The sequence below is a fragment of the Mytilus galloprovincialis genome, chromosome 12 (assembly GCF_965363235.1).
Source record: "Mytilus galloprovincialis chromosome 12, xbMytGall1.hap1.1, whole genome shotgun sequence".
NCBI lineage: Eukaryota > Metazoa > Mollusca > Bivalvia > Mytilida > Mytilidae > Mytilus > Mytilus galloprovincialis.
The window spans coordinates 34,419,275-34,557,905 of NC_134849.1; the positions used below are offsets into that span (position 1 = coordinate 34,419,275).

Below are 138,631 nucleotides of genomic sequence, written 5' to 3' on the forward strand. Positions count from 1 at the left end.
TCTTTGGATTCTGAACATGATTATTTCCATTTATTAATGCCAAAACTGCACAACACCAGGTGTCGCAATAATTAAAGCTTTCATTCATATTTTCAGTAGTGATTTTATCTTTATTGCAATCAACATATTTAAATACTGTTAACATAATACATTTAATAATAAATGAAGAAATTTATGGCAAGTTTTTATTCAATATACCCAACTATATCAGTCCTATTCAGGACCGATAACTCTGTCGATAGATATTATCGGGTATACAATATTGTTGAAACCAGATCAATACGTCTCTGAAAGTGTTGGAATGTATACAATAACTCTTTTTTTTTTTTTTACACAAGTTAAACTTTATATCGATTCATTGAATGCCTGGATTTAGCTTTAAATATTGAATTTAAAAAAAATAACAATAAAATCATATGCAATGAAATTCATTTAAATTAAGGTTCATGTGGACCCTATGGCTAAAATGGCCGTATTTTCACCTCAAAATTTACTCTGAGTACAGACAAACATGCGCATCTGTAAAAAATTTCAGGCATAGCATGCCCTAGATAAATAAATTTCAAATATGTTTTATGTTTCAGAAAAATAAAAACTTACCAGGATTTTGCCGTGCACTTTTTTTCATTCCTCCAGAAGGTGCCAAAATAAACTAAGTTGGGAAACAGGTTTGAGAACTTCCCCACAGGTAATAATTGAAGTGAGCTGTATTGCTTGACATGGACATGAGATGGACAATAGATACCTGACAATAATTGGTTATTTAAACTGTGTACATGAGTGGACCATATCAAGGTAAACTCAACTGTTTGTTGATTTTATCATCTTTTGCAGGGACGAAAAAAAGTGTACGGCAAAATCCAGTTAAGTTATGAATTTTCTAAATCATACAATGCATTTGAATTGTATTTATCTAGGGCATGGTATGCCTTAAAACTTTTCAAGATGCACAGGTTTGCCTGTACTCAGAGTAAATTTTGAGGTGAAAATACGGCCATTTTAGCCATAGGGTCCACATGAACCTTAAAATTTGAATCCGAATATTTCTTTGAAATAATTGAAACATGTTTAATATAGAAACATATAAATATTTGAATGTCTTTTAAGCAAAAAATATTTTTTAAAGAAATTTTCATAATATTCATATTTTCTTAAAGTTTATAATGAAACATACTTCTTCTGACTTGACACGGGAAAGAGAAGATATTTATTTGTACATTTATGAAAACTTTTGTATATCACAAAATTTAAACTCTGGTAATACATGTATACAGTAACACAGGATGTTTAATGTCACCTGGTTGCTTTTGGTTTGCTCGTATACCTGACAATATATTGTGATGTAACATTATAAGAGGGTGGTAAAAGGTTATTTTCGTGCAACGTTTTCGGCCTTTTTATTTCACGTGTTTTCGTGTTTTGGTGTTTTATTTCTCGTTTTCTCGTGTTTGGTTCGATGTGCGTGCTTCGTATTTCCCCTTATTTATTTTCTATGTTTCGTGTCGGTGCTCCTAATTTCTCGTTCTTGCCTATTCCCGCATTTGATTAAAAAGTAAATTGGAACTAACTCAAAGTCAGTAAGTTATAGTACCTTTTGAAACTTGTGTAATATAATAGTCTAAAAATTGATGTATATTGTTACCATTCTACTTTCTATTGTATTCGTACATTTATGCTATACATGTAATAAAGTACATCATAATAATATGATTTCAAATCAGATGCAAGTAGCAGACGCTTAAAGGTGACCACAAGGTCTGCATGTCCATTTTAAAACAATGTCTATATATATACATACATGATCTCCAAGCTGATCCAAGCTGGTACTTTTTTTCTTTATTTACAATTTTATTTCTCGTGCTTCGTTTTTCCCGATTTTTATTTTTCGTGCTACGTTTTTTCTTTTTTTGTTTCACGTGTTTCCGTGTTCAGTACCCCCCTTTACCACCCTCTTATAACCCAAGTCAGATTTCACCTGTTCGGTCAAGGGTAAAGGTATAGAATATTTATCTATTATAATTGGGCATTGGTTTTTTTCTTTTCTCTTGGGATGAAAACATTTTGTTTTTGTTTTTAAAGGAATGTATAAATATATTTCTAAAGAAAGATAAAATATGCAGAAAACAGGAAAAACACCTTTAAAAAAAGAAGAGAAAATTTTCATTATAAATATTGTAAACTATTTTCCGGTAACAGTATATCCTGGATGAATATCTGTCAAAATAAATGTTCCCGTGTCACACTTAAATAATATTTTTTTTTATTAAGAAATTTTGAAATCAATGATATCGAAATATCACTAAAGGAAAATAACAGAAACATCAAACATTCTACATGAAAAATTAAATATAATCTAGAAAAGTCTTACCAAGGATTTGTATAGTTTATTATCGGTATCGGATTCGACCCGGAACTTGTTAATTATTGGCAATATTAATTATGTTGAAAACAAAAGGGTCTGGAGTGGTGTAATTTTTAATCTACACCATTGTCCTATATTAGTTATATATAGAGTTGAATTCTTTGATTTGCCGTTTTTACCCGATGACGGCTGACAAATTGGACCTCGTAATTTTAGTATTATAGACTAGAACACACCCGTGATATCGCGGGTCTGTGACTTAATTAAGTATATAACCTTATTTTAGTATTAGTATTGTCATCTGATAAAGTCATGCCGATTATAAGATACACAGTTTTCTCTGATTTCAAATCTTTGTGTTTGAACCCGTCGAACTGGAACTTATCAATTATTGGTAAAATTAATTATTTGGAAAACAAAAAGGTCATGGAATGGAGTATTTTTTAATCAACAGCATTGTCCTATATTAGTTATAAATAAAGTTGAATTCTTTGATTCCCTGTTTTACGTCATGCCCGCTAACAAATTGAAAACTGTACCTATACGCCTTATTTTTAGTCCAGATTTTTAGTATTTGTATTGTTATCTTAGAAAGTCTTACTGATTAAAATACTACAATAGGTAACAATTTGACAATTTAGTAGTGTCAACCCTGTGATTATGACCCGTGCATATAGCATATTAATCCTGAATACACCGTTTGTTGGTGCGCCTGTCAGATGCGGAACGTACAGATAAGGTAATAGGTAACAGGTGAATATACTATTGGTATCGGTATCGGACTCGACTCGGAACTTCTCAATTATTGGCAATATTAATTACGTGGAAAACAAAAGGGCCTGGAGTGTTGTAATTTTTAATCTACACCTTTGTACTATATTAGTTATATATAAAGTTGAATTCTTTGATTCGTCGTTTTTACGTGATGACAGCTGACAAATTGGACCTCGCAATTTTAGTATTATAGATAAGTACATGGGTCACTATCAAAAAAACATGCAAAACCATGTCATTAGGTATGTTTAAGTCAAAAGACATGAAAATATATATAAAAAAAAAACACTTGCATATGTTAGATATGAATGTTTTGTGATACACTATATACAGTTTACAGTATGAAATGTTAATGTTTTCTTAAACCCTGAAATAGGACTATTATTCATATCATTTGTTTTTAGGATTTATCATTTTTATTGCATTTTGATACATACAAACATTCTTTAATGATTTGGGAGGTGCATGTTGGTTTTATAATTAAAAAATTTCACCAAAAGGAAAAGTCTCATTTTTAAAATCAATGGTGTAACCAAAGACAAATTTGTAGGGTAAGAGTTATCTTTCTCAAGATTTCAGCATTTGCAATAGTTTCTCCCTTAGCAATTATACCTGGTAGCATGTTATGCAAAAGAAAACAAACATTTATGTTGAAAAGTAAGTAAAAGCTATATCATAAATGAAAATAGTGTCACGCATGATTAGGACAGCCAACTTATTTACGACAATGTATTCTGAAATTTATGTTTGAATAGAATGAACAGCTATACGATTAATGTCAATAAGTCGTAATTTCAACCTAAACAACAAATTGAAACAGTTGTTTGATGTTAAACAATAATATTTAGTACCTAAATGTATGTTTCAATTGGTAACACCATTGACACGATTCTATCAAAGGATGACCTAAAATTGTTAGAATTGAAGGAACTCTTCATTTTTCCCATTGCATATTTCTGAATATCGATGGTACCATACTATAGAATAGAGGGAGACCATTAAATGTTTTAAACATTTAAACAATGACATCATTTTCAAAATATTACCTTGTCGAAATTTGCACTTTTTTTTATAATGACCCACATACGTCACATAGTCATGCAAAGGTAAGAAAAGTTGATAGTAAATTTACTCAGGTATAGTACATTATACATTATACGGCATGTGTTAAAACAGTTGTTGGCCAATCAAATCGGTATATTAGATTTAATATGCACGCTCGTGTGACCCTTTAACCCGAACTCCTACGTCGTTCGGGTTAAGGGACGTAGGAGTTCGGGTTAATTAATCAGGGTCACCCAAGCTGTGCAGATTAAATCCAATATACCGACTCGCTTTGTCAATAACTATAACATATTTTTCAACTATTTTGTTCTCTACGAAATCACAATATTTCTATCGTCACCGATTGTGAAAAATATATATATTTGATAGTAAACAACCCTATTCTGTCTCTGAATGTAAAAAGTGATATAAAGACCATTATTCGGACGTAAGAGAATGTCATGCTTCAAGTGAGACGTGAATTTTAAAGACAAAAAAAAAAACCACGAACATGTGGTAATTAATGAACGTGATTTGGGGTATTGAATTTCATAGCTATATAATGGAAATCGTATTTATTGAATGAAGGTATGATATTTGATAATCATTTATATACATTGTATATATATTCGTCTTACTTTGTAGTAGATAACATTTTTGAATGGTTGTTAATAAAACATCGCTAAATCTGTCTTAAAATATGAATAGAACTAAAAGGATATGGGGTATCCATCTATGACACGCACAGCGGAAACAAACGAAGAGAAATGGAACAGCGCTTTTTTGCTGTTCTTCATCTCAAAGTCACAATGAGGCTTTCAACATAGAGCAATGATGTAGTGCATACTTTGATAAAAACTATCGGAGTATTTTTTTACTAAAGAAAAAGGGTACCCGATTTAAAGGTAACCGCGAAACTTTTGTCAGTGTACGGAGAAACGTAATGGTATTATTTTGCTCTTGATAGATGAGGGTCTGGATAGGGTTAACAGAACAGTGAAGAATTGGCTAATAGTGCAGAATAAGGGGAAACATATCAAAATAGATTAAAAAAGGGGTGCTTAGATATATAATGAGTATAAAAACATGGGCTAAATATATATATATAAAGAAGAGAAAACAATGGGCCAAAAAAAAAGAATATAGAGATATAAAGGACCCCCATCAGCACCCTTATATATGAATACTGGTACCACAACAGGGAGAGACTGTTCAGCGAGTGAGATTGTATTCCTGTATTTTTTTCTTCATGCGACCGATACATGCAGGAATTGAAACCTCTGAATCAACTTTTAAGCCCAATATACTGCTTTGACGTCTGATCGGCTTTTCTGCGACTACATGAGCCAAACTCCCCATTTGCTCCCCTCCCCAATCTCCAGTCCTCAATAGAGGCTATCAGATGTCAGGACAATCTATGACAATTAAGATGTATCTGTTTGTGTAAACTGATTAATTGTATCTCAAGTCTATTTTAGTCGATATAATTTCTCATTTAAGCATTTTCTATCTTTGATTTTTTTTTATTTTACACTGTTGTGTATGTAACTTAAGATACACTTTACACAGATCTCCTTGAATCTTCTTTGTATTCATTCAGACAAAAATATTTAAGGTACAATATCAGAAATTTATCGTTTGTGCAACACTCCTCAGTCCCCGTCCTTCCTTTCAGAAATTTTGGCCATGTATTTAATTTTAAAGAAAAACCGTAAACAGAGGTATACACGACGTGACATTTTTTCTTAAAATAGAATGTTCTTTAAGTTCCTTCAATATTATTCAATATGAACCTTCTCAATCAATGGACTGATAACATTTATACAAAACAATACATATTAAGGAAATTGACTGAAGTGGATTTCCTATCTTCACAAATACAATATATGACTTTTGCGTTGATTTAACAATAAATCATAAGTAATTGTAATCAATTCACAAATATCATAGGGACTTCTACGAAAAAATACTTCAAATCGACAAGCCAGATGTAATACTAGTACTAGTAGTAAAATACTCTTGTTTGATTTTCAATTCTTAATGTCTGTTTTCCTGAGAAATTTGATAAAAGATAGATGTCAAATGAATAACACCATATAGGTAAGAAAGTTAAGAATTTTTCACAAGAGCATGTCACATATAACTTTTCATTAAAGTCTGTGGATCGAACGAACCTATAAGGGGGTAACCCGAATAATTCAGTCGTTATATTCCGCCGATCCACGAAGGCTACATTAACTCGTGTGGGAGAAAATCGGACACGGAAAGGGCTTGAATTATTCGAGTTAATAAGGGGGCCGATTAAAGTTGCTATCGGCCGTATTTATAGACTGAAATCTGTATAGGAATCTCTGGTATTTCTAAACCGAAAGCCATTTAAGTATTTACAACTACAGTGTATAGTAAAGACTCTGTTCTAAATATCAATAAAACATCGGGCCACATATACTTATATATTGGACGAGTTTTTAGTTCTTTTCGAAAGCAGTGGGGATTCGCTGTAGGTTAGAAGCAATTCTTTACTTGTAATGGTTATGGGATAAATGATTTACACTAATGACAGAGGTAGTTATTAAACCGTCATTATAATTTGTTATTTCGTATGGCAATATTTCATAGTAGACTATAACATGAAACTTCTTTCGAGGAAAAAATAAAGAAAAATGCAATATAAGATAGAAACTGTCAGAAGCAAAAAAAAATATGAAATAAACTTATCAAAGATACTAGTCTAGCCTCATTCTGTACACCAGACGCGCTTTTCGACTATAAAAAACACTAATCAATGACGCTTTACTTAAAAGCTAAAAAGGCCAAATAAAGTCAGAAGTTGAAAATTTCGAAAGGTTTTGCCATATAAATTTAAGATGATCTATTCCTGAGTAGAAAATACTTCATGGCAACGCTGAAGTGTTGACAACTAGGTGGTGATAACCTTGGAGATAAACTTCAACGATCGACCCAGTAATTGTAAATAAACTCATCTAGGTATCAGGATTGAAATTTTGTACGCGTAACGTATGAAAGCCCAATAGCGCATTTTAGCATTTCTCATTTCTAATTTGACATTTCTCAGGCTTTTTGCTTTGACGCTATAAAACATTTCAACTTTCTGCAGCCCTTTTCACAAAAAATCTTAAGTGTAAAATAAATCTTACGATAAAAATATTTAGTTGAATTGTTAAGGAATATTTTAGACTTACGATAAATTTTACCCTCGAAAGCACTGAAATGTGACAAGCAGGTGTGATAGATTGTTTATTAAAAAAAATGAAATTACATAGCCTTCATAAATAATAAATTTTATTGCATAGCAATATAATATTTCCCACAGAAAGTAACCAAAAGTTAGCGTGGAATAAATAGAGAATACCAGAGAATATCATATGGCTTTTTCAATATCGCATCCGTATCAACCCGAGACACCAATATAATCCCAAGAGCTCGTGCAATATAAAATTCTACTCGGGACAATATTCCCCAATATTCATGCAATATAAACCCTATATTATAGTGAAAACCGTTCATTCAAACAATGCAACAGGAAAGGGAAGGACGAACTTAGTATACAACGGAAAAAATAATAACAAATCTCACCTCTTTCATGTAAATAAATATAATTGACTTATTTATCAACAATTATTGTCTAATTGCGCATTATTTACTATGATTATATGTAATTGTAATTAAAAATGCACGGGAAAGAATAAATGTCATAGTATTTAAGGAATGACTGTAATATTTTTTCTGTCTATGAAGAAATAACATAAAAAATTTGGTGCACACTGAATAACGCGCGTAGCGAGTTATTTAGCAGTGTGCACCACATTTTTTATGTTATTTCGAATAGACAGAAAAAATATTACAGTCATTTCTTATAATTTTATTCTAAATTTCATTTTAAACCGTAGAAAACCCTGAAAAAACGTTGATGACGTCACAGTCACATGACTAAATTATGTCTATGGGCTCATAACAAAATAACGTCAGCCAATCAGAAGACGCGTTACATCCAAAATTAAATTATATTGTGGTATTACAAAATATGTTGATAATTACAAAAATGTTAAAAATATTAAGCCTTACGATTTGAAATGATAAGAAAATTTCTACATAGAGTAAGAGCATTTTCACTCGCCTCGTTGATCTCGTGGAAACATGTTTCTTGGTTTCGATCCCCTACTTGGTAAAAAGGAAAGAATTTATAAACTTAATACTTGCTGCTTATCCCAGATAACGAAGGAATAAAGAATAACTTGAAAAGTAAAAGAAATAGATAATACAATACTGATTACATGTAGAAATGCATGACATACATCAGTGGCGGATCCAGGAATTTTTAAAAAAGTGTGGGGGGGGGGGGGGGGGGGGGGGGTTCCAACTATATGCTCCCAGTCAAATGCATTGATCGGTCAAAAAAACGGGGCGGTTCCAACCCCCGGAACCCCCCGCCCCTGGATCCGCCACTGTACATCTACTAAACAGTGACTGCTTAATACGGGGCCCACTCCAGGCATGCTTCAGTGATTCCCTATAAGCAAACAATTTTTCACTCATTAAGGGGGCGGGCCCAAAGGGACCACTGGATCCGCCTATGAGCTAAATGGATATATCTTTAAATTAGCAAAAATACAAAGAATGGAGAATAATAGGATTCAAAGGCATAAAGAATAACTTAAAAAGTAGAAGAATTAAATAAAGAAATACTGATTTCACGTAGAAAATGATTTTCATGAGAATTTTAAGAATAATCGTTTTAAAACTCGGACTTCTTTTAAACTGAGGTTTACTCTGCGTTTTATTGTGTGTTTGTTTTTTCTGCATTGTCTTGATGTCTAAGGTGGGATTATGATATCACTAAACATGTTCAACTTGGGCCACGCCTGAATTTTGCGCCTGTCACAAGTCAAAAGCATATGTCCTTTGAGAGTCTTGTATGATTTTTAATTTTAGTTCATATATCTATTTGAAATTTTGGAGTGTAGTTCATTATTACTGAACTAGTACACATTTTTGTTTAGGGACCAAGTGAAGCATGCCTACAGATGCCAGGCCCGTAGCCAGGATTTTCCAAAGGGGGGTTCGTTTGACTCACAAACTCGACTTTAACAGTCACAATTCGAACAGAACATCGACTTTAACAGTGCTTATTAGTTTTCAAGGGGGGGTTCGTCCGAACCCCTCGAACCCCCCCTGGCTACGGGTATGGATGCGGGATATTTTTGCTGTGTTGAAGACCTGTTGCATGGTGCATGGCCTTTGGCTGTTTTCTGTCTTTAATCGGGTTGTTGTCTCTTTGACACATTCCCCGTTTTCATTCTCAATTTTATGTTAACTTATATTATACATGTTATAAGCATGAAGAAAAATACCCTTGAAAATTAAATGCAAACAAAAGGTAGGGACCCTCAATCCAGACCCTCATATATCTACGATGTTTATTTCCTATATAAGTATAAACATCGATGTGATCTAATGTACGCGAATTTCTATTGATTGTTCAATGGTTGTACGTATAAATAGGTGTAACATATTGCGACATCATTTAAATTTAAGTACTTTATAATGAAAATAACATCATTATGAAATACATTAGCATACGCAATATATAAATCATTCACATCAAGAAAATGTTCCTGGTTTAAAAAGAGGTATGTATTTAAAAGTGTAATAGTAATATACGCAATATTATGATTATTTTATTGATTGAGTGCTGTTTGCGTTACGTTCAGCGGCCTATATATTTCATCCATATTCAGAACGAGAAGGAAATATATGGTGAAATTGAATCTTGAAAGTTTAGGTTCTTCAAGATGGGATGACCTTCAGGGACGACGAGGGTGAAGGCCGGAAACTTTGGACTTGGAAAATTAGGGTTATATGGGATGGGTATGAAATTGCAACAGTCCACGTACGGACCCGTCATATATTTGTTGCAGGGATTCTTAATAGTTTGTCTTTATGCTTTAAATGATTTTTTTGTATGTATCAATTACGCTGTTTTTCTCATTTGAATTATTTTACATTAGTCATTTCAGGGTCTTTTATAGCTGCCTGTGCGATATTGGCTTTGGAACCTCCTATTTATTTTGACGATCAATGCATTTGAATGTAGACACATAATCGTACACCCCCTTTTTCCTGGATTATAGGAACACCCCTTATATAAATGGCTAGATCCGCACCTTGGTTTGACATTTTGGAAAACATGTTGATTGGATGGAGAGTTGTTTCATTGGCACTCACACCATATCTTCCTATATCTGATTATACTTGATATTGTTTTGCTAAATTTCAATTTTATTCGGTGATCTTCAAATAAGGACTAGCCCAATTGTCGAAGGTCCGTGATTCTTTCCAGGTACGCCAGATTCCTCGTCATATTAAACTGAGCAATTGAACAAAGTCAATAAATTTATAAATTATCACCCGTGTATTTCATAATTTGTATCTCTTTAATCCGTTTTTCTCCATTCTAAGTCTTTTTTCCATTTCTCTCTATTCTGTAAATCCAATTTATACCCTCATACATGTAAATTATATAAGTTTTATTATAGTTCATATAGAAGCGGCAACATTATAATTCTGACTTGACTATTTCGCCTTGTCCATATGAAAATAAGAAGTTGTGGTATAGTTGCAAAATGTGATAACTCTTAACCTGAGACCAAATGATATACATGTAGATGATAAAACTGACTTATTCTCTCTGTATGGCCTTTAACAATGAACAAAACATATGTCTTAAAAATATACCAACAAATAACATTTTGATAAAATATCGTGTTGGTTAAAAAAAAACTATAAAAAAAAACATAAAATAAACTAATAATGGCACATGATATACTACGATTACACTCCATCTTACCTACAACAAAAATCTGATAAAAATCGTATTGGTAAAGAAAATACATTAGCGGCGCAACAACACAAAAGACATCTAGAAGTCAATAATAAAAAAAAACTTACAATGAGTAAACACATTAGCGGCGCAACAACACAAAAAGACATCCAGAAGTCAATATAAAAAACTTATAATGACACATCACATTACTAGGATTACACCCCTTATTACCTGTACACAATAAAACATAACAACTTACTTACATCTATATTTATTTACGTTCTAAGGAGATAGGAAATAACTATTTAACCCTACAAGTTATAGTTATCTTTTAGGAAATGCATCAAACATTTCAAACGAGGAAAAAAACGTATCAGATTTTCTACAGCTAAGTTACAGTCGGATTTATTCCATTGGGCACGCACGCAGAAGGTATGTTATTCTAAAAAAAAATCAGCATTTGCGATAACACATGTATACATGCTATTTGTTTCCTTATGTCTCCGAAAATCTGCTACTGTTCACTATGCAGTGAAAAGAGGATTTGATTTTTCAATCTTGTGCAACGAATATTTGTTCCAACTATCAGAAGTTCCCAGTGGCGGATCCAGTAATTTTCATCAGAGGGGATCCACTGACTGCCTAAGAGGGGCCTGCTCCAGTCATACGTCAGTGATTCCCAATATAAACAACCAAATTTTTCCCACAAAAAGGGGAAAGGGGGGGGGGGGGAGGGGCTGAAAAAACCTCTAAATTTCGGCTCTGGTTTCCATGAAAATTTTGACATAGCAAATGCCACAATATCTGTACCCTTTGAAACAAATACCATGTACCCTTTATGTCGTTTGGAAACAATTACTGTAATATTTGTTTTGAACAGTGATATTATGATCGAACTTCTTCTTCATGACGCATTTCTTTAATATCTATATTTCCTATTTATTAATGGGAATTGTCTTTCTCACCCTTTTCAACATTTTGGCATACTATTCATTTTTTGTTTTTCAATGCAACACTTTGAAATGAATCTTTTCTTTATAAAACTGATAAATTGTTGGATAACAAGACTAACTTTTTATAAGGGACATTGACGGCATATTAGGTAGCCGCTTCATGTATCATCGCTCGTGATGATATATAATCAACCAAATTTTCCCACAAAAAGGGGAGCCCAGACATCCAGGGGCCAACTGAATCGACTATCGAAGGCGTTACTTAGACATACATCGCCAAGCCATGGTGGCAACACAAAACCAGTACCAAATTGTGATAAATGAAAACAGATAAGGACAACGGACGAAAACAGTTGATGAAGTACAAACACGAACTAATGTTTTGAATGATTTGATTACGGTAATAAAAAAAATACAAGACTTGTTGAAAACTAAACGAGCCCCGGTTGATCTATTTTACAAATAAGTCATCGAATTTTATTTTTCATAATTATGCAAAATACTTTAAACCATTCAATGGAACCCATTTTTGTAACACAATAACATAAACAACTTAGAAAGTATATTATAGTCACGAATGCATAACAAATCAATAAATATACGTATAAACTGGTTCTTCTTATATACCATAACGCTTTAGGTAATGTTTAATGGTCTGTGTAATGACCAAAAATCACTTCTGAAGTATAACCCGCCTTACCTTTTAGCCATGTACATAATGTTTGTAAATAAACTTCAGTCTTGCGAGTTAAATTGATATCTGTAAGTGTATATAAGTACATGTAAGCATATTAGGGTCTGAATTAATTTATGACGTTTTCTGGTGTTTTTTTTTTAATTAATTTATTTGTCTGTATTGTTTATTTCGTTGCCCATTATTTCCTTCTTTTTTTTTTCTTCATATTTTTGCATTCTAATTATTTCTCTTTTTTTTGGCCTTTTTTTCAGCCCATTATTATCTTTATATATATATATATATATATATATATATATATATATATATATATATATATTCGCATCCTAATTATTTCTCTTTTTTTGCCTTTTTTAATTGTTCTTTTTATGTTTGGTCAAATTTTCTCTACTCTTGGTCCATTATTCTCTATTTTATAAACCCCATTTAATCAAGTTATGATATAATAGTAATAAAACACTATTTAACTATCACACGTCACCAATTGGACAACTGTCCATCCAATTTCATTATATATCATATATTGATATATATAAAACGCATTACCGTGACTCGTTTGTTTAGTTGATGTATAGTACATAAAGTACATGTACAGTGAAACCTGATTAAACCGAACCATGAATAAACCGGAAACCTGTCTAATCCAAACTTGTTCTTAAGACCAATCATATCACTTTTCATGCATCGTGAACCTGATGAAACCGAATACCTGCCAAAACCGAACAAAATCTCAAGTCTCGAAAGGGTTCGGTTTGGTCTGGTTTTACTGTATTATATCTTGTCAATACATCTTTATTTCCTGTATAAACTGACTAAGTATAATACGTTGTTATATCATTGATAAAATTGTTAACATCTTTATTGTTAAACATTTATAACAGGGCATTTGAACGAACCTGCCATAACAAATGCTGTTGGAAAAGGTAACAGTCAGTAAAAAAAAATATGAGAATTCCTGTGATCATTTAAGTTTAAGTCCAAATACATCAGCATTTTATTTAACTACAACATTATCAATCATACATTGAAATATAAGGTAAATAGATATAAGAAGATGTGGTATATTTGCCAGTGAGACAACTCTCCACAAGAGACCAAACTGATGCCGCAATTGACAACTATAGGTCACCGTACGGGATTCAACATGGAGCAAAGTCCATACCGCATAGTCAGCTATAAAAGAATGACAAATGTAAAACAATTCAAACAAGAAAACTAAAAAAGTCCACTTTTGTTTTTTTCACTACAAGTTTCCGTTAACGTAAATTCTTAGCTTGTCGGATTCTTAATAAACCTAAATTTGTATCTTATTTGAATTGCCTAACACGTGTTCTTTTTATCAGGATTAACAAGAAAAGGACAGTCGATTTCACAAAAATACTTGCGACTAAGGCAGCAACCATTTGATTTTCTGGGGGGGCTATGGTTTTTTTTCCTGTGCAAACTTTTTTTTTCGCCTGCGGCGAAAAACAATCTATTTTTTTCGCGACAAGTCGAAAACAATTTTTTTCTTTCAATTTTAGCATTACATATAGTGGCAGCTGAGGGTGAAACAAACAATTTTTTTTCTCAGAATCAAAAACAAATTATTTTTTTCTCCAAAAACTGGAAACAAACTTTTTTTTCCAAAAAAAACCATAGCCCCCCCCCAGAAAATCAAATGGTTGCTGCCTAAGATTGATCGTAAGTATACTGAATTGTTCATAACTTGCGAACAATTTTAATCGTAAAAGTTTTTTTTTGTGAAACCGACTCAAGAACTTGACATCATAGATATAGATTCAAGACAATACATGTTTTACTTTTACAAATAATGACTTGGAAGGAGCGTTGTCTCATTGGCACTTATACCACATCTTCTTATATCTAACGACGTAAGATGTTTGTCTTTTGTTCGTTTTTCGTTTTTACATTGGCGTTGTCAATTTTTTTCAACTTGTGAGTGACAGCTCACGTTACCCTGTTAGTCATATAACGTTTGTAAATGTACTTGAATTGAAGCCAATATTTCATTTTGCATGTTATTATAACTTTTAAAGTGCATTATTTTATTGGACCAAAGTGTGTCACTACTAGTTGTACGTTTTCATTAAAAAAAACCTCTTTTTGACTTTTCTGATAACCGTGAAAATGATCTGAAAGTAGTTGAAACCCACCAAACTCATATTTTGCGACTATACATTTTTACGATTTATAAAGCTAAAAAAATTTAAAACCCACTTTAAGTCTTCTTTTTTTTTTTTTTTTTTTTTTTTAAACTAAATACACAATAATCTTCTTTTAATTAAGTGTTTATAAGTGAATAAGATAAATTTTGTTAAATATCATAATTTCAGTGGGACAAGTAACTTACATCTAGACGGTTGTACCGAGTAACAGACGAACTTGGCTTTAGCAAGTAGCTGACAAACTTGACAGAAGCGAGAAGCTGACAAACTCGACAGAAGCTAGTAGGTGACAAACTTGAAAGAAGCGAGAAGCTGACAAACTCGACAGAAGCTAGTAGCTGACAAACTCGATATAAGCGAGTTACTGACAAACTCGACAGAAGTTAGTAGCTGACAAACTCGACAGAAGCGAGTTGCTGACAAACTCGACAGAAGCTATAGCAGCTGTAAAACTCGACTGTAGCCAACAGCTGGAGACTCAACATCAGAGTTCCATATAAAACAGCTGTGGCGTTCCATACAAATGAACAACTGCAACTGATTCTAAGTGATATGCCTTTCATTATTGAAAGAAGCTTCACTCTAACATTTATCAGAACTACCCGAATCACTGTTACATTTTTTGAAACTATCCGAGTCACTCTTACATTTATTGGAACTACCCTAGTCTTTCTAACATTTATTGAAACTACCCGAATCACTCTTACATTTATTAAAACTACCCGCTACCCGAGTCACTCTTACATTTATTGAAACTACCCGAGTTACTCTAACATTTATGAAACTACCTAAGTTACTCTTACATTTATTAAAACTACCCGAGTTACTCTAACATTTATGAAACTACCTGAGTTACTCTAACATTTATTAAAACTACCCGAGTCACTCTAACATTTATTAAAATACCCGAGTCACTCTAACATTTATTGAAACTACCCCATTCACGAAACTACCCGAATCACTCTAACATTTATTGAAACTACCCCAGTCACAAAACTACGCGATTCACTCTTACATTTATTGAAACTACCCAGGTCACGAAACTACCCGAATCACTCTAACATTTAATAAAACTACCCGAGTCACTCTAACATTATTATAACTACCCGAGTCACTTTAACATTTATTGAAACTACCCGAGATTTAATTGATATTAACTTTATATGCTTCATTATTAGTCAGAGAAGCAGCAAATCAAAGTTTACAATCTGGTTTGACGTGGTCGAGATGTGACTTAAAAATCTTCTATCACATATTGAAGCTTGATGAAACTTTTTTCCTAAAATAAATTATTGTGTAGCAACCATATAAACGATTACAATATGGCCTACTTTAAATTCTCTAATGTTTAATAAGTTATATAAAAAATAACGAAATGAATCAGTTTTAATCCGTTAATTGTATAATTTTAATACCTTTTTGACATAACATTTTAAGGATCGCCATCATCATGTGACATTACTTTTTTTTTATTATAAAACAAACGATACTGGAGAAAACTTTTTTAAATATCCTGTTTCTTGTAAAATGTAAGTAGTGAAAATATACGACGTGTTGGTCAGTTCTTCCGATTATTTTATTACGGAACTTTTGATTAAACGAAATGAATAAATAAAAACGTAAATGGATGAAAGTTTATATAAAACAAGAACTATCTTTAAAAACGATACCCGACGCATTTAAATTTGAGTATATGTTTAAAACTATCATTTCGATAACCTTCAGAAGCACAAAGATACCATTTAAATAACGTTTTCTCTGTTTGTGTTCAGTATTCTCATACCTCGTATCTTTCTGTTTACATTCACCAAAACTCAGCAGAAATCTCACATGCGTAGGTGCGTTCTAAAAGTCATGTACGTTCGTACAACAAAGTTTACATTAAAAATTATATAATTGTCCCGAATAAACAGCTGTCACGGATGCAAAGAGCTATTGGAGAAACAACTATTTTAATAAAGATATAAATCTTTGTAAGATATAGTTCAAATATTTATAGTTTTTCACTTGCTTTCCATCACGATATAATTAACGAGACGTTTTTCCAAACACAACCAAATCACCCACCATGATAGCATTTTGTCCAATCACAGAAAGGGTTTTCGAGCATGCGTATTCTGTTGCCATAGTTTTTAAGCGTCCTTAAGTTCAAAGGGCACAAACCGAAACTATTCCGACTACGTCGGAAAAATATAAGCAAACAGGATTTGTTTTGCAACAGTTTAATTTTTGAAACAAAATGGGTTTGGTGATATCTTTAAAGCAATTTGCTAGATTTTCGTTTTAACTTAAAAACGTTAAAACAAACCCAAAAGTATGCTACCGATTTCTCTTCGCATGACGGAGTTTATAGAATAAATTCATCGGATATTCTCGAGACATGACGTTTTCAATTAAGAAACCATGCAACATAAATGGTCATAAAAAACAGCAAAACTCGATATAAAGTCAACTTTTAAATTACCTAAGACAGTTACAACCTGTGTTAAAACAAATATTTATTAGTTCGTAAACTAGAAATATTGAAACAGAATGTAACATTTGAAAAAGACCTGTTCGGAGAATCTGACTTCTTGGTACCAGCTAGGTATCCTTGGTGACCGATAAACCCTTAGGAGCGGTGTCGACACGTAAATTAAAAAAATGATAATGATATCCATTGTACTAGAATGGAATAATGGCACTGTAAATAATGATCACAGTCGATTTAGATTAACCAAGATTCGAATTCACGCCAATGATATAAAACTTCTGAAAGCATAAGAGGAAAGGGTCAACACATTTCCGGTCATTTTTTCCTGCTAAATTTCAGTGGAAACCGAGCGAAGCATAAGAAAGCAACACCCATTTTTCTGGTCATTGGCTATATTTAATGTGAAGACTTTTTAATTTTTTTTTCGAATTGATTATAAATAGATTTATAATAAAACGAATGAGAATACGAATACGAAAGTTTTATTTTAATTCGGTTCACATATATAACGATAAAATCATATATATAAGCTCTTGAGAACTGATGCATAGATACAGCTCATGCATATTGAAATACACGCAAAGCACTACTAAACTACATATCTAAACATGCCAAAACTGATGCCTTTTTTTAAAAAGAGGGTTACTCATTAACATTTACTAATCTACATTGAGGCTCTCACAAAAGAACCCCGAACGTAACTAGTATATTACAGATAAAGAGATACATACATTAAAAGAAATACTTCATAAAGACCAACTTAGCCTCGAAACCATCTTCGCTATAGCTAAGGGTTACGATCTAGTAACATCATCTCTTATGACTGGATCGTAACTCTTGGCTAGCGAAGATGCCTTGAAACCATTTGAAGCTTTAAGTTCGAGAAGGTTCACGTAAAGATCTTTTGAAAATCAGAAAAATATTTAATTGAAATTGTGTTCACATACAATTTTCATATCTATGGAAATACTTATCTCACAAACATTAACAAAGTAAGAACGGTATGATTGTGATGTGTATCGTGACAAAAATATCGAAGTGTAAACAACGAAAATAAATTAAAGTCTAAACGGAGTTAAATTTCATTTATTTTAAATTGTTGTAATAATATTTTTTATTTGTAATTTTCAGCATGGAATCAAACTCAACGAACGATACTCAAATCACTTTGGATGATATAGATTATGAGCAATTTCTGAAGAAAGATATCCCTGCCACTGTCTTTCTTATTATTCTCTCAATCATTGGAAGTGTAGGCAATATCCATACGATCTTAGTTTATCTCTTTTCGCCAATAATGGCGAAATTGGCGGTTCGATTTTTCATCCTATGGCTCGCCTCTATTGATCTTACAGCATGTTTGTTTTGTATGCCTTTTGAGATTTTTGACATCCGGTACAGCTATACCTTTTCGTCAGTCGGTGCTTGTAAATTCTTCCGATTCCTGAATCATGTCGTCACTTTGGCTTCCGGTGGACTTCTAACCGCCATTGCCATTGAAAGATTCAGAATTAACACTAAACAGTTGCATCGGAACACGAGGAAACCCGAGACTTGGATAAATATTATATCAGGTATAATAATTGGGGTTGCTGTTGTATTATCAATTCCAGCGTTTGTATTTTATGGTTTGAATGAAAAGGAAACGGACATTCTTGGTTTGACGGGAAGAGACTGCACTATTTTATCGGAGTATCAAAATTTACGCACTGCTGTTTCATACTCCGGCGTCGTGATTCTTCTGAGTACTATTTGTGTCATTATATGTGTGGTTATATATGGAAAAATATTGTACGTAATATGTACTCAAATGAAGAAAGAGAAAAAACGAAAAGACAAACGAAATCACTACCACATAAATGAGTCCACGTCCGACGTTAAATCATTTAATACGCAAGCGATCTCAACAATTAATAATAGTGAGGTGGAACTTAGAAATGTACAAACAGAGGTGACTGGAAAGTCGAAAGATAAGTCTTCAAAAACAGCCAGCAAATACGAGAAAGGGAGACGACTTACTATAAGCCTTATAGTGGCAACTGCAGTTTCGTACGCAGGTTATTTAATATATGTGTTCACAATTTTGGTAAAAATTACGAATCCTAGATTGTACGAAAACAGTATTCGACCAGCAACTGCGATCCTTCTACGTGCGTATTTCATCAACAATGCATCTAATCCTATTGTCTTTTGTCTCATTGACAAGACTTTCCGAAAGGAATGCTTGAAATTGTACAAGAAAACAATATGTGCTAAGAAATTGTTCCAAATGTATTAATGATACATGTAACAATATGAGCAACAACATAATGTATACAATATTTTGACCGTTTATAATAGCCATGCCGCATTGTAGGTTAATGCTTGGATAAAAATGAAAACTGCGGCCATATTTCGCCTATTTTTCCATGATTCTTAAATCTTGGAAAGGCCAGTGCTTACCACTCAGATTCGACTTTGTACCACAAACTACAAAATGAATAGCATATATATGAGTCATGTTAGATGATATTCGTATTAAAAATCACACTAAAAAAATATCTAAGTGAAGCAATGTATAGTCTGTACAATTGTCTTCTAATGTTAACTATGCCAAACAAAAAATGTGTTTCACTTCTCCAAATACGATACTAAATTGATCAGTATGAATTATATCCTGATGTAGTTTGTCATGGTCATGTTTAATTGTTATGTTTGGAATATCTGAGAAATTGTTTTGGAGAGAAAAAGATTCATAATATCCTTCCCGTCATCTGATTCGGATTTATGTCAATACTTTTATAAACGCTCACCAGCAAACTTTGGGTGCCTCCGCTTCTCTCTATATTTGTAAATATAACGAAATTTGATAAAACTGTCGTACAAGTGAAAGGTTTAGCGCTATAAAACAAGGTTCAATCCAACATTTTCTATATTAGAAAATGCCTGTACCAAGTCAGGAATATGACAGTTGTTGTCTATTCGTTTGATGAGTTTTGTCATTTGATTATGTCATGTGATTAGGGACTTTCTGATTGAATTTTCCTCGGAGTAGTATTTTTGTGATTTCTCTCTTTTCTGGGCTTGAAATGGTTTAATCTACCGTTTCCGTTCTTCAACATTAGGTTGCCTCAACCAAATGTAATAAAACTTACAAAATACATAATGCACAAAACGATCTTTACTTCTTGAATGCTGCATCTGTATGTTGTAGTATACTTATTTACAAGTGGGTGTATCTGTGGCCTATGGTGGAATGGTAGAAAGTATATGGTGCTATTGTGTATGGTGTAATGGTTTAATAATTATAGTTTAACATGTATGACAGCAGCATCTTCATAACATCGCTGCGTGCTTGAAATTGTACAAGAAAACGATATGTGCTAAGAAATTGTCCCAAAATGTATTAATGGTACATGTAACAATATGAACAACAACATAATGTATACAACATTTTGACAGTTTATAATAGCCATGCCTCAATGAAGTTTAATGCTTAGATGAAAAGGAAAACTGCACGCCATATTTCGCCTATTTTTATATGATTTTTCAATCTTTGAAAGGCGAGTGCTTATCACTCAAATTCGATTTTGTACCATAAACTACATAATAAATAGCGCATGAGTCATGTTAGATGATATGCGTATTAAAAACCAAATATTAAAAAAATATCCTAGTGAAGCAATGTATATATAGTATGTACAGTTGTCTTCTAATGGTAACTATGCCAAACAAAAAATGTGTTTCGCTTCTCCAAATACGATACTAAATTGATCAGCATGAATTATATCCTGAAGCTACCATACACGATGTAGTTTGTCATGGTCATGTTTAATTGTTATGTTTGGAATATCTGGGAAATCGTTTTGAAAAGAAAAAGATTCATAATATCCTTCCCGTCATCTGACTAGGATTTATGTCGATACTTCCGTTTCTCGTTCTATAACGGCGACAATACTAACATTTTCTAAATTTACCACTTTTTTTATTATAAAGACCTGGATAAAACAGTTATGTGTGGGGATAGTACTTTATTATTCTGTTATAAAAAATTGACACCCAATAGTATCATGACCAAATTCCAACGGAGCTTGTTTATTTTATCCATGCCCACCGTCATTTTACACCAAATTTATGAAATTTTGGAAGTTTTATCGAATAATTCTTTAGAAAAAATTCCAATAGGTTTCAAAATTTATATTGTGAATATACACACTGCAGTTATTCAAAGATAGTAAAAAATACAGTATACCCTTACATACAATCACAGCGCTCCTAATGTGAGTACCTCTACCAACCTAAAGCTGGGAAAATGTAAAGTAGTACCGTTTTCCCATAACGCCAATAGGAAAACTTTGGATGACTCCGATCTCTCCTTGTATACGGAATTGGCTGAAATGTGACGAATGCCGATAACTAACGCAATTGATTTGAAGTCAAGTACATTTCTTTAGAACACTGCGAATAAAAGAAAAATACTTTTACAGTTTAGTGTACTACGTTGAGGACAAATTATATCAAAATTATACAAAACTTCCTGAGCTAACTCTAAATATTGTTACAAATATATGATGCGGAGGACTTTAATTCAATGTAACAGCTTCTGATGTTCTCATTTTTACATTTTCTAACATGACCAAGTTACTGTTTTTCCTTTAAATTCAAGCCACAATTTTTCCAATGTGATTGCACTCCTATTTGCTATTTTATGCATTTTAAATGCAGAAATAAATTAGGAAGGTGTATGTACAAAATGATTTGTAAATAATACACTGTCCATACAAGGGACTTTATTAGTCACTCAGCAACACAAATCTAAGGGCAAACATTGTTGTTATCAAGGCAATCGTTTATTGGACGATAGATATCACTTAAAGCCGACACATTATCAAAACAACGCACCAAAACGTATCTAAATTAAACAAAAATAGATGAAAAAAAAACCAACTTGTGAGAACATGGTCACTGAACAAAAGTTATGACCAAAAAAACACACACACAAAAACCCCAACCAAACAACGATGTAACATAAATAATTCCTTTGACAAACAGAACAGAGTCAATAATTTAACGTGAAAAAAAAAACAGTGTAAATTTAGAAAAATAAACAATATTTCCCAATTTACTTGTCCTCGATTTTTCTTGTTATAATCTTCGTATTCTTTCAACCGAAAGGATAGCTTACAATAGTCAACGAGAAATGTATGAGGGTCTGGATTGGGTTTACAGAATAGAGAATAATGTACAAAAAGGACCGAAAAAGGTACACACAAAATTTATTAAAGAATAGCTAAAAGTATGCACTCAAAAAAGATGAGGGAATAATAGGGTGCTAAAATACAAAATGAATAATAATGAGCCATAAAGAAAAAAGAAAAAAGAAAATATGTAAAATTATCGAAGAATGAAAAATTAATCGACCCCATCCAGACCTTTTAGCTTATTGATTTGCGAAGAAAAACATTATATCATAACTCGTTTTGTTATATCTCAACCCCGCCCCCTACACCTCTAGCAAAAGAAGAACAAGCACACGCACAGCAATACGCACAATTAAACTCCGTTCAAAGAAGTCCGATTCCGATGAAATAGTAACAAAAAAAATAAATAAGCAAAATAACAATGATACATTTATTAAATGACTACTAGCAGTTACTGCCATGCCAGCTCCAGACCTCAATTAAACTGGATGGAAGCTTATGTCTTTATCATATGAAATCAAGCACAATCGCTCCCGTTAGTATTACAATTATAATATTACTTACAAAATACGAAAATACCCAGATGCAGACAGAAAATATGATAAATGCATGCATGCCAATAAATTCTGATAGGACAAAAGAATTTGGTCCCAGTGATACTTCTGCTTATCAATCTACATTGAAAAATGCCTGTACCAAGTCAGGAATATGACAGTTGTTATCCATTCGTTTGATGTGTTTGAGATTTTGATTTTGGCATTTGATATATCATTGTGTGTCTTTCTATATTGTGATGTTACACTATTGTTTCAATTAAGGGTGAAGGCTTGGTATCATTAAAACGTTTCAACCCGTTGCACTTGGTTGTACCTGTACTAATAGTTATCAAGGTACCAGGATTATAATTTAAGTCAGGAATCTGATGTTCAGTATATATCGTTTGTTGATGTGGTTCATTAGGGTTTTTCGAATTTGTATATAGATTAGACCGTTAGGTTTCCAGTTTGATTGGTTTTACACAAGTACTTTTTTGGCGCTCTTTATAGCTTACTGTTCGGTGTGAGCCAGAGCTCCGTGTTAAAGAATGTACCTTGACCTATAATGGTTTACTTTTATAAATTGTGACTTTGGATGGAGAGCTGTCCTCATTAGCACTCATACCACATCTTCCTATATCTACTTAGGGGTAATTATTGAATCTGAAGAATTTGGGTATCGCATTTGAACCGCGAGTGTAGAAATTCAACTGGATATTTGTCGAGAAATCAAATTGAAGCTATTAAAGACACATCTATATTCGCAGCAACAGTGCCTGAGCTTGAAATTGTCAAATCTGCTGTTTCCGTTCTTTAACTTTAGGTTGCCACCAACCAAATGTAATAAAACTCATAAACAATGCATAAAACGATCTTAACTTCTTGAAGGCTGCAGCTGTTTATGGAAGTTGACTTATTTACAATTTGGTACATCTGTGGCCTATGGTGCAATGATAGAAAGTGTATGGTGCTATGGTGTATGATGTAATGTGTATGGCAGCAGCATTTTTTTTACTCATTTCATATACATGTACATATATAATTGTGCCCTTTTTTCAGAATTTAAAAAATAACATGTTAAAAAAAGCCTGTACCATGTTAGGAATACGATAGTTGTTATGCATTTGCTTGATGTGTTTGAGCTTTTTATTTTGGCATTTGATAAGGGTATTTCCGTTTTGAATTTTCCTCTGAGGTCGGTATTTTTGTTATTTTACTTTTCTCTCCAACTTATGTTCTTCTATTTCTTCATTACAATATGTTTTGATATTAATTAGAAAGGTGTGATATGGTTTCAATAAGAAAACTTTATACCAGAGTCGAATAAGGTCACCATACAACCTACGCTATCAAAAGGCCATAAGGGCAAAGCGAAATGTAAACCAATTTACATCTGAAAATCAATGGCCTGAATTGTATATACAAATGTAAAAAAAAACACACTATCACTGAATTGCGACTACTGACTTCGAACATGAACTTACCGAACGTGGGGACTACAACATGAGTTCAAGCGCTCTGCCTTTTTAATAACATGCAACATTGGTGTAACAACACAACCAAGAACCCCGTTAATACCAGTGATAATTGATCATCAAACTCTTGATTGACCACATCGACACAGAAAACACAAACTAAAATAAGGGACAAAGTATTGATGTAAGGGTGGACCAGTTACTGAACACCAAAGAAAGAATATAAAGACTAACACAGATATCAAATATCTCAGATAAGAATATCAATCAGTACAAACTTATTGGTTAAATTCATTGTATTGTCCATTGTTTGATAACCTTTATATGTAACACGGTCGTTTATGTCTTTGACAAATTAACTTAATATAGTTGTAAAGTGTGTAAGGTTTTGTTTATAAAAGTGAAGTTTTTGTTTATAAAATGACCTGAGTGTAACATAACTATGTCCCTGCTAGATGAGATAAAACTATTTGTACACCATCACTTGACAACATGAATTGAAATAAGCAAAATAATATCAAAATCTTCCAATCCGCTAATAAATCTGACACGATTTCATATTTATAGTCACATTCTGTTGCATTTTAAAATTTACCCTTTTTCAGAGATCCTGGCTGAACTTGAGTAAAAGTAATGGTTAATTTATCTACGGTATTTGAAAAATAAAACGTGAAATAAAAAAAAAGAATCAAATCGGAGAGTCACGTATCAAATGATACAACCAAGAGCCAAAACACATCAAACGAATGGAAACTAACTGTTTTCTTGTTAGTAATAAAATATATAAAAATTCAATCATTTGTTTCGAAATCCCCTCCTTTGTGATTTAAACTAACATATCATGAAACGCTTGCATCGCAAAATCTATATCTGTCTTAAGATAATAACATGGCGAAATAATTCATACAAGGAATATATATTTTTTATTATATCTAGACCTTTCGTATCATCATGACCGACGTCTTCACGTAATACCCACTTATATGATGCCATTTCCAATAATTTCTAGATGGGCTGTTTAGAGCACTGTGAGAACAGTTATTAAACCACCATGGTCCTTCTTTTTTGGCGCAGCTGGAACTGTGTAAATCATTATCCCTGTCAACAGTAGAGAATTTCATTCCGTTGTGGTAGCTCAACGAATCTCCTTAAATTGAAATATATATTGCGTCGTTTATATTCCAATAATTTAATTTTGGATGTAACGCGTCTTCTGATTGACTGACGTTATTTTGTTATGAGCCCATAGACATAATTTAGTCATGTGACCGTGACGTCATCAACGTTTTTCATGGATTTATACGGTTTAAAATGGAATTTAGAATTAAATTATAAATGACTGCTACGCGCGTTATTCAGTGTGCACCAAATTTTTTATGTTATTTCTTCATAGACAGAAAAAATATTACAGTCATTCCTTAAAGAATAAAACATAAAAAAATTACTTGAACGTTGACGATATCATTTGCATACTAAATACGTGCACATTTTTTCGTATGTAATATATGTTACCGTAAGTGTAATTGTATCTTCAAGTTCATCGGAGTATGTGTTGTTTTTTCACTTATTCAAGAAACTGCTTTTGTTGAGTCAGTCAGAAATCACAATTCATTTTATTGCAATGTTGCTTTACATAGTTTGTATGCTTAGGATTGAATTTCACTGACTATCGTGCATGTTGACAATATAAGTCTCTGTCATAATGCACGAGGACAGAACATTTAAAAATCCCAAACACAATACAAGTGATGAAGAAATGATAATATAAAAAAAAACTGAAATTAAAGCGAAACTCGACAAGAAATTATAAATATATATGATCATAATAATTCCATTATAAGAAACATATTTATCAAATAACAATATTGTAAGGAGATAATTATTATATTCTGTTTATATTCAACTTGAGTTATAATGCTGCATTGTTAACAACAACTGTCTTACCTGCATCGCCGCTATAACCACCAATCGACAGCTTGTACTGAGATGTTGCATCTCCAACAACAAATGTCTTATATTTAGCATACTTCGTTTTGTTGTTCTTATCAGTGAGATCTATTCTTAGCTCGTATGTACCACTGGACGTCAAACGATGAATATGCCTGTTGCCTAAATAAAGACGTATAACTTATATGCAATGTGTTTTCATATTACGATTAAAACATAGTTTTGAGTAAATGACAAGCGCTAATGTTAGATTGATTGATGAACTTTATAGATAGTTTATAATAATTTGATAATGATAGTCTTAATGGCAACATTTCAAATAAAAATTGAATCAGAACATGTCACCTGTTTGGGGTTACAAGATTGCTACATGAATGCATATTTATTTTTCACACTAATGAAAGTTAGGGAAGATCATTTGCTATTTTAAAAAAAAACATTTTTATACCAGAAATATATCCAATTATTTAAATCGCTTATTATAAATTAAAAAAGTTGGTCGGGAGAATTGACTTAGCAGACGCTGTAATCATATAAATAAAGGCAACAGTTTTATACCGTTGTTCGAAATTCATAAATCGATTGAGAAAAAAAAAACAAACAAATCCGGGTTACAAATTAAAACTGAGGGAAATGCATCAAATATAAGAAGAGAACTACTATCATATGTTATAATACTTATTTGTTATATGTTTTAAGTATACATACCAAGCCAATATTCTCCATTGACGTTACCGAACCCGTTTTCGCATTCTGTCCAAGTTCTCTGGAAGTTAACAGAATCGTAATACCTTTTCTGGATAATCTTCAATGAATTAATAAGATAATGACATTGAAACTAGAATATCAAGCAAAAGCAATATATCCAACCATGTGATGAAACTCATTCCTATCGATATTTTGCCAACAACTGCAATTTACAAAATATCACAGATCGGAAAATCAGATTTAAAAAAAATCTGTATGTCGTTTAGAATATCTTATTGTATGCTGTCTTTTTAAAGTTTTGATACTAGTATACACCTCATCAGTAAACTGAGAGCTATTATGTATTGGCCACTAACATGACTAATGATAATAACTTTATAGCTTTTTATAGCTGACTATGCGGTATGGGGTTTGCTCATGATTGAAGGCCGTATGGCTACTTATAGTTGTTAATTTCTGTGTCATTTTGATCTGTTGTGGAGAGTTGTCTCATTGGCAATCATACCACATCTTCTTTTTTATATATATATATATATATATATATATATATCATTACAATAAATGAGTGTCGCATTCGAAAGATCTTGTTGAGTTATCTTTTTGAAGGATTTAATACTTGTATAAATTTTTTTCAGTAAACTGAGACGAGTGCTAACGCGCCTAATGTGTGTCTTATATAGCAGTATAAAGACGTAACCATACGCATCAAAGTTTTATGTATGTAGATAAGAGTTTTTCATATTCTTAATGGGATTTGTTACATATAGATATAATTTGCAACCGTTAATGAAACTTTGACATATTTGGTATGTTAAGAGAACACTTTGTCAATTTTTGTTTTGAACTTGTCTGTTATCAATATTCTCAATAAAACAATTATTAAAGTTAATTTATGTTTTCAGATTTACTTTGTATATGTTACAGTGAATTTGTATAATCAGGGATTATGTAGAATCACTGATTTTTCAGGGAATATGTAGAATCACTAATATCATTAGTGATTATATATAATCCCTTAAAATGAACAGTGATTTTACATAATCACTGAACATTGTAATAATTATTCTACAAATTCCCTAATATGATTTCAGGGATTATCAATAATTTAAGGATCCTTTGTTTGATAATTGTTTTTATTATAGACAAGTTATAATTTTTTTCTTTCATATTCCTTGCCAGATGAAATAAGTTTGCTTTTAAACACAGAGGATGATTTAAAAGAAATAACCAACACAGGGTTTCGAGATACAGTTGAAGACTTCAAAATTAATGATATTAACATTCCCTTTATAGGGATAACGTTACATGTATTTTTTCTTTCTTAAAAGCCAGCATCATATGGATATTCATGTTATATTTGTAAATCTACAGAGCATGTTATTTGTGGTACGTGTAAAACAAATGTTGAAGAAGATTATGAGAAGATTATGGAACATCTGTTTTGTAGGTTTTTGTTGGTTTTTGTTCAAATGAACATGAACTTCAAACTGACAAATAAAACAAAATTTTAGAGGAAGCTGACATTTGGTGTAATATTCTTATAGCAATTCCATGGAGTAAAATAAAGAAAGGGAAACCCAAAAAACTTAATTGCAATTGTTCTGTGCCTTGCCACAAAACATGGTAACTTGCTGAAACCAGTTGGGGGTTTGCTAATTCCTTTTTTTTGGAATACCCTTCAGATGTTTTTACTGAACACTTTATTTCTCTTAGGCATGTCGTAAAATCTGATTCGATATGTGAAGGAAAAGGTTTTTTCAAAATGTGGATATTGTTGTAAAAACAGATGTGAAGCATATTATTTTAATATATTGTGATTAACATTTTAAGATATTGTGCTTAAAATTAAAAAAAATTGGGGTTATCATTTTGATATATTGTGCTTAACATTTTACAAATAATGTTTATAATGATGTTTTGTTATGATTTTATAGAAACAATTATTTGACTTTTATTCATTTTCTTTATAAATAAAACTATTTCTTCATTTCAGTTATTAGGTTAATCACTGACGTTTTTTTCTAGTGATTATACATAATCCCTGAAAATTTTAGTGATTATATAGAATCCATAAACTAGCCAGTGATTCTACATAATCCCTGAAAATTTCAGGGATTCTACATAATCACTAATTATACAAATTCACTGTAACATATACATATATATAAATTATTATACACAGTTATTCAATGTTTACTAGTATACTGAATCTTCACTGTAAAACAATGTATATTTCTACTCTTTATGTAGTCTTTTAAAAACGTACAATATCGAAAGACAGTAGCAGGTTATTTTCCTTTGCATTACGCACGGTCAACGCTTTTACAACCCTGTGAAATTACTTAATGAAGCATTCAATACTTATAATTACATTTTTTTCGCTATGATCATGAAAACACGATTCCTATCCTGTTTTCCTTGTATTTGAATATGCACTTTATTGTGGAAACGTGCGTCATCATATATGTTTCAATTCATGCAATTCATTTTAAAATGAAAAATGACGCGAGATTACTGCTAGCCAATCAAAATAACGTATACCTATGAAACATACATCTAATGTAATTATATTATATTTGAAAAAAGAACGTACTGTCCATCCCCCGCCGTCTGTATCCATGTCACAATAAGCCTTTACTCCTTCTGTTTTCTTAGGAAATATTTGGTAGACACCAGAGGTTGCTTTATATTTCTTAATCTCAGCGCAGTCCCTTGCAGACCCTATACATATCCCTGCAATTTATATTCACGACAGTTTTATATATTTGATAGACACAAACATCTCTATTGAACGTAACAATATTTATTTTCATATTTAAATAGTTATCAAAGGTACCAGAATAAGCAATTGAATAATCTAAATTTTCCTTTTCTGTGTTCTCCTACCTTTTTTTTTAACATGCACTGTAATAAAAAATACATATTGACACAATACATATCAATGTGTTTTATTTACCTTTGACTTCACGTTTTAACAGCCTGACTATCCTTGAAATTTCCTTTTCGCCACGAGACTCTATAAAATTAATATGCAAAATGTTAGCAAAATCTGTTGATTCATTATTACTCAATTTAAGCATGCTTGTGTATGCCTTTTGTTGAGAAGTAAATTTACATAAACACATTGCATTGCCTTTTTTTTTTTAACAAATTCCTGATGTAAAGCCTCTACATCAACGAATTGAGTATATCCAGTCCTGTCTACTGAAATGTTTTTTTTTAATATTGTTCCCATTCTTGTTACCACAATTCCGTCCTCTTTTCACAACGACGGGAGACACATTTGGAGTTGAATGCTGTGTTGTTAGTCTTATATTTTCTTACTGTGATATTTCCAGTTTGTTTTATCTCTGAACTTAAATAGCCTTTTGTGTCATTCGAACCTTCGGGAAAGTTGTTTCATTGGCAATGATACCACATCGTCTTCTTTTTATAATTTGGTATCTTTCCCCTCTGTTTTAAACCGTCAACATTTTCTCTAACTTACATTCGCAACTAAATATTAATATGGTGTCTGATGAATAACACTAACACTACCGATTGTTTACACCTGATGCTAGCATATACTTTCATAAGATATGAGCTTGAAATTATATGAACACGTCAAAGAGCTGATAAAGCAAATAGGAGAAAACATAATAAGGGATGGAGTTGGGATAAAGAAGGCAACATTAGTATACCACTGTTTAATAGTCATCATTTTATTAAGCAAAAACCAGAAAAATGAAAGAAATCATGGCTGTAGGATGGAGCTAATCCCAAACTGTTTTTAATAATAAAAATATTTTTGTGAAAGTATCGAATGATTTGCTACAAGACTGCTGATACATTTCGGGTTATGATAAAAATTGTTACTATTTCAGTTAATGGGTAGTCAGTAGTGTTAGTTATAACATTTTTTTTTCATTAGCCACAGCCTAACACTGTTTCTATTTCTAGTGCAAGAGACTTCCTTACGTTTGCTCTGATGTACTATTTCAATTTGTTGATTTACTTTTCCTATGTATAAACTTCTAAGGAAAATATATTTACTTTTCTACCTCTGATCAAGTTTTTATTCCACATTGGCTAGAAGTATAGGGGAAGGGTTGAGATCTCATAAACATGTTTAACCCCGCCGCATTTTTGCGCCTGTCCCAAGTCAGGAGCCTCTGGTCTTTGTTAGTCTTGTATTATTTTAATTTTAGTTTCTTGTGTATAATTTGGAAATTAGTTTTGCGTTCATTATCACTGAACTAGTATATATTTGTGTAGGGGCCAGCTGAAGGACGCCTCCGGGTGCGGGAATTTCTTGTTACATTGAAGACCTGTTGGTGACCTTCTACTGTTGTTTCCTCTATGGTCGGGTTGTTGTCTCTTTGATACATTCCCCATTTCCATTCTCAATTTTATATGTATGTGTAACGCTTACACAATTATACTGACCTTCTAAGATCCATGTTATATCATTTTTCAACTGCTTGTTCATCTTTACTACATCTTTATACACAGCCATATCTGTTAAAAAGACAGTATTCAAATATAACACAAATACAGTAATCCCTTTCAATCTGATACAATTTGTTTTACATACGTGATTTTTAATCTAGGCATTTCCCTACTTGTTATTTATCACGAAAATGGTGAGAATGAGTGATTTTGGTATTTCATAGTTTTTGTATGGTTGTATGTCAAAAAGCAACAATGCAACCATGGCAAAGGGATCAATTGAAAATCAGGAAGCATCAGACAAACAACTATAATGTATGACAGTGCTTGTTATAGTTAATTTGTAACGTAAGCGCACGTCTTGTGAATACAGTTTTAACTCTGGTATGTTTCATGAGTTCGGTATTAACGACTGATTAACACAAAACTGACCACAAATCGGGCCAAACTCATGTGCTCCAGGGGGTCATCAGTACCTAGTCCAATAATTGTTGTGCTGCTCTGGTTTTATTTTTTTTCATTAGCGGTAAACAGTTTTAGCCTGCGATTATGGTGCTACCATCGCTGTCTTTTTTCGGTTGATTTAATGTACATTTGTTTGTCGGTGCCAGTCTATTCAGAAAGACTGCATGTTTTCCTTTAAATGCCATGTGTTAATTTTTGTCATTATTTTGCCTATATTTTGATGGTAGCTCAAATTTTATTTTATTGATCCTTTCTCATTTTCAAAATCTTGGCGTTTTTGACAAGATATTTTAAAAGTAAAAAAAAATAAAATCATATACACATGTAAAATTATCATATACTTACTTTTGAGTATAGATTGTGTATCTTTCTTCAGTTGTGCAACGTCTCTGTCTTTTTCATGCAAACATATTCCTATAAATAAAAGTAGTTATAATGTTTCTGTAAGAAATCAAATTATAGCGTTTATTTTGTTTTAATTAAAATGTTGGAAACTTAATTTAAATATTTTGAATGTTTTTTTATTTAATGCTTTGTATTTGAGTTTAAACAACCTCCGTTAATGGAATGATATTTGTGACAAATTTGTTTAAAGAATAGCTTTTTTATCATATGACACACTTGGTGTAATATATTAATGAAGCAACCTTGAACGCAAGCCTCGGATATCAGATGGAAAAATTTAAAGCTTAAACACATCATACGAATTGAAAACAACTGTCATACTTCCGACTTGGAACTCAAAATTGAAGAAATAGACCCCCACATCTGAACTTATTACATGCATGTCAGGATGGATAAATTAAGCGAAAATAATAACATAAAATAATAAAAAAAACTTCTGTTACGCGTTTTAAGATAGAAGATAAAACATCCGTATAAATGTTCAAAAATAAAGATTAATTTTTAAAAAGAATATTGTTATATTTGTATAGCAAAGGATTTTTTGCATGTGTTATGTTGAAATATTGTTGAAAAGTGATATTCATCTTGAAATATCTCTTTAGTAGCTTCCTCCTCTCTGATAAGCAGTGGATCATTTAAGAAAAAAAAAATCTAAAGCAATTTTGTTCAGCCTTCGATAAAATCCGTGATGCAAAAGTTGTACAATAGTTTCACATTTGAACTAGCATTAGAGGATTTCTTGAAAGATGTACAACTAGCTATGAATATACAAAAGGAACCGAAAACGGTAATTTTACCTTGTAATTCGTGTAAAATGTCACCAACTCTATTCTTCTCTTCTGATTCTCGATATGTTCTCAAACCTGAAATTACAATATTTGATAATGTGTTTTAAATTAGGTTATTTTTGCGTGCCATCCATATGCCGTGTCGGAACATTCTTAATCAATCCAAATCAGATTCGTATTATCAATGTAACTGTTCAATTTAAATTGTTGTCAATATTTATTTTCCTTCATATTTATACCTATTATTGGCCTGTTGCACCTATAAGATATTTTTAATCATTTTAGTTAACTTTTTTAAGCCCTATCTACAAAAGTTAATATCACGTTATTTCAATTACTCATCCAAATGCAAATAAGTATAATGAAGAAAGGGATTATCATTCTCTTACAAACTTAGACTATAGTAAAGTGCTCAAGGATAAAATGATCTCTTGATTGGTTCCATTTAAAAATCAGTTCCAATGTCAGTGCAATGTTTGCAATTAATGCATGACTTTCTTTATTAGCTATTTCATTTATGGATAAGTTTTAGTGATGTAAGGACTTTCTTTTAATTTTGGAAAATATTAAAGATTGTGATTTAGACATTAGATGACACAACAGTACAATGAACTTGCAAGAAAAGTTTCTTGATTGTAAGAATGAAAAACAGGCTATTATTTGAACTTGGAATTATTTTTAATTATGGAATTTGCATTGTTCTTGAAATTTTTAATAAATTCCATGTTTATTCTGTGCTTTAATGTTTTTTGCTGCGCACAGCAATTTCTATTACAAATAAGATAGAACATTTTCAATAGAATGTACTGTGCCGCGCACAACACTATCTATACGAAATACATTTTATAGAAAGTGTTATGAACCACTCAAAACATTTAAATACCAAATAAACATGGAATTCATTAAAAATTTCAAGTTCAAGAAATTATGCAAATTCCATAATTAAAAATAATTCCAAGTTCCAATAATAGCCTGTTGAATGTAAATCATATACATTTTTTAGAGAGGAGTTATTTTTTTGGTTTATGTACAGTTTTAATTAATAAATTCAAAATTTGAATTACAACTAAATTTTATTTTAAAGTCTTTGTTAGAACAATCCTTTGCATAAGATTTAAGGAAACAAGACACCGCCCCTCTTTTATTGGAAACTTTTGGTTGATAATTTAGGGATTCCATGAAGCATAAATGGAGCGGGCCACCCTTATTTTGTAGTCAGCGCATCTCCCCCTTTTATAAAAAATATTGGATCCGCTACTGCAGTTATTACTTTTTTTGTCAGGAAACTATTAGAATCAAATGCTTTTGAACTATATTCAAAGTTTAGCTAATTTCCTTTTTCAAATAATCTGAGATTTTAAAATAGTATATTTAGCTAAAAAGATTAATATATTTTTTTGTCTTGTATTGTTTAAAAAAAAATGTTTTGTATAAGTATTAATTTGAAGTTTTTTTTTAATATTCTCAAATAACGTTAAAACTTCATATTGATTTAATTTAATTGTTTAATTCTTTCAAAATTTAACTTTTAGTCAGAATTCATCACAAATTCTTTAAAGCTGATAAATGTGCTTTGGGGCATTTGTAAATCATTCATATAAACTATACAATTTCAAAAACAATTAACTTTCGATGCCTATGAATAGAAAGATTTCATCACTTCTTTCCAAAAGCCAAATTGGTCATGCTTTTATTTCCTTAAGACAAATATTGAAATAAGCAAATGTCAAAAATACAAGTCTTCGAACTTATGTAGTAAAAGCAGTTACACCAGCTAGATTTTAACATGAAGGAATAGAACAGACAGTTTTAAAAGACTGCAGTTAATTGATGTTGCCTGTTCAAGATAAATCGATACTCATTACTAAAAATGGCGAAACCAAAGTATTTTAAAATGTTATTTGATATCATATTGTTAACTTTTGTTTCATTTAATTTCTCCAATTCGTATTTTTATTCATCGTCTTGTAACCTTCAATGATAACAACTGTAATTATTAAAACACATTTGTGAAATGTAAACTAATGATATAATGACCCAGTGACATTTCTCATATTATATACTTTCTTATCGTATGATAAAAAAATTGAATGATCTTACCTTTTCCGTCTTTTGATTCCAAGGAAAAAATTAAGACGAACAAAAGTGACAACACGATAAAACTCTGTAACATATTGAGACAATGATGTTCCTCAACAAACGAGACTGTGAAATTGTTGTATGGAAATACAGAAAAATATCATTTGATATAAAACGATTTTGTTGCATGTAAACTTTTAAAAAAAACCATATTAACTTTCACTGGTATCCAGATGGTGCACATCTTTTTTCGTTAACTAAACAGAAAAAAAATCGATTATTTGAAAGTTTTGGTTGCAGAAATATTGCATTATAAATAATTTTTCATGATTTTTATAATATCAAAATTAAGGAATAAAAGTACAAATTGTCGGAAGCATTACAGTTTCATTCATAATTTTTGCACAATTGACTTCGTTCATATCTTTTAAGCATATTAGTCAGCACTTCTGTGTTTTCATGAAGTATCGTTATTATAGTTAACTGTTTATAAAAATTCCAAAAAATCAGAAATAGAAAGCTGTTTTGATAAGTAAATACTCATTATTGTTGATTTCGGTTGCTCTGCTTTAAAATTACATTGGAGTTGCATTTGTATCGTTGACAAACATCTGAATACCATATAATGATAAGGGACGACATAAAAAAATCAATGAAGGATAAAAAACTTTATTCAAATTGTTTGGGGGTGGGTGGGGGGGGGGGGGGGGGGTTCAAATTCCTGCAAGTTTTGTATAAATTGACATCGATTTTACATATATCCTTATTGGTCAATCAATTGTTCCCTAATTAAGTTAAGATGGGGGTAGGGGGGTCAGTAAAAAAACTATATAAATTAAGATTTTTTTATCCTTCATTGAACTTTTGATGTCGTCCCTAACAAGGACGAGTTGTACGCATTGCTTGATATATGTAAACGCCATACGATTTGGGTAAAGGGTATAGTGCTGATTTACTGGTTTATAAGTTAAAATCACCACGTTCGTCATTTAGTCTAATTTGAAGTTGTCTATTCATGTCAACATTGGAAAACATATTAAGATATCAATCGGATCTTCTTGGTTTAATAGTTCCCTTTATTTTAAGTTCACTGAAATATTTTGTGTCCAAACATAAAATGTAATGTAAGTTATTTGAGTGACTTTGCATCATCAATATATCTTAAAATAAAATTAAAGAACCTTGAACAAGTCTTTTTTTCTTAAAACTTTTAGAAGGTTTCCTATGAGTATACAAACAAATCATCCAATAACAAGAATGTGTCCCAAGTACACGGATGCCCCACTCGCACTATCATTTTCTTTGTTCAGTGGACCGTGAAATTGGGGTCAAAACTTTAATTTGGAATTAAAATTAGAAAGATCATATCATAGGGAACATGTGTACTAAGTTTCAAGTTGATTAGACTTCAACTCCTTCAAAAATTACCTTGACCAAAAACTTTAACCCGAACTTCGCACTATCATTTTCTTTGTTCAGTGGACCATGAAATTGGGGTCAAAACTATATTTTGGCATTAAAATTAGAAAGATCATATCATGGGAAACATGTGTACTAAGTTTCAAATTGATTGAACTTCAACTTCTTCAAAAACTACCTTGACCAAAAACTTTAACCTGAAGCGAACGGACGCACAGACGGGCGAACGGACTCACAGACGGACAAACGGACGCGCAGATGGACAAACGGACGCACGGACGAACGGAGGCACAGACCAGAAAACATAATGCCCCTCTACTATCGTAGGTGGGGCATAAAAACAAGTTATGTTGATCAAGAGAAGAATATAGGATTTTAATAAAGTCATAATTGGTGTATTTGATATAAGAATAAGCGTCTTTTTCACAAACTCTGATTTTTTTAAAACCTATAACAAGATTTGTATCTTCAATTCCCAGTATTATTCAAAACGTTCTGTTTAATGAGTCGATGTAGTCAATTTGTTAATTGATTATGCGTAATATTAGAATAAAAACTTACCAAAAAGACTAAAAAAAAAATTTGGTAAGCTTGCCGCTGGTTTTTATCTGCATCTAACCCATAATCAAAACAATTTACATGATTAAGTAAAATTTAAATTTAAAACCTTTTAACTAGTAGTCATTAAGCGTCGAAAAGTCTAGAGTTTTGATATTACTACGAACAAAAAGGATTGTGATTGAAGTTTTTGGCGTACATATTTAGAAATTTTTAAGAATCCACATTTGCATGACATCATTGCTTGAATATACCTCATCATTAAATAAGTTTTTTTGTGAAGTTTAGGCATCCAGTATTTAGAAGGAAGATCTTTATTGTTCCTTTTTAATGTTATTAGCAAAATAGAGAAGTACAGATTTTTCCAAAATCTCCACTTTTCGAGAACGATAAAGGGTCAATATGCACTCTTACATACACACATAATACATTTGTAATGTTATCAATTCATATTTAAAAAAAAACCAAACACGTACAAATGTTATGTTAGTAAAAATTCTGGAGAGAATCATTCCCGCCAATTTTTCAATGGTTTCTATCTTTCGTATGATCGTGATCGTCTATCAATAATAATATTTGAAATACGTAATATCTAGGAAATAAACGATTAAGTAATATATGAATCAAATATAATTATATCGGACGTTCATTCGTTCCCAATATTCCAATAGTTTTCCTTTCCGTATAAAAAACCTTACAAATCATGAGCTGGTTAGGAAAGGTATGTTAGGGATTTAGCACTACGAAAGTAATAGATGACAGTGGCGAACTTTTCCTAAGGGGGGGGGGAGCTGACCTAAAAGGGGGGGGGGGGGCTCCAGTTATGTTTCAATGATTCCCTATATAATCAACCAAATTTTTCTCACGAAAGAGGGGGCCCGGGCCCCCAAGGCCCCCCTCCCCTAGATGCGCCTCTGGAAGAAACTTTTTAAAATCTGCTTTTGGCATTTAGCACAACACAACTAATGAATCAACTTTTTTAAACCTGAAATATTCATTTTTTGCAGCCTGAAACACCAAATGACCAACGCGACCCATATTTAATTGATAAATTTAAATGAAAATCATGACATAAACTGCATTTGTATGTATTAACAAGGAATAAATAAATTTGGTGTATTTACTGTCTTCTGATTGGTTAAAATTATTAGTTTTATTTTCAATGTTGTCAATTTTTATGGCGACACGCCCACTCCGCTGACGTTGTGTATTCATACGCCAACATGTGTGTACGTTGTAATTGTTAATATAAATAATATAAAAAGTTCTTTGAGCTTTATTTTTGATAGAAATTTATTTATAATGAATGGCAATAATTTATTTTGAATTTATTGAACCATAAAATTAATTTTTGACTCTTCACATTTTACATAATCCGCTTCTTGGATTGTTCAATGTGAAGAGTCAAAAAATTATTTTATGGTTCAATAAATTAAAAATAAATAATAGCCATTCATTAAATACTTATCGATTTTAATTAAAGTCCAAATGACTTTAAAAAATGTTAATTTAATATTTCAACTCTGTTTTATCAACATTCGTAAGAAAATAAGACTACTTTAGATTTCATGTGTTGACACTGTTTGACAATACCGCCGAATGATGCGAATATACGTATACATTATTTAGGAATTGTAACGATATCTGAATAATTTCAAAACAAAAACAATCGGGATGATCTTTGGTTCTCAGGAAGGGTACAGAGATCATGGGCCACATATTTACGACCGTCCTTTTGCTTCTGAAAATCGATAAGTCATATGACGTAATCAACATTCAGCAATATATGATTGATTTTTGGCTCTCATCTAACGACAGGCATTTAAATGTAGAACCAACAAAAGTTCAAATAGGATTTTCTCAAACAAAATGCATGAAGTATTCAATGTGATGGCTTCATCAATTCAAAATGAAAGCCTTTTGAAAATAGCATCCAGCCTTATGTGTCTCGTGACATAGATGATTGCATGATACAGACGCTTAACTCACGTATTGGTTGATGTGTAATTAAGAACGATACAAACCGTGCGAATAAACTCTTTCCAGTTAATGGTAAGGAATCTACGGAGAAATGACGACAGAAGTTTGTGCTTAAAGTTTTGTTCCCTGTGGTATGTAATTGTAGATGTCAATTATCTGGGGTAAAGAACACAATAACAATCAAAACCAAGGAGTAAACAAAGACTCACAAAACCAAAGGACATTTACATCAACAGTCATGAATAATAAATAAGAAACAACACGAACTCCACTAAAAATCGGGAGTGAAATCAGGTGCTCCGGAAGGGTAAGCATTTCCTGCACCGTATACGGAACCCGTCGTGTTAGTTCTTTGTTAAATACTAGAGAGATGTAAAACAATCCTTGACAAGACCAAAATAAAAGAACAATAGGCTTCATCAGCACATGCAAAAGATATGACCAAGAGGTTAGATATGGCAAGCTGCAAGGCTTTAAATTTAGAAACAAGTTTAAGATTTGATTTTTTTTATTGAAAATTATTTCTAGAGACTTTAGGGGAATTCACTTTGGTATCTATCGACTCCCTTCTACTTTTCATATCGTTTGTAATGGTCAAATACAGTTCACAATAAAAATTTTATGAAATGTTTGCTATATAGAAAAAGGCATAGCATATTGGTGCAGGAAAAGTTACATTATGAAAAAGAAATAAAACTGTTTTCTTCGGCCAAATTTTACTGGAAAATAAAATAAACGTACCTGACAGTAATTCTCACGTTGTATTAATGTCAATCGTTTTCAACAGTGTTCGAACAATGGGATAGTATATACTGAAATAAGATTTTGACTCGCGTCTGGCATGCGAAATTATTATCATCGCGTTCCTTGTGATTAATACATCTTCAACACCGAAACTTTTGAATTGTAGTACTAGTATACAGTCCACAACCACCTTTAAATAATCTACTTAGGGAACGTCTGCGATAGTAGTTCTGTTTGCTTCCTCTAATAGTATGATATTATGACTCAAGGTTTGTTGTTCATCTGTTTGTCTGTTAATATATCCGTCTGTTCATTCGTCCGTCTGTCCATCCAATGTCAGTTTGAATTTTTGAGTAGTGTAATAGAACGTTGTTTTCATAGAAACTTGATACCTATTACATATGTTTGTTATGACGTGAATGTTGTAAATAGTGCTGATAGTTATCAACCCTATTTAATGATTCACTAATATGTGAACTTCGTAAAACACATGTTTCGTGAAAAGAATGAACTATGACGTTGAAGTGACATCATTTTGGAATTTTCTACATATGAGTAAGATTTGATCTACTCCATATACATGCAAAATTTAGAGCTTCCCCACATCTTTACATTTTACTGACGAAAGAAATATAGTGCAAGTCGAAAAGTCGACATATGGAAACACATGCTTAACTACTTAGTAATGTCCCTTAAAAATATTGAGATTTCATTTTTACTGTGTAGGAAAATTTCAAGTCGTTTTTAAAATTCTGCTCTATAGAAACCAAGTTCATTTTTATACTTACTTTATAACAATATACATGTATAAAAGAGTGAAATCCCCAAAATACTAAACTCTGACGGAAAATTCAAACAGGAAAGTTACTAATCAAATGGCAAAATCTAAAACTGAAACACATCAAACAAATGTCATATTCTTGACTTGGTACAATAATGTTCTCATGAAAACTGTGGATTAAATTTGGTTTTATAGCTAGCTCAACTTCTCAACAGTCGCATACAATTCCATAATATTGACAATGATATGTGAACAAAACAACAGATAAAAATAATAATGTTGTTTTTACAGAAAAAAAAGATTGTGCCCCAAAAATATGTTATTTAACAAACGAAATATAATAGAGTCCTTTGTACCCGAAATGCATAAAACGAAATTACCCTTTTAGCTACTGTTACCAAAATGAATTATTTGGAAAAAAAATGTTCTAATAAAAATAGGATGAACGAAAATAAATACCTAACATTTTGCAGAACACAAAGGGTGGGTTATGGTTTTCCTAAAAAAATATTGTGATCCCGAATTTGATGAAAACATGTTTTGTTCAACCCCAGATGACCATAAAAAAATGAATCTATATTTTCCCTATAACTAAAAGTGTTAAATTTCAAAAAATTCTGACTCAGATAAATACCCATTTGCTCTCAAACTACAAGTTGACTGGTTACTCTCAAATACTATATTGTAATGGATGCACGATCTGTAGGGCGTGACGTAATATGAACAATCTTATTGCTTATTGTTGTAAATGTATATAAGAACTTTCTACTGTAACAATATATCAAATAGGGATACACTATGTATCATCTGTAGACGTACATGTACATAGACAACAAAGAATATTCAGGTTTGTGTTTAATGTCAAATATGATTTGAACTGGTATATCATTTAAATTTATAAGGTATAAGGACAATGGTTGAAATTTCTTAATCTTACTGAAATAAGCATAATTTAGTTTATTTTGTAGAAAATTTGTTTTAAAAAAGTAATTCAGTCTAAGACAAACAAGAAAGAATATAGCATGCTCGATCCCTTCAATACTATATTCCAGCGATTATTCGAAAAATAATTAAACATTACATTGTTGATATCGAATCACTTTAAACAATACCGATTACTTATGCGTGAGGATGGTTGATTTACTATTCACCTTGCATCAATAAAAAGCGTGTGTAAGATATGGATACGAAAGGTCAACAATGATCACATTTATGTCACAAATTGTCAACAAAAGTTACCCCAAGATACCTTTGGTTGTTCATTTTTAACCTAAAATACATATTTAAACGCACCCTAAATATGCCAATGAGACAAATTGAACACATGTGAATGTGTAACTCAATAATCAGTAAATATTCCGTTCGAGTATTCATCATTTGGCTTGCCTCTATCGATTTAACAGCATGTTTGTTTTGTATGCCTTTTGAGATTTTTGTTATAAGATACAACTACACATTTTCATCTGTCGTTGCTTGCAAAGTCTTTAGATTTCTAAGTCACATGGTTACAGTGGCCTCCGGCTGTTTATTGACTTCTATTGCTATTGAAAGATATAAGATAATTGTAAAAAACTTCGCGTCCTTTTTGATAATTCCCAAAGGTCGAATGTCATATCTGCCAGTCTGGTAAAATTATCCACGATATTGTCAATTTTGGCAGTTATATTTTATGGTCTGAACGTAAAAGAAACAGATACTCTTGACCTTATCGGCAAATTGTATAATTTTATCAGAGTATCAGATTATACTTTATGTAGGAGTTAAATACAGTATAATTGTAATGATAGATTCAGCTGGTGTTGTCATATGTATCTTTTCCCGTGGAAAATACTTTGTAAAATTTGTACCCAGAAAGATTGGAGCCAATCATTAGGAAAGAATCCAGATTCGTTTTCCAATTTACATTCGGAGACACGGGTAATATATACTATTTAAAATGGGGATAACAAAATCTATAAAGTGCACATTAAACTTTCTAACAGTGAAAAGAAAAAGGGTACTCGTTCATCACACAATCTTTGAAATGCTATTCGACTAACAATAAGCCTTATGATAGCAACCGCTATTTCCTATATAGGGTATATGTAGTATATTTTCGCATTCATGGTAATTATGCTCAATCCTAAGATGTATCAAAATATTGTCCGACCAGTATCCAACATTCTAGTGCGGTATATTTTGTCAACAATGCAGCCAATCCTATCGTATTTTGTCTTTTGGATAGGACTTTTCGACAGGAATAAAATTGAGAATGGAAATGCTTGAAATTATATGGAAACACATTTTGTAGAAAATATATCGCCAGTGTCAACTTTCCTTCAAACACATTTTAAGAAAACATGTTTATAAACATTTGCTATGAGAGAATTAAGAAAAAGGTATGCTTTTGGCAGCATGACGTATGTGCGACTCTCATTGATTGGACTGTTATGTATGTCCATTTATATGAGTTTGTACTTATGAGTTTGAATGTTCCTCCGATATCTTTCGCCTATCTTGTAATTAAGGTCTTTCCTTTTACTAAAGGGAAAGACCTTACTGTATTTCTTCTGATTATTATTATTATTATTATTATTCTTCTTGTTCCGCCAAACTTTGACAAAATTTCCCTCCGTAACCGTAAGACGTGTCGCTTTCATGTTCACACTTTGTATCGGTGTCATGAATACCTATCCGGAACTCACCCTGTGAGTCGAAATATTTTGTCGGTTCGGAGTAATCCCTCCGAAACCCAAAACCTTGTTATCGTTCCAACACCGTAACAGTAATAGGTAGAAAAAAAATGAAGGGTGAAATTTGTTCAGGACCAGACCCCGGTTCTTCGTTACATTTGGATCGAAAAGATTCAACGACTCATTGGTAGGGTTATGCCCCTATGAAAATTAACCGGTGTCGGTTGGCCACCAAAACTCAGAAACCGTAAGTGGTAGACACATAGGATCTTCACCAATCATCATCATTTCATGTATCTTTAAAAAATACCTCAAGGTCAAATTTGTATGTTGACCTTGACCTTTGACCTAACACCTTGTTATGGGATAATCTCAGAAACCATTATACTTACAGAAGTTTTAAATGGTGGAAAATGTTTGGGTCATTATGGCGCAACTTTGTTACATTTTGACCAAAGAGATTTGACCTTTCTATAAGGGGCATAACCCCTGTTTTAGGTTTTTGAAAAGACAAAATCAGCTTTTACTATATAACCAAAGGTCCTAGACCCTTGGGGTCTTCAGAAATGGCATTGGGGACCAATGACCTTGACAAAGGTCAAAAGGTCAAAGGTCAAGGTCATGTCCCAGATAGCGAATTTAGTGTTTTTAACCTTATTTAAAGGATTTTTAGTGTGTTTTCGAGCTTTTTAAGGTTGACCTTGACCTTTTCAATACATTCTACGGCTGTTGGAACATGTATTTTATATTAAAAAAGGAAAGACCTCTCAATTGTTCAAGAACAATTGACAGTTTAATTGTATCTATGCTTTGCAGATTATACCTTAGATCGTTGACAAATTCTTTTTTTTTAAATAGTCAAGGCCAAGTAGACGTTGATTTACTCAGGTCTTTTTAGTCCTTCATCGATAATAAGATTACAAAATATCTAGACAATTAATTCGCTTTCTGTCAGATCTGTTTTCATTAACTATTTAATAATAAATTGGAACGTTGGTTTTCTCTTTTGAATTGTGTAACATTTTGTCATGTCGTTACCTTTTCTAGCTTGCTATACCTTATGGGTTTTACTCATTATTGAAGTCCGTACCAAGGTTGCTTACATCTAAGTCATAATAAATCTATGAACACAAAATATTTCTTAAATGTATATTAAAAACGACAAAGTAGCGAACCATCAATCATTTTCTTATGAGTAACCAACTGTTTGGTATTGCATGGTATTAACATTTAAAGTACACACGCTATAGAAACGGTTTGTTATATTATTAACTGCTGCAAATTGTGTGTTAATGTACTGCGTTAATAGCAAGAAATTAACTACTCGTTCACTTTGATTGCCGACTGTAAGTTTGTGTATTTAACATCGAGAAAGAAACAATTGCCATAATTTTACTGGTGGAAGATATTTGTTAAATGCTGACAATATGTGTTTGTTGGAATGGTAAAGTGATCAATAATTTTTAAAAGGCTAGCCTTTGATTATGTTCTAACTTATCTTGTCAGCGAATGGCATGATCCAAGTCAAGTAGCCATAATTGTGTTTCGCCTGTTCAGCGAAAACATTTAAAAGACAACAAAACGATTACAGAAACAAGAAAAGCACAAAATGTATGATTCTGGAGAATAGAAAACAATGTTACGTAATTGACCAAATGATAAGGCGTATTTGCCTAGTATATCATGTATATTGTCCCTTCCTAGCTATCGTGCAACGAGTTAACACTACACGTACACTTTTCATTTTGATATTTTGCATTTTGTTTTGTCTTCGTACGTTTTTAAGATGTAGATCTGAGCATCTGACACTGAGATTTTGAAATCAATATTTATAGCTAGTTGTTACGGTTCTATCTTTGATCCGATGAAGAGCTCCCTTTTTTTAGCTGTCGTGCCTTTGTTTTGCTTGTAATGTTTTCCATTCGATTTTCAGATGTATCGTAACTCGCTCAAGCAAGTTATAAGAATAACTTGCAAATCCATATTTGAATTAAATTGATTTATTTTTACAAATTTTTAAGGGTTTGATAATTCAATCTAACAAAAATAGTTGCCTTATGTCTTTATGTTTAACAATAACGAATTTTTAAATATTGTAATCCGGCGGTCAGCGATCAGTGTGTTTGTAATCAATGCTACATAGTTTTAATTGTTATTAACATGAAGTACAGAAAAATTGTATTTAAATCTCTTAAATCCTTAATTTTTAAAACTATTTCGGCCACATTTGTGGTAATGACAATATTTCACAATTCACTGATTTATTTCAACTGAACCTTATCATTACTGTGTAATCTGCTTAGAAAGAGCAGTTCTCATATACAATGCATGTTATTTTGTACGCCAAACACGCATTTCGTCTACATAAGACTCAACAGTGACGCTCGAATCAAAACAGTTAAATGCAAAATAATTAGAAAATCACTAACAACTTTTGATTCCAAGAATATGTTGGCACTTAGTACACCAGGGAGGTTAGAGGAATTAAAGATAATTTGATTTATTTTCTTAAATAATTGTACCTCACCTATGTTAACAAGTAACACTCACATTTTCCAAAACCAATAATTATTTTAAGGAAGAACTACCTATGCAGGAAATTGAGACGGCCTTCATATAACCTACCTCCTGATAAACCGCTCTATTAATGAAAATTACTTTTTTTTAAATGCCCTATGCAGAGAATAGAAAAAAAATCAAATTAAAATGTTGTTTTTTTCGTAACTTTCCTGTTTTGTTAGAAAAAAAAAGAGAGTATATTTTTGTATTTCGTTTTTCTTTTTAAGAGTTAAGGGGAAAAAAAACAAAAAACACTCCTATCTCCTTTTATTTGTATGTACATTTGTATTCAAGGAAAAAGAACCGGAAAAAAACATCAAATAAAAACAAATATACACTGACTTTGGACTGACATTTATTAACTCAATTTGTAGATATGTAGATTGTTACCATTTAAGGTTGATTTCTCATTACATGGATATAAATTGAAAAAAAAATCCAATTTGCTATAAATAATAAAACAACACCGATATTTTAACATGAATAATGAACTCTATAACGAGCAATTTTCCTGCAGATAACGCCTATATTTCGAATTGTGGTTTTCAGATTTTTGAGCCCTGTACTTCAAATACATTTAAATTATGAAAAAATGATATCTTTAAAATCACCGGACATAAATAGATCATAACACTATTGAAACGAAGCACAGAAACAAGGAAAATATTTTTAATAATACGTTTAGCTAATGATGCAAAAGAAATTAGAAGAAAATAACCAATTGGATTAAAAAATCTTTTAACCGCACGATAAAATTAAACAATTGTACAAATGATACTTAAGACAAACTTGGATTCAAAAAGTTAAAAAAAAAATACACCTTTCAAAATTAAAAGTATAATGCAAATATAAAAAAAAACAAAAACAAAAAGTGAGAATAACAAAATGTACACCGATATTTTGCACATATATATCATCACCCTACTTATTTTGCATATGAATATGTATTTGAACTAGGAAAAGCTTAAGGTTCTTTACGGTACCTATTGTAGAACATTGTGAGACAAAATTATTATGGTTAACATTTCAATCAGTATGCATATAAAATTTGTAAAGATGTCATTATGGGTCAAGGGGTGGGAAAATATAACCCATTGAAATCTTCGAAACACAACACAATAGTTGAATCGAATAAAACATATTATTAAAAATATTTTCCTTGTTTCTGTGCTTCGTTTCAATTGTGTTATGACCTATTTATGTCCGGTGATTTTAAAGATACCATTTTTTTCATAATTCAAATGTATTTGAAGTACAGGGCTTAAAAATCGGAAACGACATTTCGATATATCTGAGGGAAAATGCCGGCACATATTTGCTAGAGAGTTCATTATTAAAATATCGGCTTTGTTTTATTATTTAGATCAAATTGTTTTTTTTTTCAATTTAGATCCATGTAATGAGAATGGTAACAATCTACATATCTACAAATTGAGTTAATAAATGTCAGTCCAAAGTCAGTGTATATTTGTTTTCATTTGATGTTTTTCCGGTTCTTTTTGCTTGAACACATACAAATAAAGGACATAGGAGTTTTTTTTCTTAACTCTTCAAAAGAAAAACGAAATACGAAAAATATTCTCTTATTTTAAACAAAACAGGAAATTTACAAAAAACAACATTTTAATTTGATTTGTTCGATTCTCTGCATAGGGCATTTAAAACAAAAATTTTTCATTACTAACAGGGTTTATCAGGAGGTAAGGTTATATGAAGGCCGTCTATATTTCATGCATAGGTAATTCTTCCTAAAATAATTAATGGTTTTTGTAAATGTGAGTGTTACTTGTTAACATAGGTGAGGTACAATTATTTTAAGAAAATAAATCAAATTATCTTTAATTCCTCTAACTTCCCCTGGTGTACTAAGTGCCAACATATTCTTGGTATCAAAAGTAGTTAATGCTTTTCTAATTATTTTGCATTTAACTGTTTTGATTCGAGCGTCACTGTTGAGTAAAGGTAGACGAAATGCGTGTTTGGCGTACAAAATAAAATGCATTGTATTTGAGAATTGCCTTTTCTAAGCAGATTACATAGTAATGATAAGGTTCAGTTGACATAAATCAGTGAATTGGGAAATATTGTCATTTCCACAAATGTGGCCGAAATAGTTTAAGAAATTAATGATTTAAGAGATTTAAATACAATGTTTCTGTACTTCATGTTAACAACAATTAAAACTATGTAGTATTGATTACAAACACACTGCTCGGTGACCGCCGGATTACAATATTTAAAAATTCGTTATTGTTAAACATAAAGACATAAGGCAACTATTTTTGTTAGATTGAATTATTAAACCCTTCAAAATTTGTAAAAATAAATCAATTTAATTCAAATATGGATTTGCAAGTTTGCTACACTTATAACTTACTTGAGAGAGTTATGATACATCTGGAAATCGAATGAAAAACATTACAAGCAAAACAAAGGCACGGCAACTAAAAAAGAAAACTCTTCATCGGATTAAGGATAGAACAGTAACAAGAAAGTTGTGATAGAGGACGTACAAGAACGTCAACTGATTCACTTATTACATTGTATATAATGATTTAATTTTAATTTTCAGATATAAATCATGTCAAATTACTATAGTTCCACTTATTAATTGGCAAAAACTGAAAACAAATGGACGGAAATATATAGAGATTTCAGATGGATATTTTGTGCATAATTTTGATTGATACCATTTTAAGTTGAGGTACCATTACATGGGTTAAAATCATAAAATAAAATTCTGTCAGATATAATTCGGATAAAAAAAAAAATTCAACAAGGAAGTTATTATTTTTTTTTACACATCTTTGATTGAAGTTTACTTCTAGGCTCTAGCAAATGTTGAGTTAGATCTGTTCTATTCCGATTTGATTATCTAGCCTTAAAATACATTTGAAAATAGGGTAACAATGTGTTGACAACGCCTTCAATCAGCGGATATTTATTGGTCAAAACAATTTTGTAACAAAGTACAGGAACAAGGAAACCAGTTAAACACTAACAAATTGAAGTATTTTGGGTGGTTTTTTAAAAAGAGGTGAAGGATACCAAAAAAAGTAAAATCACATATTTACCGAACTCCGAGGAAATTTCTAAACGGAAAGTCCCTAATCAAATGTCAAAATCAAAAGCTGAAACACATCATACAAATGGATAAAAACTGTCATATTCCTGACCTGGTTCAGGCATTTTCTTATGCAGAAAGGAACATTCAAACTCATAAGTCGAAGGTAAACTGTCAACGCCATGGCTAAAAAAAAAAGACAAACAGACAAACATTAGTCCACAAAACACAACATTGAAACCAAATAATGAGCTACACAAAACCCACCAAAAATTGGGGTGATTTCAGGTGCTCCGGAATGGTGATCAGAACCGGCTCCACATATGACACCTGTCGTGTTACTCATGTTAGTTCAAATTCAATGAAAAGGGGACGGGATTATAGTTTCGGCAATTAGAACATATCCGTCTTTTTCTGTCAAACGGTCCCCGAGGGTATCACCAGCCCAGTAGTCAGCACTTCGGTGTTAACATGAATATCAGTTATATGGTTATTTTATAAATATACCAATTGCAAAAGTATGATTTTTCGAAATACTCAGGATTTTCTTATCTAAGGCGTAGATTACCTTAGCCGTATTTGGCACTACTTTTTGGAATTTTGGGTCCTCAATGCTCTTCAACTTTGTACTTGTGTGATTTTTTACATTTTGATCTGAGCGTCACTGATGAGTCTTATGTAGACGAAACGCGCAGATATGCCAATGTGTATTACCATTCAAGACATATGGTTAAGAATAACACAAAATTTAAGATTGACTATTAAACAACACAGTCTCGCATCTCGGATAGTACCAGTCATAGACTTTTAAAATCAATTTGCATTGTAAAATTGATCTTTTCTTAAAATTTCCTATGTCAAAAAAGTTCTCGATGCCATCAACTTGGGCATTATCCTTCATAAAATATCAGTTCAATTTTAAAACTGATTTTTCTAAATATAAGACAAAGTATACCAATTATGTTTTATACCTAAACCAAACCTGATATTGATATATTATGGACTGAAAGAAAATGAAAACAACCATTTGGTCTAATCGGCAAAAAATTCAGACTTTTTCAGAGTATCAAAACATGCGTCATATAGGAGTTTAATACAGTAATACAAGTTTTTTTTTCGTTGTCGTGTGTGCATAGTGTTATATGGTAGAATACTACGTGCAATTTGTAGTCGAAAAGAATGGAGAAAATCAATATGAAAGAAACTAGTTTCGTCTATTAATTCAACTTTGGATATATAATCATCGGGGACCACTCAAATAACATCAACAATTCAAAATGAAGCGGTAAAATTAAATAAACTACACACTGGAACCTGTGACTGGGCAAACAAAAAGTGTACGCGTTCTTTGCATAATCTTAGAAATGCGATTCGACTAACCACAAGTCTTATGATGGCAACCGCTGTCTCAAACATAGGAATTATTGTGTATGTTTTCACAAAAATGGTCCAAATGTTGAATCCTACGATGTATCAATGTCATTTTTTTGAAAGACGTTTCATGAAGACGTTACAATAAATCGTTTAGATGTGTACTGACTGATATTCGTCTGGAAAACATGATATATTTATAAGTTGTAATTACTTTTAACTTGCTTTTAGTAACTACGAATACTCTTCGAATGGTACTTTGTGTCGTCTGTCTTCTTGATATATGTGTTTGTATGTACGTATCGATCGGAATAGTCAAAGTGTCTTCATACGTCGTGTATATATATTTATAAGTTGTAATTACTTTTAACTTGCTTTTAGTAACTACAAATACTCTTCGAATGGTACTTTGTGTCTTCTGTCTTCTTGATAGATGTGTTTTTATGTACGTATCGATCGGAATATTCAAAGTTTCTTCATACGTCGTGTATATATATTTATAAGTTGTAATTACTTTTAACTTGCTTTTAGTTACTACAAATACTCTTCGAATGGTACTTTGTGTCTTCTGTCCTTTGATAGATGTGTTTGTATGTACGTATCGATCGGAATAGTCAAAGTTTCTTCTTTCATCGGAATAGTCAAAGTTTCTTCTTTCATCGGAATAGTCAAAGTTTCTTCTTTCATCGGAATAGTCAAAGTTTTTTCTTTCATCGGAATAGTCAAAGTTTCTTCTTTCATCGGAATAGTCAAAGTTTTTTCTTTCATCGGAATAGTCAAAGTTTCTTCTTTCATCGGAATAGTCAAAGTTTCTTCTTTCATCAGTCATTAGTTGTTGTCTGTCAGATCGGTTTTCGTTAACTATTTAATCCTGAATCAGGAAGTTTTTTTACTTTTTTATTTTTTTTTACTTTTTTATTTTTTTTACTTTTTTATTTTTTTACTTTTTTTTACTCTTTTATTTTTTTACATAGCTTACTGCACACCACGAGTTTTCTCATTGTTGAAGATCGTACAGGGACCCATTGTTGCTTACATCCAATTTATTAGATCTGTGGTGGATTATTGTCTCATTGGCAATCATATCGCTTCTCCTTATGTTAAACTTTGCAGAAACACTGCCATATGTGATGTTGTAGTGGACTTATCTGATGCAATTCTTTTACACTTGAATGTACTATCGAAATTCAAAATAAAGTGTCGATGGTTATCCGATTTACATCAGATATAATCTTTTTTTTAATCGAGGACAGGAAAAAGGACAAATTTCTAGCGTCAAACGATATATTTACAATAACTCTCACTTGTTTCTTCATGGTTTATTTGTTAATGACTTAAATGTCTGATTAAAAGACTGTACTGTTACACAACATACAATCATACGGGTTTTATTTGAAATTACCGCGATCGTCAGAATTTGAGATGGAACTTTTTTTCTTAGCAAATAGTCCTACAAAACAAAGAGATATATGTCAATAGAGAGATGTAATATCCACATTTATCGGCAATTTGAACATTTTTTCTTGTGCTCTTACTGCCTAAAAATTTTATGATCATGAACAGGACTTGATACTCGAAAATATGATCAATGATATTATGTATCAGTGCAGCAATGTCATCTGCTCAAGTCCATCCGTGTCAATTTATTAATGAACGCGACTTCGTTCATACAACCGAACAACTATCCAAATGTTTTGTACGCGTTAATGTTGTTTCGCTTACAGTTTCATTTTACTTCATATTCTCAAGCCAAAAAAACAACATAAAAGTTGAGACAAATTGCCGATAAAAAGAATAATAGCATTTTTTTATACTGACTTCATCAGCTCGAATATCAGCTCGCCCTAGCGGCCCCGCTTGATATTCTCTCTGATCAAGTTTTTATTCCACATTTGCTAGAGGTAGAGGGGGAGGGTTGAGATCTCACAACACATGTTTAACCCCGCCGCATTTTTGCGTATGTCCCAAGTCAGAAACCTCTGGCCTTTGTTAGTCTTGTATGTTTTTTTTTAAATTTTGGTTCATTTATATGTTTCGGAGTTTAGTGTGACGTCCATGTTTGCTGAACTAGTATACATTTTTAAGGGGCCAGCTGAAGCCCGTCTCCTGGTGCGAGATTTTCTCGCTGTGTTGAAGACCCATTTGTGGCCATCGGCTGTTTTTTGCTCTTTGGTCGGGTTGGTGTCTCTTTGACACATTCCCCGTTTCCACTCTCAATTTCATTATTCTATATATATCGGCCGTCCTGGCAAGCTAAGGTGTCTACTTCTGTAGCAATCAACTGGTGTATACTGAATTTAAATGAAGCGTTGAAGGCTGATTTTTTTCGTATATGCTTAAACATGACCACATTTGAAATCTAAATACCTTTTCCATGAGTTTCAAGTTTCCATTACTTAGTATTATGTGACAGATGAATATTTGATCACCGTGGCTAATTTTCGCGTAATTTAATACTGCATATTTTTGTTTTTAGATTTTGATATCTCAAGACTTAACACCAAATGGACGCCAATATGATGGGACTTCGGATGGATATTTTGTACATAATGTGTAGACATGTGTTGATTGCTACCATTTTAAGTTGGGTATCATTACATGGAATAAAAACATAAAATAAATTTCTATCCGATATAATACAGACAAAAAAGACCCTTAAAATAAGGAAGTTATTATAATTATTTCATTTGCGAATCTTTAATTGACGTTTTCCTGTAGTTAAATCTGATCTGGAACTAGGCTTTTCCGATTTGATTGTCTAGCACTTGAAATACATTTGAAAATGGGGAAACAATTTGTTTTACTTTAAATTAGCGATCATTAAGTGGTCAAAACAAATTTTTTAACGAAGTACAGGAACAGGGAAATCATGTTAACACTCACAAATTTGTGGTATTATGACTGGATTTTAAAATAGAGGCAAATGATACCAAAACATGCAAAAGGCCATTCAAACTCATAAGTCGAAAATAAACTGCTATGATTAAAAAAATGAAAAGACAAAAAGACAAACAGACACACAACAGTACACAAAACAAAACATAAAAAACCAAAGACTGAGCAACTCGAAATCAATCAAAATTTGGGGATGATCTCGTGTGCTCCGGAAGGGTAATTAGATCCTACTCCAAATTTGGCACCCGTCGTGTTGCTTATTTTAGTACAAACCCAATGATATGTCTAATTCGATCGGTCATATTCGGATAAAAGGGGACGGGATTGTAGTCACGACAATTGGAACATATCCGTTGTCATCTTTGACCAGTTAACCAACTCGTGAAGGCGTCCGTAAAATTTACGAAGGGACGATTTAACTTCACCACTTAGAACATGAGGTTTAATAGCTTCTTTGTGAGCAACAATCCTCTATCAAGGAAATGATGATAGAATATACAAGCCCTGGAATATCGTATCAACTGTGAGCTATAGATTTCAATAAACAATTAATTTCCCCATAGGCGACAATGATAGCCTTTTTCGAGACACAGACTTTAGAAAGTTGATGTTTTTAACGAAACCTTGCTAGAATTAAAGAAAAACATTATTCGGAAAGTATTTTTTGGTCCAAAGTAATTTGTACTTATCTCCTTTGCCTATCAATTTTGCAATTAAAACACGTGTCTCATCCTAGCGTAGAAAAGACATCTCATTAATGGTTTTTGGTAGCGTGGTCATGATGACCTCTGAGTGCACAAGGCCTTAGATTTGATCCGCGGCAGAGATTAAAATCTTAGAACTGATGTATAGATTTTATAGATAATTACGCAGCGCACAGCTGTTTAAAGTAACAGTAATTCTAATTCTATCTGTTTTGGGTTAGAAAAATGTGCTCTTTTATGAGTAATATCGTCTTGCTGTGGACTATGTTCCAAAATATGAGTTACAACATTAAAAATCAGACTCATCGTGTCGGTCCAGTAAAAAACCGGATATTCGATATTCATGATATTTGCTTGAACATTTGTTTTAGCTATGTTTATGTTATTCGTTTAGAATATTTCCTGTTGGTACCTTTATTGAAGATTATATCGAGATTTTATTTCTTTTGATAAGAATTGCACCAAAATACATGAATGGATGTAAATATATTCGTACCTGTCAATCGGGGTAATTTTTTATAAATGTTCTCACCGATATCTAACTAAGACAGATTTTCAATAGTCATGCTGAATGTTAACCTAAGACAGTTGCAACCTTTGTTAAAACAATTATTTATTAGTTCATAAACTAGAAATATTGAAACAGAATGTATAATTTGAAAAAAAAACAGTTCGAAGAATCTGATTACTGATACTACTTGGTATCTACTATATTCTCCGTGACTAATAAACCCATAGCAACGGTGTCGACATGTGAATAAAAACAAAAGTTCTGGGTCTGGGAAAATTATACCGGAAAATATTTACCACGTTTTCTCGAGAAATATAAACAAAGATTCGAACGCCAATGATATAAACCTTCTGAAGGCACAAGAGGAACAGTCAAAACCTTTTCAAGTCATTTTTCCCAGTTAGAGAAACAAACGAAGTTTCAGGGGAAATTAGCCAAAGCTTCGCAAGGAGTCTAAGAAATCAACACCAATTTTCTGTTCATTAGCTATATAAAATGAGAAGTCTTTTTTTTAATTTTTCGAATAAATAGAAAAATAATAATGTAAATTCAAATACGAAAGTTTTTTTTTGGATTCAGTTCACATATATCAAAACAAATATAAGTTCTTGGGAGCTTTTGTTTTTATATATAGTTAATAACATTTACATGATTTTTAAACACAGAACATGCAGACAAGATATATGAGCAGCAATTATATTTTCACATGCATAGATACAGCACATGTACTGGCATATTGAAATACATGCAAAGCACTACTAAACTACAAATCTAAACATGCCAAAACTGTTTTTTTATTAAGAAGGTTACTCATTAGCAAACTCAACGAACGATACTAAAATCAGTTTGGATGACATAGATTATCAGCAATTTCCGAAGAAAGATATCCCCGCCACAGTCTTTCTTATTCTTCTTTCAATAATTGGAAGTGTAGGCAATATCCATACGATCTAAGTTTATCTTTTCTCGCCGATTATGGCGAAACTAGCGGTTCGATTTTTCATCCTGTGGTTCGCCTCTATTGGTATTACAGCATGTTTGTTTTGTATGCCTTTTGAGATTTTTGACATCCGGTACAGCTATACCTTTTCGTCAGTCGATGCTTGTAAATTCTTTCGATTCTTGAATCATGTCGTCACTCTGGCTTCCGGTGGACTTCTAACCGCCATTGCAATTGAAAGATTTCGGATTAACACCAAACAATTGCATCGGAACACGAGAAAACCCGAGACTTGGATAAATATTATATCAGGTATAATAATTGGGGTTGCTGTGGTATTATCGATTCCAGCGTTTGTATTTTATGGTTTGAATGAAAAGGAAACTAGCATTCTTGGTTTGACGGGTAGAGACTGCACTATTTTATCTGAGTATCAAAATTTACGCACTGCTGTTTCATACTCCGGCGTCGTGATTCTTCTGAGTACTATTTGTGTCATTATATGTGTGGTTATATATGGAAAAATATTGTATGTGATATGTACTCAAATGAAGAAAGAGAAAAAACGAAAAGACAAACCAAATCACTACCATGTAAATGAGTCCACGTCCGACCTGAAATCATTTAATACGCAAGCGATCTCAACAATTAATAATAGTGAGGTGGAACTTAGAAATGTACAAACAGAGGTGACTGGAAAGTCGAAAGATAAGTCGTCAAAAACAGCCAGCAAATACAAGAAAGGGAGACGACTTACTATAAGCCTTATAGTGGCAACTGCAGTTTCGTACGCAGGATATTTAATTTATGTGTTCACAATTTGGTAAAAATTACGAATCCTAGATTGTACGAAAACAGTATCCGACCAGCAACTGCGATCCTTCTACGTGCGTATTTCATCAACAATGCATCTAATCCTATTGTCTTTTGTCTCATTGACAAGACTTTCCGAAAGGAATGCTTGAAATTGTACAAGAAAACAATATGTGCTAAGAAATTGTTCCAAATGTATAAATGATACATGTAACAATATGAGCAACAACATAATGTATACAATACTTTGACCGTTTAAAATAGCCATGCCGCATTGTAGATTAATGCTTGGATAAAAAGGAAAACTGCGGCCATATTTCGCCTATTTTTCCATGATTCTTAAATCTTGGAAAGGCCAGTACTTACCACTCAGATTCGACTTTGTACCACAAACTACAAAACAAATAGCATATGAGTCATGTTAGATGATATTCGTATTAAAAATCACACTAAAAAAATATCTAAGTGAAGCAATGTATAGTCTGTACAATTGTCTTCTAATGTTAACTATGCCAAACAAAAAATGTGTTTCGCTTCTCCAAATACGATACTAAATTGATCAGCATGAATTATATCCTGAAGCTACCATACACGATGTAGTTTGTCATGGTCATGTTTAATTGTTATGTTTGGAATATCTGGGAAATCGTGTTGCCCTTACATACAATCACAGCGCTCCTAATGTGAGTACCTCTACCAACCTAAAGCTGGGAAAATGTAAAGTAGTACCGTTTTCCCATAACGCCAATAGGAAAACTTTGGATGACTCCGATCTCTCCTTGTATACGGAATTGGCTGAAATGTGACGAATGCCGATAACTAACGCAATTGATTTGAAGTCAAGTACATTTCTTTAGAACACTGCGAATAAAAGAAAAATACTTTTACAGTTTAGTGTACTACGTTGAGGACAAATTATATCAAAATTATACAAAACTTCCTGAGCTAACTCTAAATATTGTTACAAATATATGATGCGGAGGACTTTAATTCAATGTAACAGCTTCTGATGTTCTCATTTTTACATTTTCTAACATGACCAAGTTACTGTTTTTCCTTTAAATTCAAGCCACAATTTTTCCAATGTGATTGCACTCCTATTTGCTATTTTATGCATTTTAAATGCAGAAATAAATTAGGAAGGTGTATGTACAAAATGATTTGTAAATAATACACTGTCCATACAAGGGACTTTATTAGTCACTCAGCAACACAAATCTAAGGGCAAACATTGTTGTTATCAAGGCAATCGTTTATTGGACGATAGATATCACTTAAAGCCGACACATCATCAAAACAACGCACCAAAACGTATCTAAATTAAACAAAAATTGATGAAAAAAAAACCAACTTGTGAGAACATGGTCACTGAAGAAAAGTTATGACCAAAAAAACACACACACAAAAACCCCAACCAAACAACGATGTAACATAAATAATTCCTTTGACAAACAGAACAGAGTCAATAATTTAACGTGAAAAAAAACAGTGTAAATTTAGAAAAATAAACAATATTTCCCAATTTACTTGTCCTCGATTTTTCTTGTTATAATCTTCGTATTCTTTCAACCGAAAGGATAGCTTACAATAGTCAACGAGAAATGTATGAGGGTCTGGATTGGGTTTACAGAATAGAGAATAATGTACAAAAAGGACCGAAAAAGGTACACACAAAATTTATTAAAGAATAGCTAAAAGTATGCACTCAAAAAAGATGAGGGAATAATAGGGTGCTAAAATACAAAATGAATAATAATGAGCCATAAAGAAAAAAGAAAAAAGAAAATATGTAGAATTATCGAAGAATGAAAAATTAATCGACCCCATCCAGACCTTTTAGCTTATTGATTTGCGAAGAAAAACATTATATCATAACTCGTTTTGTTATATCTCAACCCCGCCCCCTACACCTCTAGCCAAAGAAGAACAAGCACACGCACAGCAATACGCACAATAAAACTCCGTTTAAAGAAGTCCGATTCCGATGAAATAGTAACAAAAAAAAAATATAAGCAAAATAACAATGATACATTTATTAAATGACTACTACCAGTTACTGCCATGCCAGCTCCAGACCTCAATTAAACTGGATGGAAGCTTATGTCTTTATCATATGAAATCAAGCACAATCGCTCCCGTTAGTATTACAATTATAAACCTTACTTACAAAATACGAAAATACCCAGATGCAGACAGAAAATATAATAAATGCATGCATGCCTATAAATTCTGATAGGACAAAAGAATTTGGTCCCAGTGATACTTCTGCTTATCAATCTACATTGAAAAATGCCTGTACCAAGTCAGGAATATGACAGTTGTTATCCATTCGTTTGATGTGTTTGAGATTTTGATTTTGGCATTTGATATATCATCGTGTGTCTTTCTATGTTGTGATGTTACACTATTGTTTCAATTAAGGGTGAAGGCTTGGTATCATTAAAACGTTTCAACCCGTTGCACTTGGTTGTACCTGTACTTATAGTTATCAAGGTACCAGGATTATGATTTAAGTCAGGAATCTGATGTTCAGTATATATCGTTTGTTGATGTGGTTCATTAGGGTTTTTCGAATTTGTATATAGATTTGACCGTTAGGTTTCCAGTTTGATTGGTTTTACACAAGTACTTTTTTGGCGCTCTTTATAGCTTACTGTTCGGTGTGAGCCAGAGCTCCGTGTTAAAGAATGTACCTTGACCTATAATGGTTTACTTTTATAAATTGTGACTTTGGATGGAGAGCTGTCCTCATTAGCACTCATACCACATCTTCCTATATCTACTTAGGGGTAATTATTGAATCTGAAGAATTTGGGTATCGCATTTGAACCGCGAGTGTAGAAATTCAACTGGATATTTGTCGAGAAATCAAATTGAAGCTATTAAAGACACATCTATATTCGCAGCAACAGTGCCTGAGCTTGAAATTGTCAAATCTGCTGTTTCCGTTCTTTAACTTTAGGTTGCCACCAACCAAATGTAATAAAACTCATAAACAATGCATAAAACGATCTTAACTTCTTGAAGGCTGCATCTGTTTATGGAAGTTGACTTATTTACAATTTGGTACATCTGTGGCCTATGGTGCAATGATAGAAAGTGTATGGTGCTATGGTGTATGATGTAATGTGTATGGCAGCAGCATTTTTTTTTACTCATTTCATATACATGTACATATATAATTGTGCCCTTTTTTCAGAATTTAAAAAATAACATGTTAAAAAAAGCCTGTACCATGTTAGGAATACGGTAGTTGTTATGCATTTGTTTGATGTGTTTGAGCTTTTTATTTTGGCATTTGATAAGGGTATTTCCGTTTTGAATTTTTCTCTGAGGTCGGTATTTTTGTTATTTTACTTTTCTCTCCAACTTATGTTCTTCTATTTCTTCATTACAATATGTTTTGATATTAATTAGAAAGGTGTGATATGGTTTCAATAAGAAAACTTTATACCATAGTCGAATAAGGTCACCATACAACCTACGCTATCAAAAGGCCATAAGGGCAAAGCGAAATGTAAACCAATTTACATCTGAAAATCAATGGCCTGAATTGTATATACAAATGTAAAAAAAAACCACACTATCACTGAATTGCGACTACTGACTTCGAACATGAACTTACCGAACGTGGGGACTACAACATGAGTTCAAGCGCTCTGCCTTTTTAATAACATGCAACATTGGTGTAACAACACAACCAAGAACCCCGTTAATACCAGTGATAATTGATCATCAAACTCTTGATTGACCACATCGACACAGAAAACACAAACTAAAATAAGGGACAAAGTATTGATGTAAGGGTCGACCAGTTACTGAACACCAAAGAAAGAATATAAAGACTAACACAGATATCAAATATCTCAGATAAGAATATCAATCAGTACAAACTTATTGGTTAAATTCATTGTATTGTCCATTGTTTGATAACCTTTATATGTAACACGGTCGTTTATGTCTTTGACAAATTAACTTAATATAGTTGTAAAGTGTGTAAGGTTTTGTTTATAAAAGTGAAGTTTTTGTTTATAAAATGACCTGAGTGTAACATAACTATGTCCCTGCTAGATGAGATAAAACTATTTGTACACCATCACTTGACAACATGAATTGAAATAAGCAAAATAATATCAAAATCTTCCAATCCGCTAATAAATCTGACACGATTTCATATTTATAGTCACATTCTGTTGCATTTTAAAATTTACCCTTTTTCAGAGATCCTGGCTGAACTTGAGTTAAAGTAATGGTTAATTTATCTACGGTATTTGAAAAATAAAACGTGAAATAAAAAAAAAAGAATCAAATCGGAGAGTCACGTATCAAATGATACAACCAAGAGCCAAAACACATCAAACGAATGGAAACTAACTGTTTTCTTGTTAGTAATAAAATATATAAAAATTCAATCATTTGTTTCGAAATCCCCTCCTTTGTGATTTAAACTAACATATCATGAAACGCTTGCATCGCAAAATCTATATCTGTCTTAAGATAATAACATGGCGAAATAATTCATACAAGGAATATATTTTTTTATTATATCTAGACCTTTCGTATCATCATGACCGACGTCTTCACGTAATACCCACTTATATGATGCCATTTCCAATAATTTCTAGATGGGCTGTTTAGAGCACTGTGAGAACAGTTATTAAACCACCATGGTCCTTCTTTTTTGGCGCAGCTGGAACTGTGTAAATCATTATCCCTGTCAACAGTAGAGAATTTCATTCCGTTGTGGTAGCTCAACGAATCTCCTTAAATTGAAATATATATTGCGTCGTTTATATTCCAATAATTTAATTTTGGATGTAACGCGTCTTCTGATTGACTGACGTTATTTTGTTATGAGCCCATAGACATAATTTAGTCATGTGACCGTGACGTCATCAACGTTTTTCATGGTTTTATACGGTTTAAAATGGAATTTAGAATTAAATTATAAATGACTGCTACGCGCGTTATTCAGTGTGCACCAAATTTTTTATGTTATTTCTTCATAGACAGAAAAAATATTACAGTCATTCCTTAAAGAATAAAACATAAAAAAATTACTTGAACGTTGACGATATCATTTGCATACTAAATACGTGCACATTTTTTCGTATGTAATATATGTTACCGTAAGTGTAATTGTATCTTCAAGTTCATCGGAGTATGTGTTGTTTTTTCACTTATTCAAGAAACTGCTTTTGTTGAGTCAGTCAGAAATCACAATTCATTTTATTGCAATGTTGCTTTACATAGTTTGTATGCTTAGGATTGAATTTCACTGACTATCGTGCATGTTGACAATATAAGTCTCTGTCATAATGCACGAGGACAGAACATTTAAAAATCCCAAACACAATACAAGTGATGAAGAAATGATAATATAAAAAAAAACTGAAATTAAAGCGAAACTCGACAAGAAATTATAAATATATATGATCATAATAATTCAATTATAAGAAACATATTTATCAAATAACAATATTGTAAGGAGATAATTATTATATTCTGTTTATATTCAACTTGAGTTATGACGCTGCATTGTTAACAACAACTGTCTTACCTGCATCGCCGCTATAACCACCAATCGTCAGCTTGTACTGAGATGTTGCATCTCCAATAGCAAATGTCTTATATTTAGCATACTTCGTTTTGTTGTTCTTATCAGTGAGATCTATTCTTAGCTCGTATGTACCACTGTACGTCAAACGATGAATATGCATGTTGCCTAAATAAAGACGTACAACTTATACGCAATGTGTTTTCATATTACGATTGAAACATAGTTTTGAGTAAATGACAAACGCTAACGTTAGATTGATTGGTGAACTTTATAGATTGTTTATAATAATTTGATAATGATAGTCTTAATGGCAACATTTCAAATAAAAATTGAATCAGAACATGTCACCTGTTTTGGGTTACAAGATTGCTACATGTATGCATATTTATTTTTCACACTAATGAAAGTTAGGGAAGATCATTTGCTATTTGAAAAAAAACAACTTTTTATACCAGAAATATATCCAATTATTTAAATCGCTTATTATAAATTAAAAAAAGTTGGTCGGGAGAATTGACTTTGCAGACGCTGTAATCATATAAATAAAGGCAACAGTTTTATACCGTTGTTCGAAATTCATAAATCGATTGAGAAAAAAAAAACCAAACAAATCCGGGTTACAAATTAAAACTGATGGAAATGCATCAAATATAAGAAGAGAACTACCTTCATATGTTATAATACTTATTTGTTATATGTTTTAAGTATACATACCAAGCCAATATTCTCCATTGACGTTACCGAACCCGTTTTCGCATTCTGTCCAAGTTCTCTGGAAGTTAACAGAATCGTAATACCTTTTCTGGATAATCTTCAATGAATTAATAAGATAATGACATTGAAACTAGAATATCAAGCAAAAGCAATATATCCAACCATGTGATGAAACTCATTCCTACCGATATTTTGCCAACAACTGCAATTTACAAAATGTCACAGAATTCGGAAAATCAGATTTAAAAAAATCCCTATGTCGTTTAGAATATCTTATTGTATGCTGTCTTTTTAAAGTTTTGATACTAGTATACACCTCATCAGTAAACTGAGAGCTATTATGTACTGGCCACTAACATGACTAATGATAATAACTTTATAGCTTTTTATAGCTGACTATGCGGTATAGGGTTTGCTCATGATTGAAGGCCGTATGGCTACTTATAGTTGTTAATTTCTGTGTCATTTTGATCTGTTGTGGAGAATTGTCTCATTGGCAATCATACCACATCTTCTTTATATATATATATATATATATATATATATATCATTACAATAAATGAGTGTCGCATTCGAAAGATCTTGTTGAGTTATCTTTTTGAAGGATTTAATACTTGTATAAAATTTTTTCAGTAAACTGAGACGAGTGCTAACGCGCCTAATGTGTGTCTTATATAGCAGTATAAAGACGTAACCATACGCATCAAAGTTTTATGTATGTAGATAATAGTTTTTCATATTCTTAATGGGATTTGTTACATATAGATATAATTTGCAACCGTTAATGAAACTTTGACATATTTGGTATGTTAAGAGAACACTTTGTCAATTTTTGTTTTGAACTTGTCTGTTATCAATATTCTCAATAAAACAATTATTAAAGTTAATTTATGTTTTCAGATTTACTTTGTATCTGCTTACCCTTCCGGGGCACCTGAGATCACCCCTAGTTTTTGGTGGGGTTCGTGTTGTTCATTCTTTAGTTTTCTATGTTGTGTCATGTGTACTATAGTTTTTCTGTTTGTCTTTTTCATTTTTAGCCATGGCGTTGTCAGTTTGTTTTATATTTATGAGTTTGACTGTCCCTTTGGTATCTTTCGTCCCTCTTTTACAGTGAATTTGTATAATCAGGGATTATGTAGAATCACTGATTTTTCAGGGAATATGAAGAATCACTAATATCATTAGTGATTATATGTAATCCCTTAAAATGAACAGTGATTTTACATAATCACTGAACATTGTAATAATTATTCTACAAATTCCCTAATATGATTTCAGGGATTATCAATAATTTAAGGATCCTTTGTTTGATAATTGTTTTTATTATAGACAAGTTATAATTTTTTTCTTTCATATTCCTTGCCAGATGAAATAATTTTGCTTTTAAACACAGAGGATGATTTAAAAGAAATAACCAACACAGGGTTTCGAGATACAGTTGAAGACTTCAAAATTAATGATATTAAAATTCCCTTTATAGGGATTACGTTATATGTATTTTTTGTTTCTTAAAAGCCAGCATCATATGGATATTCATGTTATATTTGTAAATCTACAGAGCATGTTATTTGTGGTACGTGTAAAACAAATGTTGAAGAAGATTATGAGAAGATTATGGAACATCTGTTTTGTAGGTTTTTGTTGGTTTTTGTTCAAATGAACATGAATTTCAAACTGACAAATAAAACAAAATTTTAGAGGAAGCTGACATTTGGTGTAATATTCTCATAGCAATTCCATGGAGTAAAAAAAAAGAAGGGGAAACCCAAAAAACTTAATGGCAATTGTTCTGTGCCTTGCCACAAAACATGGTAACTTGCTGAAACCAGTTTGGGGTTGCTAATTCCCTTTTTTTGGGAATACCCTTCAGATGTTTTTACTGAACACTTTATTTCTCTTAGGCATGTCGTAAAATCTGATTCGATATGTGAAGGAAAAGGTTTTTCAAAATGTGGATATTGTTGTAAAAACAGATGTGAAGCATATTATTTTAATATATTGTGTTTAACATTTTAATATATTGTGCTTAAAATTTAAAAAAATTGGGGTTATCATTTTGATATATTGTGCTTAAAATTTTACAAATAATGTTTATAATTATGTTTTATTATGATTTTATAAAAAACATTATTTGACTTTTATTCATTTTCTTTATAAATAAAACTATTTCTTCATTTCAGTTATTATGTTAAGCACTGACGTTTTTTCTAGTGATTATACATAATCCCTGAAAATTTTAGTGATTATATAGAATCCATAAACTAGCCAGTGATTCTACATAATCCCTGAAAATTTCAGGGATTTTACATAATCACTAATTATACAAATTCACTGTAACATATATATATATATATAAATTATGATACACAGTTATTCAATGTTTACTAGTATACTGAATCTTCACTGTAAAACAATGTATATTTCTACTCTTTATGTTGTATTTTAAAAACGTACAATATCGAAAGACAGTAGCAGGTTATTATCCTTTGCATTATATCGCTCGCACTTAATTCAGGTTGCATTCTATTGTATAATTCATACTCATAGCATAATACACATTTTTAGTTTAGAAACAGACTTCTTAGTGAGCCTGATGAGAAAAATTTGATATAAATTGATGTGATAATTGAATGCTTCTTTATGTCATTGGGTTGTTAAAGCGTTGACCGAAATACATTTTCCATAAGCGCGGAAGCGCATCATTCTAAAAATGTACGCACGGTCAACGCTTTTACAACCCTATGAAATTACTTAATGAAGCATTCAATACTTATAACTACATTTTTTTCGCTATGATCATGAAAACACGATTCCTATCCTGTTTTCCTTGTATTTGAATATGCACTTTATTGTGGAAACGTGTGTCATCATATATGTTTCAATTCATGCAATTCATTTTAAAATGAAAAATGACGCGAGATTGCTGCTAGCCAATCAAAATAACGTATACCTATGAAACATACATCTAATGTAATTATATTATATTTGAAAAAAGAACGTACTGTCCATCCTCCACCGTCTGTATCCATGTCACAATAAGCTTTTACTCCTTCTGTTTTCGTAGGGAATATTTTGTAGACACCAGAGGTTGCTTTATATTTCTTAATCTCAGCGCAGTCCCTTGCAGACCCTATACATATCCCTGCAATTTATATTCACGACAGTTTTATATATTTGATAGACACAAACATCTCTATTGAACGTAACAAGATTTTTTTTCATATTTAAATAGTTATCAAAGGTATCAGAATAAGCAATTGAATAATCTAAATTTTCCTTTTCTGTGTTCTCCTATTTTTTTTTAACATGCACTGTAATTGACATAATTGACACAATACATATCAATATTTTCTATTTACCTTTGACTTCACGTTTTAACAGCCTGACTATCATTGAAATTTCCTTTTCGCCATGAGACTCTATAAAATTAACATGCAAAATGTTAGCCAAATCTGTTGATTCATTATTACTCAATTTAAGCATGCTTGTGGATGCCTTTTGTTGAGAAGTAAATTTTTATATAAACACATTGCATTGCCCCTTTTTTGAACAAATTCCCGACATAAAGCCTCTACATCAACGACTTGAGTTTATTCAGTCATGTCTACTGAAATGTTTAAAATATTTTTATATTGTTCCCATTGTTGTTACCACAATTCCGTCCTCTTTTCACAACGACGGGAGACACATTTGGAGTTGAATGCGGTGTTGTTAGTTTTATATTTTCTTACTGTGATATTTCCAGTTTTATCTCTGAACTTAAATAGCCTTTTGTGTCATTCGAACCTTCGGGAAAGTTGTTTCATTGTCAACGATACCACATCGTCTTCTTTTTATATTTTGGTATCTTTCCCCTCTGTTTTAAACCGTCAACATTTTCTCTAACTTACATTCGCAACTAAATATTAATATGGTGTCTGATGAATAACACTAACACTACCGATTGTTTACACCGGATGCTAGCATATAATTTCATAAGATATTAGCTTGAAATTATATGAACACGTCGAAGAGCTGATAAAGCAAATAGGAGAAAACATAATAAGGGATGGAGTTGGGATAAAGAAGGCAACATTAGTATACCACTGTTTAATAGTCATCATTTTATTAAGCAAAAACCAGAAAAATGAAAGAAATCATGGCTGTAGGATGGAGCTAATCCCAAACTGTTTTTAATAATAAAAATATTTTTGTGAAAGTATCGAATGATTTGCTACAAGACTTCTGATACATTTCGGGTTATAATAAAAACTGTTACTATTTCAGTTAATGGGTAGTCAGTAGTGTTAGTTATAACATTTTTTTTTCATTAGCCACAGCCTAACACTGTTTCTATTTCTAGTGCAAGAGACTTCCTTACGTTTGCTCTGATGTACTATTTCAATTTGTTGATTTACTTTTCCTATGTATAAACTTCTAAGGAAAATATATTTACTTTTCTACCTCTGATCAAGTTTTTATTCCACATTGGCTAGAGGTATAGGGGAAGGGTTGAGATCTCATAAACATGTTTAACCCCGCCGCATTTTTGCGCCTGTCCCAAGTCAGGAGCCTCTGGTCTTTGTTAGTCTTGTATTATTTTAATTTTAGTTTCTTGTGTATAATTTGGAAATTAGTTTTGCGTTCATTATCACTGAACTAGTATATATTTGTTTAGGGGCCAGCTGAAGGACGCCTCCGGGTGCGGGAATTTCTTGTTACATTGAAGACCTGTTGGTGACCTTCTACTGTTGTTTCCTCTATGGTCGGGTTGTTGTCTCTTTGATACATTCCCCATTTCCATTCTCAATTTTATATGTATGTGTAACGCTTACACAATTATACTGACCTTCTAAGATCCATGTTATATCATTTTTCAACTGCTTGTTCATCTTTACTACATCTTTATACACAGCCATATCTGTTAAAAAGACAGTATTCAAATATAACACAAATACAGTAATCCCTTTTAATCTGATACAATTTGTTTTACATACGTGATTTTTAATCTAGGCATTTCCCTACTTGTTATTTATCACGACAATGGTGAGAATGAGTGATTTTGGTATTTCATAGTTTTTGTATGGTTGTATGTCAAAAAGCAACTATGCAACCATGGCAAAGGGATCAATTGAAAATCAGGAAGCATCAGACAAACAACTATAATGTATGACAGTGCTTGTTATAGTTAATTTGTAACTTAAGTGCACGTCTTGTGAATACAGTTTTAACTCTGGTATGTTTCATGAGTTCGGTATTAACGACTGATTAACACAAAACTGACCACAAATCGGGCCAAACTCATGTGCTCCAGGGGGTCATCAGTACCTAGTCCAATAATTGTTGTGCTGCTCTGGTTTTATTTTTTTTCATTAGCGGTAAACAGTTTTAGCCTGCGATTATGGTGCTACCATCGCTGTCTTTTTTCGGTTGATTTAATGTACATTTGTTTGTCGGTGCCAGTCTATTCAGAAAGACTGCATGTTTTCCTTTAAATGCCATGTGTTAATTTTTGTCATTATTTTGCCTATATTTTGATGGCAGCTCAAATTTTATTTTATTGATCCTTTCTCATTTTCAAAATCTTTAAAAGTAAAAAAAAATAAAATCATATACACATGTAAAATTATCATATACTTACTATTGAGTATAGATTGTGTATCTTTCTTCAGTTGTGCAACGTCTCTGTCTTTTTCATGCAAACATATTTCTATAAATAAAAGTAGTTATAATGTTTCTGTAAGAAATCAAATTATAGCGTTTATTTTGTTTTAATTAAAATGTTGGAAACTTAATTTAAATATTTTGAATGTTTTTTTATTTAATGCTTTGTATTTGAGTTTAAACAACCTCCGTTAATGGAATGATATTTGTGACAAATTTGTTTAAAGAATAGCTTTTTTATCATATGACACACTTAGTGTAATATATTAATGAAGCAACCTTGAACGCAAGCCTCGGATATCAGATGGAAAAATTTAAAGCTTAAAAACATCATACGAATTGAAAACAACTGTCATACTTCCGACTTGGAACTCAAAATTGAAGAAATAGACCCCCACATATGAACTTATTACATGCATGTCACGTTTTATAAATTAAGCGAAAATAATAACATAAAATAATAAAAAAAAACTTCTGTTACGCGTTTTAAGATAGAAGATAAAACATCCGTATAAATGTTCAAAAATAAAGATTAATTTTCAAAAAGAATATTGTTATATTTGTATAGCAAAGGATTTTTTGCATGTGTTATGTTGAAATATTGTTGAAAAGTGATATTCATCTTGAAATATCTCTTTAGTAGCTTCCTCCTCTCTGATAAGCAGTGGATCATTTAAGAAAAAAAAATCTAAAGCAATTTTGTTCAGCCTTCGATAAAATCCGTGATGCAAAAGTTGTACAATAGTTTCACATTTGAACTAGCATTAGAGGATTTCTTGAAAGATGTACAACTAGCTATGAATATACAAAAGGAACCGAAAACGGTAATTTTACCTTGTAATTCGTGTAAAATGTCACCAACTCTATTCTTCTCTTCTGATTCTCGATATGTTCTCAAACCTGAAATTACAATATTTGATAATGTGTTTTAAATTAGGTTATTTTTGCGTGCCATCCATATGCCGTGTCGGAACATTCTTAATCAATCCAAATCAGATTCGTATTATCAATGTAACTGTTCAATTTAAATTGTTGTCAATATTTATTTTCCTTCATATTTATACCTATTATTGACCTGTTGCACCTATAAGATATTTTTAATCATTTTAGTTAACTTTTTTAAGCCCTATCTACAAAAGTTAATATTACGTTATTTCAATTACCCATCCAATTGCAAATAAGTATAATGAAGAAAGGGATTATCATTCTCTTACAAACTTAGACTATAGTAAAGTGCTCAAGGATAAAATGATCTCTTGATTGGTTCCATTTAAAAATCAGTTCCAATGTCAGTGCAATGTTTGCAATTAATGCATGACTTTCTTTATTAGCTATTTCATTTATGGATAAGTTTTAGTGAAGTAAGGACTTTCTTTTAATTTTGGAAAATATTAAAGATTGTGATTTAGACATTAGATGACACAACAGTACAATGAACTTGCAAGAAAAGTTTCTTGATTGTAAGGATGAAAAACAGGCTATTATTTGAACTTGGAATTATTTTTAATTATGGAATTTGCATTGTTCTTGAAATTTTTAATAAATTCCATGTTTATTCTGTGCTTTAATGTTTTTTGCTGCGCACAGCAATTTCTATTACAAATAAGATAGAACATTTTCATAGAATGTACTGTGCCGCGCACAACACTATCTATACGAAATACATTTTATAGAAAGTGTTATGAACCACTCAAAACATTTAAATACCAAATAAACATGGAATTCATTAAAAATTTCAAGTTCAAGAAATTATGCAAATTCCATAATTAAAAATAATTCCAAGTTCCAATAATAGCCTGTTGAATGTAAATCATATACATTTTTTAGAGAGGAGTTATTTTTTTGGTTTATGTACAGTTTAAATTAATAAATTCAAAATTTGAATTACAACTAAATTTTATTTTAAAGTCTTTGTTAGAACAATCCTTTGCATAAGATTTAAGGAAACAAGACACCGCCCCTCTTTTATTGGAAACTTTTGGTTGATAATTTAGGGATTCCATGAAGCATAAATGGAGCGGGCCACCCTCATTTTGTAGTCAGCGCATCTCCCCCTTTTATAAAAAATATTGGATCCGCTACTGCAGTTATTACTTTTTTTGTCAGGAAACTATTAGAATCCAATGCTTTTGAACTATATTCAAAGTTTAGCTAATTTCCTTTTTCAAATAATCTGAGATTTTAAAATAGTATATTTAGCTAAAAAGATTAATATATTTTTTTGTCTTGTATTGTTTAAAAAAAAAATGTTTTGTATAAGTATTAATTTGAAGTTTTTTTTTAATATTCTCAAATAACGTTAAAACTTCATATTGATTTAATTTAATTGTTTAATTCTTTCAAAATTTAACTTTTAGTCAGAATTCATCACAAATTCTTTAAAGCTGATAAATGTGCTTTGGGGCATTTGTAAATCATTCATATAAACTATTTGGTGTGAGCTGTAAAAAGGCGTAGACAAAAGGTTAATCCTATACTAAGAACATGATTTCATTCATTCTTCACAATTAAGAAACACCGAAACCTACAATTTCAAAAACAATTAACTTTCGATGCCTATGAATAGAAAGATTTCATCACTTCTTTCCAAAAGCCAAATTGGTCATGCTTTTATTTCCTTAAGACAAATATTGAAATAAGCAAAATGTCAAAAATACAAGTCTTCGAACTTATGTAGTAAAAGCAGTTACACCAGCTGGATTTTAACATGAAGGAATAGAACAGACAGTTTTAAAAGACTGCAGTTAATTGATGTTGCCTGTTCAAGATAAATCGATACTCATTACTAAAAATGGCGAAACCAAAGTATTTTAAAATGTTATTTGGTATCATATTGTTAACTTTTGTTTCATTTAATTTCTCCAATTCGTATTTTTATTCATCGTCTTGTAACCTTCCATGATAACAACTGTAATTATTAAAACACATTTGTGAAATGTAAACTAATGATATAATGACCCAGTGACATTTCTCATATTATATACTTTCTTATCGTATGATAAAAAAATTGAATGATCTTACCTTTTCCGTCTTTTGATTCCAAGGAAAAAATTAAGACGAACAAAAGTGACAACACGATTAAACTCTGTAACATATTGAGACAATGATGTTCCTCAACAAACGAGACTGTGAAATTGTTGTATGGAAATACAGAAAAATATCATTTGATATAAAACGATTTTGTTGCATGTAAACTTTAAAAAAAACCCATATTAACTTTCACTGGTATCCAGATGGTGCACATCTTTTTTCGTTAACTAAACAGAAAAAAAAATCGATTATTTGAAAGTTTTGGTGCAGAAATATTGCATTATAAATAATTTTTCATGATTTTTATAATATCAAAATTAAGGAATAAAAGTACAAATTGTCGGAAGCATTACAGTTTCATTAATAATTTTTGCACAATTGACTTCGTTCATATCTTTTAAGCACATTAGTCAGCACTTCTGTGTTTTCATGAAGTATCGTTATTATAGTTAACTGTATATAAAACTTCCAAAAATCAGAAATAGAAAGCTGTTTTGATAAGTAAATACTCATTATTGTTGATTTCAGTTGCTCTGCTTTAAAATTACATTGGAGTTGCATTTGTATCGTTGACAAACATCTGAATACCATATACTGATAAGGGACGACATAAAAAAATCAATGAAGGATAAAAAACTTTATTCAAATTGTTTGGGGGTGGCTGCAAGTTTTGTATAAATTGACATCGATTTTACATATATCCTTATTGGTCAATCAATTGTTTCCTAATTAAGTTAAGAGGGGGGTAGGGGGGTCAGTAAAAAAACTATATAAATTCAGATTTTTTTATCCTTCATTGAACTTTTGATGTCGTCCCTAACAAGGACGAGTTGTACGCATTGATTGATATATGTTAACGCCATACGATTTGGGTAAAGGGTATAGTGCTGATTTACTGGTTTATAAGTTAAAATCACCACGTTCGTCATTTAGTCTAATTTGAAGTTGTCTATTCATGTCAACATTGGAAAACATATTAAGATATCAATCGGATCTTCTTGGTTTAATAGTTCCCTTTATTTTAAGTTCACTGAAATATTTTGTGTCCAAACATAAAATGTAATGTAAGTTATTTGAGTGACTTTGCATCATCAATATATCTTAAAATAAAATTAAAGAACCTTGAACAAGTCTTTTTTTCTTAAAACTTTTAGAAGGTTTCCTATGAGTATACAAACAAATCATCCAATAACAAGAATGTGTCCCAAGTACACGGATGCCCCACTCGCACTATCATTTTCTTTGTTGAGTGGACCGTGAAATTGGGGTCAAAACTTTAATTTGGAATTAAAATTAGAAAGATCATATCATAGGGAACATGTGTACTAAGTTTCAAGTTGATTATACTTCAACTCCTTCAAAAATTACCTTGACCAAAAACTTTAACCTGAAGCGAACGGACGCACAGACGGGCGAACGGACGCACAGACGGACGAACGGACGCACAGATGGACAAACGGACGCACGGACGAACGGAGGCACAGACCAGAAAACATAATGCCCCTCTACTATCGTAGGTGGGGCATAAAAAACAAGTTAATCAAGAGAAGAATATAGGATTTTAATAAAGTCATAATTGGTGTATTTGATATAAGAATAAGCGTCTTTTTCACAAACACTGATTTTTTTAAAACCTATAACAAGATTTGTATCTTCAATTCCCAGTATAATTCAAAACGTTCTGTTTAATGAGTCGATGTAGTCAATTTGTTAATTGATTATGCGTAATATTAGAATAAAAACTTACCAAAAAGACTAAAAAAAAAATTTGGTAAGCTTGCCGCTGGTTTTTATCTGCATCTAACCCATAATCAAAACAATTTACATGATTAAGTAAAATTTAAATTTAAAACCTTTTAACTAGTAGTCATTAAGCGTCGAAAAGTCTAGAGTTTTGATATTACTACGAACAAAAATGATTGTGATTGAAGTTTTTGGCGTACATGTTTAGAAATTTTTAAGAATCCACATTTGCATGACATCATTGCTTGAATATACCTCATCATTAAATAAGTTTTTTTGTGAAGTTTAGGCATCCAGTATTTAGAAGGAAGATCTTTATTGTTCCTTTTTAATGTTATTAGCAAAATAGAGAAGTACAGATTTTTCCAAAATCTCCACTTTTTGAGAACGATAAAGGGTCAATATGCACTCTTACATACATACATAATACATTTGTAATGTTATCAATTCATATTTAAAAAAAACCAAACACGTACAAATGTTATGTTAGTAAAAGTTCTGGAGAGAATCATTCCCGCCAATTTTTCAATGGTTTCTATCTTTTGATGATCGTGATCGTCTATCAATAATAATATTTGAAATACGTAATATCTAGGAAATAAACGATTAAGTAATATATGAATCAAATATAATTATATCGGACGTTCATTCGTTCCCAATATTCCAATAGTTTTCCTTTCCGTATAAAAAACCTTACAAATCATGAGCTGGTTAGGAAAGGTATGTTAGGGATTTAGCACTACGAAAGTAATAGATGACAGTGGCGAACTTTTCCTAAGGGGGGGGGGGGGAGCTGACCTAAAAGGGGGGCTCCAGTCATGTTTCAATGATTCCCTATATCCCTAGATGCGCCTCTGGAAGAAACTTTTTAAAATCTGCTTTAGGCATTTAGCACAACACAACTAATGAATCAACTTTTTTAAACCTGAAATATTCATTTTTTGCAGCCTGAAACACCAAATGACCAACGCGACCCATATTTAATTGATATATTTAAATGAAAATCATGACATAAACTGCATTTGTATGTATTAACAAGGAATAAATAAATTTGGTGTTTTTACTGTCTTCTGATTGGTTAAAATTATTAGTTTTATTTTCAATGTTGTCAATTTTTATGGCGACACGCCCACTCCGCTGACGTTGTGTATTCATACGCCAACATGTGTGTACGTTGTAATTGTTAATATAAATAATATAAAAAGTTCTTTGAGCTTTATTTTTGATAGAAATTTATTTATAATGAATGGCAATAATTCATTTTGAATTTATTGAACCATAAAATTAATTTTTGACTCTTCACATTTTACATAATCCGCTTCTTGGATTGTTCAATGTGAAGAGTCAAAAATTAATTTTATGGTTCAATAAATTAAAAATAAATAATAGCCATTCATTAAATACTTATCGATTTTAATTAAAGTCCAAATGACTTTAAAAAATGTTAATTTAATATTTCAACTCTGTTTTATCAACATTCGTAAGAAAATAAGACTACTTTAGATTTCATGTGTTGACACTGTTTGACAATACCGCCGAATAATGCGAATATACGTATACATTATCTAGGAATTGTAACGATATCTGAATAATTTCAAAACAAAAACAATCGGGATGATCTTTGGTTCTCAGGAAGGGTACAGAGATCATGGGCCACATATTTACGACCGTCCTTTTACTTCTGAAAATCGATAAGTCATATGACGTAATCAACATTCAGCAATATATGATTGATTTTTGGCTCTCATCTCACGACAGGCATATAAATGTAGAACCAACAAAAGTTCAAATAGGATTTTCTCAAACAAAATGCATGAAGTATTCAATGTATTGGCTTCATCAATTCAAAATGAAAGCCTTTTGAAAATAGCATCCAGCCTTATGTGTCTCGTGACATAGATGATTGCATGATACAGACGCTTAACTCACGTATTGGTTGATGTGTAATTAAGAACGATACAAACCGTGCGCATAAACTCTTTCCAGTTAATGGTAAGGAATCTACGGAGAAATGACGACAGAAGTTTGTGCTTAAAGTTTTGTTCCCTGTGGTATGTAATTGTAGATGTCAATTATCTGGGGTAAAGAACACAATAACAATCAAAACCAAGGAGTAAACAAAGACTCACAAAACCAAAGGACATTTACATCAACAGTCATGAATAATAAATAAGAAACAACACGAACTCCACTAAAAATCGGGAGTGAAATCAGGTGCTCCGGAAGGGTAAGCATTTCCTGCACCGTATACGGAACCCGTCGTGTTAGTTCTTTGTTAAATACTAGAGAGATGTAAAACAATCCTTGACAAGACCAAAATAAACAACGAGGCTTCATCAGCACATGCAAAAGATATGACCAAGAGGTTAGATATGACAAGCTACAAGGCTTTAAATTTAGAAACAAGTTTAAGATTTGATTTTTTTTATTGAAAATTATTTCTAGAGACTCTAGGGGAATTCACTTTGGTATCTATCGACTCCCTTCTACTTTTCATATCGTTTGTAATGGTCAAATACAGTTCACAATAAAACTTTTATGAAATGTTTGCTATATAGAAAAAGGCATAGCATATTGGTGCAGGAAAAGTTACATTATGAAAAAGAAATAAAACTGTTTTCTTCGGCCAAATTTTACTGGAAAATAAATATAAACGTACCTGACAGTAATTCTCACGTTGTATTAATGTCAATCGTTTTCAACAGTGTTCAAACAATGGGATAGTATATACTGAAATAAGATTTTGACTCGCGTCTGGCATGCGAAATTATTATCATCGCGTTCCTTGTGATTAATACATCTTCAACACCGAAACTTTTGAATTGTAGTACTAGTATACAGTCCACAACCACCTTTAAATAATCTACTTAGGGAACGTCTGCGATAGTAGTTCTGTTTGCTTCCTCTAATAGTATGATATTAGGACTCAAGGTTTGTTGTTCATCTGTTTGTCTGTTAATATATCCGTCTATTCATTCGTCCGTCTGTCCATCCAATGTCAGTTTGAATTTTTGAGTAGTGTAACAGAACGTTGTTTTCATAGAAACTTGGTACCTATTACATATGTTTGTTATGACGTGAATGTTGTAAATAGTGCTGATAGTTATCAACCCTATTTAATGATTCACTAATATGTGAACTTCGTAAAACACATGTTTCGTGAAAAGAATGAACTATGACGTTGAAGTGACATCATTTTGGAATTTTCTACATATGAGTAAAATTTGATCTACTCCATATACATGCAAAATTTAGAGATTTCCCACATCTTTACATTTTACTGACCAAAGAAATATAGTGCAAGTCGAAAAGTCGACATATGGAAACACATGCTTAACTACTTAGTAATGTCTAAACCTTAAAAATATTGAGATTTCATTTTTTACTGTGTAGGAAAATTTCAAGTCGTTTTTAAAATTCTGCTTTATAGAAACCAAGTTCATTTTTATACTTACTTTATAACAATATACATGTATAAAAGAGTGAAATCCCCAAAATACTAAACTCTGACGGAAAATTCAAACAGGAAAGTTACTAATCAAATGGCAAAATCTAAAGCTGAAACACATCAAACAAATGTCATATTCTTGACTTGGTACAATCATGTTCTCATGAAGAAAACTGTGGATTAAATTTGGTTTTATAGCTTCTCAACTTTACAACTTCTCACCTGTATGACAGTCGCATACAATTCCATAATATTGACAACGATATGTGAACAAAACAACAGATATAAGTAATACTGTTGTTTTTACAGAAAAAAAAGATTGTGCCCCAAAAATATGTTATTTAACAAACGAAATATAATAGAGTCATTTGTATCCGAAATGCATAACACGAAATTACCCTTTTAGCTACTATTATCAAAATGAATTATTTGGAAAAAAAATTGTTCTAATAAAAATAGGATGAACGAAAATAAATACCTAACATTTTGCAGAACACAAAGGGTGGGTTATGGTTTTCCTAAAAAAATATTGTGATCCCGAATTTGATGAAAACATGTTTTGTTCAACCCAGATGACAATAAAAAAAATGAATCTATATTTTCCCTATAACTAAAAGTGTTAAATTTCAAAAAATTCTGACTCAGATAAATACCCATTTGCTCTCAAACTACTAGTTGACTGGTTTCTCTCAAATACTATATTGTAATGGATGCACGATCTGTAGGGCGGGACGTAATATGAACAATCTTATTGCTTATTGTTGTAAATGTATATAAGAACTTTCTACTTTAACAATATATCAAATAGGGATACACTATTTATCATCTGTAGACGTACATGTACATAGACAACAAAGAATATTCAGGTTTATGTTTAATGTCAAATATGATTTGAACTGGTATATCATTAAAATTTATAAGGTATAAGGACAATGGTTGAAATTTCTTAATCTTACTGAAATAAGTATAATTTAGTTTATTTTGTAGAAAATTTGTTTTAAAAAAGTAATTCAGTCTAAGGCAAACAAGAAAGAATATAGCATGCTCGATCCCTTCAATACTATATTCCAGCGATTATTCGAAAAATAATTAAACATTACATTGTTAATATCGAATCACCTGAAACAATACCGATTACTTATGCGTGAGGATGGTTGATTTACTATTCACCTTGCATCAATTAAAAGCGTGTGTAAGATATGGATACGAAAGGTCAACAATGATCACATTTATGTCACAAATTGTCAACAAAAGTTACCCCAAGATACCTTTGGTTGTTCATTTTTAACCTAAAATACATATTTAAACGCACCCTAAATATGCCAATGAGACAAATTGAACACATGTGAATGTGTAACTTTATAATCTGTAAATATTCCGTTCGAGTATTCATCATTTGGCTTGCCTCTATCGATTTAACAGCATGTTTGTTTTGTATGCCTTTTGAGATTTTTGTTATAAGATACAACTACACATTGTCATCTGTCGTTGCTTGCAAAGTCTTTAGATTTCTAAGTCACATGGTTACAGTGGCCTCCGGCTGTTTATTGACTTCTATTGCTATTGAAAGATATAAGATAATTGTAAAAAACTTGCACGTCCTTTTTGATAATTCCCAAAGGTCGAATGTCATATCTGCCAGTCTGGCAAAATTATCCACGATATTGTCAATTTGGGCAGTTATATTTTATGGTCTGAACGTAAAAGAAACAGATATTTTTGACCTTATCGGCAAATTGTATAATTTTATCAGAGTATCAGATTATACTTAATGTAGGAGTTAATTACAGTATATTAGTAATGATAAATTCAGCTGGTGTTGTCATATGTATCTTTTCCCGTTGAAAATACTTTGTAAAATTTGTACCCAGAAAGATTGGAGCCAATCATTAGGAAAGAATCCATATTCGTTTTCCAATTTACATTCGGAGACACGGGTAATATATACTATTTAAAATGGGGATAACAAAATATATAAAGTGCACATTAAACTTTCTAACAGTGAAAAGAAAAAGGGTACTCGTTCATCACACAATCTTTGAAATGCTATTCGACTAACAATAAGCCTTATGATAGCAACCGCTATTTCCTATATAGGGTATATGTAGTATATTTTCACATTCATGGTAATTATGCTCAATCCTAAGATGTATCAAAATATTGTCCGACCAGTATCCAGCATTCTAGTGCGGGGGTATTTTGTCAACAATGCAGCCAATCCTATCGTATTTTGTCTTTTGGATAGGACTTTTCGACAGGAATAAAATTGAGAATGGAAATGCTTGAAATTATATGGAAACACATTTTGTAGAAAATATATCGCCAGTGTCAACTTTCCTTCAAACACATTTTAAGAAAACATGTTTATAAACATTTGCTATGAGAGAATAAAGAAAAAGGTATGCTTTTTGCAGCATGACGTATGTGCGACTCTCATTGATTGGACTGTTATGTATGTCCATTTATATGAGTTTGTACTTATGAGTTTGAATGTTCCTCCGATATCTTTCGCCTATCTTGTAATTGTATCTATGCTTTGCAGATTATACCTTACATCGTTGACAAATTCTTTTCTTTTAAATAGTCGAGGCCAAGTAGCTATAGACGTTGATTGACCCAGGTCTTTTTAGTTCTTCATCGATAACAAGATTACAAAATATGTAGACAATTAATTCGCTTTCTGTCAGATCTGTTTTCGTTAACTATTTAATAATAAATTGGAACGTTGGTTTTCTCTTTTGAATTGTTTAACATCATGTCGTTACCTTTTCTAGCTTGCTATACCTTATGGGTTTTACTCATTATTGAAGTCCGTTCCAGGAATACGACCCATAGTTGCTTATATCCAAGTCATAATAAATCTATGAAAACTGATTATATTGACTATCTGCAAGGGTTATAGAATTAATATGTATGCCAAAATATTTCTTAAATGTATATTAAAAACGACAAAGTAGCGAACCATCAATCATTTTCTTATGAGTAACCAACTGTTTGGTATTGCATGGTATTCACATTTAAAGTACACACGCTATAGAAACGGTTTGTTATATTATTAACTGATGCAAATTGTGTGTTAATGTACAGCGTTAACAGCAAGAAATTAACTACTCGTTCACTTTGATTGCCGACTGCAAGTTTGTGTATTTAACATCGAGAAAGAAACAATTGCCATAATTTTACTGGTGGAAGATATTTGTTAAATGCTGACAATATGTGTTTGTTGGAATGGTAAAGTGATTAATGAATTTTAAAGGCTAGCCTTTGATTATGTTCTAACTTATCATGTCAGCGAATGGCATGTTCCAATTCAAGTAGCCATAATTGTGTTTCGCCTGTTCAGCGAAAACATTTAAAAGACAACAAAACGATTACAGAAACAAAAAAAGCACAAAATGTATGATTCTGGAGAATAGAAAACAGTGTTACGTAATTGACCAAATGATAAGGCGTATTTGCCTAGTATATCATGTATATTGTCCCTTCCTAGCTAGCGTGCAACGAGTTAACACTAAACGTACACTTTTCATTTTGATATGTTGCATTTTGTTTTGTCTTCGTACGTATTTAATATGTAGATCTGAGCATCTGACACTGAGATTTTGAAATCAATATTTATCGCTAGTTGTTACGGTTCTATCCTTGATCCGATGAAGAGCTCCCTTTTTTAGCTGCCGTGCCTTTGTTTTGCTTGTAATGTTTTCCATTCGATTTTCAGATGTATCGTAACTCGCTCAAGCAAGTTGTAATCGTAGCAAACTTGCAAATCCATATTTGAATTAAATTCATTTATTTTTACAAATTTTGAAGGGTTTGATTATTTAATCTAGCAAAAGTAGTTGCCTTATGTCTTTATGTTTAACAATAACGAATTTTTAAATATTGTAATCCGGCGGTCAGCGAGCAGTGTGTTTGTAATCAATACTACATAGTTTTAATTGTTATTAACATGAAGTACAGAAAAATTGAATTTAAATCTCTTAAATCCTTAATTTTTAAAACTATTTCGGCCACATTTGTGGAAATGACAATATTTCACAATTCACTGATTTATGTCAACTGAACCTTATCATTACTGTGTAATCTGCTTAGAAAAAGCAGTTCTCATATACAATGCATATAATTGTGTACGCCAAACGCGCATTTCGTCTACATAAGACTCAACAGTGACGCTCGAATCAAAACAGTTAAATGCAAAATAATTAGAAAAGCATTAACAACTTTTGATACCAAGACTATGTTGGCACTTAGTACATCAGGGGAAGTTAGAGGAATTAAAGATAATTGGATTTATTTTCTTAAATAATTGTACCCCACCTATGTTAACAAGTAACACTCACATTTCCCAAAACCAATAATTATTTTAAGGAAGAACTACCTATGCAGGAAATTGAGACGGCCTTCATATAACCTTACCTCCTGATAAACCCCGCTATTCATGAAAATTACTTTTTTTTAAATGCCCTATGCAGAGATTTAGAAAAAAATCAAATTAAAATGTTGTTTTTTTCGTAACTTTCCTGTTTTGTTAAAAAAAAAAAGAGAGTATATTTTTGTATTTCGTTTTTCTTTTTAAGAGTTAAGGAAAAAAAAACCAAAAAACACTCCTATCTCCTTTTATTTGTATGTACATTTGTATTCAAGAAAAAAGAACCGGAAAAAACATCAAATGAAAACAAATATACACTGACTTTGGACTGACATTTATTAACTCAATTTGTAGATATGTAGATTGTTACCATTTAAGGTTGATTTCTCATTACATGGATATAAATTGAAAAAAAATCCAATTTGCTATAAATAATAAAACAACACCGATATTTTAACATGGTTAATAACATGAATAATGAACTCTATAGGAAATATGTGAGAGCAATTTTCCCACAGATAACGCCTATATTTCGAATGGTTGTTTCCCGATTTTTAAGCCCTGTACTTCAAATACATTTGAATTATGAAAAAATGATATCTTTAAAATCACCGGACATAAATAGGTCATAACACTATTGAAACGAAGCACAGAAATAAGGAAAATATTTTTAATAATATGTTTTATTCGATTCAACTATTGTGTTGTGTTTCGAAGATTTCAATGGGTTATATTTTCCCACCCCTTGACCCATAATGACATCTTTACAAATTTGATATGCATACTGATTGAAATGTTAACCATAATTATAATTTTGTCTCACAATGTTCTACAATAGGTACCGTAAAGAACCTTAAGCTTTTCCTAGTTCAAATACATATTCATATGCAAAATAAGTAAGGTGATGATATATATGTGCAAAATATCGGTGTACATTTTGTTATTCTCACTTTTTGTTTTTGTTTTTGTTTTTATATTTGCATTATACTTTTAATTTTGAAAGGTGTATTTTTTTTTAACTTTTTGAATCCAAGTTTGTCTTAAGTATCATTTGTAAAATTGTTTAATTTTATCGTGCGGTTAAAAGATTTTTTAATCAAATTGGTTATTTTCTTCTTCTAAAAATTTCCGAAAGTTGACATAGATTTTAATGACCTTGGCATTTTAGTTATTTGGAGAATCTTTAAAAAATTCTTTATACAATGTTCCTGTAAAATATAACAGTGAACGCTGTTAAAACTTAAGAAATATTCATGTTTGCATCTTTTCATTGGATACAACATTTTAAAGGGTGGGTTGTGATATAATTGATTGACAATTGAAAATTTTAATGTTTTACTTCAAAATTATAGCAAATAAGGATATAATTATTTTCATATGTAGAAGTACAAACAACTATTTACTCAACGACAAAACAATTTAGAAAGATTTATTCAGGTATGTATTTAATGCGAATAAGAGTTCTTGGTGTTTTATAATATGTTACAGATAATTAAACAGTTACAAACATCTAGTAAAAGATTAAAACTGGATATATATAATTCCCGTACGGAAAAGAGGGGGAGGGTAATTTTATAATGTTTTCATTTTACATAACACATTATGCATTGATCCAATATGTTGGATAGACTTATTGGCTGAAATGACTTTGAAATAATTTATGACTATATATTTTTTTAATTATTAATTCATTTCTCATTTCTGTCATACTTTGTGGGTTGTTGTTGGACTGCTAGTCCCCTAGGGTATCACCAGCCATGTAGGCAGTACTTCGGTAGTGCATGAAAATACGGAGATTGTTAGAATTAGTTTTGCTGTTAACATTTTTTGAAATCATTTTAAATAAACAAATGTTCATACATCCCTCATGCAAAGCTCTGATTCCTGATTCGGATTTGACTTTACATTATATCCTGTTTGTAGTGAGCAGTTCCAATGTTTTTTTATTAGGTTGTGGATTTTCAATTATTTAGCCTCGATGAGGTCGAACAGACATTTTTTCCGAAATGCGGATCTGGTGCATACAAATTGGTCGTTGACGTTATTGTTTCAAATGTCTAAATACTGACATGTTTATGTTTAATATAAGTTGTTAGTCTGACTTCATCTTGAAATGTACTTTGCAATAGAAATGACACAGTTTCAGAAGCATTTGAAATAGGGGACGGCAAAAACCCTTAAATGTGATTTTTTTTCAATTGATTGACTGATTGATCAGTGTCAAACTCGATTTTCAGCACTGTAAAGTATTTCATGGAGGTAAGTTTTTTTTTTTATTAAGGAATCAAGAGTGTCCGGAGAGAACCACCTATTTGCGACATGAGAACTGACAACTAAAGTCAATTAAGATTGGATTCGAACACAATTACAGCGTGCGGAGTTTCCAACTCACAAAAAAAGGTTGACAAGCTAATGATACAGTAGTTGGACTACTAAGACCACTCGGTCACCGAGGTCCACATAGTTTTAAGATGATGTTGTACATGTCTAAATGGCCGATTCATCTACAGCAAAGTTGTACTGCCATGCTGTTAAGTAAGAAAATGGTCAAATCCCGCGTGCATGCCTCGAGTTTGGGAGACCGTGTATTCGATCCTAGGTTGCTCAGTCCACAAACCTAAAAATTCGTATAAGCTACAACACCAGGAATGCGATAATTATGAGTAAAAGCATAGACGTGAGAACAAACGATAGTACTATCTATTACATGAAATATATATCTCGCTGAGAACTGTTGTGAACTAACACATAAAATATATGGCTAGTAGTTATCAAAGGTACCAGGATTATAATTTAGTACGCCAGACGCGCGTTTCGTCTACATAAGACTCATCAGTGACGCTCATATCAAAATATCTATAAAGCCAAACAATTACAAAGTTGAAGAGCATTGAGGATCCAAAATTCCAAAAAGTTGTGCCAAATACGGCTAAGGAAATCTATGCCTGGAATAAGAAAATCCATAGTTTTTCGAAAAAATTAAACTTTTGTTAACAGGAAATTTATAAAAAAAAAAAATAAAAAAATGACCACATTATTGATATTCATGTCAACACCGAAGTGTCGGTGTTCTTTGCAAATCAGGGTACTTATTTAATTTACATTTACATGAAATCATCCTGATGAGCATTTGATACTATTTTCGCTTTTGACTTTATACACAAAATCATCATTTTGTCATGTTTGTGTTTCGTATTTAAAAATAAAATTTACATGAACTGTATCTTTGATTTAAGGCACATATCATATCCAATTAAAAAAATACAAGATATTTTATTTTATGTTGTTGAAATGAAAACAGATGAAACAGCTGTCTAATATATATATATATCATATTTTCTTATATGATTTTCAGAATGTCATCAAATGGTACAAATGGAACTCGGACAAGTTTAAGTGAGATAGAATATCAAGAGTTTCTGGACAACTGCATTCCAGCTACAATATTCCTCATATTTCTGTCGTTCGTAGGAACAATTGGCAATATACACACGATATTAGTATATATGTTATCACCGATCATGTCAAACTATTCCGTTCGAGTGTTAATCATTTGGATTGCTTCTATTGATCTTACAGCTTGTATTTTTGGTATGCCTTTTGAGAACTTTGTTATGCGGTACAGCTACACATTTGCATCTGCCGGTGCTTGCAAATTCTTTAAATTTCTTAGTCACATTAGTACCGGGGCTTCCACACTATTATTGACTGCAATTGCTATTGAAAGATATAAGATAGTTGTTAAAAATTCCCCGATACTAATTACAAATTCACAAAGGTCGAATGCTATATCTGCTTTTCTGTTAGTATTATCAGTGATATTATCAATTCCCGCCGTAGTATTTTATGGTCTTAATGAAAATAAAACGAAAATTTTAGGCCTGTCCGGCATGGATTGCAGAATTTTATTAGAATATCAAAATATACATAATGCAGGAGGTTATTACAGTATTGTAGGAAGTATCGGTTTAGTTTGCGTTGTCGTGTGCCTAGTTTCATATGGAAGAATACTGTATGAAATTTGTACTCAGAAAGAATGGAGAAAATCACTAAGAGAGAAATCAAATTCGTCTTCTATTTCACCTTCTAATATAAGATCGGGGGTTGCTCAGGTTACTTCATCTATTCAAAATGAAGAGTTACAAATAAGTGAATTGCAAACTGGATGTGTCGACAGGACAAAGAAAAAGTCTACTAATTCATCACACAATCTTGGAAATGCGATTCAATTGACCATTAGCCTCGTAATAGCGACCGCCATTTCATTAATAGGATATTTGGTGTATGTTTTCACGAAAATGGTTGACATAATGAATCCTAAGATATATAAAAAAATTATCCAAAAAGTATCCAATATCTTACTGCGCGGATATTTTGTTAACAATGCAGCCAATTCTATCGTATTTTGTCTCTTTGGTAGAACGTTTCGACAGGAATGCTTGAAATTGTACGGAAAAATATTTGTGAAGAAAAAAATCTCGCCGGCATAAGATTGATTCGACTTTCTTTCAAAAACAACTGAATAAGACGTGAACATATAAACTTTGAATGAAAATATCTCACAAGGGGAACAGTATTATCAAAATATCGTATGTGCAACTATTAGATCTTGATATTATAGGGTTATTGCATGAATATTGGGGAATATTGTCCCGAGTAGAATTTTATATTGCACGAGCTTGCGAGTGCAATATATGTTCTACGAGGGACAATACTCATGCAATAACCCTTTTATTGTATAGCAATATAATATCTACAAGTAAAAACTGGTTTAAACTAAGATTTGATCGTTGATGACGTCATGAATTTTGAAGATTTATTGCACTAGTGCAATATTATAATTTATTGCACGCTAACTTTTGGTTACTTTCTGTGGGAAATATTATATTGCTATACAATAAAATATATTTATTGCATGTTACATGTCCACATTATATTGTTACGAATAAAATATAATATTTGGAAGACAGTGCAATCAAACAGATCGCGCTGACTAATTTCGACATCGGAAGGTTAGCTCATGTCGTCTTTAACGGTTAACAATCGCATATCTTTTTGAATTGAGTCTTTTATACTCATGTAGATAACTGTATTAAACCAGAATGTATGGACAAAATATTATTGTAACATATACTCGTATAAATAAAGGGATTTGACTTAATTCTTACATGTATATGTCCCTGTCTGTAAAATATGTGTATACAATAACGAGCTCTTAGGTAAACTCTAAAAGAGGAGATCCATATAATCTGAAAAATCAATCAACTAATTTGAAGGCTGAAAATAGCCGCCATATAACCGACTTGGTTCAGTACGTTTTAGCTTTCAGAAAGCGTAATTTGAATGTAACTGATGAACTATTAGGGATTTCGTTATAACAAATTACTTGAAACCTTTTATTCTAAATACTTTCAATGAAACAAATATTTGGCTTGACAATTTGGTTGTAGCTATGGAAAACTTGTTGCAAGCGGGATATTAAAATCGGCGTTTCACCATGATTTATTTTATAGAGTGCTTGAATTTAGATACCATCTATATAATCTTAATGACCGTTTAAATGCATGAATGTTTAGGTTATAAACTTTACAGAAAACATAGATTTTGTTCTACAATGTTTTCATAGATCTAATCATAACTAAAGATGTATTGCAATACAGTTATGAACACTTATGATATATATTTATATATTGCCTTTGCATAAGGTCATCTTTTAAAGCCGATTTATGACTTCTTTATACGTAACCAATTGTGTATTGACTGAAATTTGTCTGAACAATTAATTTATTAAAAAGTTGTATTTGGCTTTGAACTAGTTTTCAGTAACTGAGAGTTCTTTTACTTTGTTTCTTTTATCTTCTTGGTAGTTGTTTTCAGTGCTACGTGTTCATGTGGACAGTTAATCCGTTTTATCAGTTTCTTCTAACGTTATGTTAATGTTTGTCGTTGTTTGCTGTCTATCAGATTTGTTTTCGATAACGTTTTAATCATAAATCAGGACTTTGGGTTTTGTCTTTTAAATTGTTAAACATTTATAAATGTTGTCATCTTCGACAGCTTACTACATGTAATGGTTTTAACTAATTTTTAAAGACCGTACAGGGACTAAAGACTCATATATGCTTACATCCAAGTTGTAAGGTCCCCGATGGATTGTTGTTTCCTTCGAATTCATGTCATTTCTCCTTATTTATGAATTGAAAACTGATTATAAAGACTATCTGCAAATGTTATACTGTAAACATTGCTAATTTCAATAGAAATTGTATGCCTAATTCTTTCTGAATTGTTTATTGAAAACGATAAAGTAACTATCTATCAAGCTTTTTCTGTTTAGTTAATATTTGGTAAGTAATGTGATCCAGCTTTAAATACACACACTATATTAACTTTTGGTATATCATAAACTGTTACAAATATAGTGTGTTAGTATACTGCGTTAACACCAACAAATTAACTAGTCGTCCATTATGGTTGCGTATTCACAAACGTGTATGTGACAATTGCAATAATTCTATGGCGGAGAAATTTGTCATGTCAAATGCAGACAATATGTGTGTGTTTGAATGGTAAAGTGACCAATGAATCAAAAATGCTAGCCAGAGATCGTGTAACCACTTATCTTTTTAGCGAGTCGCATGACACCAGTAGACAAGAAGTTTGTTTGGCCTGTTTAACGAAAACACATCAACAGTTAAACAATTAAAACAAATAATAGCACAAAATGTATGATTCTTATAATATAAAACAGTAATACGTGATTAGGCTTGTTTTCTAAGTGTATTGTAACTTTCTAGCTGTTGTACAACAATTAAACTCTAAACTTACATATTTTATATCAATATGTTGTATTTTGATTTATATGCGCACATATTAAAGTTGTTGATCCGAGCCTCGTTCAAACAACAAGTGTGCTTACAACTTTGTATACAGCCATGATCATAACCCTTGTAAGCACATCAAACAAATATTTTTAATAACTTTAATGTGTTGCTTATTCTGTTGAGTTTTATGAGCACAAATGAATGTTAACAATCGACAGCTAACTTATTTTGCATATGAATATGTATCTGAACTAGGAAAAGCTTAAGGTTCTTTAAAAAATTGTTAGACAACATTCGAATTATGGTTAACATTTCAATCAATATGCGTCTAAAAATTTTAAGATTTCATTATGAGTCAACGAAAAACATGGCCTTGTGCAATTCCAAAATATAGGTATACACATGGTAAAGACATATTGTAGAATCGTGAATGTACATAGTTATATGTATAGTTGAAATTTTGGACAACCCGGCTATACATCGTTTTTAAGGAACTTTGTGAAGTTTATTTCTCTAATACATCGATGGTTATTTTATCGTTCTTTTTGGTAAGTACCAAAGGAGAGAATTAGGAGCTTGTACTATTTCTTATATTTCCCCTATTGTGAATGACGTAGATGTATAGGTGGGAAAATATAACCCATTAACATCTTCGAAACACAACACAATAGTTAAATCGAATGAAATATATTGTTAAAATATTTTCCTTGTTTCTGTGCTTCGTTTCAATTGTGTTATGACCTATTTATGTCCGGTGATTTTAAAGATACCATTTATTTCATAATTCAAATGTATTTGAAGTACAGGGCTTAAAAATCGGAAACGACATTTCGAAATATCTGAGGGAAAATGCCGGCACATATTTGCTAGAGAGTTCATTATTAAAATATCGGCTTTGTTTTATTATTTAGATCAAATTGTTTTTTTTCAATTTAGATCCATGTAATGAGAAGTCAACCTTAAATGGTAACAATCTACATATCTACAAATTGAGTTAATAAATGTCAGTCCAAAGTCAGTGTATATTTGTTTTCATTTGATGTTTTTTCCGGTTTTTTTTGCTTGAACACATACAAATAAAGGACATAGGAGTTTTTTTCTTAACTTTTCAAAAGAAAAACGAAATACGAAAAATATTCTCTTATTTTAAACAAAACAGGAAATTTACAAAAAAAAAAAAACATTTTAATTTGATTTGTTCGATTCTCTGCATAGGGCATTTAAAATAAAGTATTTTTCATTTCTAGCAGGGTTTGTCAGGAGGTAAGGTTATATGAAGCCCGTCTAAATTTCATGCATAGGTAGTTCTTCCGAAAATAATTATTGGTTTTTGTAAATGTGAGTGTTACTTGTTAACATAGGTGAGGTACAATTATTTAAGAAAATAAATCCAATTATCTTTAATTCCTCTAACTTCCCCTGGTGTACTAAGTGCCAACATATTCTTGGTATCAAAAGTAGTTAATGCTTTTCTAATTACTTTGCATTTAACTGTTTTGATTCGAGCGTCACTGTTGAGTCTTAAGTAGACGAAATGCGTGTTTGGCGTACAAAATAAAATGCATTGTATTAGAGAACTGCCTTTTCTAAGCAGATTACATAGTATGATAAGGTTCAGTTGACATAAATCAGTGAATTGTGAAATATTGTCATTTCCACAAATGTGGCCGAAATAGTTTTAGAAATTAAGGATTTAAGAGATTTAAATACAATTTTTCTGTACTTCATGTTAATAACAATTAAAACTATGTAGTATTGATTACAAACACACTGCTCGCTGACCGCCGGATTACAATATTTAAAAATTCGTTATTGTTAAACATAAAGACATAACGCAACTATTTTTGTTAGATTGAATTATCAAACCCTTCAAAATTTGTAAAAATAAATCAATTTAATTCAAATATGGATTTGCAAGTTTGCTACACTTATAACTTACTTGAGAGAGTTATGATAAATCTGGAAATCGAATGAAAAACATTACAAGCAAAACAAAGGCACGGCAACTAAAAAAAGGGAACTCTTCATCGGATTAAGGATAGAACAGTAACAAGAAAGTTATGATAGAGGACGTACAAGAACGTCAACTGATTCACTTATTACATTGTATATAATGATTTAATTTTAATTTTCAGATATAAATCATGTCAAATTACTATAGTTCCACTTATTAATTGGCAAAAACTGAAAACAAATGGACGGAAATATATAGAGATTTCAGATCGATATTTTGTGCAAAATTTTGATTGTTACCATTTAAGTTGAGGTACCATTACATGGGTTAAAATCATAAAATAAAATTCTGTCAGATATAATTCGGATAAAAAAAAAGAATTCAACAAGGAAGTTATTATTTTTTTTTACACATCTGTGATTGAAGTTTACTTCTAGGCTCTAGCAAATGTTGATTTAGATCTGTTCTATTCCGATTTGATTATATAGCCTTAAAATACATTTGAAAATAGGGTAACAATGTGTTGACAACGCCTTCAATCAGCGGATATTTATTGGTCAAAACAATTTTGTAACAAAGTACAGGAACAAGGAAACCAGTTAAACACTAACAAATTGAAGTATTTTGGGTGGTTTTTAAAAGAGAGGTGAAAGATACAAAAAAAGTAAAATCACAAATTTACCAAACTCCGAGGAAATTTCTAACGGAAAGTCCCTAATCAAATGTCAAAATCAAAAGCTGAAACACATCATACAAATGGATAAAAACTGTCATATTCCTGACCTGGTTCAGGCATTTTCTTATGCAGAAAGGGACATTCAAACTCATAAGTCGTAGATAAATTGTCAACGCCATGGCTAAAATTAAAAGACAAGCAGACAAACAACAGTCCACAAAACACAACATTGAAACCAACTAATGAGCTACACAAAACCCACAAAAAATTGGGGTGATTTCAGGTGCTCCAGAATGGTGATCAGAACCTGCTCCACATATGACACCCGTCGTGTTACTCATGTTAGTTCAAATTCAATGAAAAGGGGACGGGATTATAGTTGCGGCAATTAGAACATATCCGTCTTTTTCTGTCAAACGGTCCCCGAGGGTATCACCAGCCTAGTAGTCAGCACTTCGGTGTTAACATGAATATCAGTTATATGGTTATTTTATAAATTTACCAATTGCAAAAGTATGAATTTTTCGAAATACTAAGGATTTTCTTATCCAAGGCGTAGATTACCTTAGCCGAATTTGGCACTACTTTTTGGAATTTTGGGTCCTCAATGCTCTTCAACTTTGTACTTGTGTGTTTTTTTACATTTTGATCTGAGCGTCACTGATGAGTCTTATGTAGACAAAACGCGCAGATATGCCAATGTGTATTACCATTCAAGACATATGGTTAAGAATAACACAAAATTTGAGATTGACTTTTAAACAACACAGTCTCGCATCTCGGATAGTACCAGTCATAGACTTTTAAAATCAATTTGCATTGTAAAATTGATCTTTTCTTACAATTTCCTACGCAAAAAGTTATCGATGCCATCAACTTGGGCATTATCCTTCATAAAATATCAATTTTACAACTGATTTTTCTAAATCTAAGACAAAGTATACCTATTATGTTTTATACCTAAACCAAACCTGATATTGATATATTATGGACTGAATGAAAATGAAAACAACCATTTGGTCTAATCGGCAAAAAATTCAGACTTTTTCAGAGTATGAAAACATGCGTCATATAGGGGTTTAATACAGTATAACATTAATACAAGGTTTTTTTTCGTTGTCGTGTGTGCATAGTTTCATATGGTAGAATACTACGTGCAATTTGCAGTCGAAAAGAATGGAGAAAATCAAGATGAAAGAAACAAGTTTCGTCTATTAATTCAACTTTGGATATATAATCATCGAGGACCACCAAAATAACATCAACAATTCAAAATGAAGCGGTAAAATTAAATAAACTGCACACTGGAACTTGTGACTGGGCAAACAAAAAGTGTATGCGTTCTTTGCATAATCTTAGAAATGCGATTCGACTAACCACAAGTCTTATGATGGCAACCACTGTCTCATACATAGGAATTATGTTGTATGTTTTCACAAAAATGGTGCAAATATTGAATCCTACTATGTATCAAGGTCATCTTTTTAAAAGACGTTTCATGAAGACTTCATAATAAATCGTTTAGATGTGTACTGACTGATATTCGTCTGGAAAACATGATATATTTATAAGTTGTAATTACTTTTAACTTGCTTTTAGTAACTACAAATACTCTTCGAATGGTACTTTGTGTCTTCTGTCCTCTTGATAGATGTGTTTGTTTCTACGTATCGATCGGAATAGTCAAAGTTTCTTCATACGTCGTGTATATATATTTATAAGTTGTAATTACTTTTAACTTGCTTTTAGTAACTACAAATACTCGAATGAGTGATGTTGTAGTGGACTTATCTGATGCAATTCTTTTACACTTGAATGTTCTATCGAAATTCAAAATAAAGTGTCGATGGTTATCCGATTTACATCAGATATAATCATTATTTCAATCGATGACATGAAAAATGACAAATTTCTAGCGTCAAACGATATATTTACAATAACTCTCACTTGTTTCATCAAGGTTTATTTGTTAATGACTTAAATGTCTGATTAAAAGACTGTACTGTGACACAACATACAATCATCCGGGGTTTATTTGAAATTACCGCGATCATCAGAATTTGATATGGAACTTTTTTTTTATCAAATAGTCCTACAAAAAAAAATATGTATGTCAATAGACAGACGTAATATTCACATTTATCGGCAATTTGAACATTTTTTCTTTGATCTTACTGCCTAAAAATTTTAAGATCATGGACAGGACTTGATACTCGAAAATATGACCAATTACGCCACGTATCAGTGTAGCAACGTCATCTGCTCAAGTCCATCCGTGTCAATTTATTAATGAAATGCACGCGACTTCATTCATACAACCGAACAACTATCCAAATTTTTTGTACGCGGTGTTTCGCTTACAATTTCATTTTACTTCATATTCTAAAGCAAAAAAAAAAAAACCCCAAAAAAAACCAACAACATAAAAGTTGAGACAAATTGCCGATAAAAAGAAAAATAATATTTTTTATACTGACTTTATCAGCTCGAATATCAGCTCGCCCTAGCGACCCCGCTTGATATTCTTGCTGATCAAGTTTTTATTCCACATTCTCTAGAAGTATAGGGGAGGGTTGAGATCTCACAACACATATTTAACCCCAACTCATTTTTGCGCATGTCCCAAGTCAGTAACCTCTGTCCTTTGTTAGTCTTGTATGTTTGTTTTTAAATTTTGGTTCATTTACATGTTTCGGAGTTAAGTGTGAAGTCCATGTTCGCTGAACTAGTATACATTTTTAAGGGGCCAGCTGAAGCCCGTCTCCGGGTGCGAGATTTTCTCGCTGTGTTGAAGACCCATTTGTGGCCATCGGCTGTTTTGTGCTCTTTGGTCGGGTTGGTGTTTCTTTGACACATACCCCGTTTCCATTTTCAATTTCATTTTTCTATATATATATCGGCCGTTTTGGCAAGCTAAGGTGTCTACTCCTGTAGCAAACAACTGGTGTATACTAAATTTAAATGTAGCGTTAAAGGCTGATTTTTTTCGTAAATGCTTAAACATGACCACATTTGAAATCTAAATACCTTTTCCATGAGTTTCAAGTTTCCATTACTTAGTATTATGTGACAGATGAATATTTGATCACCGTGGCTAATTTTCGCGTAATTTAATACTGCATATTTTAGTTTTGTTTAGATTTTGATATCTCAAGACTAAACACGAATGGACGCCAATATGATGGATATTTTATACACAATGTGTTGACATGTGTTGATTGCTACCATTTTAAGTTGGGTATCATTACATGGAATAAAAACATAAAATAAATTTCTATCCGATATAATACAGACAAAAAAGACCCTTAAAATAAGGAAGTTATTATAATTATGTCATTTGCAAATCTTTAATTGACGTTTTCCTGTAGTTAAATCTGATCTGAAACTAGGCTTTTCCGATTTGATTGTCTAGCGCTTGAAATACATTTGAAAATGGGGAAACAATTTGTTTTACTTTAAATTAGCGATCATTAAGTGGTCAAAACAAATTTTCTAACGAAGTACAGGAACAGGGAAATCATGTTAACACTCACAAATTTGTGGTATTATGACTGGATTTTAAAATAGAGGCAAATGATACCGAAACATGCAAAAGGCCATTCAAACTCATAAGTCGAAAATAAACTGCTATGATTAAAAAAAAGAAAATACAAAAAGACAAACAACAGTACACAAAACACAACATAAAAAACCAAAGACTGAGCAACAAAAGGCCATTCAAACTCATAAGTCGAAAATAAACTGCTATGATTAAAAAAAAGAAAATACAAAAAGACAAACAATAGTACACAAAACACAACATAAAAAACCAAAGACTGAGCAACAAAAGGCCATTCAAACTCATAAGTCGAAAATAAACTGCTATGATTAAAAAAAAGAAAATACAAAAAGACAAACAACAGTACACAAAACACAACACAAAAAACCAAAGACTGAGCAACAAAAGGCCATTCAAACTCATAAGTCGAAAATAAACTGCTATGATTAAAAAAAAAGAAAATACAAAAAGACAAACAGACAAACAACAGTTCACAAAACACAACATAAAAAACCAAAGACTGAGCAACTCGAAATCAATCAAAATTTGGGGGTGATCTCAGGCCCTCCGGAAGGGTAATTAGATCCTACTCCAAATGTGGCACCCGTCGTGTTGCTTATGTTAGTACAAACCCAATGATATGTCTAATTCGATCGGTCATATTCGGAGAAAAGGGGACGGGATTGTAGTTACGACAATTGGAACGTATCCGTTGTCATCTGTGACCAGTTAACCAACTCGTGAAGGCGTCCGTAAAATTTACGAAGGGACGATTTAACTTCACCACTTAGAACATGAGGTTTAATAGCTTCCTTGTGAGCAACAATCCTCTATCAAGGAAATGATGATAGAATATACAAGCCCTGGAATATCGTATCAACTGTGAGATATAGATTTCAATAAACAATTAATTTCCGTTAGGGCTAAGGAAAATATATTATTTTGCCTTTGGTATAATGCAGAGTGCACGAAGTCTTTAATAATAAGAAATACGGGTGCACATATCGACCAATCAGGATTAGCGAATACGAATATTTTATTCTCATAAACATACATAGTTACAGAGCTAGCCATACTCTTAATTCTGAATACCATGGTATCTTCATAAAATGGCTGCGCCCATAATATTTAATGGTTGATTATAACCTATATACTACGTATGCAAGCGCTGCTGGAATGATGCTTTTAATATCATTTTAAATATATCGTGGTTCCACATTCATCACATTAATGGTTTTTTGTAGCGTGTTCATGATCACCTCTGAGTGCACGAGGCCTTAGATTTGATCTGCGGCAGAGATAAAAATCTTAGAACTGATGTATAGATTTTATAGATAATTACGCAGCGCACAGCTGTTTAAAGTAACAGTAATTCTAATTCTATCTGTTTTGGTTTCAGAATAATGTGCTCTTTTATGAGTAATATCGTCTTGCTGTGGACTATGTTCCAGAATATGATCATGAGTTACAACATTAAGGTAACACGATACCGAATGACGTTACGCCATGAGTTATCGTTCCTGACGTTATCGAATAACGTTCACACATATGGTCCGAGACCACAATTATTTTGTAGTGCATTTCTTTTAGAAGATAAATGAAAATTAAAAAAATCCCACGCGCTTTCTCAATGAAATTTTTAGTGTGTTGTACTACTTTTGGGACAAATTATATCAAAATTATAGAAAACTTCATCGGCTCTAACTTAAAATATGGACAATTTTATGTTTAGGGCGTCTTGAAATCTTTTGACAGCTTCCGAAGTGCTAATTTTGAACCTTTTTTTAGCTTGACCAAATCACTACTTTCCTTTAAAATTCTGAACCCAAATTTTTTTACAGTGTAATTTCACCCCCCTTCTTGCAATTTGAGGCATTAAACATGGAGAAATAAATTTAATTGGAAGAGGTATAAAAATTAATGGCAAGTAACCCACTGTCAATACTAGGGACTATATTTGTGCCAATGCAGCGGGTTTTGTGTGACATTCTTAACGGTAACTTTCCCTAGATGCAGAGTGCCAAGAGTTTTGACGCAATACGTAGCGGTTTTTTGACATAGATTGTTCTATCGTTTTCCGGCAATCATTCTGCTCATTGTTAATCTTTAAAAAGTATTACTTTACTTTATAAATATTCTGTTTCTTTGATATTTAAGCATCTGCACGCTTTATCTATATATATTCTTATGCATAACAGACACAGTTTTATCACTTTATTTTTATTCTTGGTATAGATATAACAAGATGTGGTGTGAGTGCCGATGATACAACTCTCCATCCAAATAACAATTTATAAAAGTAAACCTTGGTTTATTTTTACAATAAGTACTTATTCATGATGTATGCTGTATCCCCATGAAATTTTGTTTTGAAAGTAGAAATTTAATTTATAGAAGCTTAGGATGATGTGTGAAAAAACGGGGAATTTTACAACTATTAATTCGTTTTAAAATGGACATCAAACACACCGCTTGGACAAAATTAAAATTTATTTGGATGAGAATACGGATAAAATTAGGGGGAAAAGCACAATACAAGCAGACGTTGAAAATCATACAGAAAGTAGTGTGTTTGTATGAAATGTAAAAAAGTGGTTATTTAGCCGAATAACTTTTCCTGGGTTCCATGTGTAAACAGTCTCTGAAATTAATTGGTCTGTACAGAGTAAATTCGATATAGTTTTGGAAATATTTTAAAATACAGCTTTGTAATCGTATAAACCAGGTCTAATCAGGACGGACAGCAACATCGGAATGAATCATTAGAAAGTTAACGAAGACTGAGAAATACATGGGCACTTGATTCGGCAGAAATAAAATAACAAAATTCAGGTTCCGTTACAGTCTGAATAAACCCAGCCCCGAGTATCCACTTGCGTCTACAAACGCAAGTTGATAGTTGGGGCTGGCTTTAGTCAGACTGGATCCGTGTTCCCTGATTCCGTTATAATTTTTTTCTCGAAATTTACATGCAAACGACTTTTCATTATTCAAACGGCAAGAGACTGTAAAAAAGCTAGATCTTGAAATCATTTAGATTTTATATTCGTGTTAATTTACGCTTGCATGGGTATTCGGTGTTTTTTTAGTTTTGAGTTGGAAATAATGTACATGTACAAGTTTGGAGACAAAACGACTGAAAGAAAATTAACAAAGTTACCTTTTAGGGCTCTGAGGGCCATATTGCTCGTATACTAGGCGTCGAAAAAGGCCCGGAAAGTTTCTTTCTTAAAATTAGTTTTTAGAACAAGTATACAAGTATGTATATACATGTATAGCGTCAGTTAAAATGTTCTTGACCATCATCGCGGATGCCCTGCCTCTATTGCAAAACCAACTTATTGTATTTATTGTTAATTTGTTCTCGTCCTGAACATGCATGAAATATTTTCCACTGGACGTTAACCAACAAATAATCAAAGCAATCAATCCTACAATATACGCCCGTTACTTGGAACTTTAGTTATTAAAATTTAAATCATTGCCTTTAATTTTTTTTGGAATTCGACAAAGTTTAAACGCAGACCGCGAGGAAGACCAAAATTGAACAGTTACGCAAAACTAAATATCTACGTTACCGCTTGCTCATTATGGAAGTGGGGTAACATGAGACTTTATTTGTAAAAGTACAAGTACAAATAAAAAAAAATTGTGTACATGTACATGTTATTTGTACAAAAGTTGACTGATAGAATGATAAATGGAGATATGTGATATGCAATTTATCAGATAGCAATAGCTGGGCATTAATTAAACGACATCAACACCTTGAAGACATCAAGAAAATCGTGACTAATGCTAATTGGAATAGTATCTTTACACTTCTTATTTAGTTTTAGTAAACGTTGGAAAATTTTGTGTATGTGTAGTATAATTGTCACAGTAACATTTCAGTCTCTTGGTAAATATCAGTTTAAGTCTTAAAACTTTAGCTCTTCTCTAGAAAATTCAAACCATAATGAAATATAAGGAGATGCGGTAAAATTTCTAATTAATCAACTTACCACCAAAGACGAAATGACGAAAATGCTAGCCTTCTTACATTGCTACTACATTTCAGATCTCCAAATTACCATTCCATTATATGAACTGCATATTCAAAAATATGCATTGTCACCAAATTACTTATAGAGCACGTATCATCATATTGTTTAACATTTGTCCGTTCCACCGTTAATCCCGCACTTAGTATATATTGGGTTAATTCGGCTAGTTATTTAGGACTACAGTCGTTTTGCTTCAGCTTTAAAACTATGTACCTGGTGTTACTACTCATATTATAGGTGCGCATATCGTCTGGATTTTCTTTTATGTTTCATGACAGGTTGCTGGATTAGGCATTTTGATAAAATACAAAGGCACACATAGTACAGACTCCGGCTTACATCTGATACAGGTTGAATTTCAAGCTGGAACTTTTAAATTTCGCAGTTGTTTTACTTATATAAAGAATGTATATATGATCTCAAGATTTGTCATGTAAATAATTTTTCACAAATGACAGAATGTTGAAATTTGTGAAATTTTCCATACAGTTTGCTAACCCGAATAATTCAATCCCTCCCCGTAATCGATCTCTCCTACTTACTTAATGTAATAAGCGGAATATTACGACTGAATTATTCGGGTTAACAGTTTACAAGGTTTGCCCGACTTGCTGAGCAAACAAGTAACACATTTACACCACGCAGCACACTATACTACATGTATTGTATGTACCAAGTCAAGAATATGACAGCTGTTTATCATTCTTTTGATGTTTTTCAGCTTTTGATTTCGTCATTTGATTAGGGATTTTTTCGTTTTGATTTTTTTTTTCGTTTTGTTATTTTAATTTTTTGAATGTATTTTATCAGGATCATTATTTTCCCTCATAATTTTCACAAATAACAGAATGTTTAATCTTTTTTGACTGGTGCATCAAATGTGTCTTTTATAAACAACTGTTTTTAAATCTGTATTGTATCGTCACGAACATGCATGAACTATTTGCCACTGAACGTTAAACAACCATCAAACCAAGCAATTAAAAAACTGTTAAATGAATCAATTTTTTTAAAATACTATATTTCTGCATCACGGGATGCAGTGATGATACCACCATTGTATAATATAATGGAGTTAAAAATCAGTAATTCGGATGAATCTTACGTGAAATGTTTCATTTAATTTTCAAGTAAACCTAACAAAAGTCTGGAGGTGTTCTTTATGGTTTTAATCAAATTTTAGAACAAAGATATTATTTAGATAATTTTATTTCAAATACGTGAATTTAACGTGTACTAAATTCCGGCGATTTATGCATGAACTATTATCATAAGATTCACATGGAACCTGTTCACGCAAGTTTCAAGTATATGCTCGTTTGATGTGAAAATCAGACAATATTAATATTAATTCATATGAGTGAAATTCCATGTGCCGTACGAAATAAAATTATATGTTTCAGTAGAATTTTATATTGCATTACTAGGAACTTTACGACAGTCGACAGTGGAAATGAAAATAAAATATATTCATTCAGATCCCGACACATTTTTTCTCCATTTCACTGAAAAGGAATAACGTTATATTCCGTACACCATAACGTCACACGTTTTTGGTCAAATTCTAGGCCTATCGATCAACTTTGAAACCATTTATTTCAAAAACAAGGATGGTGACATATGAGTTTCTATACGTGTATGAATTCATTATGCAATCCTGGATATTATGTTAGTTTTTTGTTTTTCTCCGTATATAAGAAAATAGCCATCCATTCGAAAATCTAAAAAGGTAAGCCGAAAAAAAAAGGCTTTTCCCCTATATACCTAAGTAAATTTGTCGCCAAAATTGACGTTTTCCTATGAAAATTACAAAAAAACAAAAATGGTGACCCCTATTTTTTATTACATATTCCGATGTAACTTGATTCAAAGTACACGTATGCCAAAAATTTTGGAAATCGGGAGATATGCCATTCGGTATCGTGTTACCTTAAAAATCAGACTCATCGTGTCGGTCCCGTAAAAAACCGGATATTCGATATTTTCTTGAACATTTGTTTTAGCTATGTTCATGTTATTCGTTTAGAATATTTCCTGTTGGTACCTTTATTGAAGATTATATCGAGATTTTATTTCTTTTGATTAGAATTGCACCAAAATACATGAATGGATGTAAATATATTCGTACCTGTCAATCGGGGTAATTTTTTATAAATGTTCTCATCGATATCTAACGATTTTCAATAGTCATGCTGAATGTTAACCTAAGACAGTTCCCTTTCATGAATGTGACCTACCGAATTAGACTATTTACCGGATTTGTAATCACATAGGCAACACGACGGGTGCCACATGTGGAGCAGGATCTGCTTACCCTTCCGGAGCACCTGAGATCATCTCTAGTTTGTGGTGGGGTTCGTGTTGTTTATTCTTTAGTTTTCTATGTTGTGTCATGTGTACTATTGTTTTTCTGTTTGTCTTTTTCATTTTTAGCCATGGCGTTGTCAGTTTGTTTTAGGTTTATGACTTTGACTGTCCCTTTGGTATCTTTCGTCCCTCTTTTGCAACCTTTGTTAAAACAATTATTTATAAGTTCATCAACTAGAAATATTGAAACAGAATGTATAATTTGAAAAAAAAACAGTTCGAAGAATCTGATTACTGATACTACTTGGTATCAACTATTCTCCGTGACTAATAAACCCATAGCAACGGTGTCGACATGTGAATAAAAACAAAAGTTAACTGACATCGATGGGTCTGGGAAAATGATACCGGAAAATATTTACCACGTTTTCTCGAGAAATATAAACAAAGATTCGAACGCCAATGATATAAACCTTCTGAAGTCACAGAAGAAACAGTCAAAACCTTTTTAGGTCAGCTTTTCCAGTCAGAGAAACAATCTAAGTTTCAGTAGAAACTAGCCAAAGCTTCGCAAGGAGTCTAAGAAATCAACACCAATTTTCTGTTCATTAGCTTTATCAAATGAGAAGTATTTTTTTTAATTTTTTGAATAAATAGAAAAATAATAATGTAAATTCAAATACGAAAGTTTTTTTTTGGATTCAGTTCACATATATCAAAACAAATATAAGTTCTTGGGAGCTTTTGTTTTTATATATAATTAATAACATTTACATGATTTTTAAACACAGAACATGCAGACAAGATATATGAGCAGCAATTATATTTTCACATGCATAGATACAGCACATGTACTGGCATATTTAAATACATGCAAAGCACTACTAAACTACAAATCTAAACATGCCAAAACTGTTTTTTTTAAAGAAGGTTACTCATTAGCATTTTTATCTACATTCAGGCAGAACGAAAATAGTATAATACAGATTAAGCAAAATCATATACATCAAAAGAAATACTTAATAAAGACCATCTTAGCCTAGAAACCATTTGAAGATTTAAGATCAAGAAGGTTCGCGTAAAGATTTTTGGGAATGAAATAGTTAGTTGTTGCTACATATAAAGATATATCCATAAATATGTATTTAATTGGAATTGTGGTCACATACCAATTTTAAATCCCAAAATTCTTATTTCATTCTGTATATGAAAATAAGAATTGTATAAGTGTGGTGTGTATTGAGAAAAAAACTTCGAAGCGAACACAACAAAATTTGTAAAAAAATATTTTAGATTATTATAATATTCTTTTTAATTTGTAATTTTCAGCATGGAATCAAACTCAACGAACGATACTCAAATCAGTTTGGATGACATAGATTATCAGCAATTTCCGAAGAAAGATATCCCCGCCACAGTCTGTCTTATTCTTCTTTCAATAATTGGAAGTGTAGGCAATATCCATACGATCTTAGTTTATCTTTTCTCGCCGATTATGGCGAAACTAGCGGTTCGATTTTTCATCCTATGGCTCGCCTCTATTGACCTTACAGCATGTTTGTTTTGTATGCCTTTTGAGATTTTTGACATCCGGTACAGCTATACCTTTTCGTCAGTCGATGCTTGTAAATTCTTTCGATTCTTGAATCATGTCGTCACTCTGGCTTCCGGTGGACTTCTAACCGCCATTGCAATTGAAAGATTTCGGATTAACACCAAACAATTGCATCGGAACACGAGAAAACCCGAGACTTGGATAAATATTATATCAGGTATAATAATTGGGGTTGCTGTGGTATTATCGATTCCAGCGTTTGTATTTTATGGTTTGAATGAAAAGGAAACTAGCATTCTTGGTTTGACGGGTAGAGACTGCACTATTTTATCTAAGTATCAAAATGTACGCACTGCTGTTTCATACTCCGGCGTCGTGATTCTTCTGAGTACTATTTGTGTCATTATATGTGTGGTTATATATGGAAAAATATTGTATGTGATATGTACTCAAATGAAGAAAGAGAAAAAACGAAAAGACAAACCAAATCACTACCATGTAAATGAGTCCACGTCCGACCTGAAATCATTTAATACGCAAGCGATCTCAACAATTAATAATAGTGAGGTGGAACTTAGAAATGTACAAACAGAGGTGACTGGAAAGTCGAAAGATAAGTCGTCAAAAACAGCCAGCAAATACAAGAAAGGGAGACGACTTACTATAAGCCTTATAGTGGCAACTGCAGTTTCGTACGCAGGATATTTAATTTATGTGTTCACAATTTTGGTAAAAATTACGAATCCTAGATTGTACGAAAACAGTATCCGACCAGCAACTGCGATCCTTCTACGTGCGTATTTCATCAACAACGATCTAATCCTATTGTCTTTTGTCTCATTGACAAGACTTTCCGAAAGGAATGCTTGAAATTGTACAAGAAAACAATATGTGCTAAGAAATTGTTCCAAATGTATAAATGATACATGTAACAATATGAGCAACAACATAATGTATACAATACTTTGACCGTTTAAAATAGCCAAGCCGCATTGTAGATTAATGCTGGGATAAAAAGGAAAACTGCGGCCATATTTTGCCTATTTTTCCATGATTCTTAAATCTTGGAAAGGCCAGTACTTACCACTCAGATTCGACTTTGTACCACAAACTACAAAACAAATAGCATATGAGTCATGTTAGATGATATTCGTATTAAAAATCACACTAAAAAATATCTAAGTGAAGCAATGTATAGTCTGTACAATTGTCTTCTAATGTTGACTATGCCAAACAAAAAATGTGTTTCGCTTCTCCAAATACGATACTAAATTGATCAGCATGAATTATATCCTGAAGCTACCATACACGATGTAGTTTGTCATGGTCATGTTTAATTGTTATGTTTCAAGGAGCATCTGGGAAATCGTTTTGGAAAGAAAAAGATTCATAATATCCTTCCCGTCATCTGACTAGGATTTATGTCGATACTTCCGTTTCTCGTTTTATAACGGCGACAATACTAACATTTTCTAAATTTACCAACTTTTTATTATAAAGACCTGGATAAAACAGTTATGTGTGGGGATAGTACTTTATTATTCTGTTTTAAAAATTGACACCCAATAGTATCATGACCAACTTCCAACGGAGCTTGTTTATTTTATCCATGCCCACCGTCATTTTACACCAAATTTATGAAATTTGGAAGTCTTATCGAATAATCCTTTAGAAAATATTTCAATAGGTTTCAAAATTTATATTGTGAATATACACATAGATAGTGAAAAAATACAGTATACCCTTACATACAATCACAGCGCTTCTAATGTGAATACCTCTACCAACCTAAAGCTGGGAAAATGTAAAATAGTACCGTTTTCCTATAACGCCTATAGGAAAACTTTGGATGACTCCGATCTCTCCTAGTATACGGAATTGGCTGAACTGTGACGAATGCCGATAACTGACGCAATATTGATTTGAAGTACATTTCTTTAGAACACTGCGAATAAAAGAAAAAGACTTTTACAGTTTAGTGTACTACGTTGAGGACAAATTATATCAAAATTATACAAAACTTCTTGAGCTAACTCTAAATATTGATACACATGTATGATGCGGAGAACTTTAATTCAATGTATCAGCTTCTGGTGTTCTCATTTTTACATTTTCTAACATGATCAAGTTTTGTGATTGCACTCCTATTTGATATTTTATGCATTACAAATGCAGAAATAAATTGGGAAGGTGTATGTACAAAATGATTTGTAAATAATACACTGTCCATACAAGGGACTTTATTAGTCACTCAGCAACACAAATCTAAGGGCAAATATCAAGGTAATCGTTTATTGGACGAGAGATATAAATTAAAGCCGACACATTATCAGAACAAGGTGAAGGCGCACCAAAACGTATCTAAATTAAACAAAAATAGATGAAAAAAAAACCAAACTTGTGAGAACATGGTCACTGAACAAAAGTTATAACCAAAAAAAAAAAACACACACACAAAAACCCCAACCAAACAACGATGTAACATAAATAATTCCTTTGACAAACGGAACAGAGTCAATAATTTAACGTGAAAAAACCAGTGTGAATTTTGAAAAATAAACAATATTACACACTTTACTTGTCCTCGATTTTTCTTGTGTTTTTATTTTTCGTATTCTTTCAACAAAGGCTAGCTTACAAAATGTCAACGAGAAATATATAAGAGTCTGAATTGGGTTTACAGAATAGAGAATAATGTACAAAAAGGGCAGAAAAAGGTACACAAAATTTATTAAAGAATAGCTAATGATAGAAGTATGCACACAAAAAAGATGAGGGAATAATAGAGTGCTAAAATACAAAATGAATAATAATGAGCAAAAAAATAAAGAAAAAAGAAAATATGTAGAATTATCGAAGAATGAAGAATTAATCGACACCATCCAGACCTTTTAGCTTATTGATTTGCGAAGAAAAACATTATATCATAACTTGTTTTGTTATATCTCAACCCCGCCCCCTACACCTCTAGCCAAAGTACAACAAGCAAACGCACAGCAATAAGCACATTTAAACTCCGTTTAAAAGAAGTCCGAGTCCGATGAAATAGTAAAAAAAAAAAAAAATAAGCAAAACAACAATGATACATTTATTAAATGACTACTAGTAGTTACTGCCATGCCAGCTCCAGACATCAATTAAACTGAATGGAAGATTATGTATTCATCATATGAAATCAAGCACAATCGCTCCCGTTCGTATTACAATTATAAACCTTATTTACAAAAAAACGAAAATACCCAGTTGGATACAGAAAATATAGTCAATACATGCATGCCAATAAATTCTGAAAGTACAATAGAATTTGGTCCCAGTGCTTATCCATCTACATTGAAAAATGCCTGTACCAAGTTAGGAATATGACAGTTGTTATCCATTCGTTTGATGTGTTTGAGATTTTGATTTTGGCATTTGAGATATCATTGTGTGTCTTTCTATGTTGTGATGTTACACTGTTGTTTTAATTAAGGGTGAAGGCTTGGTACCATTAAAACGTTTCAACCCGCTGCACTTGGTTGTACCTGTACTAATAGTTATCAAGGTACCAGGATTATAATTTAAGTCAGGAATCTGATGTTCAGTATATATCGTTTGTTGATGTGGTTCATTAGGGTTTTTCGAATTTGTATATATATTAGACCGTTAGGTTTCCAGTTTGATTGGTTCTACACAAGTACTTTTTTGGAGCTCTTTATAGCTTACTGTTCGGTGTGAGCCAGAGCTCCGTGTTAAAGACTGTACCTTGACCTATAATGGTTTACTTTTATAAATTGTGACTTTGGATGGAGAGCTGTCCTCATTGGCACTCATACCACATCTTCCTATATATACTTAGGGGTAATTATTGAATCTGAAGAATTTGGGTACCGCATTTGAACCGCAAGTGTAGAAATTCAACTGGATATTTGTCGTGAAATCAAATTGAAGCTATTAAAGACACATCTATATTCGCAGCAACAGTGCCTGAGCCTGAAATGGTCAAATCTGCCGTTTCCGTTCTTTAACTTTAGGTTGCCACCAACCAAATGTAATAAAACTCATAAACAATGCATAAAACGATATTAACTTCTTGAATGCTGCATCTGCATAGTTGACTTAATTACAATTTTGTGCATCTGTGGCCTGTGGTGCAATGATAGAAAGTGTATGGTGCTATGGTGTATGATGTAATGTGTATGGCAGCAGCATTTTTTTTACTCATTTCATATACATGTACATATATAATTGTGCCATTTTTTCAGAATTAAAAAAAACCATGTTAAACTAGAGGCTCCTAAGAGCCTGTGTCGCTCACCTTGGTCTATTTGCATATTAAACAAAGGACACAGATGGATTCATGACAAAATTGTGTTTTGGTGATGTGTTTGAAGTTCTTACTTTACTGAACGTTCTTGCTACCTAAATTGTCTCTATCTATAATGAACTTTGCCTATTAGTAACAGAGGAAATTATTTTGAAAAAATTTACTAAAATTTACCAAATTAATGAAAATTGTTAAAAAATGTCTATAAGGAGCAATAACTATTTAAGAGGCCAACTGACCATTTTGGTCATGCTTACTTGTTTGTAGATCTTACTTTACTGAACATTATTGCTGTTTACAGTTTATCTCTATCTATAATATTATTCAAGATAATAACCAAAAACGGTAAAATTTCTTTAAAAATTACCAATTGGGGGGGCAGCAACCTAACAACAGGTTGTCCAATTTATCTAAAAATTTCAGGGCAGATAGATATTGACTTTTTAACAATTTAACTTCATGTCAGATTTTCTCTAAATGATTTAGTTTCAGAGTTATAAGCCAAAATCTACATTTTACCCCTATGTTCTATTTTTAGCCATGTCGGCCATCTCGGTTCACGGGCGGGTTCATCGAACACATTTTTAAAACTAGATACCCCAATAATGATTGTGGCCAAGTTTGGTTAAATTTAGCTTTGTAGTTTCAGGGGAGAAGATTTTTGTAAAAGATTACAAAAATTTATGAAAAATTGGTAAAAAATGACTATAAAGGGCAATAACTCCTTAAGAGGTCAACCGACCATTTTTATCAGGTTAACTTATTTGTAGATCTTACTTTGCTAAACATTATTGCTGATTTCAGTTTATCTCTATCTATAATAGTATTCAAGATAATAACCAAAAACCACAAAATTTCTTTAAAATTACCAATTCAGGGGCAGCAACCTAACAACGGGTTGTCCGATTCATCTGAAAATTTCAGGGCAGATAGATCTTGACTTGATAAACAATTTTGGGATGAAAATTTTAGGAACTCAATTTTCGGCTCTCCCTTGACACCATCTGCGAGTATGGTCTTGAGGAAACGATGATAGTCTGTCGGAAGGGGTCGATAATTTAAATGGCTTACCCGTGTTAAGAGAGAGCCATATCTCTTGCACGTTAAAGACACCCTTGTAGATTTCGAAAAAGAGTAGGCTATTGCCGCTACAAGGCAGCACTCGCACCCGCAAAGTGTAAAGGGATTAATATAATTTGCAAAACTTGTTTCCCAATCCACTATAAATAAATATGTTTAAACTAAACAATTTTACCCCTGTCAGATTTGCTCTAAATGCTTTGGTTTCAGAGTAATAAGCCAAAATCTACATTTTACCCCTATGTTCTATTTTTAGCCATGGCCGCCATCTTGGTTGGTTGTTCGGGTCACCGGACACATTTTTAAAACTAGATACCCAAATGATGATTGTGGCCAAGTTTGGTTAAATTTGGCCCAGTAGTTTCAGAGAAGAAGATTTTTGTAAAAGTTAACGACGGACGACGGACGCAGGACAAAGCGAAATGTAAACCAATTTACATCTGAAAATCAATGGCCTGAATTGTATATACAAATGTAAAAAAACCCACACTATCACTGAATTGCGACTACTGACTTCGAACAAGAACTTACCGAATGTGGGGACTACAACATGATTTCAAGCGCTCTGCCTCCTTAATAACATGAAACATTGGTGTAACAACACAACCAAGAACCCCGTTAATACCAGTGACAATTTATTATCAAACTCTTGATTGACCACATCGACACAGAAAACACAAACGAAAATAAGGGACAAAGTACTGATGTTAAAGTCGAGCAGTTACTGAAAACCAATGAAAGGCTATTACGACTAACACAGATATCAAATATCTCAGATAAGAATATACATCAGTACAAACCTATTGGTTAAATTCATTGTATTGTCCATTGTTTGAGAACCTTTATATGTAACACGGTCGTTTATGTCTTTGACAAATAAATTTAATATAGTTGTAAAGTGTGTAAGGTTTTGTTTATGAAAGTGAAGTTTTTGTTTATAAAATGAACTGAGTGTAACGTAATTATGTCCCTGCTAGATGAGATAAAACTATTTGCACACCATCACTTGACAACATGAATTGAATATAAACTCATCATAGATACCAGGACTAAATTTTATATATACGCCAGACGCGCGTTTCGTCTACAATAGACTCATCAGTGACGCTCGAATCCAAAAAAGTTAAAAAGGCCAAATAAAATACGAAGTTGAAGAACATTGAGGGCCAAAATTTCTTAAAGTTTTGCCAAATACAGCTAAGGTAATCTATGTCTGAGGTAGAAAAGCCATAGTATTTCAAAAAATTCTAAATTTTGCAAACAGTTAATTTATAAATATAACAATATTAATGATTATTCATGTCAGCACAAACAGTGCTGACTTTTGGGCTTGTGGTACCCTAGGGGAAATAAATCTCCACCAGCAGTGGCGAATAAGCAAAATAATATCAGAATCTTCCAATCCGCTAATAAATCTGACACGATTTCATATTTATAGTCACATTCTGTTGCATTTTAACGTTTACCCTTTTTCAGAGATCCTGGCTGAACTTGAGTAAAAGTAATGTTTAATTTATCTACGGTATTTGAAAAATAAAACGTAAAATAAACAAAAAAAGAATCAAATCGGAGAGTCACGTATCATATGATACAACCAAGTGCCAAAACACATCAAACGAATGGAAACCAACTGTTTTCTTGTTAGGAATAAAATATATAAAAATTCAATAATTTTGTTTCGAAATCCCCTCCTTTGTGATTTAAACTAACATATCATGAAACGCTTGCATAGCAAAATCTGTATCTGTCTTAAGATAATAACATGGCGAAATAATTCATACAATGAATATATTTTTTTATTATATCTAAACCTTTCGTATCATCATCACCGATGTCTTCACGTAATGACCACTTATATCATACCATTTCCAATAATCTCTAGATGGGCTGTTTAGAGCACTGTGAGAACAACCTCTAAGCCACCATGGTCCATGACTTTTGGCGCAGTTGGAACTGAGTAAATCATTATCCCTGTCAACAGTAGAGAATTTCATCCCGTTGTGGTAGCTCAACGAATCTCCTTAAATTAAAATATATATTATGTCGTTTATATTCCAAGAATAAAACATAAAAAAAAATTGCTTGAACGTTGACGATATCATTTGCACACTAAATACGCGCACATTTTTTCGTATGTAATATATGTTACCGTAAGTGTAGTTGTATCTTCAAGTTCACCGGAGTATGTGTAGTTTATTTACTTCTTTAAGAAACTGCTTTTGTTGAGTCAGTCAGTAATGACAATTCATTTTATTGCAATGTTGCTTTACATAGTTTTTATGCTTAGGATTGAAATTTTACTGACTACGTGCATGTTGACAATATAATTCTCTGCCATAATCCACGAGACCAGAACATTTAAAAATCCCAAACACAATACAAGTGATGAAGAAATGATAATATAAAAAAACTGAAATTAAAGCAAAACTCGACAAGAAATTATAAATATATATATCGTAATTCAATTATAAGAAACATATTTATTAAATAACAACATTGTAAGGAGATAATTATTATATTCTGTTTATATTCAGCTTGAGTTATGATGCTGCATTGTTAACAACAACTGTCTTACCTGCATCGCCGCTATAACCACCAATCGACAGCTTGTACTGAGATGTTGCAGCTCCAACAACAAATGTCTTATATTTAGCATACTTCTTTGTGTTGTTCTTATCAGTGAGATCTATTCTTAGCTCGTATGTACCACTAGACGTCAAACGGTGAATATGTTTGTTGCCTAAAAAAAGACGTATAACTTATACGCAATGTGTTTCCATATTACGATTAAAACATAGTTTTGAGTAAATGACAAGCGCTAACGTTAGATTGATTGAGGAACTTTATAGATTGTTTATAATAATTTGATAATGATAGTCTTAATGGCAACATTTCAAATAAAAATTGAATCAGAACATGTCACCTGTTTGGGGTTACAAGATTGCTACATGTATGCATATTTATTTTCACACCAATGAAAGTTAGGGAAGATCATTTGATATTTTAAAAAAAAACATTTTTATACCAGAAATATATCCAATTATTTAAATCGCTTATTATAAATTAAAAAAAGTTGGTCGGGAGAATTGACTTTGCAGACGCTGTAATCATATAAATAAAGGCAACAGTTTTATACCGTGGTTCGAAATCCATAAATCGATTGAGAAAAAAAAAACCCAAACAAATCCGGGTTACAAACTAAAACTGAGGGAAACGCATCAACTAGAGAACTACTATCATATGTTATAATACTTATTTTTTATATGTTTTAAGTATACATACCAAGCCAATATTCTCTATTGACGTTACCGAACCCGTTTTCGCATTCTGTCCAAGTTCTCTGGAAGTTAACAGAATTATCAAACCTTTTCTGGATAATCTTCAATGAAGTAATAAGATAATGACATTGAAACTAGAATATCAAGCAAAAGCAATATATCTAACTATGTGATGAAACTCATTCCTATCTATATTTTGCCAACAATTGCAATTAACAAAATGTCACAGAATTCGGAAAATCTGATTTTTAAAAATTTGTATGTCGTTAAGAATATCTTAATGTATGCTGGGTTTTTAAAGTTTTTAATATACACCTCATCAGTAAACTGAGAGATAATATGTATTGGCTACTAACATGACTAATGATAATAAATTTATAGCTTTTTTATAGCTTTTTATAGCTGACTATACTGTATGGGTTTTGCTCATGATTGAAGGCCGTACGGCTACCTATAGTTGTTAATTTCTGTGTCATTTTGGTCTGTTGTGAAGAGTTGTCTCATCGGCAATCATACCACTTCTTCTTTTTTATATATATTTATCATGACAATAAATGAGTGTCGCATTCGAAAGATCTTGTTGAGTTATCTTTTTGAAGGATTTAATACGTGTATAACATTTTGTCAGTAAACTGAGACGAGTGCTAACGCGCCTAATGTGTGTCTTATATAGCAGTATAAAGACGTAACCATACTCATCAAAGTTTGATGTATGTAGAGAAAAGAGTTTTTCATATTCTTAATGTGATTTGTAATATAAAGATAACATTTACAACTGAATTTAATGAAACTTTGCCATATTAAGTATGTTTAGAAAGCATTTTTGTCAATTTTTATTTTGCCTTGTCTGTTATCAATATTCTTATCGGACAAACAATTATCATAGTTAACTTATGTTTTCAGATTTACTTTTTATAATTTATGAAACACATTTTTTTCAATGTTTGTTAGTATACTGAATCTAAACTGTAAAATCATGTACCAATTACTCTTTTTGTAGTATATTAAAAACGTGCAATGTCGAAATACAGATGGTGTTTATATTTCATTGCTTTGAATCGCTCGCACTTAATTTATGATGCATTCTATTGTTTAATTCATACTCACAACATAATACAAAATTCTTAGTATAGAAAAAGACTTCATAGTGAGCCTGATGAGAACAGTTTGACTGTACCTCTGGGATTTTTCCTCCCTCTTTGATATACATTGATTTAAGAATTGAATGCTTCTTTTTGTAAATTCATTGGGTTGTTAAAGTGTTGACCGAAGTACATTTTCTATGAAACGCAGAAACGCATCATTCTAAAGATATACGCACGGTCAACGCTTTACAACCCTATGAAATAACTAAAACAAGCATTCAATACTTATTATTAAATTTTTTCGCTATAATCATGAAACACCATTACTCTCCTGTTTTCCTTGTATTTACATACGCACTTTATTTTGGAAACGTGTGTCATCATCCATTTTTCAATTCAAGCAATTCACTTTAAAATGAAGGATGACGCGAGATTGTTACCAGCCAAATAAAACAACGTATACGAATGAAACATACATCTAATGTAATTATATTATATTTGAAAAAGAACGTACTGTCCATCCTCCGCCTTCTGTATCCATGTCACAATAAGCTTTCACTCCTTCTGTTTTCTTAGGGAATATTTGGTAGACACCTGAAGTTGCTTTATGTTTCTTAATCTCGGCGCAGTCCTTTGCAGACCGCACACATATCCCTGCAATTTATATTCAAGACAGTTTAATATATTTGATGGAAATAAATATCTTTTATTGAACGTTACATTATCTATTTTCATTTTTATCCTTCTTATTGTAAACAATGATAATAGGTATCTAGATTTTCTTTATCTTTATCTATTTTCACATTGACTATAATAAAAAGACATTTTGACATTATAAAAAAGACAATGTGTTCCAATTACCTTTGACCTCATGTTTTAACAGCCTGATAATCCTTGAAATGTCTTTTTCGTCACGAGACTCTATAATTTAAAAATAAACATGTAAAATGTAAACCAAATCTTTGATGCATTATAAATGTATAACTGAAGTCAAACAAGATTGTGTTTGCCTTTCTTTGGGAAGCGATTATACATACACATTTCATTGCCTTTTTTGAATAAATTCCCGATGTAAAGCCCTTGTATCAACGACTTAAAGTATATACATATATATATAAAGTCTGACCTATTCAAATGTTTAAAATAGGCTTTTTTTTATTGATACCTCCTTTTCATTTCTGAGAATATGCTTGTTTAAAAGCAACCGCTTTGAGACCGTGTATATTTCATATTAGGTTAGTAGGCGGGGCTTATTTTAACATGTTTAATACACTGTAAGTAGTGGTGTTACGTCCGATTATAAAAACAAAACGGTACTGAGAAAAAATCTTCAAGGTTTCTGCAAACGACGAAATTGATGATGAAAGATTAAAACAAATTCATAAAACACCTTTAAAGCAAAGAAGTTGTAAATGTGAGCATTTATTATTTTATGGAAAATTCTTAAAGCTAACAGTATTGAAGACTTGTTTATTTTGCTAGGTCATTAGTCTATATACCAAATGTTAAGATAGTCGGTAATATGAATTCTTTGCATAGTGTGCTAGTGACGTAAAACGTATATGGGATCAGAGACAGCAGATTGTACGTATGCAATATGCACCGATCATAAATAGTTTACATGCGTCTCCAACAACAAATTCATCACTTTCGTCACGGCAATTCCTTGTTGACTCAGGCCGTCAATATTGTTGATGTTCTTAAAAGGTCACTTTTGGATCACTGACGGTAATATCTGGAATATCTGTTTCGCAGATACCTAAGTATAAGTTCAAATTTCGCCATCTTTTCACCATGACGGATGACATGTGAGGAGCATTATGTTGTGTTTTGTTTATTGTTGTTAGTCCCATGTTCTTTTCTTTACCATAGCGTTTCGTTAAGAAAATATGTATGGGAGGGTTGGGATCTCATAAACATGTTTAACCCCACCGCATGTTTGCGCCTGTCACAAGTCAGGAGCCTCTAGCCTTTCTTAGTCTTGTATTATTTTTAGTTTTAGTTTCTTGTGTACAATTTGGAGTTTAGTATGGCGTTCATTATCACTGAACTAGTATATATATTTGTTAAGGGGCCAGCTGAAGGACGCCTCCGAGAGCGGGAATTTCTCGCTGCATTGAAGACCTGTTGGTGACCTTCTGCTGTTGTCTGTTCTATGGTCGAGTTGTTATCTCTTTGACACATTCCCCATTTCCGTTCTCAATTTTATGTGTTAATTGCTTAATTAAACCGCTCTTCAAATAGTCATTAATTCATTTAGCAAAAACTAAAAAATGAAAGAAATTATTACTGGTTATATGTATAAGTATGAAGGAACTTATTCCTTAAATGTAAATATTTCCTTATTGTTTTATAGAAAAAAAATATAACAATATCTGTATTTCTTAAAGTATCGAATGATTTGCTACAGGATAATATCAGGGACTAGCATTCCATGTCCGGGTTATGATAACATACCAAATTTTTACAATTTGAATTAATTGGTCGTCAGTGGTGTTTGTTATTTCATTTTTTTTTATCATCCACAGCCTAACACTATTTCCATTTCTATAGCAAATGACTTTCCTACGTTTACTCTGATAAAATATTTCAAATCGTTGATTTACTTCTCCTATGCATCAATCTTTTTCGAGGACATATATAAATATACATGTATATGTAGCGCTTTAAACAATTATACTGACCCTCTAGGATCCATCTTATATCATCCTTTAACTGTTTGTTCATCTTTACTACATCTTTATAAACAGCCATATCTGTTAAAAAGACAGTATTCAAATATAACACAAATACAGTAATCCCTTTTAATCTGATACAATTTGTTTTACATACGTGATTTTTAATCTAGGCATTTCCCTACTTGTTATTTATCACGAAAATGGTGAGAATGAGTGATTTTGGTATTCCATAGTTTTTGTAAACTCTGGTTTGATGAGTTCGGTATTAACGACTGATTAACACAAAACTCACCACAAACCGGACCAAACTCATGTGCTCCAGGGGGTCATTAGTACCTAGTCCGATAATACATTCGTTGTGCTGCTCTGGTTTTAATTTTTTCTTTTATTTTATTGATCCTTTCTCATTTTCAAAATCTTTTAACTTGGCTCTTTCGACAAGATATTTTAAAAGTAAAAAAAATAAATCTTATACACATGTAAAATTATCATATACTTACTTTTGAGTATAGATTGTGTATCTTTCTTCAGTTGTGCAACGTCTCTGTCTTCATTTTCATGCAAACATATTCCTATAAATAAAAGTAGTTATGATGTTTCTGTAAGAAATCAAATTATAGCGTTTATTTTGTTTTAATTAAAATGTTGGAAACTAAATTTAAATTTTTATTTTTTTTATTTAATAATTTGTAATTGAGTTTAAGCAACCTCCGTTAATGGAATGATATTTGTGATAAATTTGTTTAAAGAATAGCTTTTTTTTTTTATTAATATATGATAACTTTGTGTAATATATTAATGAAGGAACCTTAAACGCAAGCCTTAGATATGAGATGGAAAAATTTAAAGCTCAAACACATCATACGAATTGAAAACAACTGTCATACTTCCGACATGGAACTCAAAATTGAAGAAATAGACCCCCACATCTGAACTTATTACATGCATGTCATGATGGATCAATTAAGCGAAAATAATAACATAAAATAATAAAAAAAAATCTGTTACGCGTTTTAAGATATAAGATAAAACATCCGTATAAATGTTCAAAAATAAAGATTAATTTTTAAAAAGAATATTGTTATATTTGTATAGCAAAGGATTTTTTGCATGTGTTATGTTGAAATATTGTTGAAAAGTGATATTCATCTTGAAATATCTCTTTAGTAGCTTCCTCCTCCCTGATAAGCAGTGGATCATTTAAGAAAAAAAATCTAAAGCAATGTTGTTCAGCCTTCGATAAAATCCGTGATGCAAAAGTTGTACAATAGTTTCACATTTGAACTAGCATTAGAGGATTTCTTGAAAGATGTACAACTAGCTATGAATATACAAAAGGAACCGAAAACGGAAACTTTACCTTGTAATTCGTGTAAAATGTCACCAACTCTGGTCTTCTCTTCTGATTCTCGATATGTTCTCAAACCTGGAATTACAATATTTGATAATGTGTTTTAAATTAAGTTATTTTTGGGTGCCATCCATATGCCGTGTCGGAACATTCTTAATCAAACCAAATCAGATTCGTATTATCAATGTAACTGTTCAATTTAAATTGTTGTCAATATTTCTTTTCCTTCATATTTATACCTATTATTGACCTGTTGCACCTATAAGATATTTTTAATCATACTTGCAAATAAGTATATGTAAGATAATGATAATCCCTTTCTTCATGGTTAAGTACGAGCGATAGCGAGTACTTATCATGAAGAAAGGGATTATCCTTCTGTTACAAACTTAGAATATAGTAAAGTGCTCAAGGATAAAATGATCTCTTGATTGGTTCCATTTAAAAATTAGTTCCATTGTCAGTGCAATGTATTTCCAAGTTCAAATAATAGCCTGTTTTTCATCCTTACAATCAAGAAACTTTTCTTGCAAGTTCAAATAATAGCCTGTTGAATGTAAATCATATACAATTTTAGCGAGGAGTTATTTTTTTGTTTTATGTACAATTTTAATTATTAAATTCAAAATTTGAATTACAACTAAATTTTATTTTAAAGTCCTTTCTAGAACAATCCTTTGCATAAGATTTAAGGAAGCAAGACACCGCCCCTTTTTATTTGAAATTTTTTGATGATAATTTAGTGATTCACTGAAGCATAAATGGAGCGGGTCACCCTTATTTTGTAATCAGCGCACCTCCCCCTTTTATAAAACAAATTGGATCCGCTACTGCAGTTATTACTTTTTTTGTCAGGAAACTATTAGAATCCAATGCTTTTGAATTATATTCAAAGTTTAGCTAATTTCCTTTTTCTAATAAGCTGAGATTTTAAAATAGTATATTTAGCTAAAAAGATTAATATATTTTTTTGTCTTGCATTGTTTAAAAAAAAATGTTTTGTATAAGTATTAATTTGAAGTTTTTTTTAATATTCTCAAATAACGTTATTTAAAACTTCATACTTATTTAATTTAATTGTTTAATTGTTTCAAAATTTACCTTTTAGTCAGAATTCATCACAAATTCTTTTAAGCTGATAAATGCGCTTTGGGGCATTTGTAACTCATTCATATAAACTATTTGGTGTGAGCTGTAAAAAGGCGTAAACAAAAGGTTAATCCTATAGTAAGGACATGATTTCATTTATTCTTCACAATTAAGAAACACCGAAACCTACAATTTTATTGGACGAGAGCACTTTGATATATTCTAAGAATACGTAATACACCTCATACAAGTAATCATACCACCCTGACCTTTCTGACATATGCATATTATATCATTAGCTGCCTTTGGTACAAAGATAAAAAACAATTAACTTTCGATGTTTATGAATAGAAAGATTTCATTACTTCTTTCCAAAAGCCAAATTGGTCATGCTTTTATTTCCTTAAGACAAATATTGAAATAAACAAATGTCAAAAAAACAAGTCTTTGAACTTATGTAGTAAGTATTAGATAAAATACAAAGGTAACAAAGAAACAGGCCGGTAACAACCGTTGCCGGATAGTTTTTCTGCACGAGAAGTCATATCAAGGTCCGAGCCGATAGCCGAGGACCTTGACCATACTACAAGTGCAGAAAAACTATTCGGCTGGTTGTAACCGGCCTGTTTCTTTTGTTACTATTGTTTTTATCTGACTTGTACGACGTTTCAAGTAATAATACTTTAAGCAAGACTAAATATTTGAGAAATGAAATTTGGCTAACCATAAAGCAGTAAATGTAAGTTATAGTACAAACACATTTTGTTTCATTTCCCTTCAACCGAAATTTTTTTTCAAGAAAAAAATCAGGAATCTAATAATTTGATAAAAAAAAGAACCATTTCAAGTAAAAGATAAATGTTGTTCACATTTAAGACTTTTTAAAATGCAACTTCGTAAAAAAGTAATATATTAAGGTATATTTTAGTGGTAAGTAAGATAACGTTCGATTTTTATGAATAAAACGGAAAGAGGAGAGGGGGAGGGGGGGGGGGGCTAATTCATTTTAAAATACACAAGGCTGTGATCTTTATTTTTGATGAAAAAATGCAGGATGAGCCATTCAATCCCCCCATTCCCCCTTAAAAAAATCGTAAAAATCGCGCGTTTGTTGCCAAACACATGAATTTAATATGCAGTGGTGGGGGTCCCGGGAGTTGGAACAACCCTTTTTTTGAAGATCAATGCATTTAGATGGGGACATAAAGTTGGACCCCCTGTTTTGTTCTGGATTTAGACATGGATCCGCCACTGATATAAATTCGATAACAATATAAAGGTATCAAAAAATGAATTTCTTCTTCATTAGTGAATGAAATATTTATGAAAAAAATGGATTTTGTCTTAATATTATATATATTCAGGAATATACTTTGATTTTTTTTTAAATTCATGCTCGTCTCTAGATCTGCAAGTGTTGATCGGGATTAAACACGTGTTACTATATGATCCAATCGCAGCTTACCGCCCAAAATTGATGACATAAGTTGAATGATTTTCTTCTAGATTTGCTGCTTATTTGGACGTGTATTACATGAACACTTTTTGTTTATAGGATCAATCGTGCATTGGTGAGTTGATAGCGATTTTATCTTTTGATATTAGATTTGATTTTTATTTACTTATTTCCTGTCTTATTTTTATTGAAATGTTCACGTCAGTATCATCTTTTTTTTACTTTCAGTATTGTCCAAAATACTATTCATGTCCATATATTAAAGAAAACAATTATTGACCGAATATTTTGCTTCATAAAGGGGGCGGTATGTTCTTTTTTGAGTATATTAACTATTTACTTTTCAACGCCATCACCCAAATGTTTTTGTTTAAAATAGCAACAGGGGCGGATCCAGTCATTTTAAAAAGGGGGTTTCCAACTATATGTCCCCATTCAAATGCATTGATCGGTCCAACAAAAAAAGGGGTTCCAACACCCGCCACCCCTGGATCCGCCAATGAGCACTATTAACGGTATTTGGAAAATCAGGAATCATTCAAAACATTAATTTGTCATCTGCTTGACCATAATAATTTTTTTCTCATAAAATTTAGGATCAAAATATCTATTTTAGCAGAAAACCATACCCCCAAATATTGAAGTTAAGTGTCTAATCCCTTAGTGTACTGATGTGAATAGTATTTACTTGGAAATGTTTGAAAAAAGATATTGATGCTAACGTAAATATTTTGTTCAATAAAAAGACAGGAAATAAGTCGGTGAAACAAAAAGTTCAAATCTAATTGAAAGTTAAAGTGCCCATGAACTCACTGATCATGCACGAGTGATTCTATTTATAAAAAGTGTCCGTGTAACAACTAAAAAGACTCCGTGTAACACCCGTTAATGTACTGTTTTTCTTTAGCTCTGCGGGGGGCAAAGTCGTACAAAAGCAGATACACCAGCTGGCTTTTAACATGAAGGAATAGAACAGACAGTTTTAAATGACTGCAGTTCATTGATGTTGCCTGTTCAAGATAAATCGATACTCAGGACTTAAGATGGCGAAACCAAAGTATTTAATGTTATTTAATATCATATTGTTTACTTTTGTATCACTTAATTTAATTTCTCAATTTGGTATTTTTATTCATTGTCTTGTTACATTCCATGATAAAACTGTAATTAAAACACATTTGTGAAATGTAAACTAATAATATAATGACCCAGTGATGTTTCTCATATTATATACTTTCTTATCGTATGATAAAAAAATTAAATGATCTTACCTTTTCCGTCTTTTAATTTCAAGGAAAAAGTTACGACGAACAAAAGTGACAACACAATAAAACTCTGTAACATATTGAGACAATGATGTTCCTCAACAAACGAGACTGTGAAATTGTCGTATTGAAATAAAGAAAAATATCATTTGATATAAAATGATTTTGTTGCATGTAAACATTTTTTAAAACGTATAAATTTTCACAGGTATCCAGATGGTGCCTTTTTTTTAACATTTACTCAGCAGAAAAAAAATCGATTATGTGAAAGTTTTGATTGCAGAAATATTGCATAACAAATAATTTTTTAAGGATTTTTAAATAAGTTTCATTAATAATTTTTGCACAATTGACTTCGTTCATATCTTTGAAGCACATTACTTAGCACTTCTGTGTTGTCATGAAGTATCGTATTTATAGTTAACTGTTTATAAAAATTCCAAAAATCAGAAATAGAAAGCTGGTTTGATAAGCGAATACTCATTATTATTGATATCAGTCGCTCTTCTTTAAAATTATATTGGAGTGGCTTTTGTGTCGTTGACAAACATCTGAATACCATACAATGATAAGGGACAACATCAAAAAATCAATGAAGGATAAAAAACTTGATTCAAATTGTTTGAGGGTGGGGGTCAAATTCCTGCAAGTTTTGTATAAATTGACATCGATTTTACATATATCCTTATTGGTCAATCAATTTTTCCCAAATTAAGTTAAGAGGGGGGTAGGGGGTCAGTAAAAAACTATATATAATTAAGTTTTTTATCCTTCATTGAACTTTTGATGTCGTCCCTAACAAGGACGAGTTGTACGCATTGATTGGTATATGTAAACGCCATACGATTTGGGTAAAGGGTATAGTGCTGAGTTACTGGAAAGTTGAAATCATCACGTTCGTCATTTAGTCTAATTTGAAGTTGTCTATTTATGTCAACATTGGAAAACATTTTAAGATATCAATCGGATCTTCTTGGTTCAATAGTTCCCTTTATCTTAAGTTCACTGAAATATTTTGTGTCCAAACATACAATGTAATGTTGGTTATTTGAGTGACTTGGCATCATCAATATATCTTAAAATGAAATTAAAGAACCTTGAAAAAGTATTTTTTCTTAAAACTTGTAGTAGGTTTCCTATTAGTTCTGCTCATATAAGTATACAAACAAATCATCCAATAAAAGCAAGTTATGTTGATCAAGAGAAGAATATAGGATTTTAATAATGTCATCATTGGTGTATTTGATATTAGAATAAGTGTCTTTTTCACAAACTCTGATCTTTTTAAAACCTACAACAAGATCTGTATCTTCAATTCCCAGTTTTATTCAAAACGCTCTGTTTAATGAGTCGATGTAGTCAATTTGTTAATTGATTATGCGTAATATTAGAATAAAACTTACCAAAAAGACTCGGTTAATAATTTGGTAAGCTAGCCGCTGGTTTTTATCTTCATCTAACCCATAATCAAAACAATTTACATAATTAAGTAAAATTTAAAATTAAAATCTTTTAACTAGTATTCATTAAGCGTCGAAAAGTCTAGAGCTTTGATATTACTACGGAAATAAAATGATTGTGATCGAAGTTTTTTGCGTACATATTTAAAAATTTGTAAGAATCAACATCTGCATGACATCATTGCTTGAATATACCTCATCATTAAATACGTTTTTTTTGTAAAGTTAAGGCATCCAGTATTAAGAAGGGAGATCTTTATTGTACCTTTTTAATGTTATTAGAAAAATAGAAAAATACGGATTTTTCCTAAATCTTCTCTTTTCGAGAACGATAAAGGGTCAATATGCACTCTTAGAGAATCATTCCCGCCAATTTTTCAATGGTTTCTATCTTTCGTATGTTAAACGGGAGATAATCAAATCTGAATTGTGATTGATCGTCTATCAATAATAATATTTGAAATACGTAATATCTAGGAAATAAACGTTAAATGAACGATTAAGTAACGTTTGAATCAAATATAATTATATCGGACGTTAATTCGTTCCCAATATTCCAATAGTTTTCCTTTCCATATGAAAACCTTACAAATCATGAGCTGGTTAGGAAAGGTATGTTAGGGATTTACCACTACGAAAGTAATAGATGAAACTTTTTAAAATCTGCTTTAGGCATTTAGCACAACACAACTAATGAATCAACTTTTTAAAACCTGAAATATTCATTTTCTGCAGCTTGAAACACCAACGCGACCCATATTTAATTGATATATTCAAATGAAAATCATGACATAAACTGCCTTTGTATAAATTAACAAGGAATACTATCAATTTTAATTAAGGTCCCAATGACTTTAAAACATGTTGATTTAATATTTCAACTCTGTTTTATCAACATTCGTAAGAAAATAAGACTACTTTAAATTTCATGTGTTGAAACTGTTTGACAAGACAGCCGAATGATGCTAATATACATTATTTAGGAATTGTAACGATATCTGAATAATATCAAAACAAAAACAATCGGGATGATCTTTGTTTCTCAGGAAGGGTACAGAGATCATGGTCCACATATTTACGACCGTCCTTTTACTTCTGAAAATCGATAAGTCATATGACGTAATCAACATTACTCAATATATGATTGATTTTTGGCTCTCATCTAACGACAGGCATTCAAATGTAGAACCAACGAAAGTTCAAATAGGATTTTCTCAAACAAAATTAAAAAAATGCATGAAGTATTCAATGTGTTTAGCTTCATCAATTCAAAATGGAAGCCTTTTGAAAATAGCATCCAGCATTATGTGTCTCGTGACATAGATGATTACATGATACAGACGCTTAACTCACGTATTGGTTGGTGTGTAATTAAGAACGATGCACACCGTGCGAATAAACTCTTTCCAGTTAAGGGTAAGGAATCTACGGAGAAATGACGACAGAAGCTTGTGCTTAAAGTTTTGTTCCCAGTGGTATGTAATTGTAGATGTCAATTATCTGGGATAAAGAACACAATAACAATCAAAACCAAGGAGTAAACAAAGACTCACAAAACCAAAGGACATTTACATCAACAGTTATGAATAATAAATAAGAAACAACACGAACTCCACTAAAATCTGGGAGTGAAATCAGGTGCTCCGGAAGGGTAAGCATTTCCTGCACCGTATACGGAACCCGTCGTGTTAGTTCTTTGTGAAATACCAGAGAGATGTAAAACAATCCTTGACAAGACCAAAATAAAAGAACAACGAGACTTCATCAGCACATGCAAAAGATATGAGCAAGAGCATGAAGAGGTCAGATATGGCAAGCTGCAAGGCTTTAAATTTAGAAACAAGTTTAAGATTTGATTTTTTTTATTGAAAATTATTTCTAGAGACTCTAGGGAAATTCACTTTGGTATCTATCGACTCCCTTCTACTTTTCATATCGTTTGTAATGGTCAAATACAGTTCACAATAAAACTTTTATGAAATGTTTGCTAGATAGAAATAGGCAAAGCCTATTGGTACAGGAAAAGTTACATTATGAAAAAGAAATAAAACTGTTTTCTTCGGCCAAATTTTACTGGAAAATAAATATAAACGTACCTGACAGTAATTCTGACGTTGTATTAATGTCAATCGTTTTCAACAGTGTTCAAACAATGGGATAGTATATACTAAAATAAGATTTTGACTCGCGTCTGGCATGCGAAATTATTATCATCGCGTTCCTTGTGATTAATACATCTTCAACACCGAAACGTTTGAATTGTAGTACTAGTATACAGTCCACAACCACCTTTTAATAATCTATTTAGGGAACGTCTGCGATAGTAGTTCTGTTTGCTTCCTCTAATAGTATGATATTATGACTCAAGGTTTGTTGTTCATCTGTTTGTCTGTTAGTATATCCGTCTGTTCATTCGTCCGTCTGTCCATCCAATGTCAGTTTGAATTTTTGAGTAGTTAAACAGAACGTTGTTTTCATAGAAACTTGATACCTATTACATATGTTTGTTATGACGTGAATGTTGTAAATAGTGCTGATAGTTATTAACCCTATTTAATGATTCACTAATATGTTAACTTCGTAAAACACATGTTTCGTGAAAAGAATGAACTATGACGTTGAAGTGACATCATTTTGGAATTTTCTACTTATGAGTAAGATTTGATCTACTCCATATACATGCAAAATTTAGAGATTCCCCACATCTTTACATTTTACTGACGAAAGAAATATAGTGCAAGTCGAAAAGTCGACATATTGAAACACATGATTAACTACTTAGTAATGTCTAAACCTCAAAAATATTGAGATTTCATTTTTACTGTGTAGGAAAATTTCAAGTCGTTTTTAAAATTCTGCTCAATAGAAACAATGTTCATTTTTATACTTACTTTATAACAATATACATGTATAAAAGAGTGAAATCCCCTAAATACTAAACTCTGACGGAAAATTCAAACAGGAAAGTTACTAATCAAATGGCAAAATCTAAAGCTGAAACACATCAAACAAATGTCATATTCTTGACTTGGTACAATCATGTTCTCATGAAGAAAACTGTGGATTAAATTTGGTTTTATAGCTAGCTCAACTTCTTACCTGTATGACAGTCGCATACAATTTCATAATATTGACAACGATCGATATGTGAACAAAACAAACAGATATAAATAATACTGTTGTTTTTACAGAAAAAAAAAAGATTGTGCCCCAAAAATATGTTATTTAACAAACGAAATATATTAGAGTCATTTGTACCCGAAATGCATAACACGAAATTACCCTTTTAGCTACTGTTATCAAAATGAATTATTTGGAAAAAAAATTGTTCTAATAAAAATAGGATGAACGAAAATAAATACATAACATTTTGCAGAACACAAAGGGTGGGTTATGGTTTTCCTAAAAACATATTGTGATCCCGAATTTGAAAAAATGTTTTGTTCAACCCCAGATGACATTAAAAAAATGAATCTATATTTTCCCTATAACTAAAAGTGTTAAATATCAAAAAATTCTAATTCAGATAATACCCATTTGCCCTCAAACTACAAGTTGACTGGTTACTCTCAAATACTATATTGTCCTGGATGCACGATCTGTAGGGCGTGACGTAATATGAACAATGTTATTGCTTATTGTTGTAAATGTATATAAGAACTTTCTACTTTACCAATATATCAAATAGGGATACACTATTTATCATCTGTAGACGTACATGTACATAGACAACAAAGAATATTCAGGTTTGTGTTTAATGTCAAATATGATTTGAACTGGTATATCATTTAAATTTATAAGGTATAAGGACAATGGTTGAAATTTCTTAATCTTACTGAAATAAGCATAATTTAGTTTATTTTGTAGAAAATTTGTTTTAAAAAAGTAATTCAGTCTAAGACAAACAAGAAAGAATATAGCATGCTCGATCCCTTCAATACTATATTCCAGCGATTATTCGAAAAAAAATTAAACATTACATTGTTAATATCGAATCACTTTAAACAATACCGATTACTTATGCGTGAGAATGGTTGATTTACTATTCACCTTGCATCAATAAAACGCGTGTGTAAGATATGGATACGAAAGGTCAACAATGATCACATTTATGTCACAAATTGTCAACAAAAGTTACCCCAAGATACCTTTGGTTGTTCATTTTTAACTTAAAATACATATTTAAACGCACCCTAAATATGCCAATGAGACAAATTGAACACATGTGAATGTGTAACTCAATAATCAGTAAATATTCCGTTCGAGTATTCATCATTTGGCTTGCCTCTATCGATTTAACAGCATGTTTGTTTTGTATGCCTTTTATAGATTTTTGTTATAAGATACAACTACACATTTTCATCTGTCGTTGCTTGCAAAGTCTTAGATTTCTAAGTCACATGGTTACAGTGGCCTCCGGCTGTTTATTGACTTCTATTGCTATTGAAAGATATAAGATAATTGTAAAAGACTTGCACGTCCTTTTTGATAATTCCCAAAGGTCGAATGTCATATCTGCCAGTCTGGTAAAATTATCCACGATATTGTCAATTTGGGCAGTTATAAAATATGGTCTGAACGTAAAAGAAACATATATTTTTGACCTTATCGGCAAATTGTATAATTTTATCAGAGTATCAGATTATACTTAATGTAGGAGTTAATTACAGTATATTAGTAATGATAAATTCAGCTGGTGTTGTCGTATGTATCTTTTCCCGTTGAAAAATACTTTGTAAAATTTGTACCCAGAAAGATTGGAGCCAATCATTAGGAAAGAATCCATATTCGTTTTCCAATTTACATTCGGAGACACGGGTAATATAACTATTTAAAATGGGGATAACAAAATATATAAAGTGCACATTAAACTTTCTAACAGTGAAAAGAAAAAGGGTACTCGTTCATCACACAATCTTTGAAATGCTATTCGACTAACAATAAGCATTATGATAGCAACCGCTATTTCCTATATAGGGTATATGTAGTATATTTTCACATTCATGGTAATTATGCTCAATCCTAAGATGTATCAAAATATTGTCCGACCAGTATCCAACATTCTAGTGCGGGGGTATTTTGTCAACAATGCAGCCAATCCTATCGTATTTTGTCTTTTGGATAGGACTTTTCGACAGGAATAAAATTGAGAATGGAAATGCTTGAAATTATATGGAAACACATTTTGTAGAAAATATATCGCCAGTGTCAACTTTCCTTCAAACACATTTTAAGAAAACATGTTTATAAACATTTGCTATGAGAGAATAAAGAAAAAGGTATGCTTTTTGCAGCATGACGTATGTGCGACTCTCATTGATTGGACTGTTATGTATGTCCATTTATATGAGTTTGTACTTATGAGTTTGAATGTTCCTCCGATATCTTTCGCCTATCTTGTAATTGTATCTATGCTTTGTAGATTATACCTTAGATCGTTGACAATTTTTTTTTTTTTTAAAGTAGTCAAGGCCAAGTAGACGTTGATTGACCCAGGTCTTTTTAGTCCTTCATCGATAATAAGATTACAAAATATCTAGACAATTAATTCGCTTTCTGTCAGATCTGTTTTCGTTAACTATTTAATAATAAATTGGAACGTTGGTTTTCTCTTTTGAATTGTTTAACATTTTGTCATGTCGTTACCTTTTCTAGCTTATGGGTTTTACTCATTATTGAAGTCCGTACCAGGAATACGACCCATAGTTGCTTATATCCAAGTCATAATAAATCTATGAAAACTGATTATATTGACTATCTGCAAGGGTTATAGAATTAATATGCATCCCAAAATATTTCTTAAATGTATATTAAAAACGACAAAGTAGCGAACCATCAATCATTTTCTTATGAGTAACCAACTGTTTGGTATTGCATGGTATTCACATTTAAAGTACAAACGCTATAGAAACGGTTTGTTATATTTTGAACTGCTGCAAATTGTGTGTTAATGTACTGCGTTAATAGCAAGAAATTAACTACTCGTTCACTTTGATTGCCGACTGCAAGTTTGTGTATTTAACATCGAGAAAGAAACAATTGCCATAATTTTACTGGTGGAAGATATTTGTTAAATGCTGACAATATGTGTTTGTTGGAATGGTAAAGTGATCAATGAATTTTAAAAGGCTAGCCTTTGATTATGTTCTAACTTATCATGTCAGCGAATGGCATGTTCCAATTCAAGTAGCCATAATTGTGTTTCGCCTGTTCAGCTAAAACATTTAAAAGACAACAAAACGATTACAGAAACAAAAAAGCACAAAATGTATGATTCTGAAGAATAGAAAACAGAATTACGTAATTGACCAAATGATAAGGTGTATTTGCCTAGTATATCATGTTTATTGTCCCTTCCTAGCTAGCGTGCAACGAGTTAACACTAAACGTACACTTTTCATTTTGATATTTTGCATTTTGTTTTGTCTTCGTACGTATTTAATATGTAGATCTGAGCATCTGACACTGAGATTTTGAAATCTGAACCTTATCATTACTGTGTAATCTGCTTAGAAAAAGCAGTTCTCATATACAATGCATATAATTGTGTACGCCAAACGCGTATTTCGTCTACATAAGACTCAACAGTGACGCTCGAATCAAAACAGTTAAATGCAAAATAATTAGAAAAGCATAAACAACTTTTGATACCAAAACTATGTTGGCACTAAGTACACCAGGGGAAGTTAGAGGAATTAAAGATAATTGGATTTATTTTCTTAAATAATTGTACCCCACCTATGTTAACAAGTAACACTCACATTTCCCAAAACCAATAATTATTTTAAGGAAGAACTACCTATGCAGGAAATTGAGACGGCCTTCATATAACCTTACCTCCTGATAAACCCGCTATTAATGAAAATTACTTTTTTTTAAATGCCCTATGCAGAGAATAGAAAAAAATCAAATTAAAATGTTTTTTTTCGTAACTTTTCTGTTTTGTTAAAAAAAAGAGTATATTTCTTGTATTTCGTTTTTCTTTTTAAGAGTTAAGAAACAAAATGTCCTTTTATTTGTATGTACTTTTGTATTCAAGGAAAAAGAACCGGAAAAAACATCAAATGAAAACAAATATACACTGACTTTGGACTGACATTTAATCTACTAACTCAATTTGTAGATATGTAGATTGTAACAATTTAAGGTTGACTTCTCATTACATGGATCTAAATTGAAAAAAAATCCAAGTTGCTATAAATAATAAAACAACACCGATATTTTAACATGTTTAATAATGAACTCTATAGCAAATATGTGCCAGCAATTTTCCTGCAGATGACGCATATATTTCGAATTGTCGTTTTCCGATTTTTAAGCCCTGTACTTCAAATACATTTGAATTATGAAAAAATGGTATCTTTAAAATCATGGACATAAATAGGTCATAACACTATTGAAACGAAGCACAGAAACAAGGAAAATATTTTAATAATATATTTCATTCAATTCAACTATTGTGTTGTGTTATGGGTTATATTTTCCCACCTATACATCTACGTCATTTACAATAGAGGAAATATAAGAAATAGTACAGATTCCTTTTTCTCTCCTTTGGTACTTACCAAAAAGAACGATAAAAATATCCATCCATATATTAGAGAAATAAACTTCACAAAAATCCTTAAAAACGATGTATAGACGGGTTGTCCAAAATTTCAACTATACATATAATTATGTACATTCACGATTCTACAATCCGTCTTCACCATGTGTATACCTATATTTAAGCATTGCACAAGGCCAAGTTTTTCGTTGACCCATAATGACATCTTTACAAATTTTAGATGAATACTGATTGAAATGTTAACCATAATTAGAATTTTGTCTCACAATGTTCTACAATAGGTACCGTAAAGAACCTTAAGCTTTTCCTAGTTCAGATACATATTCATATGCAAAATAAGTAAGGTAATGAGATATATGTGCAAAATATCGGTGTACATTTTGTTATTCTCACATTTTGTTTTTGTTTTTTTTTCTTTTTACTTTTAATTTAGAAAGGTGTATTTTTTTAACCTTTTGAATCCAAGTTTGTCTTAAGTATCATTTGTACAATTGTTTAATTTTATCGTGCGATTAAAAGATTTTTTAATCCAATTGGTTATTTTCTTCTTCTAAAATTTGCCGAAAGTTGACATAGATTTTAATGACCTTGGCATTTTAGTTATTTGGAGAATCTTTAAAAAAATCGTTATACAATGTTCCTGTAAAAAGTAAACTCACAAAAATACTGAACTTAGAGGAAAATCAATTCGGAAAGTCCATAATCACATGGCAAAATCAGATAACAAAACGTATCAAAAACGAATGGACAAGAACTGTCATATTCCTGACTTGGTACAGGCATTTTCAAATGTAGAAAATGGTGGATTAAACCTGGTTCTAAAGCGCTAACCCTCTCACTTTAATGACAGTCTCATCAAATTCCGTTATATTCACATTAATGCGTTAAATAAACAGACACAATAAATAAAATAGTCAAAATATGGGTACATCAGTCATCATCGTATAACAATTTTAAAAGGAACAATTTAATAGAACACATTCATTGATTTGAGTGTCTGACGTCAGAAAATTTTATACGTCACATAAATTTGTCGTTTAATGTGCATACAAACGATTTTAAAATTTTACATATGCAATGTCAGCATACAGGGTTAAAAAAAAATGTAAAAATAAATTTCAGAAATAGACCGAGATTTAAACTAGTCCAAAAGTTATATAGAGAATTTATAAGAATCCACAAATAGTTAATTCCACTACGCGATTGAATGATTGAATTAAAATATAACAGTGAACGCTGTTAAAACTTAAGAAATATTCATGTTTGCATCTTTTCATTGGATACAACATTTCAAAGGGTGGGTTGTGATATAATTGATTGACAATTGAAAATTTTAATGTTTTACTTCAAATTTATAGCAAATAAGGATATAATTATTTTCATATGTAGAAATACAAACAACTATTTACTCAACGACAAAACAATTTAGAAAGATTTATTCAGGTATGTATTTAATGCTTATAAGAGTTCTTGGTGTTTTATTATATGTAACAGATAATCAAACAGTTACAAACAACTAGCAAAAGAGTAAAACTGGATATATATAATTCCCGTACGGAAAAGAGGGGGAGAGTAATTTTATAATGTTTTCATTTTACATAACACATATATATTGATCCAATATGTTGGATAAACTTATTGGTTGAAATGACTTTGAAATCATTTATGACTAAATATTTATTTTAATTATTAATTCATTTCTCATTTCTGTCATACTTTGTGGGTTGTTGTTGGACTGCTAGTCCCCTAGGGTATCACCAGCCAAGTAGGCAGTACTTCGGTAGTGCATAAAAGTACGGATATTGTTAGAATTAGTTTTGCTGTTAAAATTTTTTGAAATCATTTTAAATAAACAAATGTACATATATCCCTCATGCAAAGCTTTGATTCCTGATTCGTATTTGACCTTACATTATGTCCTGTTTGTAGTGATCAGTTCTTCCAATGTTTTTTATTAGGTTTTGGATTTTCAATTATTTAGCCTCGATGAGGACCGAACAGACATTTATTCCGAAATGCGGATCTGGTGCATACAAATTGGTCGTTTACGTTATTGTTTCAAATGTCTAAATAGTGACATGTTTATGTTTAATATAAGTTGTTAGTCTGACTTCATCTGGGAATGTACTTTGCAATAGAAATGACAGTTTCAGACGCATTACAAATAGGGGACGGCAAAAACACTTTAATGCGATATTTTTTCAATTGATTGACAAATTGATCGGTGTCAAACCCGATTTTCAGCACTGTTAGGTATTTCATGGAGGTAATTTTTTTTATTTGATTGAGGAAGTAAGAGTGTCCGGAGAGAACCACCCATTTGCGACATGAGAACTGACAACTAAAGTCAATTAAGATTGGATTCGAACACAATTACCGCGTGCGGAGTTTCCAACTCACAAAATAAGGTTGACAAGCTGATGATACAGTAGTTGGACTACTAAGACCACTCCGGTCACCGAGGTCCACATAGTTTTAAGATGATGTTGTACATGTCTAAATGGCCGATTCATCTACAGCAAAGTTGTACTGCCATGCTATTAAGTAAGAAAATGGTCAAATCCCGCGTTCATGCCTCGAGCTTGGGAGACCGTGTATTCGATCCTAGGTTGTCCAGCCCACAAACCTAAAAATTCGTATTAGCTACAACACCAGGAATGCGATAATTATGAATAAAAGCATAGACGTGAGAACAAACGATAGTACTATCTATTACATGCAATATATCTCGCTGAGAACTGTTGTGAACTAACACATAACATATATGGCTAGCATCGGTGTCTTTTGCAAATCAGGGTACTTATTTAATTTACATTTACATGATCTCATCCTGATGAGCATTTGATACTATTTTCCCTTTTGACCTTATACACAAAATCATCATTTTGTCATGTTTGTGTTTCGTATTCAAAAATAAAATTTACATGAACTGTATCTTTGATTTAAGGCACATATCATATCCAATTGAAAAAAATACAAGTTATTTTATTTTATGTTGTTGAAATGAAAAGAGATGAAACAGCTGTCTAACTTTTTTCCTATATGATTTTCAGAATGTCATCAAATGGTACAAATGGAACTGGGACAAGTTTAAGTGAGATAGAATATCAAGAGTTTTTAGACAACTGCATTCCAGCTACAATATTCCTCATATTTCTGTCGGTCGTGGGAACAATTGGCAATATACACACGATATTAGTATATATGTTATCACCGATCATGTCAAACTATTCCGTTCGAGTGTTAATCATTTGGATTGCTTCTATTGATCTTACAGCTTGTATTTTTGGTATGCCTTTTGAGAACTTTGTTATACGGTACAGCTACACATTTGCATCTGTCGGTGCTTGCAAATTCTTTAAATTTTTTATTCACATTTGTACCGGGGCTTCCACACTATTATTGACTGCAATTGCTATTGAAAGATATAAGATAGTTGTTAAAAATTCGCCGATACTACTAATAACAAATTCAAAAAGGTCGAATGTTATATCTGCTTTTCTGTTAGTATTATCAGTGATATTATCAATTCCAGCCATAGTATTTTATGGTCTGAATGAAAATAAAACGAAGATTTTAGGCCTGTCCGGTATGGATTGCAGAATTTTATTAGAATATCAAAATATACATAATGCAGGAGGTTATTACAGTATTGTAGGAAGTATCGGTTTAGTTTGCGTTGTCGTGTGCATAGTTTCATATGGAAGAATTCTGTATGAAATTTGTACTCAGAAAGAATGGAGAAAATCACTAAGAGAGAAATCAAATTCGTCTTCTATTTCACCTTCTAATATAAGATCGGGGGTTGCTCAGGTTACTTCATCTATTCAAAATGAAGAGTTACAAATAAGTGAATTGCAAACTGGATGTGGCGACAGGACAAAGAAAAAGTCTACTAATTCATCACACAATCTTGGAAATGCGATTCAATTGACCATTAGCCTCGTAATAGCGACCGCCATTTCATTAATAGGATATTTGGTGTATGTTTTCACGAAAATGGTTGACATAATGAATCCTAAGATATATAAAAACATTATCCAAAAAGTATCCAATATCTTACTGCGCGGATATTTTGTTAACAATGCAGCCAATTCTATCGTATTTTGTCTCTTTGATAGAACGTTTCGACAGGAATGCTTGAAATTGTACGGAAAAATATTTGTGAAGAAAAAAATCTCGCCGGCATAAGACTGATTCGAATTTCTTTCAAAAACAACTGAATAAGACGTGAATATATAAACTTTGAATGAGAATATCTCACAAGGGGAACAGTATTATCAAAATATCGTATGTGCAACTATTAAATCTTGATATAATATATTTATTGCATGTTACATGTCCACATTATATTGTTACGAATAAAATATAATATTTGGAAGACAGTGCAATCAAACAGATCGCGCTGACTAATTTCGACATCGGAAGGTTAGCTCATGTCGTCTTTAATGGTTAACAATCGCATATCTTTTTGAATTGAGTCTTTTATACTCATGTAGATAACTGTATTAAACTAGAATGTATGGACAAAATATTATTGTAACATATACTAGTATAAATAAAAGGATTTGACTTAATTCTTACATGTATATGTCCCTGTCTGTAAAATATGTGTATACAATAACGAACTCTTAGGTAAATTCTAAAAGAGGAAATCCATAAAATCTGAACAATCAAACGCTCTACTGAATCAACTAATTTGAAGTCTGAAAATAGCCGTCATATAACCAACTTGGTTCAGTACGTTTTAGCTTTCAGAAAGCGTAATTTGAATATAACTGATGACCTATTAGGGATTTCGTTATAACAAATTACTTGAAAGCCTTTATTGTAAATACTTTCAATGAAACAAATATTTGGCTTGACAATTTGGTTGTAGCTATGGAAAACTTGTTGCAAGCGGGATATTAAAATCGACGTTTCACCATGATTAATTTTATAGAGCCCTTGAAATTAGATACCATCTATATAATCTTAATGACCATTTAAATGCATGAATGTTTAGGTTATAAACTTTACAGAAAACATAGATTTTGTTCTACAATGTTTTAATAGATCTAATCATAACTAAAGATGTATTGCAATACAGTTATGAACACTTATGATATATATTTATATATTGCCTTTGCATAAGGTCATCTTTTAAAGCCGTTTAATGACTTCTTTATACGTAACCGGTTGTGTATTGACTGAAATTTGTCTGAACAATTAATTTATTAAAAAGTTGTATTTGGCTTTGAACTAGTTTTCAGTAACTGAGAGTTCTTTTACTTTGTTTCTTTTATCTTCTTGGTAGTTGTTTTCAGTGCTACGTGTCCAGGTGGACAGTTAATCCGTTTCCAACTGTTTTATCAGTTTCTTCTAACGTAATGTTAATGTTTGTCCATGTTTGCTGTCTGTCAGATCTGTTTTCGATAACGTTTTAATCACAAATCAGGACTTTGGGTTTTGTCTTTTAAATTGTTAAACATTTATAAATGTTTTCATTTTCGACAGCTTACTACACGTAATGGTTTTAACTAATTTTCAAAGACCGTACAGACACTAAAAACTCATATATGCTTACATCCAAGTTGTAAGGTCCCCGATGGATTGTTGTTTCCTTCGAATTCATGTAATTTCTCCTTATTTATGAATTGAAAACTGATTATAAAGACTATCTGCAAATGTTATACTGTAAACATTGCTAATTTCAATAGAATAGTTATCAAAAGTACCAGGATTATAATTTTATACGCCAGACGCGCGTTTCGTCTATATAAGACTCATCAGTGACGCTCAGATCAAAATAATTAGAAAGCCAAACAAATAAAAGTTGAAGAGCATTGAGGACCCAAAATTCCCAAAAGTTGTGCCAAATACGGCTAAGATAATCTACTCCTGAAAAGTCATTTGTATGCCTAATTCTTTTTGAATTGTTTATTGAAAACAATAAAGTAACTATCTATCAAGCTTTTTCTGTTTAGTTAATATTTGGTAAGTAATGTGATCCAGCTTTAAATACACACACTATATTAACTTTTGGTATATCATAAACTGTTACAAATATAGTGTGTTAGTATACTGCGTTAACACCAACAAATTAACTAGTCGTCCATTATGGTTGCGTATTCACAAACGTGTATGTGACAATTGCAATAATTTTATGGCGGAGAAATTTTTCATGTCAAATGCAGTCAATATGTGTGTGTTTGAATGGTAAAGTGACCAATGAATCAAAAATGCTAGCCAGAGATCGTGTAACCACTTATCTTTTTAGCGAGTCGCATGACACCAGTAGACAAGAAGTTTGTTTGGCCTGTTTAACGAAAAAATATCAACAGTTAAACAATTAAAACAAATAATAGCACAAAATGTATGATTCTTATAATTAAAAACAGTAATACGTGATTAGGCTTGTTTTCTAAGTGTATTGTAACTTTCTAGCTGTTGTACAACAATTAAACTCTAAACTTACACATTTTATATCAATATGTTGTATTTTGATTTATATGCGCACATATTAAAGGTGTTGATCCGAGCCTCGTTCAAACAACAAGTGTGCTTACAACTTTGTATACAGCCATGATCATAACCATTGTAAGCACATCAAACAAATATTTTTAATAACTTTAATGTGTTGCTTATTCTGTTGAGTTTTATGAGCACAAATGAATGTTAACAATCGACAGCTAACTTATTTTGCATATGAATATGTATCTGAACTAGGAAAAGCTTAAGGTTCTTTAAAAAATTGTTAGACAACATTCGAATTATGGTTAACATTTCAATCAATATGCGTCTAAAAATTTTAAGATTTCATTATGGGTCAACGAAAAACATGGCCTTGTGATATTGCCAAAATATAGGTATACACATGGTAAAGACATATTGTAGAAGCGTGAATGTACATAGTTATATGTATAGTTGAAATTTTGGACAACCCGGCTATACATCGTTTTTAAGGAACTTTGTGAAGTTTATTTCTCTAATACATCGATGGATATTTTATCGTTCTTTTTGGTAAGTACCAAAGGAGATAATTAGGAGTTTGTACTATTTCTTATATTTCCCCTATTGTGAATGACGTAGATGTATAGGTGGGAAAATATAACCCATTAACATCTTCGAAACACAACACAATAGTTGAATCGAATGAAATATATTGTTAAAATATTTTCCTTGTTTCTGTGCTTCGTTTCAATTGTGTTATGACCTATTTATGTCCGGTGATTTTAAAGATACCATTTTTTTCATAATTCAAATGTATTTGAAGTACAGGGCTTAAAAATCGGAAACGACATTTCGAAATATCTGAGGGAAAATGCCGGCACATATTTGCTAGACAGTTCACTATTAAAATATCGGCTTTGTTTTATTATTTAGATCAAATTGTTTTTTTTTTAATTTAGATCCATGTAATGAGAAGTCAACCTTAAATGGTAACAATCTACATATCTACAAATTGAGTTAATAAATGTCAGTCCAAAGTCAGTGGATATTTGTTTTCATTTGATGTTTTTTCCGGTTCTTTTTGCTTGAACACATACAAATAAAGGACATAGGAGATTTTTTTCTTAACTCTTCAAAAGAAAAACGAAATACGAAAAATATTCTCTTATTTTAAACAAAACAGGAAATTTACAAAAAACAACATTTTAATTTGATTTGTTCGATTCTCTGCATAGGGCATTTAAAAAAAGTATTTTTCATTACTAGCAGGGTTTATTAGGAGGTAAGGTTATATGAAGGCCGTCTCAATTTCATGCATAGGTAGTTCTTCCTAAAATAATTATTGGTTTTTGTAAATGTGAGTGTTACTTGTTAACATAGGTGAGGTACAATTATTTAAGAAAATAAATCAAATTATCTTTAATTCCTCTAACTTCCCCTGGTGTACTAAGTGCCAACATATTCTTGGTATCAAAAGTAGTTAATGCTTTTCTAATTATTTTGCATTTAACTGTTTTGATTCGAGCGTCACTGTTGAGTCTTAAGTAGACGAAATGCGTGTTTGGCGTACAAAATAAAATGCATTGTATTTGAGAACTGCCTTTTCTAAGCAGATTACATAGTAATGATAAGGTTCAGTTGACATAAATCAGTGAATTGTGAAATATTGTCATTTCCACAAATGTGGCCGAAAAAGTTTTAGAAATTAAGGATTTAAGAGATTTAAATACAATGTTTCTGTACTTCATGTTAATAACAATTAAAACTATGTAGTATTGATTACAAACACATTGCTCGCTGACCGCCGGATTACAATATTTAAAAATTCGTTATTGTTAAACATAAAGACATAAGGCAACTATTTTTGTTACATTGAATTATCAAACCCTTCAAAATTTGTGAAAATAAATCAATTTAATTCAAATATGGATTTGCAAGTTTGCTACACTTATAACTTACTTGAGAGAGTTATGATACATCTGGAAATCGAATGAAAAACATTACAAGCAAAACAAAGGCACGGCAACTAAAAAAGGGAACTCTTCATCGGATTAAGGATAGAACAGTAACAAGAAAGTTGTGATAGAGGACGTACAAGAACGTCAACTGATTCACTTATTACATTGTATATAATGATTTAATTTTAATTTTCATATATAAATCATGTCAAATTACTATAGTTCCACTTATTAATTGGCAAAAACTGAAAAACAAATGGACGGAAATATATAGAGATTTCAGATGGATATTTTGTGCAAAATTTTGATTGTTACCATTTTAAGTTGAGGTACCATTACATGGGTTAAAATCATAAAATAAAATTCTGTCAGATATAATTCGGATAAAAAAAAAAAGAATTCAACAAGGAAGTTATAATTTTTTTACACATCTGTGATTGAAGTTTACTTCTAGGCTCTAGCAAATGTTGATTTAGATCTGTTCTATTCCGATTTGATTATCTAGCCTTAAAATACATTTGAAAATAGGGTAACAATGTGTTGAAAACGCCTTCAATCAGCGGATATTTATTGGTCAAAACAATTTTGTAACAAAGTACAGGAACAAGGAAACCAGTTAAACACTAACAAATTGAAATATTTTGGGTGGTTTTTTAAAAAGAGGTGAAGGATATCAAAAAAAGTAAAATCACATATTTACCGAACTCCGAGGAAATTTCTAAACGGAAAGTCCCTAATCAAATGTCAAAATCAAAAGCTGAAACACATCATACAAATAGATAAAAACTGTCATATTCCTGACCTGGTTCAGGCATTTTCTTATGCAGAAAGGAACATTCAAACTCATAAGTCGAAGATAAACTGTCAACGCCATGGCTAAAAAAAAAAAGACAAACAGGCAAACAACAGTCCACAAAACACAACATTGAAACCAAATAATGAGCTACACAAAACCCACAAAAAATTGGGGTGATCTCAGGTGCTCCGGAATGGTGATCAGAACCTGCTCCACATATGACACCCGTCGTGTTACTCATGTTAGTTCAAATTCAATGAAAAGGGGACGGGATTATAGTTTCGGCAATTAGAACATATTCGTCTTTTTCTGTCAAACGGTCCCCGAGGGTATCACCAGCCCAGTAGTCAGCACTTCGGTGTTAACATGAATATCAGTTATATGGTTATTTTATAAATTTACCAATTGCAAAAGTATGATTTATTTCGAAATACTCAGGATTTTCTTATCTAAGGCGTAGATTACCTTAGCCGTATTTGGCACTACTTTTTGGAATTGTGGGTCCTCAATGCTCTTCAACTTTGTACTTGTGTGATTTTTTACATTTTGATCTGAGCGTCACTGATGAGTCTTATGTAGACGAAACGCACAGATATGCCAATGTGTATTACCATTCAAGACATATGGTTAAGAATAACACAAAATTTAAGATTGACTATTAAACAACACAGTCTCGCATCTCGGATAGTACCAGTCATAGACTTTTAAAATCAATTTGCATTGTAAAATTGATCTTTTCTTAAAATTTCCTATGTCAAAAAAAGATGCCATCAACTTGGGCATTATCCTTCATAAAATATCAGTTCAATTTTAAAACTGTTTTTCTAAATCTAAGACAAAATATACCTATTATGTTTTATACCTAAACCAAACCTGATATTGATATATTATGGACTGAATGAAAATGAAAACAACCATTTGGTCTAATCGGCAAAAAATTCAGACTTTTTCAGAGTATCAAAACATGCGTCATATAAGAGTTTAATACAGTATAACATTAATACAAGTTTTTTTTTCGTTGTCGTGTGTGCATAGTTTCATATGGTAGAATACTACGTGCAATTTGTAGTCGAAAAGAATGGAGAAAAT

The 138,631-nt window shown here is 31.7% G+C and overlaps 5 protein-coding genes and 1 pseudogene across 5 annotated transcripts; 3 read left to right on the forward strand and 3 right to left on the reverse strand.

Moving 5' to 3' along the window:
- Positions 1-10,956: 10,956 nt before the first annotated feature.
- LOC143055628 (uncharacterized) lies at positions 10,957-102,742 on the forward strand. The gene is made up of 2 exons (XM_076228794.1): positions 10,957-11,456; positions 101,519-102,742. Exon 2 carries the CDS (start codon positions 101,520-101,522, stop codon positions 102,612-102,614), a length of 1,095 nt encoding a protein of 364 aa, XP_076084909.1. The 5' UTR covers positions 10,957-11,456; position 101,519; the 3' UTR covers positions 102,615-102,742.
- Positions 13,557-19,868, forward strand: LOC143055627 (uncharacterized). Its single transcript, XM_076228793.1, has 2 exons — positions 13,557-13,594; positions 18,444-19,868. The coding sequence occupies exon 2, from the start codon at positions 18,445-18,447 to the stop codon at positions 19,588-19,590; it is 1,146 nt and encodes a 381-aa protein (XP_076084908.1). The 5' UTR covers positions 13,557-13,594; position 18,444; the 3' UTR covers positions 19,591-19,868.
- On the reverse strand, positions 25,430-35,460 carry LOC143055633 (fibrinogen-like protein A). The gene is made up of 9 exons (XM_076228802.1): positions 35,345-35,460; positions 33,254-33,319; positions 32,397-32,465; positions 31,584-31,655; positions 30,115-30,174; positions 29,752-29,891; positions 27,159-27,255; positions 26,448-26,612; positions 25,430-25,650 (listed from the first exon to the last, which is right to left on the reverse strand). The coding sequence occupies exons 1-9, from the start codon at positions 35,415-35,417 to the stop codon at positions 25,436-25,438; spliced, it is 957 nt and encodes a 318-aa protein (XP_076084917.1). The 5' UTR covers positions 35,418-35,460; the 3' UTR covers positions 25,430-25,435.
- LOC143054914 (uncharacterized) lies at positions 55,594-56,816 on the forward strand (annotated as a pseudogene).
- On the reverse strand, positions 60,860-71,371 carry LOC143055634 (fibrinogen-like protein A). Its single transcript, XM_076228803.1, has 9 exons — positions 71,276-71,371; positions 69,089-69,154; positions 68,232-68,300; positions 67,440-67,511; positions 65,971-66,030; positions 65,614-65,753; positions 62,609-62,705; positions 61,895-62,059; positions 60,860-61,097 (listed from the first exon to the last, which is right to left on the reverse strand). Exons 1-9 carry the CDS (start codon positions 71,346-71,348, stop codon positions 60,883-60,885), a joined length of 957 nt encoding a protein of 318 aa, XP_076084918.1. The 5' UTR covers positions 71,349-71,371; the 3' UTR covers positions 60,860-60,882.
- A 6,167-nt stretch (positions 102,743-108,909) lies between the features above and the next one.
- Positions 108,910-119,437, reverse strand: LOC143055631 (fibrinogen-like protein A). The gene is made up of 9 exons (XM_076228800.1): positions 119,336-119,437; positions 115,529-115,594; positions 114,669-114,740; positions 114,175-114,246; positions 112,352-112,411; positions 112,005-112,144; positions 110,410-110,506; positions 109,703-109,867; positions 108,910-109,147 (listed from the first exon to the last, which is right to left on the reverse strand). Exons 1-9 carry the CDS (start codon positions 119,406-119,408, stop codon positions 108,933-108,935), a joined length of 960 nt encoding a protein of 319 aa, XP_076084915.1. The 5' UTR covers positions 119,409-119,437; the 3' UTR covers positions 108,910-108,932.
- Positions 119,438-138,631: the final 19,194 nt, after the last annotated feature.

Bases quoted from the DNA above. Each gene is read 5' to 3' on its own strand.
- LOC143055627 (XM_076228793.1), top strand. From the start codon at position 18,445: ATGGAATCAAACTCAACGAACGATACTCAAATCACTTTGGATGATATA.
- LOC143055633 (XM_076228802.1), bottom strand. From the start codon at position 35,417: ATGTTACAGAGTTTTATCGTGTTGTCACTTTTGTTCGTCTTAATTTTT. The intron at 30,175-31,583 runs GTCAGTATAATT...TTAATTTTATAG, and splicing joins TATAACATGGATCTTAGAAG to AGTCTCGTGGCGAAAAGGAA. The intron at 27,256-29,751 runs GTACGTTCTTTT...AATTCATTGAAG, and splicing joins CAGACGGCGGGGGATGGACA to ATTATCCAGAAAAGGTATTA.
- LOC143055634 (XM_076228803.1), bottom strand. From the start codon at position 71,348: ATGTTACAGAGTTTAATCGTGTTGTCACTTTTGTTCGTCTTAATTTTT. The intron at 65,754-65,970 runs GTAAATAGAAAA...TATAAATTGCAG, and splicing joins GTTAAAACGTGAAGTCAAAG to GGATATGTATAGGGTCTGCA. The intron at 62,706-65,613 runs GTACGTTCTTTT...AATTCATTGAAG, and splicing joins CAGACGGTGGAGGATGGACA to ATTATCCAGAAAAGGTATTA.
- LOC143055628 (XM_076228794.1), top strand. From the start codon at position 101,520: ATGGAATCAAACTCAACGAACGATACTCAAATCAGTTTGGATGACATA.
- LOC143055631 (XM_076228800.1), bottom strand. From the start codon at position 119,408: ATGTTACAGAGTTTTATTGTGTTGTCACTTTTGTTCGTCGTAACTTTT. The intron at 114,247-114,668 runs GTAAGTATATGA...TCTTTTTAACAG, and splicing joins TACACAATCTATACTCAAAA to ATATGGCTGTTTATAAAGAT. The intron at 110,507-112,004 runs GTACGTTCTTTT...ACTTCATTGAAG, and splicing joins CAGAAGGCGGAGGATGGACA to ATTATCCAGAAAAGGTTTGA.